The 144,179-nt window shown below is 38.5% G+C and overlaps 1 protein-coding gene across 1 annotated transcript; it reads right to left on the bottom strand.

Moving 5' to 3' along the window:
* Positions 1-13,158: 13,158 nt before the first annotated feature.
* Positions 13,159-105,819, bottom strand: LOC120523641 (norrin cystine knot growth factor NDP). The gene is made up of 4 exons (XM_039745144.1): positions 105,722-105,819; positions 63,820-63,904; positions 57,258-57,613; positions 13,159-14,822 (listed from the first exon to the last, which is right to left on the bottom strand). The coding sequence occupies exons 3-4, from the start codon at positions 57,450-57,452 to the stop codon at positions 14,598-14,600; spliced, it is 420 nt and encodes a 139-aa protein (XP_039601078.1). The 5' UTR covers positions 57,453-57,613; positions 63,820-63,904; positions 105,722-105,819; the 3' UTR covers positions 13,159-14,597.
* Positions 105,820-144,179: the final 38,360 nt, after the last annotated feature.

The raw sequence follows: 144,179 nt of genomic DNA on the forward strand, positions 1-144,179 counted from the left end.
TTGCACTATGGTTTAAATTCTAATAATTTTCTGAACTCTCTTCTCCATCACCAGGATGTGCTGAGCTGGATCCTAAAACAGACCACATTTTAACAATAGGCAGGAACCAATGTAGAATGGAACTACTGCTATTCTCTTTGTTACTTATTTTGCCCATTGTGATAATTGATAAAAATTAACCTCTATTAGCTGTTGAGAGGTGTTAGAATATTTATATATCCAGTTCCTGAACATGCTAAATCTAAGTAAGGAATATAGGGTAGCAGAACGTTAACAGCATGGGATGCAAAGCAAGAACCATCTCTGCACTGAACACCAGTTTATTGCAAGCATCATTTACTTACACCGGGCCAATTTAGATCCACCAATGATCAGTTTGAGAATGTCTCTAAGATGAAAAATTTAGAAGCCAGAGAAGATCTTATAAAGACATGGGGACAGCATACAAGCCCCCCACAGACAGGACTGGATTAGAATTTGAACTTTGTCTCCTGAAGCTGAAAAGCAACAGCACTGTACCAACATGTGACTCCAGCGGCTCTCATCACAATATACAACTTCCCTGCAGTTTTCAGTTATAGCCCTCATTTATGTAATCATAATGAGTCATTAATAACATGCCTATGACAACCAGTTGTCCAAAGGGACATTCCCAGTGACTCAGTCATAGCAATCAGCAACTAGCCATGGCAAAATCACATAGGCCATTTACAGTATGTGCAATACTTGATAACCAATGAGTACTGAGCTGGAAGTAAAATCCAGATGACCCTGTTGTCAATAACAAAAAAATGTAGTCTTTTTCAGGTTTTACAACGTTGTGTAATCAGTCATCCCCTGTGATTCCAGGTTGTTTAATCTAATATATTTAAGTCAACTGTTCTGCCTTGGATGAAAAGTAAGGACTAAAGGTAAAGCCTGAGACTAGGAAATAAAGCCAAACGATGATAATAGGTAAAGAAGTAAAGGTCAAAGCTGAAAAAGACATGGAATTAAAGTAAGAATTGCAAGTTTGTGACACAAATTGTTGTCAAAAACCTATTGCGTCCCCCACACAAATTACAAAAACGTGATGTGAGGCCTCCAAAATAGTCAGGAAAGCAGGACAGAGTCTCCACTGGTCTGCCCAGAGAGAGAACACTCAAAGGTAGCTTGAGATCAACCAAGACTAGCTGGCTTGGCCTAAACCAGGGTAAAAATGTGCTCTGAAATCAGATTTCAAAAAATATATTCTTGAATGTCCCAATATATCCAAGAAGGGATAATTACAAATTACAATCGCAAAAGAGCAAACAGATTGTCTTTATAAATAAAAGATTTATTTTACAAATTTTCTCTTAACAAAATATGGCTCCTCAGAACACAAGAGGCAAAACCCAAAAAACAAAGGCAAACAAAGTCCAAAACCAAAAACAAAAAAGTGTAATATCAAAAAGCCTTGAAATCCAAAAAATAAGCAAAAGCAAAAAAGGAGACACTTACCAACCACCAAGCGCATTTAAATGCACCGCAGAGAGACTGCAATTTCCATGATCTCTTATATGGCTGGGAGCAATCCCTCAACAGAAACTGACTGGTGGCTCTTCCTACAAAACACAAGCGACATTGCACACATAGAAACCAAACAATTAACAAAAGTGACAAAAAAAGGCATAGGTTTAAAATGAGCGAGCATAAATATCAATAATAACATAAATGGTAGTAATTAAAAAATTAAAAATGAATGAAAAGGCATAAAAAAAGAAAGTTAAACTTAAGCCTGACCCTGGCTTACAAATAACAAAATCGGACAAAACTTGTAAAATCCTAAAGTCTTTAAATTGATGTCAACTCTCTCTGTAAAAGGCTTGCGTTTCCAAAAACATAGACAATAGAAAGCACGTAAATAGCCCCAAGATCATAATGTCATGCCTTGGCACTTCTGGTCAGTGGTGGCAACTCTGCATCATTTCAAACAACAAAATGCCAGCAGTCACTGGAATTAATTAAAAAAGTTGGCAACCAAAACCCAAAACAAAACACAATATGGTAATGTGTAAACATCATAAAGAAAATTAAAAATTGATTTTATTAATAATAACATATGGTTTAAACCACAAATTATACATAGAAAAATGGCTCAAAAGACTTCAAAACACTAAACTTCATAATAGCAACACGACCCAGCAGTGTGACATGGCCTTAGACTTAGGGTTGTTTTGTGTGATGCCAGCCTTAGTGTCATGTCTACCCTATGAACTTACAGTATCTATCTCTCGATGCTGATTCATGGTCAGAATAGTCTGCCTGTCTTTAACCTGATCTGTAATGATGTGACTCTGTTAATGATTTTCCTGGCTTGAAACAATTTTCTCTTTCTTGTTTTTTGGAGGCTTTGGTACTACCAGAAATCTCCATTTTGTTTTTATTGGTGTTGCTGTACTGTGGCTCTCTTACTGGAATGCATGTAGCAGTTGGGATGTGCATCTAAGATTATAGATAATACTCTCAAACAAACTTTAGCAGTGTTCTAGTGTGGCATATGTTACTAGTTACAAAATACTACTTTGAAGTAGGATTATATATTGAGCTTTGATGTATGGTGTGTTATTTTATTGCACTTCTGTCATATTCATCTTTTGATTCTGTCACACACGTGTGAGTAGGAGTCAACTAAAGGGTCTGAATAATGGCAATTCCATGTCCGACCACGGGGCGGCGAATTACACTAACTGTCTTTCTTGAATCCTTGCAGACCATTCTCAGGAAATCCTGCAGGGTTCTGGCGCCTTCAATTACATCACTTCCAGTTCTGGCACATTCGATGACGTCATTTTTCCGGTCCAGCCTCTGATGGTGTCACTTCCGGTCCAGCCTCTGATGACATCTCTTCCGCTTCCCCGATAATGTCACTTCCTACACTGGCCTTTAAAGAGGCCATCTTGAATCAATACCAGCAGTTCTGTTTTGGACTCTGTCTTGTGAACAACTCACACTCTTTAACTACCTTTTTACAGCCAAGGAACATTATACAGGTGGCTGCCCCAAACCTTTATGATGTCTGTTTGTTGTTCTTGTGACAATTCTTAATCATCTTTTCCTGGTAGCTCCGAGTCGGACCTACCACCACCCCTCTAGCTGAGCAACTTTAACTACCAGACAATCATGAACTAATCAAGTTGGACATTATTAGGCCAGGCTAACCCATTCCAATGGTCTTAATCATTGTTTCTTGGTTACATTTTGTTTTTTTAATGAAGCTGCCCACCATTTTCCTTTCCATTGGGTTTCCTAATTAATCATTTATTTTGTCTTCCTTTGTCTTTTTTAAGATCTAGATCTATCAAAATAGAAGATCCATTTCTGTTTAAAATGTGGTAAACATTTTCTTCATATCTTACATATTTTGTATTTAGGAATTCCACTACTTGGCTATATATTTATTTATAAAGAAAGTTCTCCGCAGTCATGAAAGAAAGACGCCTGCTTACATGATTCGTTTTTGTGCTGTGTTATGTGCGTGGATACCACAGGAGATTTCTTGCTGAAAAGTGAGCTTCTCTCCCATTTTGTGAATTTATTGGCATCACATCTATGTTTAGAAAATATAGCTATTTGTCAGAGAATTTCTTTTCTTGATATATTCATTTACAGAGAGATGGGGCAATGCTTGTATTTAAACTCCATCTCTTCTATGCACATCAAAGTTATTTAATGTCAGAAGAGAGCTGGGATTAAAATTAACTGATTTCTTGTTCACGGTTAGTTTCCACCTAGAGGTCAGTGTTGTCAGGACAGTCTACCAACCTGAAATGGCTCATGTGAGCTTGGAAAAACAATTTTCTATTTCAGAATGGGTGTATGCTTCCAGCTGAAATATCTATCCATAGGTTAGGTTAATAACCAAGATGCAGATCTTTAATGACCTCTTGGGCACAGCCATCAGCAGTGCATCTGTTTGCGGAGAGAGTGTCGACCTTGTTGAGAGGTTTTCTTACCTTGGCAGTGACATTCATGTCTCTGGTGACTCTTCCTGTGAAATCAGTAGATGGATTGAGAGAGCATGGGGGGTCATGGGGTCACTGGAAAGGGGTGTGTGGCGCTCCCAATATCTTTGCAAAAGGATGAAGGTCCAAGTCTTCAAAGTCCTGCTGCTGCCTGCTTTGCCATATAGTTGCGAGACATGGACGCTATCCAGTGACCTGAGTTGAAAACTGGGCTACTTCAGTATGGTGTCTCTTTGAATAATCCTTGGGTATTGCTGGTTTGACTTTGTGTCAAATGAAACGGTTGCTCATAGAGTCCTGAATGAGGTATATTACCTGCATTGTGCGGGAGCGTCAGTTACGGCACGACAGCCATGTGGTGTGATTCCCTGAGCTGATCTGGCTCTCAGAATCCTCATTATTGGGGACCCAAGCGGCTGGACCAGGCCAAGGAAATGCCCATGTAACACCTAGCTGTGACAGATAGATGGTCATTTCCAGAGGGTGGGATGGGATTGTGTGTCTGCCAGGGGGGGTTGCCAACCAGGATCCCAAGCTATTTGGTGGTTGTGGCAACACACTGTACCAGTGCATGCTCCCCAACCTGACCTAACCTAACCTTATCCAAGGTAAGGTTGCAGAGAAGCTGGAGCCTATCCCAGTAATCAGTGGTCACATGGAAGGAACAACACCTGGACAGGGCACCACTCCTGAAGATGAAACGTTATACGTTTTAGTTTAGAGGATTTATTTTTTTACTTTTATTTTTTATTATAAATTAAAGGTAATTATTCAAATAATTGCATAGATATTTATATAAACTAAGGGGTCAGTTGCAGTGTGCCATTTGCTACAAATGATCCTGTGCTGATGTCGTCTTAGTACGTAATTATGGCAACAAGACTAAATTTCTGATTTAACGCTGTTATAGTGTGCCTTGGAACTGCAGACTAGCAGTGGATCAAGACTAGGACTAAGTGCAGTTGCAATGTGCTTTTTGGAGTCAGAAAGTACTGCTATCCTGCTGTTATCCTTGTACATGCCTTGGTAACATCTCACATTGATTACTGTAATTCTATATTGGTTGGCCTTCCTAAAAAGCTTTTCCATAGGCTTCAGGTGGTTCAAAATTCTGCTGCTCATTTTATTACAAGAACCATCTACACAAAACACATTACTGTGGTTCTTTGTAAACTTCACTGGCTTTCGTTGAAATATCATTATTGATTTTAAGAGTTTGCTATTAACATTCAATTTATAATGTGGCACCTCTATATCTCCCAAATCTGTTACACATTTATATGCCCACTTGTACTGTTAGATCTTCTTATTCAAATCGCCTTCTTATGCCTTCTGCTTGTTTATCTACCATGGGGTACAGATCCTTTAGCTTCATTGCTCTTCATCTTTTGAACTCCCTGTCTCGAGATATCTGCACCTTTATTAATTTCCCAATTCCAAATCTAGACTTAAAACTTATCTTGTCAAACTTACCAAATCCTCTGATTTTATTTTTTGACTGTAAGGTTTTTTGCATTTTATGACCATAGTTTAATTATGTTATTTTATTTTAATTGTATTTATTATACTTTTTTCTTGTACTTATTAGGAGTCCTTGAGTGCCATGAAAAGGGCCTTTAAATAAAATGAATTACTATTAATTATTAATAAAAGGGATAACAATGCAAATTTGAAATCCAAAATTGCATACTAATAGACCACGTTGCATTGTTTCTTAGTGCGGTGGGTAATGTCTCAATAATGAATTCTGCACTCTTTAGAAAGGCTGTTATGGACATCAAAAAGCACTTACATGCCATAAAAATATGGAAGCTTTACTTTGTTTATATTTGGACTAAAGTATAGAATGATACTGAATCAAACATATATATAACTCAATACCACAGAAAAAGACAAGCATTGAATGAATATATTTACATTGTGTAATGTAAGAAATTGAACAATATGGATCTACATACATTTAGCCCAGGAGTGCCAAATACGTGTAGATCGGAAAGGTAGTGCAGGTAGATCACGTTGCATTTAAAAAAAAAATTTTAAACGTTAGTCTATATATCCTCCCTATGGCATTTTTGCCACTTGATTGAAATACAGGTCGGACAGTATGAGATCTCTTATCTTCTAAAACAATGGTCATCCCGCACGCACGATCAAACGCACGAGCTACTGCAAAACTCCGGCTGTGATCTAGTTAGCCTTCCAATTTGTAGCGACTAAAGAAGGGATTTAAAAAAAATTTGTTTGGGGAGGGAATGGGCTGGATGTGGAATTGGAAGAGGATTTTTTTTCTCACAATGTCACAATCGAAGTGCGTTTGTCTGATCTGTCAATCTATCATTGCTATTCCAAAGACAGGAAAATGTGGAAAGGCACTTTCGAACAGTGCATATAAACTACAAAACTGACTTCATTCCGAAAAGCGATATGAGAAAGAGAAAGGAGAGGGAACTAAAATCGCAGTTACTAGGACAGCCGTCATTTTTCACTCGGCTGAATTCAAAAGCAAAGGCAAACGCACCGAAGCATCGTTCCGGGTGAGTCACTCAATCGTTAAGCTTAAGAAGTCCTTCCAAGATGGAGAGATGATAAAATAGGCCTTCGTTGAGACAGATGTCTAGGGAGAAATTCCTGCTGAGATTTCAAGAACCCTGGCCGGAGAAAAAGGAGTTTCTCCTTGTCATTAAACATGCAGAATACAAGCAACTTAATAACAGCCGCTAGACTTGGCATTTTTTTCCGATCTGACCAACATGTTGAATGTGCTTAATTTACAGCTGCAAGGAAAAGAGAACTCCATGGTCAATATTATTAGCTCAGTTAATGCTTTCAAATGTAAAATGCAACATCTGTCCTCAAAGCTGCAGCGTCTTGATCTGGTGAACATCCAAAACCTCGTATCAGAGCTGGAGACGCAATGGAAGGCATGTTCTCAACTTGACAGCATTCTCTACAGAGCAGATTGAAAATTGCCTGTCAGACTTTGACAGACGGTTTCAAGACTCAGTTTTACTTGAGCCAATTGCTACATTTAAGTGCTATCCATTTTGGGAAGATGTTGAGGGTGATTCACCCTCATCAAAAATTGCAACACTGTTTCACCTAAAACTCCTCTACAGTGGAGGATGAGATTTAGACACTACAGGATGACGTTCAGCTGAAGTCTGGGGCTCGCTCTTGGACAGTTTTGGAACTTACTCACAGAGGAAAAGTACCCAAACATGAGGAAATGTGCTACCTCCTTGACTGCATTATTTGGCTCTACTTATTATCAGAGTCAGCCTTTTCCCACATGAAGATTATTACATCCAAATACTGTAGTGACCATAAATGTACTGAATTGTTATTGTGCCATAAAGGTTATTCAGTTATGCAAGGTACGACAACATATATTTCATGTATAAAGTATACTCAGTATATATATATATATATATATAGTGACAAATAGGGGGCAGTAGCGCTTCCTTGAACCCCTGTCCAATACGCCAGACATCAGATAAAAGTCCAAATGTTGACTTTATTAATACAGCACAGTGCACAAAGCACCCTCTCCTCCACAATACTCATAAATACACAATAATCACACTAATAAACTCTCAACCACTCCCAGACACGTTGCCCTCCTACCACCTAGCTCAGTTCGCTGTCTGGGAGCTCCCACAATCCTTTTATATTCCCTGACCCGGAAGTGTTTCAATCCCCAGTCCACGTGATCTTCTATCACTTCCGGGTCAGATCAAAAGTCCTTTTCTTCACCCCGGAAACACGTCATTCCCTTTGTCCATGTGACTCGGACATACTTCCGTGGCTTAGGGTAAATAAACACTGTTCCTCCCTGCAATGTCTCCTAGAGGCCCCCATGGTATCCAGCAGGGCTGTGTATAAAAACTCCAATGTCAATGATGCCCTGCTGGTCTTCGGGGATACCTCCATACTGCAGGGAGGGCTTCACCTGGCAGCTTGGGGATATTGTCCAGGATGAACAGCCAGCCATACACCACTATATATATATATATATATATATATATATATATATATATATATATATATATGTATATATATATATATATATATACACACATTATATAGCATTTTTAATGTAGGTAGATCATTTCGACCTGATCATTTTAAAAGTAGCTCGCAAGCCGAAAAAGTGTGTGCACCCCTAATTTAGCCATGAATCTTCGGTAAAAAGATGCAGAGCTTATATCACTAATTAAGAACTTGTTCCACCACGTATCGGAAAGTGTGCATTCAAAGACGCTGCCAGTTTCCTCCATGCTTTGTTACTTTAGAGTGTCATGGAGATATTCTCCAGATCTGTCACAATATGTACAGTATTATATAGAGCTTGTGCTGTACTGTGAAGCTTGCATTGTGATGAGACATATTTTATCAATAATATCCTGCATCTGACTAGGTGTTTTATACACTTTGCTGACTGTTGGATAAACTCAATTATAAGGAAAAAGTGGGCGCATTATGAAAGACAAGTATTAACTCTTCTGTATTATCTGCATAATTAGGAAAGATTGACAGCAAGGCCAGATTTAAAGCCCCCACAGGCCCCAGTGTTTCACATGTGTATATTTACATTCCATGAACATTTCATATTAAAATAAAACCAGCAGGATGGGGGCAGACTCCCTTGTAAATCTCAGTGCGGTCATTCATACATTACATCAGGGGGTGTCAGCATTCCGTATAGTTCATCTGCATGGAAGCGTTTTAATGTATTGCTGAAACAGAAAAATGCCACCTTTACTTTTTATTGTGGCCTCAGGTCACCCATGAATTACAGAGAGGAAATTCTGTTTCAGGCTTGACTCTAATAATTTGTACCTGTCATCCTCATTACTTTACATATGTGGATTTCAGGGCCTTATCATATGAGCAAAGTGAAGAATATTTACAATAATGACAGCAATTTGTTAAATAATTGTAATTATTTTTTAATAAGTTTACATGAGATGTTCTTTTTCCCTGTGTTCTGTTCCTTTAAATTAATTGGAATGTGTAATGGCTTGTTGTTAATTAAGATAGGGCAAGCCATTAATTACCATTAATGGGCAATAAGACAACCAGTTAAGCAAACCGAGCAGAAACACAGGGCCAAGACTAACTGCAGATTAGTTAAACTTTGATCTTGTTCTGCTGTACATTGAGAGAACATTTAGACCAGAGGACAATCACTTCTTAAAACCGTACTATGTAGTCTGATCTTGATCCACTGTTAGTGTGGTGCTATCTCAGCTACACTGCAGCTTACCCAAGGATTTTGATCTGCTACAGGAGCAGGTTATAAACTACATAATACTAGTCTGAAGATGATGTCAGAAGAAAAAAGAGGTGATATTTATTAAGCCGTATTCTATGTGATAATACTGTAGAACTGTAAAGAAAATATTTTCATTCATTTAGTTCTAGGAGGTTTCCTAAGATAAACTTAATTATAAGTATTTATATATAAATGTGAAAATTTATGAGCATACTAAACATTGTTTTAGATATAACGAACTTTTGTGAATTAAACCCAATATGCAGACATACAACTAAACAGACAATTACACAAAAGCTGACACATATGCTGGATTAAAAGATCTTTCAACTGGTCACCCATAAGTGACTGAATATGTCAGTTTTTCTATAATTTTTCCAGAACAGTCTAAGCTGCCTATGTATTTATTTTACTTCAAATCATTTCTACACACTGCACAATATTGACTCTTTAATTTGTGTAAATGTGCATGCTTGGAAAAGTGTTTGAGGAAAGGCAGGTTAGTTCTTTCCTTTCTCCAATGGGGAATTGGCTTATACCCTTTTGGAATTGTACAGGAAACTGTAAAAGTTCTACAAAGCCCTCTTTGGGAATATAAATAAAAAGGGGAGGATTAGGTGGCACAACATTAAAATAAGTATCATGTTGTATATTAGCGATTACTCAGGGGAAACATGTGAGTATTGGACATTGAATCAGACCAAAAAATCAACAGAAGTAGAAAGTGACATTTGAGAAGTGCAAGGGACTAAATAAAATGTAAGAAATGCAAAAAAAAAAAAACTGATGGAATAGAAAGAAATGAAACTGAAGAGATGATAGCAAATTGTTTTTGTATTTGTGACCTCGAGTATTCACATTGCACACCATAATGTAAAATGGGGCATATCATTATATTTAAGTCACATGCCTTTAAATATGTTTTAAGTGGTTTGACTGAAATCTAAAAAAACTGCACCTTTTTATCAACCATTTGCATTTTTGACAAATATTCTATGTTGAAATGTTTCGAATAATTAGTGGATATCCTTTCAGTAGACAAGAGCACCAGATGTTACTGGCTGTAAGATTTTGAAGCTTGAAATGCAATAGCAGGATACTGCATGGTTCTTGGTATGCATACCCATGTGTACTTGTACTATGAAGGGCTTTGTAACCTTCAATTGATTTTATGTTTCTACCTTACCAGCCACCATTTCACTGAGTAAATTAATTAGTTGTCTCATCCTTACAGAGTAACGGAGATGAAGTCATTGATAGTTGAGCCTACTTCAAATTGCATCTTTTAACACCTACAACTCTTGTCAACTGACACTACACCTAAAGACTGATTGATACTTCTGTGTTGAGCCAAGGCTGTAGGCTTGCCATCGAAAGCAGTTTATACTTCTGTGCTACAAGGGCTCATGCCTGAGCACTAGTTGGAGGTGTTTCTAACACGCAAGAAAAGCATATGATCCATTAAAATGCAGGCAGTTTTTGTCCTCCGGGATTGCTACTACTTATGTAAGCAAATAAATTTGCCCCTCACATTTTTCCACTTTTTCATACATTTTCTGATTTCCAAACCAATGTTAGCCGATATTTCCCTGACTCAAATTGGCCAACATCTGATTGTCTTTGTAGTATTGTGGTATCATATAAATGTGTATATTTACTATCTTCTTCAACAAGTCTTTCTTCAATATTCTATAGGTTTAATTCAGAACAGCAGAAGACAAATGGAAGCGTATTTCAGGAAATGCATAGTTACCAAACTGGCCAATCAGAGTCATAGAGGTCTGTGTAGGGTCGTAGTCGGTAAGACTTGTAGTCACATTTTTCAGGAGGTGCTATACCTTAGTTACACTTTAGGCTCTGTGTGCTATGATGTAGGTTCAATGTGGAAACAGTAGCCTGGATTCAGAGGTTCCATTTTCCTATGAGATGCAATTAGAGTAGCTACTGTTATTTAGGGACTAGCTACATTACCTATCAAGTGATAGGTAATACAATAAATTAAAAAAATATTTGCTATCTCTTGCCCAACTTTCAGCTCCTTTTTCTCAGTATGTTTGTGGCTGAACCTCTCTTGACCGGTGCTTCATCTGTCAAGCTCATTCCTGCAAAGACTGCTTCTCAGACTATCATTTCAAGGGGCCTTTCTCACCTCATTTACATTTATTTGCTTGGCAGACGCTTTTATCCAAAGTGACTTACAAAAGAGATAAACATAACTGTGTAACATTAGGCTCCGGCCAGTTTGTTCAGCAAGTGTAATAGAACAGGTAACAAAGTTGATTGACACAAATGAGGAGAGGTAATAACTAATAATTTACAATCAAAGATTATAATCAATAAAGCCAATAAACTTAACAAATTAACCAATATACAGTAAAATATCTCTTTTCAATTAGACAGCTATTCACAGAACAGATGGGTCTTCAATTGTCCACTTTGTCTCTTGTCCATTTTTTTTCTTCCTATCTTTAAAGGCGACATTCATTGTGACTCCAACTCCTTAACTCCTCCTTGTGCGCCTCATATTCGCATTTCCTTTTACAAGGGCGTCACCAAAGTCAAACTGACCAATCAGACACACACACACACAAACCTTAGCATTTTATTAGATAGTAGATAAAGAAGAGACCTATGGACTGTCACATGTGTGTGAATAGGGAACATCCTCGTGGCACCATTAAGGTAAGGTCACAGAAGCCAGTGACTGGGGAAACATGGTTGCTAACTGCCTAACTTCTTTCTTCCATGGCCTGAGGAAAGAAACTCATTATCATCACTTCTGGCCCAGAAGAGCCCGTCTTTCCAGCCCCTCTAGCTACTTAAAGAACAACATTCTGGGAAATGGAGCTCCTTCATAGACTTACTGATATACTGTAGCCATAGCAGACAAAGGGGTATTAACAGACTTGCTACATCCACGATAATGTGCTGCGTTCTTAGTTACCCTTTTCATTTTTATCCAGCATTAAACAGGGTACCGGCTGGTCCCCCAACCCTTTACCCTCTATGTTGTGTTTTTTTTTAAAAGGACAAATGTACAAATTGTTTCATTAAGTCAAATTTTTATGTTCTTCTTTTTAAATTGGTGTACCTTCCCACTGGTTTTATTTAATTGCACTCTATAGGAGTAAAGTGATTTGAATTCACCTAACAGTCAATGACCAAAGCTTATTGTCCTTGGAGATGGGAGGGTGAGAGGAGCTCACTAAAAGAGAGAAACAAGTGAATTTGTGTTTTTGTGTGGGTGGCAAGAAAAGTTACATCCTTTATAATGTACATGTGATTATGTCTTTCGCAGGGAAGTGTAAATCATTGTTGAATCCCTCTTATTTGTAAGATTAATAAAAAGTAACAGGTAAAGTAAAATATCAGTGGTTTTGAATTGTACAGCATTAGAACTATAAAATTACCCATAACACATTGCACTACCAAAATCCTTGTGACCCTTCAAGAATATAATCTCTTTGGTTACTTTACTCCAAATATCTGAAAGTAAATAAATAGGTGGACTAGTTAGCCGTTCTCATGTGCACCTATTAAAGATGACAAATTTCAAACATAAAAGTTACCACAGGCCCACTGCATTGATTCTGAAACATATTAGTTAGTTCTCAACAGATCTTAAAGAAAGAAGAATGGAAAGTTAGTTCACTTTTGGAAGGTTTCCAGCCTTTGGTTTAGTGCATGCAAATTTAGAAATGTCTTCTACATTCTTTTTACCTTCTGGGAAAAAGGGGAATCCCGGAAATTATGTGCAAAGGCTTGCACCTGCTGTGTGACTTTTTGCATTCCCAGAATCCTGTCTATTGGCTGACTTTGAGATGACTTTACAACACTCAACAGACATTCAGAAAGAAAGACAGGAGATTTGGTTAACAAAAGAGATGTGACCACAAATGTTATCTAATTAACGAATTTATTTTCCCCCACCTTTTGCTGGATGATTTTCTCAACAGTATGCAGAAAGCTTTGTAAAAATAAATAGCTTCTCGGAGAGTCAGCAAGAGTAAGAGTAGTGTCCTAAAAAATGATCATTTTAATTAAACCAGCCTCAGAAAGTGGTCATACTGGATTTTATTAAAACTATGTCATTTCAGTTTAATTGGCAGTCCTTAAAAAGCCAAGAGATGTGCAAAACTGCTGTAGCCACTTCTTTTTTTCCAAGATAGTCTGAAATTAGTAGGAAAATCTAATGAGGTTTTGTTCACAAGAAACTACTGATGGGAGTTCAATCTACAGGCATTAAACAGCACAGCGTCACTGGAATATAGAAAAGCTCAGGAATGAAGAAAGGCCATTTGGACCATCATAATCAATGTCCCTTTTAAGAGATAATTTTGCATTACAATACTGGTAAGCCAAGCCATCTTACATTTTTGAAGGTATTTGCTTCATTACCCCTATAAAAGGGTGTGGAGCTTTTTCGCTTTACATTTTTACCAGAGGCCAACACTTGAAGCTGTCTACTCGCCATGCAAATGTTTGATTGCTCTTAATGTTCCTAGCGAGGCCAGGTCAAAAGGATGCTGTGGTTAATGTTGTGTTAGATTCAGTGGTGCAGCAGTACTGGTATAATCATACAAGTGACTTGATAATAAACATTGATCAGCCATAACTGTCTTTTATCATGGTGCAGGCCTGTCAAGTTCTGAAGGCTTCCACGACTTTTTCCATGCAGCTGAAGAAAGAAATATGAACTATGACTATATGTCTTATTTTGTAGATTCGCCAGCCTGTTGTGTAACAAAATGAAAACAGAAGCCTCATGCTGTAAGCAGTAAAGGAGAACAGTAACATAAAAATACATACACAGGCCTACTGTTGAAAACTTCCTTTTGACGCAAAACATACACAAATAAATACTGTAATTGTAGGATTTATTCTCTACTTGTTGATGGAAGAATGAATCTTTCAGGGTGGGCATCCCACACAGCTGTTCCATTGGGCTGAGCATTAATCTTTTTGTGATGACACCTCACATTTTGTACCTAACACACAACAGTCTGATCAATTATCTTAAATGAACAAAATGTGTCTGTGTGATGTGTTCCACTTTTTATACTTCTCTCCGTTCCTGAATTCTCTTCAAGAACATATGAAGAAGTGATATAAACAGGCAGATGAAAAATGAATATTCTGAAAAGTCTGTAGGGAAAATTAAAAAAAGCATGGTCATAAAAATATGAGAGTACCAAATCCATGGCATGTGAAGAACCAGGTGGTATGATGGGCCTTCTTATTTTGTTGTTTTTTTTTCCTAATTACAGAAACGCACAGTACTGCCCATAAACCATGACTGATATGAGGTCATCTTTAATTTCAAGTTCTTTGCCTGATTAGATGCATTCCTCACAAACACAAGCTAGGATGTAGCGGTATGTAGCAGTAACCCGGGTGCCTCCTGTGCAGCGTAGGCGCACCGCTTTTAGCTTGGAAGTGTGGGGGCGGCAGCAGTGGCATGTTGACTTGAATGGCTGTTTCAATATTGGGCTGAAAGAGATGAGAGGCTCTGCCCTGGAGGTCTGGCCACAGCGACCTTCACAGCGCGCAAGAAGGACCATCTGCAAAACAAAGGTGTGGAAAAGTGTTAGCAATATCATTAAACAAGTTAGTTTATTTATTTCCTGTCCTTGAAATGATACACACATGGCAGAGGTAACAGACATTCAACCTTTGTTTATATTGAAATAGTATATTGGTAGAATTGGAAGATACTACCAAGTAGGGATGGGAAGAGCAATGCTACAGTAATCGATACTTCGATAATTAAACTGTACTCATTTGGTATCGAGTACCATTCAAAAATGTTGATTACTACTTTTTTTTGTAAGAAAAGGCATAGAATGTATTAACACACTTTCTGCACTCACATATTGAAATAAGCAGATGTGCTGTGATGCAGGAGCGCCATAAACCCACGTCCCTTGCACAAGCGCAGACTGTATACGACAATGGCAGACTGAAAGCATACCGTCGTATGCTGCTACGTTTTACAGGTGGAAAAGAATACAGCTGTTCAATGCAATATTTATGAGAAGAATCAGCAGTACAGTGACAAAAGAAGTGGCTCATTTAAACACTTAAAAAGCACACATGCTATTCAACAGAAAGACATTTGTAAAACATCAAAATGATGAAGCACTGTGATTTAGCTGCGAACAGTGCCAGAGAAGGACTATGTAGGAGTGTTTTCAAAGGGGATCATTATCCAGATAACTGCTACTAGCGGGTTTATGTAGACAGGGGTTTACTGAAGACTTTTAGTTAAATTTAACATTTTACTGTTTTCACTCATTAATACTTATGAAACTTAAAGCCTGGTGTTAGCATAATGGAGGACATATAATAGTGTAAAGCATCTCTGTCAAAGCATTTTGTCACGGGTTCTATCTACTTTGGTTTTTCTGCTAATTAAAATGCATGGTACAATATAACCAATGTACCTAAATTAGAATATTAAATAGTCTTAACACCAAGCAAAATACTATTTTAATAGTAACATTAATTACTTTGCAGGTTTAGTGGATTTTAAAGTACTTTAATTGCATTAGTAACAGCATCTACTCTAATATTTTTTTTTTTTGTTTCCTAATTTTGTATTGTTAAAATTGTATTGTGCTCCTGTTTCCTCCCACTGTCCAAAGACAAGCAGGTTAGGTGGACTGACAATGTTAAATTGGCCCCTGATATGTGTGTGTCCAAAATAACCAGAAAAGAATGCAAAAGAGTGAGGAGAAGCTTTAATCCAGAGAAACTAAAACAATTGACGAAGTTGAGACCTCCCTTTCATAATGGAAAATGTTCAGTTTCTGTGGAGTAAACTGGATTAATTGCAAGCTTGCGAGTTTTGTGCATTACAGCTATTGATGAGTGAAACAGAAAATAGAATTTGTAACAAAACTCTAAGTTACCCTTTGCACAAAACATTATGCACATTAAGCACATATATTTTCATCTCATCTACAATTTTTTCTCCATGTTCAAAAGCAGAGTAAAATTTATTTTGGTGTACATCGTAGAAAGGGCTGGAGAGCACTTACCTACAGGCACTCTGGAGGTGCTGCTGAACTACAGTGGCGTGAATACGCAGGAGACCAACAGCATCTGGAAGGATTCTGACTTGGATTAGTTTACAGAGTTGGGGAAAGTGTTATATCTGACCCAGTAGCAGATTTAGGTATGGGTGACATGAGCAGCATCTTGCCAGAGGTGTCATGGGTTGCTTGCACTAAAAAACTTCAAATGGTAATTATAGACAGAGCCAATCAATCCATTAGGAGTACCATTTATGAAAGGGTTATGCACTCTGGACACTGAGGGGGACACTGACTATCTGTTATAGGCACTATGCCTTTCCCTTCCCAGTATAGAACTCCAAATGGGCTTTGATTGGCACTTCTCTGACCCCAAAAGAGCAGTGTGAGGTGGAACCAGAGATGTGAATGTGCACAGAGGTAGTGTATGAGGTAGATGAGATTGCATTTAGTCGCATAGAAGATTGGGAAGATTGAGGTGGTGTTGGAGGGCAGCTGCATAAGGGAGCAATACTCTTGCTTTCCTATCAAAGAAACTTTACAACCCCCTCAAAATGAACTTTTAGTGACTTGCACAATCATTTGCACAATGATTTTTCAGGGAAATTTCAGGAAACTTTGTGTGAAATGAAAGTTTGCTGTGTCAGTCATCGCTACTAAACTAAAAATGGTTCTGATGATGAAATGACTATTTACAGGTTTGTGTTCTTGTGGGCAGAAACTCTGCCATCACATTTTAAATATTTTTGGGCATTTTAAACATTTTTTGGGCATTTTAAACATTTTACAAGTACAGTTGAAAAGGAAAGTGTGTATATAACTATACAAGACAATCCATTTATAAAGAATCTGCATTCCAATCATGTAAATAGAAAAGCTGGAATACTAAAATCACAGTTTCAGAAATGTCTACCTATAAAAGTGTAGGTTAAGTCATGAGGAAAGCACCTCTGCAGAGTTGACTGTGAGAGCTATTTGGAACACTTCCTGCATATTGTGAACATTTTTATTCTATCTGACTACTTATAACTTGCCAGTCACAATTACAATGTGAGGGATAACATGGTCTGTTTTATTATTGGTGCTTTATAATAGTGTAAAAGAAATCCTTTGCATGGCACTGCATCTAATAACGATGATTGTATTTTTTTTCTTCCAAAGATACACTATTGCATCTAAGATTTGATAGTGTTGTAGGAGAGAGCAAATTTGGTAATCCTACGCCTTTAAAGTCAATCACATGGCAAAGATTTGATCTTGGAAACACATTTGCAGCTTTTTTTTTTCAGGATGCTTTTTGCATTACTCTTTTCCAGATAAACCAAAACCATCCAGATGGAGAGAGGCACTCTTGGAAATTTGAACCCATTGGCTACATTTATAATTTAGCAAAGCACAAAATGATTGACAGTGTGTTTACAATAAGTTTCTGCTTCGGTCAGACATTACCCAGTGATAATGTATGCTTTTCAGTTACCTTATCCAGCGTAAATAAGAAACATATGCATTCACAGTTGAGCTCTCACTTTGCAGGTGGCAGATGTATACTTGGAGAACCATTTTGACATTTCTGGGGAGGTACAGACTAATATTTCTCTCCAGAGGTGATCACCTCAGCACTGCCCCAAAGCAATTTTTAAGTCTCGGTAAACCAATTTGTGAGCTGTTACCTCAGCTTTTATACTTTACTTTGGCACAGGTAATACATTTACTTTACTTCAGCAGTGTAGGGGTTTGCACAGTAACATCTACTGACACAGACACAGCTTCTTAAAGTTAAATAACATAAATTAGTAATAAGCCAAATGGAGCCAAACAGTCACTTGAATTATAAGCTCACCATTATATTTTAACATGGAGGAAGAACAAAGAGACATATAGATTGACTAGGCTGCAAACTGATGTTGACCAGTATTTTGTTTTAGTCTTCCTAATAAACATATGCTTAGGGTTAGGGTGCTTATCTGAAATGTTAATAGAGCAGTACTTAATGGGGAAAAGGTGGGATTGAATAGTAATCAAAAGTGCTTACAGTATACAATTCCATCAGTAGGAAGATGAACAAAACAGAAAGTAGCCTTGGTTGGCTTCTCTTTCATTACAAGGTGCACTTAAACTGAATGCTAGTAATGAGGTAGTGATTCAAGCAACACTGAATTTCCAGGGCAACTTATAGTTTGGCTTCTCAAAAAATTTTGCTGAAGTATGGTGTTGCTCAAGCAGTGAAATCTTACAAGAATGAAACAGGAAGAAAGGTATTTAACTCCTGTCTAGGAACCTACCCAGGCTTCCTTGTGTGCAGGATAAGCCCCCAAAGTCCCACTTGGTAGTGAATCAGCTAGGGTGAGGTGGAAATGGCCAACTCCCAAGTTCTGATGTGATTTTTGCTGGAAGGAATTTTTTGTCCTCCAATTCTTCTACTTTATTATTATGTCATAACATCTTTTTAGTGAGTTTTAGCATTCTGCAATTCCAAAATCACATGCAAAATTAACTTTTGTGTCAACTTTGCAAAACTGTATGCACAAACAACAAAACAGCAGAAGTTCATAAACCACACTTAGATGTGGAAAGAGAATAACATCCAAAACCCGCACTGTGTGAACCACAGAGGAGAACTAAAATGTAATTTTGGTATCTGAATGCTGTGAGACAAATTTTCAACCTTCTGTACCACCATGCTACTATTAATCTATATATATAATTCACTAAGGCAAGACAACCATGGAAAGCACGCCGGAAGGGGCGTGGATTAACTGAGCCGCCGACAAGTAAGACACCTATGGTGTACGCAGGAAGGAGCTACGCCCACCAACTCCTGGCACCTCCGAGCCACGTTGACTGATCATACAGGCATGTTTCTAGCGGAGGTGAATCGCCATGTGCAGCGTGTAAAACGGTTTGCGAGGGGTATATCATGGGATCCTTTCTGTGGGAGTGAGAGGGAAAGCGAGTTATTTTGTAATTATTCCTCTTATGTTGCTAGTAGGAGTACCCAGCACAGGCCGGTAGCACCAACTAAATATCAGAATGAAACATAGCCTATGGCGTCCCTTGTACAAACTGGGAATTATGCAGATTCTGTAGGAGATATGTTCAATGGTGTGGACTAGCATATTGTACATACATTCACCTTTATTTACTAGATTAATGCATTATTCTGTTTGTTTGTAGATTATGAATGTTTTAATGGATTGGTGTTTTGAGTTTTTAATACAAAACCTTTTTGTTTTGTTTCTCATTTTCTTAACTAGCTTATTAGTTAACCTTATTTTTTTATTTCTGTCTCTCCTTGGATTAAACATTTAACTTGAACTGAGTAGCAGTTTTAATGTTGTTGGGCAAGAAGGGTTGTTCTTACAGTCATCTGCCTTAATAAATGGACAAGTGTCTGTGTGTCTGTCTAAGAGGCCTTCTGATTGCTATGTCTCTGTGATTCCAAAAGATGGCACATCGTGAACATTTTTAATAATAAAATGCATTGCTTTTATCATTACAGTAGATGGTGTATCACAAATATTAACATGGTTTTTACAAATACCAAATGGCATGGAACAGAGACATATGCACGACATGGTGCACTGCAAAGATTAATGCACAGATGATTAATAGCTAAAGCTGTTGGTTCCACAGTACAATTATTATGTAAAAGTTTAAAGTTGTTACAAGATTACATAACGTCTATGGTACTAAGCATTTTCTGTGGAATTGGGAGCAAACAGTATCTCAGTAGGCACCAGTGAGACATGATAACACCAGCATTTAGTAGGCCATACTACAGGAGTTCAGCTGTCATTTTCCGCATCATTTATTTATTTACATTGTGTTATCTTTCCTTTTTGCTTCCTCATTGGCATAATTCCTTTCTAAAAGCAAGAACAAAACCACTCTGAAATCACATAATTGAGAATACTTTACTGCGGTGGGTTGGTACCCTGCCCAGGGTTTGTTTCCTGCCTTGTGCCATGTGTTGGCTGGGATTGGCTCCAGCAGATCCCTGTGACGCTGTAGTTAGGATATAGTGAGTTGGATGATGGATGGATGAATGAGAATACTTTATATGTGTGACAGTTATTTAATACAAATTTGATACAAGATATTAACTACATTACTTTTATTATTTTTTTAATTCTCCTGTTAACTATAAAAGCATGATATCTGTGACACTGAAAATCCATTCATTCACAGTGGTGGTGGAATTTACATCCCGGTAAAATCATTTCTTTTCCAGTGTTGTAGGAATGTAGTAATCATCTGCCAAAAACACATTCTTCATCCATTTTAATGCAAAACATTTGGACAGTTTTATGAGCAGATAATATTATGGAATTGCCCCTTGTTCAAAAAAACCAGACACAAGTACTTACGTATGCTGCTAATAAAAAAATGCCTGAGTTAAATTCGTCAGATTGACTTTGCAAATTAGTTTTTTTGTATTACTATTACAAGATACATAACATTTTATAAAAATTAAAAAAAAAATATTCATTCAAATATTCTCTTGTTTTTGGTAAAGTATTTCTTGTTTTTGTTAAGAAATATATGAAATTCTGGTTAAATATCAGAGAGAAATAAAATGTACTATACAGTACATCAGTTCTATGTGATTTGGAATAGTTAACATTAGATAATATCATCATTGCAAAATGAAATGCAGAAAAAGTAGTTCAGAGTTGTCGCAGAATGTCTATTCTAAGATAATAAAGATAATAAAATTATAAGAGGGAAGTGAGGGTAATCTTTACATAAAACAATGCAGGAGAATGCAAGACAGTTCCAATATGACATGCAGTGACAGTGAAGTAATTTCATAGTTGACATTTCAGTTCTGCTCAGAGGATTTAGCTTTGAGAAATATATTTTCATAATTCAACTGTTTCGTTAATTGTAGCATTACTATTTACTATCAGATTGTGTGTGTGTCCGTCTGTCTGTCTGTATACATATGTGTGAGTGTGAGCAATTCAAAGGGAGTTTAGGCAACACTGAAAGTCTAAGGTTACCATCACTCTTTTCATTTGAAAATTGCATTTCTAAACGAAAATGATCTCTGTCCACACTAGTATTTTTAAATACAATACACTACTTTTCTTAGAATTCATAAAAGCTCTTCTGTGAATACTGTACTGAGCACATAAATACAGTATACTTTTATGCTTCTATTATTACTTTTATATTTTTTTAATATTGACTGTACTGAGTGAGTGATTGAGGAACTGATGACTGTGAGAATGTGTGTGATCATTCACTCCTCACACCCTTTGATTATTGTCAATGTGATGTCAGCATTGACCTATACACATGCTCTATTTCGTTCACTTAGGATTTTTGTGTTTTCACATTTCAAAGCACTGTGGTGGGAACTGAAAACATGCGTCATCTGGCTCATAGGTGAGCGTTTTTGTGGGAGGAGCTAAATGGAGAACTCCATCTGTCAGCCACTCTAAACCCGTCTCTGATTATGGTGATCAGTGTGCTTCCCTGGTGTCGTCAGCTGCTATCTGTCTTTGTCAGCCCCCACCTTCTCTGTGTAACACGCCAATACACTCCAACTAACCATAGTGCAAATCTCACCGTTATCACCAACTGAATTGTTGTGGACACCACAAAGCATCTCAGTTTAAAATTTACACTGTGGTGAACTGCCAGTTGTGAGGTGTGAACCTCTTACAGTAGTACAGACGTGGGTGTTTTGTGGCATAAGCTAAATGGAAATCTCCATCTGTCAGCCACGCAGCGTCCATCTCTAACCACTGTGAACAATTCAATTCCCTGGTGAAATCAGCTAATCTTTCTGTGTCAGCCTCCATCTTCTCTGTGTAGCATTGCCACTACAGTGGCCATCCATTTTATCTGAGTAGTCAGTTAGGTTGCAACAGTACACATTACCTCTAATAACTGGGGCCTATGCTGTGTGCAAATGCTTTTTCTTTTCCTCTGCAGAATGGAAGATTGGTGGCTGTTCAACCTCTGACATCATTTCCGTAGTCTGCCCTCCTGGACATGCTTCTTGGAACCCATTTGATCAGCAGTTTGCCAATCTTTGATCAGCTCACTATCGGAATCCTGTCTGAAAAGATGGCTACTTTATCTTTGTCATTATTCTGGGTCACAAATGTGCCCCAAATCTTTTTCTGTGTTGGCTTCTTGTTTTACTATATATACATATATATATATATATATATATATATGTATTACTTGGTTGTTGTACCGTGTTAGCCATTATGAATGTAGAAAAAGCCAAGCAATGACACCTTTTATTGGCTAACTAAAAAGATTACAATATGCAAGCTTTCGAGGCAACTCAGGCCCCTGATGTAACATCTTGCCTGAAGAAGGAGCCTGAGTTGCCTCGAAAGCTTGCATATTGTAATCTTTTTAGTTAGCCAATAAAAGGTGTCATTTTGCTTGGCTTTTCTCTCTATATATATATATATATGAAAGTTAAGGTCTGTGATCCAGTTTGCATATTTGCAGCTAGAGATCCAGAAAGGGAGAAAAAACTATTTAAAAAACTCTTTTAATATACATGACTCGTTTTCTCCCTTTGTGGATCTCTAGCTATATATAATTCAGTCTTCTAACAATAATGGAGTAAATCATCAAATAGCCCTGTGTGAGTATAGAGGTGTGGGGGTCTGGGGATGTGAAGCTGACCCTGTGTTGGACTTTTGCCCTCTCCTGGGTTTTGCCTTTTGCCCCATGCTGTATGGTTAGGCTTAACTAGGTTAAGTATGAGTATACTATGTTATGTTAAAAAAATGAGAACATATTTAAGAGCAAATTGCATACTTTTTTGTCTCGCCAATACAAAATAGATTGTCAAAATTTGCCATTAACTCCAGAGACATTTTGTGCATAGACAGATGGTCACAGTAATAAGACAAGCCCAGATTGTCAGGAAACATTCTAACAAGTAAAGTTTAATCACTGCAATATGCAACACTCAGTGTATTTATTTTTACTGTGTACTATGTGTTCCATATTTCAGTTACAGACAATCAGTTAGCTAGTATGTCAAGAGTTATTAGTGTATGATGGCTTTTGTGTGCTTGGCTAATACCTTGCCATAGTTTTCATGGTTATTCTTTCTGTCTGATTCAAAATTCTATGTGGAGGTGTCACCTTCCCTAAAGTGCAATGACATCCCCAAACCACATACCTTTGAGGACATGGCATCAAGTCTCATGCTATAACTTTACTTTTAATTTCCAGTATAGCAGTTTTACAGCATGGAAATCTATTCATGTGGCAAAGTGACAACAGCTGTGCAGCAGATGTATCCAAAGGCCTTTATATTTAGGGCATAGTGCTGCTTTGCAGGTTGTCGGCAATGAGACTAACAAAGAAACAGCAAAACCATGAGCACCTTTATATTGTTGTTACACATTATTAACACAAAAAGTATACTGCTCATTTACCCCACATTTAAAGGGGATATTAAATTACTTCTGTAATGAATCCATATGTGAATATATATTTAATTTATTATTATAGCAGGCGATTTCTTCATGTTTTGCTTTTTTTATTTGCCAAAGAATTTTTAGGAATTATTTCATGGCAAAAACTAAATGAGGATATTGTTTGGAATTTTGCAGTTTATACAATTATTTCTTACATCTGTTTTGTTTGATTGATTATGTTTTAACTTCAGCACTGGGAACCCCGAGTTCCAAAACCAGCACTCTAAAAAGGTAAAGTGTCCTAAAAACTGGATCAAGCTTGACAGATTCTGCAGCTGGCAATAGGTTGCCACCAGGATGGCATAGGGCAAGGTAAAGTCCAGCAGCAAACATATAAACCAGAGAGAAAGTCTCAAGTTGGCAATAAAAGAGCTTGTGTACATACTATTATGGGAATACTGGGCAGCTTGGAGGCGGACGACAGCTAAGTGAGAGAATGGTGCCATAAAAAAATAGAAGAGGCAGCCTCCAGGACTGAGAAGTCGGGATAGAGAGGCCTATGAAGGCTGTCAAGAGGCTAAAAGTCAGAGACGCTAGCAAGGGAAAGCTGGGACAAAGTTGTCCAGTTAAAGAGGATCTCTGGGAGAATTGGCAGAGGGCATTTTCAGTAGCCTTTGGCTACTAATGGGCAACATTTTATCATTGAATGGAAAGATTAGGATCATATGATTACTTTAAGGGAATGGGCAGTTTTCATGTTGAACTTGGGGGGTTTGAGGCTGCCTCAGGCCAGAACTGCTTTGTGTTTAGATTCAGGAGGCAAAAGTTCCCTGATGGAAGGGTTTTGAGAGAAAGAAAGATGAGAGGTGAGCAGGTGGTATTAGGGAGCGAATTACAGGCCATTGAAGCAGGAATGATAGACATATGAGAGCTACGCACAATAGTTTTTGAGATTTGTTTCCTTAGCTTTATTCTGGGTGTGAATGGAAACCAGGGAGATCTGCAAGATAATCTCCAGTCACAGGGCAAAATAGAATTTCATGCCATAGTGTTTTGCTATGGAAGTTTCAGACCTGTTTTTACAACACTGCATGACATATTAGAAATTACGTGAAATCCAGGAGCAGTGTCTCTTCAGTGGGCTCTGATCAAGGTAAAGGTGCTCTGTTTCATGGGTGACGGGCTTAAACAGAAAAATGAAAGTGCAACTCATGAACTCCAGTAATTTTGTACAGTATATACAGTTGACTCATCAGGAAAAATGTACTTGTTAAGTAATTTTTACAATGAAATATGTTTACTCATTGTTCTCATCAAAACCCTCATAAATTATAGTTTTTATTTTTTTTTTACTTCTGTTTCAGTCACTGCTTTGTTAAGTCAATTCAAGCTATGTCATATTTATTGCCATGTGTACATACTATGCAGTGTACATAGCACCATTACATTCTTAGTTTCATGTCTTACGAACAGCTGACAAAATACATTACTGGAAAAAAAGATGGTAAAGAGAATGGGTAGATTAAAAAGACTGGCTCTAAGTGCAATAAAAAAGCAACTACTACTAAAAGAACGTTAATCAAGAAATCTGGTTACATTTTATCTATTCTATTTGTGAGAAAGAAAATCACATGAAATATGATGATCCACTTTTGTTTAAGTCAAAACATGTTTCTTGATAAGCAAAAAAGATGAAAGTTGCCATTCAACCTCCAGATACAATCCAAACGAGAACCCAGGGTAAACTCCATATAGACAGTAAGCAGACCAGAGATCAAACTTGATTAATTTAGATCACTTTGCAGAGATCTGTTTTCACTTAGTCTTATTCGGTTTATCATTCACAAAAAAGCAAAAATGAACCCATTATAACTGAATGTTGCATCACAATAAAATGTGAAAACTTCCAAGGGGATGGAAATATTTTATAGGCACTGTATATATAAAATATTATATTTCAATAATTGTATTTTGGCTCCCTTAGATGGCAGTGCAGCTTGCTCTAGTTTGTCATTTGGACCTGCTGGATCCATTTAAGCCAGGAGGGATCACATTTTAAAAGTTAAGAATGGGGAATATTTTAGCAGCAGAATTATAGATTTTGGAGAAAAATATTTCTGTGACTTTGGGACAAATATTAGATAAATGGGTCAAGGCTGAGTAACAATGATTTTTTTTTTGCCAGAGTAGCCAAAATAAAAGATGAGTGAACTCTATTTGAAATATGAAATTAAAAAATGTTCTAAGTAAAGGAAAATTGCAACTGGGATTTGTTTTGAAAATTGAGACTGGGTGAAAACAGACCAAGGATTTGAACAAAATATTGGGCTGCCAACCATGCAACTCCTTTTAATAAGAAACAGAAAAAAGTGACCTCCGCCTTAATAGACCAGAGGTTCATCATTTCTGCGGGAACTCTGTCTGTGGTGGGGTCAAGGTCCAAAAAGAACAACTCCTTATGGGGATTGCCCGTTTTTATGGCATCCAGAGTGGAAGGGGAGGAGCCATCTCTGGGCATTGTGGGAGGGGCTAGATATCGTCCATTGATGTTTTCCTAGAACTGTAGTGGAGAGAGAAGAAACACTGAGTGCCAGCGCCCCCTCTCATCCCACAGTGGCATCATATACCTTTTCAGAACTGGAGGGTGATTCCCAGGCGTGCATGGATGACAAAATGCTATAATTTTTCTTAGGCATGAATGTTAGAGAAATGCAGCAATACTGACAGGTAAAGTACCTAAACAAAGTCTTTTCTCAGTTTTTTAAAACAAAAAGGTTGCATTCTTCCCTTTTGTTACTAATTACAATTTTATCACTTCACATTTCTTGCTAACTTGGTCCTATTCACAAACAAATATTCTGATTATTTACTCTTGTATTTCCACTCTTTTCTGTGCAATTAAACTAATAACACAGTTTAATCACACAGGAAAAGCACATAACAAAATTGAACACAAAATTAAAATTAATTCATTTTAAGATAGTTGTAGTAAGTGGAACTAAAATGTTAAGAGTATTATTGTAGATTGCAGTACAGTTGCAACATTATAATAGAAAGTTAAAGCAAACTTGAAAAAGGTTGTGTATTTTCATTGTTTCATAATCCCATGTTATACAAGCACTTGATGTAACATGTGTGAGGAAAGACACCATCATTCATGTTTCATTAGTTAGCAGCAAAGTTATCCCAATATGTTTCCGTCTACTTTTGAAAAGTTGTCAGGATTTCCACTTCATTGATATGAGTCAGTATTTTGTTTCAGATTTCCACTGCCCTTTGTATGAAGAAGTGTTGCTGGGTTTCTAAAATGTTCCCAGGTGTCCCATAGTACATGATTTACTTTTTAAACGGAAGAATCTGGATGGATCAGCTTCATCAATGTCTTTGAGTGTTTAGGTAAAATTGAACTAAGTTAAGACTAAAGAGGTTTAATTTCCTGAGCCTGTCAGAACAGATCCATGTCATGTCTTTCTCTTCCACCATTAAATATGTCTTGGTTATGTTCAAGAGTAAAAATCTCACTGGATTATTGTAAAAAGAATTAGAAAGAAAAAATATTTTATCGATAAAATCTATCTGTAAGAATGATTCTTGCCTTGTGACTTCCTAATGGGATTTCAAAGATGGCGAGACTTTAAACACGTGACTTTTAATATGTTGCAGTACAAAGAGAAATACAGCGTAAGGGACGGCCAGCAGCTCAACCCGGCCGTGATGCCCAAGGGAAGGAAGGGTGGGGGAAGGCAGCTTCTCTAGTGCAGTGCCTCCTCCAGAATGCTAGATAGCAGTTCTCCTGGGTTCACCCAGGGCATCATGGGAGTTGGAGTTCTTTACCTCAGCCCTGTTGGGTACCGTGGGGTACCATGAGGATCCATATGGCATGGGGTTTCCACCTTACCCTGAAGTGCTTAAAGACCACGTGGGCAGAAGAGCAGAAGCATTTTTGGCCAATTTAAGAGGACTTGCCAGCCTCACAGGGACGAGCCAAAGTCAGGTGGAAGGTGGACGAAGCTTGCTGCAAAGAGCGGAGGAGGCGGTGACAAAGAGAGAGAAAGAATGATAATTGTGTGCTGTTGTGCTTGTGCATACTTATGGCTGTGGTAGGAAACGCTTTGGGGAAGAGTTTCCCATAATAATAAATGTTTTGTATTTTTTAAACTCGTGACCTGTGCCTGTCTGTGTTGGGTTTGGGGAGCTGGAGCGCCATCTAGTGTCCACAACAATAAATGTCTTGCAGAGGAATGTCAGCCATATAGTGACCATATTTGTATCACACTGAATTTCTTTTGCAAATGATGTTTTGAGCTGCTTATTATGTTTTAAATAATATGCCAGCAAAGTACTCGATTATTGTGGTAAAGGACCTTTGATGCATGACAGTACTCAACTTGATGAAAGGATGACAAAGTGTTTGCTATTTACACTATATTGTACAATCCATCATTGAGTCTTATTTAATTAAAATTGGTGAACAGCAGGGTGTTTGGTTTTCATTTTGTTCTTCACTATCTGTTGAAAGACAGCATTTTACTGAGGATATGTTATTTTTATTTACCTTTACCCTTATCAATCTCCTATTTGAAACAAAGAGTGCATTACCTTTACAGGAGCCTAAAATCTTACAAGAACTTCTGACTTATCTCAAACGCATACACCATTATGGCCATTCATCTTTTTCGTCTCATTTAGAGCATCACAGGAAGATTAAAAGTCATTGTTTCCTATCCTCTGCACATTCCTATAAGGCTACTTAAAGTTAAAAGTCATAACATTAAGGTTTTTATTAAGTTACATTGCAGTGACTGTTTTTATCACAGTTATTAAGTCTTGCATTTCAGGAGACTGATGGCCCACATACTCATCTAATCAACAAACCTTGTCCACATTTAGATTCAACACTCCCAGTACAGTCACATGAAGTTCTGTTTTATCTTTTTTACAACATATAACTACACCAGCAGCAGTTCTGACAATTATAAACAGCCTGAAACTCTAACAAAACAGCATGGGTCACTTCAGAGACAAGAAAAAGGAAACCAAAAAGGACCATAGCATGTTCTCTATATCCCCTACATACGTTTGTATAATCAGATACAGCTGACGAGTAATAACTCCTTTTAGTGCTGACAAATTATGTTTCAAGGCTAACAGAAAGAAAGGATCTCTTAATAAGCCTACAGTCCAGATGTCCAAAATATGTATGGCATTTTTGTAAAGAAATGGTTGGGCATTGTATTCTTCCTGAAAGTTGATATGAAAAAACAAAAATACTTATTGGTATTTTATCTAAAGATTCACTGCAATCAAACTACTTTATCTGTCAAACTGGAATTGTATGAAAAGGAAAATCTGAATGTGATTGACAAGTAGAAACAGTGACATAAAGGAATATCATGTTATGATGCCATTTGATTTTTACTAACTGCTTATTTTTGTAAATAGTGTAGGAAAGTGAAGATAATGTAAAGGATGAAATAAACTTTTTACTTGATTTTAAAATGTAGTGTTTTTTTTTAAAATGCTGGCACAGACACTTCTGCTTTTTACTTTCTTGTATATGAAGTATAGGGAAAGTATTGTAGTCGACCAAAGATTCAATGTTGAGATTTTGATGAATCTCAAGTTTTTAAAGACCTCCCTGAGTCTGAAAATACCTTTTTTGGAATTATGTCTGTGTGTCTATCCTTGCGTGTGTGTGTTTGTGTGTATGTAAACAAGATAACTTGAGTACGCTTTCACTTAGGTCAACCAAGTTTTGCATTCAAATATTAGGTACAAAATGTAGATTTCTATCAACGTTTGGGCTATTTCTGTTAATCTGGAATTGGTGCTTTACCTTATATCCATGCAGCTGCAGAGTCCGATTTATTCAACTTTCAAGACAAGTCAAGTCAAGTTGGGGAGCATGCACTGGTACAGTGCATTGCTGCACCCACTACATGGCAAACCAATTCGGGATCCCAGTTTGCAACCCCACCAGGCAGACACGCGGTCTAGTCCCACCCTCCAGAAATGACCCTCTATCTGCTGCAGCCAGGTGTTACGTGGGCAACCCCTTGGCCTGGTCCAGCCATTCGCGTCCCCAACAATGAGGATTCAACTTTACTTTTATAATACTTGTTTAATATATTATTAGCTTGATTTGATTTGGTGTAGATGGTTCTTTAATGTACATAATATGAAAATACAATCATCTTGCGGTTTACTCCTCAAATATCCATCCCCATATTTGAGTGTATGGGAAAGTCTAGCGAAGACCACTCCCTTTTTTTTTTCCATTGTTGCTTAGAAGGCAGCACAACAATATTTTTCCTGTCTGGAGGTGTTGCCGTGTTTTCTGGAGCACTCCAAACCTTTAGTAGTTATTTTCTGGAGATCTATAGCTCCTTTCAAAATCATGGTGATCCAGAGTACTATCTAGTTAAATATTAATCTCTTAACAACATATTCTGAGAAAATATATCAACAAACCAATAGAAAAAAAGTATCAGTCTTTGGTGATGAAAATGAAAGTAACAATCCATTTTTGAAGCTCTTTAATGTAGTGTTAAGATTATTTATGGCTGGAGATTTTTCTGTTGGATTCAGTGCCCAGTCCCTTACATTGTACACAGGAGCACACACTTAGGATACATTCACATTACCAGGCTGAAGTGACTCCAGTCTCATTTTTTGCCTTAATGTAACACAAATCTGATGTTTTCAGGGCTGTGTGGATACAGAAAGCTGATCTCTTCAAATCAGGTTTCAGTCATTTTCATATGTGGTCCTAGATCAGATTCATGGCCATGTCACATGAATGAGAACAGTCAGATTGGACTTCATGTGGTTTTTTGCCTATATGCATGAGCTGAGCACCGTTGCCATCAATAAGCACCAGCAGTGTGACAAAACAACAATTTAGGAGAGGTACAGCTGTGACAACAGTCACAGGCCCACCATTTCTGGCTCCTGTCTCATACCCATGCATCTCTGGGTGCAACAGTGTAGGCAATAGCTGTGAAAACTGCAAAATGTTTCAACATAATCTTGGACACCTGACAAACTGTTTGCCCAAAGACAACAGAGCAAAATGCAATGCGTACACTAGCTGCTAGTGCGTTCATTTTGTCTGTTTTAATACCATGAGTTGTCCGAGAAATATGAAGTTTTTTGTTGTTGGTAACGCAGGTGACTCATGTACAAACATGTCAAAGTGCGCATTCATGCTGTTTTCAAAGAACAGATGCTTCACATTACATTTAGATACAGTCCACCTGAATTAGGAATACAAACAGTCCAGACAGGCTCATCTGAGTAAAACTCAGAACTGAGCAGTGAGGCTTGTAAAGTGAGCATAGCCTTAGTCTGACTCACTCTACTTTGAGTTTACTGTGATGTATCCACATTTCTGACATTCATTATTCATTTTTTTCATTTTTGGAATTTTGGTATGTTTTTTAAATCATTACTGTTCTGGTAATAGTGTTTTGTTTTTTTATGTTCTCCACTGTACTGACTTGAAAAAGATGATAAAAAAAAAAGAAAAATGATCAGGAGAATTGTACTTAGTGTCAAAACCAAAATGAGAACCAAAAATCAGAATCAATAAACATGAGTAGTGATTCAGTAACCAGACACAGCAAAAATTAATATTCTGTATCATAGCAAAATGAGGGGTTATCTGTCAGACTCAGATACCCAGGCACTGTCAAGGACTACCTGATAGGTGACACCACCACCTGATCAAGGCATCATTCAGTCCCTATATTGATGGATTAAAGGCCAGATGTCCACATGACCATCATCATCAAATTCTTTCACGTGAAGCCTGAAAACCATGAGGACTGATTTTGACCATTTATGTTGGGTTGAATGCCTAGAGAGGGCTGGGCGGTCTCATGGCCTTGGAACCCCTGCAGATTTTGTTTTTTTTCCAGCCCTCTGGTGTTTTTTTTATGTTTGTTTTTTCTGTCCTCCCAACCATCGGACCTTACTTTGTTTTTTATTTAGTATTGCCTTATCTTATTTTTATATTGTCCTTTTTTAGAAACTTTTCTTTTGTCATCTTGTAAAGCACTTTGAGCTCTATCATTTGTATGAAAATGTGCTGCAGTATATAAATAAATGTTGTTCATACTTTTAAATCATTGTCACAAATGAGCACATTGCATTGTTGCCAAGGAAAGGGCAAATACTAAAGGCTCTAAAATAGTGGTGCCCATTGACAAAACAAAATGGTGTTGCAGCAAAAATGTAAATACAATATATGCTTATAAAATAAGCTAGATACACCATTTCCGACTAAGTCCTTTTGTAAGAAAACCCCAATTCCATATAAAGATTGCCAGGAATGTAATAAGAAATGAAATAATAAATCTATGAATATTAAAAATCACAATAGCCTTCATTTTCTGACTTTCATTACATGGATGCACCTGTGTTGTTTACAGTTGCCATGTCTGTTGTCATTGGAGTTCATGTTATGTGCAAGCATACTACACCCGTATTAGATGGCTTATGTTTATTTTCCCCTTTACTGCTCTTTTTGTTGTTTTTAAATTATTTTTGTTTTTATGTAATTTTTATTAATATCATTTTGTTTATTTATTATTATTTAGTATTTAGTTATTGTGTATTTAAATTGTTTGACTATAGACCTTGTTTTCTGTAGTTGGAACCTGAAGAGGCAGGGCCACCACACTGTCACTTCTGAGGGACCACCCACCATCTTTATATTCAAGTGAAGTAGATGGATTTCAACAGAGTGTCATTGGATCTTGTGAAGTAAAGATTGTGTTGTATTCTGTTTTTGATTCTAAATACTGAATAGCAGATTTGATCTTGTTAGCTTTAGATTGCATTTTAGGCACAACATGTTTGTCTTTTTCTGATTGCCTTATTTTTGTGATTCATGTGTATTAACATCTTGCCTGAAGAAGGGGCCTGATTTGCCTCGAAAGCTTGCATATTGTAATCTTTTTAGTTAGCCAATAAAAGGTGTCATTTTGCTTGGCTTTTCTCTACATTCATATAAATAAATGTATGTATTGATTGAATGATTGATAGCCTTGTCTTTCAAGCCAGAGGTTCACCCTCTCCCTTGAAAGACTATTTTCTGTATTTTGAACATTTAAAGCATGTTTTCAACTTTAAAAGCCTGCACCTCATTTTGAACTTGCACCCTGGAGCCTGTCTATTGAGTATGAGGTGACTCTGCCTGTAGTGATCGCTATTTCCAGGCAGGCCATTGAACATCCTGACCTGCTTTGTGGGCTTTTCACCCTTTTTACCCATGTTTGTGTCACCTATTCATAATAGCAACATGCATGTATTTTTACCTGAGGTTTAGAGTGAATTAGGGAATAGAACTTCTGTTTCTTATATGATGTTTGGCTTTGTTTTTTGGTGGACGGTGTGACAAACCTTTTGGTTCAGACCTATGCATTTAATTTTTTTGGCTACAATTCTGTCTCACCCTGTGTAACATTCCATTTCCTGTTATATTTTCACTCCACAAACTATCATGAACATGAGAAATCTCCATGGTGTTCAAAACAGCTCACAATTAACCTAACGTATGTGTTTAGAATGTGAAAGGAATCCAGAATAAATGTGAAAGCCTCACACAATCAGAGGGAGAATGTTGAAAATCCATGAAGTCAATAAATGGGTTTTAGTGATATGTCCCTAAATATGCACGTCTTCTACCTCAAGACTATGGAGCTATGAGAAAAGTATTTAGAAATATGGAGTCTGTTAAAGAGACTTCCAATACTCTTCCAAACTACAACTAGGTTATGAATAGGTCTTTATGTGTGATTTGGATTGTTTTGGCTGTTAAAAAAGAATGTGTTTTAAAGCTCTTGAAGTAAACCCTTGATGGTTTAATTGCATTTTCCTCTTCAGTGGCCACCAAAGCAAGCTAAAGAGTTAACTTCCTTGGCGTTTAAACCTGATCGTAACTTGGGTTTGAAATTCTATGCAATTACGGTCAAGCCAGAGTCAGGCTAGGATGATTTGTGTTGAAATGAATTATAGCATTAAACCCAAATAATGCTCAGGACAGTATTCTGCTGCCATCTAGTTGATGAAATAACATCATGCAATAAAAACAAATCTTGAATATTTCTATGTATTCTGCCACTCCATGGTAACTCTATGGTATCTCATAATATTTATGAACTGGGTGGAGCCTCCAATGAAAAACACAATGGCAAATGAAACGCTGTAATGGCAGATTGAAAATGAACTGAAACTGAACTACAGTATTACTCAAATCGAGCAGTTGTGATGACGATCATGAGATATTGACAGGATAGTGAAAGTGAAACATTAGTGAAACTGATGACAGCGAAGTTGATGCACGATTTGGCACTTTACAACTGAACCACAATAATATACCCAATGGATTGGGTTGCATGAAGATTCACTGTAGTGCAACAGTAGCCCCGTGACAAAAAGACAAAAAATTGCAATCAAGTACAAGGACAAGCAAGATATTAGCCCCCTAAGCAAAATTCATAGCATGGCAACTGTCAAATGTTCATTTCAGATGAAATGTGGAAGTCACTAACCTTGTACTGTGGTAGCCTACAATAACACAAGGGTTGTGTTAATTTTGCATAACAGGCACTGACATTCTACCCCCTCATGTGCAAGCAACAGAAAAATATAAGTAAACGGCGCAAAGAAACGGGCTTCTATTGTGACATAAACCTCAAAACATGTCAAACAAAGCATACAGCCGTGGACACTAGTCGTACCCAGGGCTGTCAGCATTATAGGCCCCCAGGCAAACCAGTGCACCTACACAACCACTCAGCAAGTCACAGCATAAGTAGATTAGCCGGGCAACTGCCCAGCATGCCCATGAGTTAAGCCGGCCCTGGTCATACCTTTCCTAGAGTGTCTACGTTGATATTTTGCTATTTACATGTTTCTGTTACACATAATAATAGTTTTTCTTGATGAATGATTTTTGCATGTTTTTGTGGTGGTAAACATAATGCTAAGTAGGCTACTGTATATTGATTATAGGAGGCAGTGATATTTTAAAAACTGAAGGTAAAGGTCACAGGGGAAAACAATACAAAATCAAATCACACTGGACAGAGACTTGCAGTGATACGCCTTCCTGCAGGTCAGATGGACCTTAATTTTATCAAAGAATTTTAATTGTATATTTTTTTTTATTGTTAATCTATATTTTGCTAGCAAATGTGTTTGTACATTTGGTTAGTTAATTGATTGTTTATTCTTTCTCTTTCAACACTATCAGTAGTTATCAGTGTGAATTTGGCTCCTATAACTAATAAAGAATTTTAAATTCTGTAAAAATTGGAGTCTGGTATAAAAGTGATTCACAAGCATGTGACATGAAAAATACTGAGAAAAGCAGTAACATCCTACTCCCCATTTGTAGCCTTCAGCATGTAGCATTGATAAGCTTACTGGAGGAACATTGTGAACTTTTTGTGCATATCCTTGTCTGTGGACACCAGGTTTGCAGAGGGGGAGGCTGCTTGAACTACAGAGGTATATTTGAGAGATATGTTTAAAATATCTCACTCCCAGATATTACCTAGCAATGCTGGCACAGACCTGGTTCTGAAGAGGATATCATAGTTTGTGTTATGATTTGTGTTCTCCCTATCAGGCTGGGAAATGTTACAGAGGATATCAGAAAGAAGACAGTGGCAGTGACAGTGTAGCTGCCTCTCATTACTTCAGAATGGAACGTGGAAGCTGAGAAAAACACGTCACCAACTTTTGTAGGCTTTGAAGAACACTTCTTTAAGCTTTAAAGTAACTTGATGTTTATGTGTTGGCCAACGTGTATTGTATCATAAAGAAGGGTCAGGAATCCAGTGAAATAACTCCCAGTAATTCCTCAAATGCTACATGCTTTTCTGGGCCTTTATGATATTTTTGGTATAAACCTAGGATTGATCGTTTCACTTAGCGGGCTCAACCTGTTTTTCATTTTGTATCTACTTTTGGACACTGTTTTTTTTACCCCGCTTTTTAATAAATTTTAGGATGATTATTATACTGTATTCTTTGGTATGTTTACAGGCTCTTGTAATCTTTCGATTGTTACCATTTTTCAACTACTGTAATCTTTGTGGTAAATTCACATGGGAATTGAATAGAGGTTTTCATGTTATCAATTTATTGAAACCTCATAGAAATTATACTGTATGTTGTTAATTGTGGATTTGTTTAACTTTTACAGGTTTCTCATTGTAATTCTGTATTAGTTGCCAATTGGGTTTTGGTTTTTGTATGCATTTTTTTTCTCTTTTGTAAAATCGGTTTCTTTTTTTATAAAAGATAAAATATATATACCGTATGTTTATATGTATATTTACTTCATGACTAGTGGAACTATATATTTGTTGTTTTTTAGATTCTTCTGTACTAATTGATTGATTTATGCTTTACATTTTCTATTTGGGGTGGCACGGTGGCGCAGTGTTAGTGTTGCTGCCTCGCAGTTAGGAGACCCGGGTTTGCTTCCTGGGTCCTCCCTGCGTGGAGTTTGCATGTTCTCCCCTCCGGGCGCTCCGGTTTCCTCCCACAATCCAAAGACATGCAGGTTAGGTGGATTGGCGATTCTAAATTGGCCCTAGTGTGTGCTTGGTGTGTGGGTGTGTTTGTGTGTGTCCTGTGGTGGGTTGGCACCCTGCCCAGGATTGGTCCCTGCCTTGTGCCCTGTGTTGGCTGGGATTGGCTCCAGCAGACCCCCGTGACCCTGTGTTCGGATTCAGCGGGTTGGATAATGGATGGATGGATTTTCTATTTGCTCATAGTAACTTTCTTCTGTAATTAAAGCTTGCCACTTTATAGATGTTCACGTACTAAGAACTCTGTTTTGAATCTGAATAAATCATTGATGCTAACATGTTGAAATGGACTTTTCCACCCTCTGGTCCATAAATAGTATAGCTATTTGCTAATTGCCCTTTGTATATTACAAGTATAACATAAAGCTGTCATTTTTTGACTCCTTTTACATGGAAGCAAAACATGATAGCGGAGCATAACGTAATCAAATAAATGAAAATAACATAGCAAGTACAATACTGCAGTATGCTTCGAAGACAATCCATAACATCCAGCAATCTACCCCCACCTAACAAAGAGACTAGAGAGACCCATTTAAAATAGTTCTTTGTAAGAGATAAAACAGCAAGTATAATAAAAAGGCTAAAATGTTTGCTTTAGAATTACATTCATGAGGTCCAGCCAAGTTCTAAAAGAATCGGAACAGATCATTGTAACCAGAATGATTTTTTTTTCTGATTTGAAATAATATAAAACATTTCTTTCCCAATGAGTTATAGATAATAGTTTTCTTACATTGTAGTCATTCAGGTGTGTATTTTAGATGGGTTGTTGTTTATTATAAACGGGACAGAGCCTCTAGTAAAAAACACAATGTCACACAACATAATATTTCGTAATTAATTTATGTATTTATTGAGCTTCTGTAGAAATTCAAATCACCCAATCCGAGGACAAATAAAAAGGTATCTATCTATCTGTCTATCTATCTATGGTAGCTTGGGATTCTCCTCTTTAAATAAAATAAGTATTTGTAATATTATAGATTTTGTGGTAGAGGATACAACAACAAATTTTTCAAAGCACCTTTTAATCTCATCAGATGTTAAGGCTGTTAAGGCTTTGAAAGCGACTTTACATACAAGGCTATTTTAGTGATATACAAATATGGCTTAGCTGTAGGACATTCCCAAAATATGTGACCTAGTCATGCAGGCACGTGATGACATTGATCACAGCTTGGAGCATTCCCAGAGTATATTTCATATAATTTTAGATGAGATATGTGTGATCAGTGAAGTTGCATTATGGCAACTTAAGATTGTTGTTTTGAACTAGAATTTACTTTGTAAAAGGCTGAATTCTATTTCTTTATGAAACTCATTGAAAGATTACTTCCTCAGTGTTTCTTGAGATCATCAAAGTTTAAATTCCTTAAAATCTGAAGATGTTCCCTCTATCTTTATGCAGTCTGATCAGTCTCACCTCAGGAGTATAGATGAGAGACAAGGCAAGTTGTGCAGGTTGCATTTAACAAAGTTCCTAATTTGTAAAAACAGAAAAGAGTGTATCGCTGGAAGATTACATATGAAGTATAATAGTTCAAATGAGGCAAATACATTAAATAATATAGAGACCACAGCATGTCATGGTGCCTAGTAACTTCAGCAGAGTGAATACTGCATATGTTAAGGAAGGTTGAAATAAGTGACTATCGTGTACTGCATAGGGGCAGAAGATAGGAGTTTCCTTACAAATATGTCTTACATTGGTTCAATGCCAATACCATTGGATTGCTGGTAAATTGACGACCGTTAGTATTAATTGAAGCACAGAACAAAGCATACAGAAAAATTGGAAGAAGATTTCCATTACATGGCTAACCAAGCAGGTATGGTTTTATTGACTGTCACTATTTTCAAGCATACAGTACATAGAAGAGAAAATGGTGAAGCACCCAAGTTCACAATAAAATCTATAGACTCTAAAGGAAAGGATGTAGCTGGTCACATTTGAAAAATAAAACGATGCTATTAGTAGTCATAAAAAATGAATCCTAACAACAATATTGTAGCGCTGGCATGAGTGCCAGAATGGATCTTTTGCTCATTACTTGTCTCTTTTACGGGCATGACTAGATGGAATTCTGTTTGTAATATTGCAGACTTCCTGTGTTTATAGGTGCCCCTGCCGCTGGCTTTGAAGGTGCTCCTTTGTACAATGGAACTCATCTCTGGCTGATGCAGCAATATATCTAAAATTCCTTCAGCTGCACGTTGCCTAATTCTTCTTAACTTTCTTTGTTATGAAATAGTTTGAGCACAAATGTCAGATTCTGCAGACACAACAAGAAAACAGTGAAATGCTGGCTGCAACAACTGAAAAGTTTTTAAAACACCTGCCCTATAAGAATATTCGTAGCCACATCATGCAGTTCAGCTCAGCGCCAAGAGCAAATCACAGGACTCATTCTCTGCCCTGTAAGCCACATATGCACTTCCTAGGTTGACAGGTTGTAGCTTCTCACTAGCTGTTAATTCCATGGCCTGTAATGTATAAAATTCATACATATATTAATTTATAAGTATATACAGACCTGCTCAGCCTTGGCTTTATTTAAATGCGCACTTTTGCTTAGGATTTATAATAGTTATGATTATTTTGTGTCTATTTTTTCAGCTGTTCAACCTGAATATACTAGTAGAAGTCACATTGTTTGACATCATCTCTGTGGCAGTTTATAAGCCAGCATGGCATGTCTGAGATTTTGAATGAAGTACAAAACAATTTTTTACTAAAACACAGCACTGATTTCCTGGTTTTGTGTTTGCATGTTTCTGGCTGTGTAGCTTTCTAATTTCTCTTTGTGTGCCATTAATATAGCAAATATATATTTTTTTTGCTTTTTAGGCTTGGCAGAGGAATATGGAAAGCCTGATTAATAAGCAGTCAAATGTGAAACCATAATGAAGTACTGATCCAATCAACCATCAGCATTTTGCTAGATTTCTAGTTTTCATCAATTTGGTATAATTGCAATACTAAGCGTCTTTGCACTCTGCTTTAAATTTTGTTTTCTATTAGAAAGATCTTTATTCTTTCTAATTATTTATTGTAAATTGACCTTTATAAGTCACCTTGGGTAAAGGCATCTGCTAGATAACAAGGGAGTAACAATAAGCCTAATAGTACTTGGGCTCTACTTATTTTTTAGTAATTTCACCAAAAGTGTACAATTGGAAGGAGAGTTTCAAGGTAGCATAACTTGTGAAGGAATAAGGCACATTCTTTTAATTCCACGTGTAGAAATAACCTTAGCAAGATATAAGCAATTTCCCAACTGCCAAGGTCTCTCCAGTATTGCTAAAACAGATTCAAACAACAGAGCAGTGTGTGCTTTACAGCTGAAGTTATAAAAGAGGACTAGGAGGAAGTTGCTGCTCTCCAAAGATACTTCTTAACAGCGAGAATGAATGAGGTGAGGAAATAGCTCCAAAACAGCTTGATTTTTCGGGAATTCAAATATACACAAAAGCTTTTCAGCAATTTCCATCTGGTAGAAACATCTTGGTATTAGGAAACATTCTGTAACGGGTTCCAGACTTCTAATCTTAAAATCACAGTTAGATTGAGTGGGGCTTCTGTTTAGTTAGTTGGTTTTAATTCCATTAAATGGAGATTAAGCCATTCTAGATTTAAACAATATGTTTCTTTGCAGTAACAAAAATAGTATTTTCCACTCATCCATCCAATGCTTGTATCCACTAAATGTATTATTTGTTTGTATGAAATTGAATTTATCCCAGAAACAGTGGTTAAAATGTAGAAAGCAACTGTTTACAGAAAACCTGTGAGTATCAAGGCACATGTATACATAAATCGGCACTCACATCAAGCCAATTAAGAGATCAATTTCTGTACTTGCCAACATTTAATCTAATAGCGTGTTTACATGCACTTTAATAACCTGATTAAACACAGAACCCTGATTTCTAAATTGCCATGTAAACCCTTATTCTAATTAGAGAAATAGGGTTATGGGGCTTTGAGAAATCTGATTAACAGAACTAGATTTCTGTATGAATGGTCCAATGATGTGGCCATGTAAACCCTTTACCTGGTTACTGTTAAAGATTTGGCAGTCTGTCCATTGCAATAGGTAGACGCCTCCACAAAATAAATTTCCAGAAGCAAATGTTTAGACGATCTCAATATTTCTGGGCTGAAATATTCTGTGTCAATATTTCAGAAATCACTTAATATATGTTGATGAGCTGAACCACTGTTAAACTGAGCAGCACAATCTTGAGAGCAGTGGAGTAACATGTTTACAGTAAGGTGCATTATGCAGTCTGGTTACTTTTTAAAGTAATGAGTGACCTAACCCAATACTTACTGAAGTAAAAATATTTGCATTATTGTTAACACTGAAACACAAATGTTGAGTCTTTTGAAGGGTGCAATCACACAGCCAAGCAGAAAAGGGTGAGCTGTGTGGAATCCAGGAACAGAAACTTGTAAATAAAGCATCAGTTTGACTAAACAAAGAAACTATCACAGGCATCATGCTTATTCCCAAATGCATTGTGGTGGATGATGAGGTTTACTATTTGTTTGCACAGTTAAGACGTCAGAGCATTTCAACAAAGGAGAATTCCAGAAGATTAATCCTGCATGTAAATATATATTTTTAAGAAACCAGGTCTCTGTCTTAACCTAGTTATTCACCTTAAGCTGATTGTGTGTGAGCGTGTAAACACACTGAATGAGATGTTAAAATGCACTGATACATAAGAATCCTACTGTTCCTCCATCTATGCATATACTGATTGTGTATAATCCCATTCAAGGGGTGACAGGCATTAATATCAGCAATATCAGCATCAAGATGCAGAGCAGCTCTGGACAGGACATCTGTTGTACATGCATAGAAATATAATGCATCCCTTTAAAAAAATAAGAAATAAAGAAATGTAGCAGGAATACTTTAGTTGAAACTATCTGTGGTGAAGATTTCTTGAAGTTGCTCTAATTACTCCATTAGTATGGATCCATCTCAGTTGTTGCCTATGTGGAGTTTACGAGTTCTTCCTGTGTCTGCTCTGGTTTTCCTCCCCCATTCTAAAATACATACACTGCTTTAAAGGGGGCTCCAGCTAAAAACACCCCCATCTGAGTTTAAGAATATAATATTATGTTTTTTATACAGGCATATAGTCGTGGCCAAAAGTTTTGAGAATGACCCAAGTTTTGGTTTTCACAAAGTTTTTTAGATGTTTATGTCAGATGTTACTATGGTATGCTGAAGTATAATTACAAGCATTTCAAAAGTTTCAAAGGTTTTTATTGACAATTACATTATGTTTATGCAAAGAGTCAATATTTGCAGTGTTGGTCCTTCTTTTTCAAGACCTCTGCAATTCGCCCTGGCAGGCTGTCAACCAACTTCTGGGCCAAATCCAGTGTTTAGAGTTGATCAGAATTTGTAGGTTTTTGTTTGTCCACCTGCTTCTTGAGGATTGACTACAAGTTCTTCACAACACCAGTGGAAATGGGTTTTTTTGGGATTAAGTTCATTTTCATGACAAAGAGGGACTTTGCAATTAATTGCAATTCATCTGATCACTCTTCAGAACATTCTGGAGCATATGCAAATTACCATCATAAAAACTGAGGCAGTAAACTTTGTGAAAATTAATATTTGCATCATTCTCAAAACATTTGGCCATCACTGTACACACACACCCATATATATATATATATATATATATACTGTATATATATATATATATATATATACAGTATTCAGAGATGGCTGGGGGGCGAGAGGACCAGAGGAGGGCTTGTACCTTCCCCAGACCATGTGGGGGTGACTGCCCTGGTACCTTTGGGGGCCACGGGTACAGAGCTTTGAAGCTCCACCATGTAGGGGCCCGTGGTTTCAGCCGGGGGGCGCCCGAATGCCTTGGAGACCCTGGACCTCAGCACTTCTGCCAAACCCAGAAGTGCTGGGTTGAAGAAGAGCTGGGACATCCGGAGTGCTTCCGAGGATGCAGCCGGCACTTCCGCCACACTGGGGCTTGTCGGTGGGAGGTTGCTGGAACACACCTGGAGCACAGGAGTGGCCGTCTCCCTTCAGACAATGGCAAGAGTCAGGAGTGGAGTAGGACGGAGAGGAAGAGGCGGCCTGAAGAAGCAAGGCATTTGACTTGTGGCCAGGACTTTGGGGTTTGTGTGGCACTTATTGACTTTGTAAATAATGTATAATAAACGTGTTGTGGGTGACGTGAACGTGTCCACCTTTTCCTTGTGGAACAGATAATACCGTTATCATGATTGTACATAATGCAGCAGAGAACTTTATAGAATACTAATGATGTGCTTATGAACTGGAGTGATCATTTTAATCTTCCACCTAAATAATGCAGGGCATGTCAGACATTTGGGCTAATAAAGAACAATGAAAGATATCTCTATATATATAAAATCCAACATTTATTGGTCTGTCTGTCTGTATGTCTGTCCGCTTTTCACAATAGAACTACTTAACTGATTTAGATTGGGTTTCATTCTATAATTTGCTTGAACATTCCAGTTGATTTTGCGACTTCTCTCATTGCGCTATGTATCGTAGTTCACTTGCAGTACTAATTTATTTTTTCGAATCCGAAAGATACACAGTGGGCCGAGTGGAGGGGTGTGGGGCCCTCTTCACTCACATGTCAGCCTCAGGTCATATCTTATTTCTGCTTAGCTAGCGAACAAGAGAATTACTTAACGGATTTAGATCAGTCTTTTTTTTAGAATTTGTTGAAAATTCCAGTTTATTTTTGCGACTTCTCTCATTGCTGTAAAAATGATAGTTCGCTTGCAGGAGTGATGTATTTGCCCTAATCCGAGACAGAGGCTGCAGGCCAAGGCGAGAGGGAAGCGTGATGTCAGGAGTGGGGAGCCGGGCGGGGACTGTCCTGTTTCACTACTACGTGAGTGGAGCCTGTGACGGACAGCCGGGTCCCATGCCTGGCCGGGACGCCTCTGCTGCATACGTCCCGGGGGAGCCATCATGGACATTGCAGTACCTTCCCCGGGGCGCTTGGGGGCAGCCTCCCTGGCCGTGGATCCCTCCTCAATCTTCCCGTGCTCCATGGGACATGGAGTCCACCACAGCAGCCCGGTTGGGAGATGGGGTGGCCGCTAGGGGGTGCTGCAGACAACCAGCCACCACGCTGGACGGTTTATCAGCCCCACCCGGAGGTGCAATTGAGACCAGCTGGTCAGGCACCTGGGACACTTCCGGGTGGGGTATAAAAGGGCCTGCCTCCCAGCAATCAAGGCCAGAATCGGGAGGAAGAGGACGAGGTTGCCTGGGAGGAGTGGTGGTGCCAGGAAGCGTTTGGTTGTGTGGGTTATTTTGTGCTTTAGACTGTGTTGGGCCTGTGGGACACGGGGAAGGCGTGTGCCCACGGCTGAAGAAAATAAAAAGCCCTTTGAGTGTGAACATTTGCCTCTGTGTAGTCTGTGCCGGGTCGGGCGCTATATAGCGCCTTTATCACAAGCCGTGGGGGACGGCTAGTACTGTTTAAGCACAGATAAACATGGAGATGGTTCTGATTTCTTAAGGGACATTAGTAATGTAATCTTTTAATATTCCAGATACAGGAGAAAGAAAAAGAAATCAAAAGATGTTCTTAAGCTTTGATGAAAAAAAATAATATAGATGCATATCTTAGAAATATGTTTCAGACTTTTTATAACAATTTGGAACAACATAACAATTACTCATACCATATTGATATAAACACTTCTGTGTAATAGTTTTGAATATAAAGCATAGATAAGATCAAAAAAGTATACAGATAGAACTAAAAACCGTGATGCCCCTGTCTTGCAGTCAGGAATGCTATCATATGCACTATTTTGCATTTTATAATTAAATTAACTTTTCAGTGAAGCTGGATTCATTCATCCTCAGGGCATTGAGGTTGTCCAATAGTAAAAAAAACACTTTTCCTTAGGTTGTCTGCAAATACCCAAGAAATTAAACCATAAACGTTTATAGAAAGAAAGAAAGAAAGAAAATGAACTAAAGGAAGCACAAGGCCTTACTTGCTTTACTGAATCTGCTGCATAAAATTGGGAGCTCCCTGCAAAAGCAGCAAGCAACTTTCGTTGTGGTATTTTTCTTTTATCCATGGTCATCACAAACTGAGAGTAGTGATTCCCCAGAAGATTTTTTCATATACCCTTTGGTATTTTCTTTTGGCCTGTTAATTCTATGTAAACGATCTACAGGGTGGGCCATTTATATGGATACACCTTAATAAAATGGGAATGGTTGGTGATATTAACTTCCTGTTTGTGGCACATTAGTATATGTGAGGGGGGAAACTTTTCAAGATGGGTGGTGACCATGGTGGCCATTTGGAACTCGGCCATTTTGGATCCAACTTTTGTTTTTTCAATAGGAAGAGGGTCATGTGAAACATCGAACTTATTGGGAATTTCACAAGAAAAACAATGGTGTGCTTGGTTTTAACGTAACTTTATTCTTTCATGAGTTATTTACAAGTTTCTCTTTGTTTACAGCCATTGACATGTCGCAGAGGTTAACACGTGAGGAGCGGATAGAAATTGTGTTGATGTCTGGTGAACGCAGTAACCGGGTCATTGCAGCAGATTTCAATGCAAGACACCCTACGAGACCACCCATCTCCCATGCTACAGTTAGCAAACTGCTTGCTAAGTTTCGTGAAACTGGTTCAGTGTTGGATTTGCCAAAATGTGGACGCATGAAAACTGTCACTAATGAAGAAACATCAGTGGCTGTCCTAGCTTCATTCAGCAAGAGCCCACAGCGTAGCACTCGCCGCATGTCACTGGAGAGTGGCATTAGTTGAACATCCCTTCGGCAGATATTAGCTACTTACAAATGGCACCCTTACAAACTCCAGCTACTGCAGCATCTCAACGAGGATGACCCAGATCGGCACTGAATTTGCAGAATGGGCAAAACAAAAATTGGAACAGGACCCTCAGTTTACGCAGAAGATTTTGTTCAGTGATGAGGCAAACTTTTATGTGAATGGTGAAGTTAACAAACAAAACCACCGCTATTGGTCTGACACTAACCCACATTGGATAGATCCCTCCAAGACTGTTGGAACAAAAAATTGATGGTATGGTGTGGTATATGGGGTACAAAGATAGTGGGGCCATTCTTCATCAATGGAAACCTCAAGGCCACTGGATATGCGAAATTGCTACATGATGATGTGTTTCCCTCTTTATGCACTGAAGCTGGCACGTTCCCTGAGTTTTTCCAGCAAGATGGTGCACCACCACATTATGGGTGTCAGGTCCGAGCATTCCTAGATGAACAGTTTCCTGGAAAGTGGATTGGTCTCGTGGGCCAGTTGAATGGCCCCAAGGTCTCCGATCTGACCCCCTTAGACTTTTATCTTTGGGGTCATCTGAAGGCAATTGTCTATGCTGTGAAGATACGAGATGTGCAGCACCTGAAACTACGGATACTGGAAGCCTGTGCTAGCATTTCTCCCGTGTTGCTATCAGTGTGTGAAGAGTGGGAGAAGAGGGTTGCATTGACAATCCAACACAATGGGCAGCACATTGAACACATTTTATAAGTGGTCAGAAACTTGTAAATAACTCATGAAAGAATAAAGTTACGTTAAAACCAAGCACACCATTGTTTTTCTTGTGAAATTCCCAATAGGTTTGATGTGTCACATGACCCTCTTCCTATTGAAAAACAAAAGTTGGATCCAAAATGGCCGACTTCCAAATGGCCACCATGGTCACCACCCATCTTGAAAAGTTTCCCCCCTCACATATACTGATGTGCCACAAACAGGAAGTTAATATCACCAACCATTCCCATTTTATTAAGGTGTATCCATATAAATGGCCCTCCCTGTATAATTACCTGTTGCTTTTGTTCCTTTTTTTTTCTTTTAGGCAGAGTGGTGGCTCAGAAGGTTGCCAGTTCAAATCCTGTAAACGCCAGAAGTGACTCTGCTCCATTGGGCCCTTGAGCAAGGCCCTGATTCTGCAATTGCTTTGTCCTGAGTATAACATTAAGCTGTTTTCAGCCCTACAAGCAGGTCTTCCAACTTGCATGGAAAACCTGGGGATTGGTGGCAGGATTGGCCCTCCAGCCACCATAAAAACCTCACACTGTTTCAGTGTGGTGCTAAGGTGTCACCCACTGCACTCGGGTCCCAATCCGGGTGGTTCGTTTTGTGGTGTTTGTGATGCAACACACTATCAGCGCATGCTCCCAATCTCTCTTTTTTCTTTTAAATTATACTTTTTATCTCATTTTCTTCTTTGTCCATCAAGTATGTCTATTAGTTTTCTTTAGGTTTTTTGTTAATGTTTTTTTTCCCTTATTCTTGTGTAAAGATCTATTAAAATTCTTACTAATGTATCAAAGAAAATAAACTTGAGCATTATGAAGGATTTTGGTGTGTGATGAACTGGTGACCTGTTCAATATATTTCAGCTTCCAATATCAAGAAAGTCGTATTGTTGTTCAACTGCCTATGTACGTGACATAACTACTACAACTACGACCACTACTCTTACTGTTATATTCCCTGCTGACATGACAGATATCGGGCTGACCAGAAGACTTCATATTATGCACCAGAGATACTGCATAGGAATAATATGCAAAAGGCCTACATGTGGCAAAAGGCACAAATGTTTATACATAATATTATTCAGCAAATCTTGAGTTTGAAAAAAAAACCATGTGGACTTGCCTGTGAAGAATTTGTGAGTGTACTACCACAAGATAGAATTAGCAGGCAGAGGTCGGCAGAGTCTACCATTCCTCAAAAACAAAATAGGGAGTCATAACCAAAAAAAAACTAAATGATTGCGTGTCAAAGCCCACAACAAAAGACAGATATCAAGGTCAAAATGCATACCAAGACTTGCCAGTAACTGAGAATTCAACAACTGCACTACTGAAAGTTTTTTTTTTTTTATAAAGAACATCAACAAACTTGGACAATGAAAGATGCTTGATGCCAATATAAATTCCACCACGTGCTGTGACTCTTTCAGAATTATGCTTCTAGAACTGGCTGACAAACAATAGCAACTGACCCATAAAATGGCATTGAAATATTTTAAAACATAATCAAAAAATAAAATAGCAAGCCTTAAAATCAAGGTGGAAAGTTAAAGTAAAAGCTAATTCCTTATAATTCAAAAATACATTGCTCTCAGAGAAAAAAAATTTCTAAAGGCCAGGAACAGTTTATAAAGCAGTGAATGATAACATCGAGCGATTTACACAAAGAGTACAATAACTGATATTTGGGACTAGATCTTGAGGCTTGGCTCTCTTCTTGATAACAGACATGTAACTGTTTGTGCGGTGGAGTACAATTTTAAAATACATAGATTTGTTAATATGGCGTAAATATAAGATTTAAAATTATATTACCAATTGTACGTTTTGTGAACTGCTCCTTGTAATTACTATTCTAAACATCAAGACCACTCAACCTGCGGTCCATGAGCTAAAACTGACCATCTGGAACCTTTCTGTTGTCCCACAAGGCGCCTTCTGCCATCAATATACACCATAAATATTCATGATCTGCTTCTCCAAGGTGTGCAATTTGCAGTAGTCAACAATAAATGAAAACCAGCCCCTCTATCAAGTGAAACGTATACCGCTCAGTCAAAGAATATCCTTGCCAGCCCTTTCTAGTTAAAAAAGTACATTTTTAAGTTGTTTTTATTTAAACTATAGCATAGGTGGCAGTGACACTTGAAGGGTCTTTTCTGAATAGTTTTATTATGAGGTTGTAATATTTGTGAGCGTTGTCAAGCATACTATGAGGTGGTCTAATTTTTATTTTTGTCCTTGTTGACTTGATATGGATAGAGTGCAGCAGTTAAAAATAATTAGAAATATGTCTAGATGCGGTTACACATATTCATAATTACAACCAACCTAATAGATTCCCATCCAACCCTATATTGGATCTCTGGGAATCTTATTACTTCAACATTTCAATCAATCAATCAACATTTATTTATATAGCACATTTTCATACAAAAAAATGTAGCTCAAAGTGCAAAAAATGTATCTCAAAGTGCAAAACTACAAATTAAGCTATTAAATTTAACAATGAAAGGGCTTGTTACAAAAAACATTTTAACCTAACTGCAGTACACAACCAGCCTCAGTGCAATACTAAATGCATTTCCTACGTCACAATGCAACAATCTGTTTCCTGCGGGACTCCCTTAAGAGTACATATCTGTAAGTGTTAATCAACATAAGATGCTATTCTCAAACCCACTTACTTCAATTAATCCAAGCAAACCTAGGCAAAAGGCAGGAATCAGCCCAAGATACTATGCCATTCCAAGCCCACTAGGTCCAAATTAAAGTCTCTAAACAACCTAACCAGCACAAAAGAGAATGTGTCGAGGAAAACAGGGAGAATATGGATACTCTACATGGACAAACATCTTAAAATCAAAGATATGAGGTGGCAGCAATACTCACTGAAGTAATGCATACATTCTATAAAACCCTTTCTCAAGATTTCATAATATGTTTGAATATCTGACAAACAGTTCAGAATACAGAATCTGTTTATAATAATAATAAACTTACCCATCTCCTCTATCTTATAATGGAAATTCCTGTTCATTGTCAGTTACCGCACATATATCTATACTATATATGTGCAAATCTCTTATGTTAAATGCCATATCATATCACTTAAAACGTTCAGCAATGCTCAAACAGAGGTTCTTCTTTTGTGCAAGCGGTTAGATTGCTTCTGAGCATAGAACTTGACACATACAGTCAGTGTGTCAGTGTGTAAAGGCTCTTTTATACTGTACTACTGATCTCCAGTCGATCTCTGATCAGTCTAATTGCATCCACAAGTCCATGTGTGTCAGTGACACTTGATAGCTCACAGTTTCCCTCTCACTAATGAGAAGGTAAAATTCTTTATATATGCCTGATACTGCTTTTGTCATTTTCACGTGTTTGAATTAACCATTTTTAAAGCACTTTTTTATGTTTTCAAGCTACCCCAACACCGAATTTCACACTGTTCCAAATACAGCTTATGATATGACAGGAGATTCACTGCGTAAAATTTGATGGTGTACCTCAAAAACAATGAATCATATTTTAAAGACTTTGATTAGTATTTCAGTGGCTACAGCATTAAGTGCCCAGATTAAACTAACTGTTTTAAGCAAATCTTTCTATTGCACCTAGCTTAATTAAAGGAAAAGTGTCTGTCTGATTGCTTTGTCTCTGTCATTCCAACAGATGGTGCATCACAAACTTGTAGCAATAAAAGGCATTACTACAAATGTTTTCTGATGTGCCATCTGTTGGAATGACAAGTGCTATACATTTTATTACTACATGCATTACAAAATACATAACAATAGATGAGGTCTATATTGATTTCTGAGATTTTAAGATGATTTTGTAGAACACATTAACAGACAGGCAAAAGTATTCTATTAGGCAACATACCCAACAACCCACCACCAAACTTGCCCCTTGTCTCCCTTTGAAAATTAGACCAGAAACGTTGAGCGCCTTTGCTCTAAACCATGAATCTTGTCTTATAAAAACAGCTTTCCTTTGGTCAGGTACTAGATTGTGTGTTGATTATCTAGGAAAACTATATCTATAATTACAGTTACATTTCAAGCTGAATTAATCTTTATACATGTACATTGTTACAGATGGCCAGGGCCCTTGCCCGGCCGGGATGCCCCCGTGATGGAAGGACCGAGGGAGAGTACAGGTTCACAGCAATATCTCCCTTGGAACATAAAAGGGAAACCCCCTGAATTGCATTGGGGCTATGGGCTTGGAGTTTGGAAGCTCAACCCTGCTGGGGCCCGTGACCACTGCCAGGGGGCGCCTGGACAGTCCCGGAGCCCTGGACTGCAGTACTTCTGGAAGTGCTGCTAGAAGAGGATCCGAGTGCACCTGGAGCACTACCGGATGCACTATAGGCACAAGAGGATCGGCACTCTGGAGATGGTTCTGATTTCTTAAGGGACATTAGTAATGTAATCTTTTAATATTCCAGATACAGGAGAAAGAAAAAGAAATCAAAAGATGTTCTTAAGCTTTGATGAAAAAAAATAATATAGATGCATATCTTAGAAATATGTTTCAGACTTTTTATAACAATTTGGAACAACATAACAATTACTCATACCATATTGATATAAACACTTCTGTGTAATAGTTTTGAATATAAAGCATAGATAAGATCAAAAAGTATACAGATAGAACTAAAAACCGTGATGCCCCTGTCTTGCAGTCAGGAATGCTATCATATGCACTATTTTGCATTTTATAATTAAATTAACTTTTCAGTGAAGCTGGATTCATTCATCCTCCGGGCATTGAGGTTGTCCAATAGTAAAAAAAACACTTTTCCTTAGGTTGTCTGCAAATACCCAAGAAATTAAACCATAAAGGTTTATAGAAAGAAAGAAAGAAAGAAGGAAAGAAAGAAAGAAAGAAAATGAACTAAAGGAAGCACAAGGCCTTACTTGCTTTACTGAATCTGCTGCATAAAATTGGGAGCTCCCTGCAAAAGCAGCAAGCAACTTTCGTTGTGGTATTTTTCTTTTATCCATGGTCATCACAAACTGAGAGTAGTGATTCCCCAGAAGATTTTTTCATATACCCTTTGGTATTTTCTTTTGGCCTGTTAATTCTATGTAAACGATCTACAGGGTGGGCCATTTATATGGATACACCTTAATAAAATGGGAATGGTTGGTGATATTAACTTCCTGTTTGTGGCACATTAGTATATGTGAGGGGGGAAACTTTTCAAGATGGGTGGTGACCATGGTGGCCATTTGGAACTCGGCCATTTTGGATCCAACTTTTGTTTTTTCAATAGGAAGAGGGTCATGTGAAACATCGAACTTATTGGGAATTTCACAAGAAAAACAATGGTGTGCTTGGTTTTAACGTAACTTTATTCTTTCATGAGTTATTTACAAGTTTCTCTTTGTTTACAGCCATTGACATGTCGCAGAGGTTAACACGTGAGGAGCGGATAGAAATTGTGTTGATGTCTGGTGAACGCAGTAACCGGGTCATTGCAGCAGATTTCAATGCAAGACACCCTACGAGACCACCCATCTCCCATGCTACAGTTAGCAAACTGCTTGCTAAGTTTCGTGAAACTGGTTCAGTGTTGGATTTGCCAAAATGTGGACGCATGAAAACTGTCACTAATGAAGAAACATCAGTGGCTGTCCTAGCTTCATTCAGCAAGAGCCCACAGCGTAGCACTCGCCGCATGTCACTGGAGAGTGGCATTAGTCGAACATCCCTTCGCGGATATTAGCTACTCACAAATGGCACCCTTACAAACTCCAGCTACTGCAGCATCTCAACGAGGATGACCCAGATCGGCACTGAATTTGCAGAATGGGCAAAACAAAATTGGAACAGGACCCTCAGTTTACGCAGAAGATTTTGTTCAGTGATGAGGCAAACTTTTATGTGAATGGTGAAGTTAACAAACAAAACCACCGCTATTGGTCTGACACTAACCCACATTGGATAGATCCCTCCAAGACTGTTGGAACAAAAAATTGATGGTATGGTGTGGTATATGGGGTACAAAGATAGTGGGGCCATTCTTCATCAATGGAAACCTCAAGGCCACTGGATATGCGAAATTGCTACATGATGATGTGTTTCCCTCTTTATGCACTGAAGCTGGCACGTTCCCTGAGTTTTTCCAGCAAGATGGTGCACCACCACATTATGGGTGTCAGGTCCGAGCATTCCTAGATGAACAGTTTCCTGGAAAGTGGATTGGTCTTCGTGGGCCAGTTGAATGGCCCCCAAGGTCTCCCGATCTGACCCCCTTAGACTTTTATCTTTGGGGTCATCTGAAGGCAATTGTCTATGCTGTGAAGATACGAGATGTGCAGCACCTGAAACTACGGATACTGGAAGCCTGTGCTAGCATTTGTCCTGCGGTGTTGCTATCAGTGTGTGAAGAGTGGGAGAAGAGGGTTGCATTGACAATCCAACACAATGGGCAGCACATTGAACACATTTTATAAGTGGTCAGAAACTTGTAAATAACTCATGAAAGAATAAAGTTACGTTAAAACCAAGCACACCATTGTTTTTCTTGTGAAATTCCCAATAAGTTTGATGTGTCACATGACCCTCTTCCTATTGAAAAACAAAAGTTGGATCCAAAATGGCCGACTTCAAATGGCCACCATGGTCACCACCCATCTTGAAAAGTTTCCCCCCTCACATATACTGATGTGCCACAAACAGGAAGTTAATATCACCAACCATTCCCATTTTATTAAGGTGTATCCATATAAATGGCCCTCCCTGTAAAATTACCTGTTGCTTTTGTTCCTTTTTTTTTCTTTTAGGCAGAGTGGTGGCTCAGAAGGTTGCCAGTTCAAATCCTGTAAACGCCAGAAGTGACTCTGCTCCATTGGGCCCTTGAGCAAGGCCCTGATTCTGCAATTGCTTTGTCCTGAGTATAACATTAAGCTGTTTTCAGCCTACAAGCAGGTCTTCCAACTTGCATGGAAAACCTGGGGATTGGTGGCAGGATTGGCCCTCCAGCCACCATAAAAACCTCACACTGTTTCAGTGTGGTGCTAAGGTGTCACCCACTGCACTCGGGTCCCAATCCGGGTGGTTCGTTTTGTGGTGTTTGTGATGCAACACACTATCAGCGCATGCTCCCAATCTCTCTTTTTTCTTTTAAATTATACTTTTTATCTCATTTTCTTCTTTGTCCATCAAGTATGTCTATTAGTTTTCTTTAGGTTTTTTGTTAATGTTTTTTCCCTTATTCTTGTGTAAAGATCTATTAAAATTCTTACTAATGTATCAAAGAAAATAAACTTGAGCATTATGAAGGATTTTGGTGTGTGATGAACTGGTGACCTGTTCAATATATTTCAGCTTCCAATATCAAGAAAGTCGTACTGTTGTTCAACTGCCTATGTAATGCGTGACATTACTACTACAACTACGACCACTACTCTTACTGTTATATTCCCTGCTGACATGACAGATATCGGGCTGACCAGAAGACTTCATATTATGCACCAGAGATACTGCATAGGAATAATATGCAAAAGGCCTACATGCACAAATGTTTATACATAATATTATTCAGCAAATCTTGAGTTTGAAAAAACCATGTGGACTTGCAGTGAAGAATTTGTGAGTGTACTACCACAAGATAGAATTAGCAGGCAGAGGTCGGCAGAGTCTACCATTCCTCAAAAACAAAATAGGGAGTCATAACCAAAAAAAAACTAAATGATTGCGTGTCAAAGCCCACAACAAAAGACAGATATCAAGGTCAAAATGCATACCAAGACTTGCCAGTAACTGAGAATTCAACAACTGCACTACTGAAAGTTTTTTTTTTTTTATAAAGAACATCAACAAACTTGGACAATGAAAGATGCTTGATGCCAATATAAATTCCACCACGTGCTGTGACTCTTTCAGAATTATGCTTCTAGAACTGGCTGACAAACAATAGCAACTGACCCATAAAATGGCATTGAAATATTTTAAAACATAATCAAAAAATAAAATAGCAAGCCTTAAAATCAAGGTGGAAAGTTAAAGTAAAAGCTAATTCCTTATAATTCAAAAATACATTGCTCTCAGAGAAAAAAAATTTCTAAAGGCCAGGAACAGTTTATAAAGCAGTGAATGATAACATCGAGCGATTTACACAAAGAGTACAATAACTGATATTTGGGACTAGATCTTGAGGCTTGGCTCTCTTCTTGATAACAGACATGTAACTGTTTGTGCGGTGGAGTACAATTTTAAAATACATAGATTTGTTAATATGGCGTAAATATAAGATTTAAAATTATATTACCAATTGTACGTTTGTGAACTGCTCCTTGTAATTACTATTCTAAACATCAAGACCACTCAACCTGCGGTCCATGAGCTAAAACTGACCATCTGGAACCTTTCTGTTGTCCCACAAGGCGCCTTCTGCCATCAATATACACCATAAATATTCATGATCTGCTTCTCCAAGGTGTGCAATTTGCAGTAGTCAACAATAAATGAAAACCAGCCCCTCTATCAAGTGAAACGTATACCGCTCAGTCAAAGAATATCCTTGCCAGCCCTTTCTAGTTAAAAAAGTACATTTTTAAGTTGTTTTTATTTAAACTATAGCATAGGTGGCAGTGACACTTGAAGGGTCTTTTCTGAATAGTTTTATTATGAGGTTGTAATATTTGTGAGCGTTGTCAAGCATACTATGAGGTGGTCTAATTTTTATTTTTGTCCTTGTTGACTTGATATGGATAGAGTGCAGCAGTTAAAAATAATTAGAAATATGTCTAGATGCGGTTACACATATTCATAATTACAACCAACCTAATAGATTCCCATCCAACCCTATATTGGATCTCTGGGAATCTTATTACTTCAACATTTCAATCAATCAATCAACATTTATTTATATAGCACATTTTCATACAAAAAAATGTATCTCAAAGTGCAAAACTACAAATTAAGCTATTAAATTTAACAATGAAAGGGCTTGTTACAAAAAACATTTTAACCTAACTGCAGTACACAACCAGCCACAACCAGCCTCAGTGCAATACTAAATGCATTTCCTGCGTCACAATGCAACAATCTGTTTCCTGCGGGACTCCCTTAAGAGTACATATCTGTAAGTGTTAATCAACATAAGATGCTATTCTCAAACCCACTTACTTCAATTAATCCAAGCAAACCTAGGCAAAAGGCAGGAATCAGCCCAAGATACTATGCCATTCCAAGCCCACTAGGTCCAAATTAAAGTCTCTAAACAACCTAACCAGCACAAAAGAGAATGTGTCGAGGAAAACAGGGAGAATATGGATACTCTACATGGACAAACATCTTAAAATCAAAGATATGAGGTGGCAGCAATACTCACTGAAGTAATGCATACATTCTATAAAACCCTTTCTCAAGATTTCATAATATGTTTGAATATCTGACAAACAGTTCAGAATACAGAACCTGTTTATAATAATAATAAACTTACCTATCTCCTCTATCTTATAATGGAAATTCCTGTTCATTGTCAGTTACCGCACATATGTAGATACTATATATGTGCAAATCTCTTATGTTAAATGCCATATCATATCACTTAAAACGTTCAGCAATGCTCAAACAGAGGTTCTTCTTTTGTGCAAGCGGTTAGATTGCTTCTGAGCATAGAACTTGACACATACAGTCAGTGTGTCAGTGTGTAAAGGCTCTTTTATACTGTACTACTGATCTCCAGTCGATCTCTGATCAGTCTAATTGCATCCACAAGTCCATGTGTGTCAGTGACACACTTGATAGCTCACAGTTTCCCTCTCACTAATGAGAAGGTAAAATTCTTTATATATGCCTGATACTGCTTTTGTCATTTTCACGTGTTTGAATTAACCATTTTTAAAGCACTTTTTTATGTTTTCAAGCTACCCCAACACCGAATTTCACACTGTTCCAAATACAGCTTATGATATGACAGGAGATTCACTGCGTAAAATTTGATGGTGTACCTCAAAAACAATGAATCATATTTTAAAGACTTTGATTAGTATTTCAGTGGCTACAGCATTAAGTGCCCAGATTAAACTAACTGTTTTAAGCAAATCTTTCTATTGCACCTAGCTTAATTAAAGGAAAAGTGTCTGTCTGATTGCTTTGTCTCTGTCATTCCAACAGATGGTGCATCACAAACTTGTAGCAATAAAAGGCATTACTACAAATGTTTTCTGATGTGCCATCTGTTGGAATGACAAGTGCTATACATTTTATTACTACATGCATTACAAAATACATAACAATAGATGAGGTCTATATTGATTTCTGAGATTTTAAGATGATTTTGTAGAACACATTAACAGACAGGCAAAAGTATTCTATTAGGCAACATACCCAACAACCCACCACCAAACTTGCCCCTTGTCTCCCTTTGAAAATTAGACCAGAAACGTTGAGCGCCTTTGCTCTAAACCATGAATCTTGTCTTATAAAAACAGCTTTCCTTTGGTCAGGTACTAGATTGTGTGTTGATTATCTAGGAAAACTATATCTATAATTACAGTTACATTTCAAGCTGAATTAATCTTTATACATGTACATTGTTACAGATGGCCAGGGCCCTTGCCCGGCCGGGATGCCCCCGTGATGGAAGGACCGAGGGAGAGTACAGGTTCACAGCAATATCTCCCTTGGAACATAAAAGGGAAACCCCCTGAATTGCATTGGGGCTATGGGCTTGGAGTTTGGAAGCTCAACCCTGCTGGGGCCCGTGACCACTGCCAGGGGGCGCCTGGACAGTCCCGGAGCCCTGGACTGCAGTACTTCTGGAAGTGCTGCTAGAAGAGGATCCGAGTGCACCTGGAGCACTACCGGATGCACTATAAAGGAGGCCACCTCATTCCATTCAAGGAGCCAGAGTCGGGAGGTGGAGGACAACGCTTGCTGGGAGAGGAGTGGACGCAGCAGAGACAAGAAAAAGAGGCAGAGGAGAAAGAAAGAAGACAAAGAAAGAAGAGAGAAGGGATTGAGCAGTATTGCGTGCTGTTTATTGTGTACTGTGCTCGGAAGTGGGGAGCTGGGGAATAGAGCTGCCCCACGAGGAAATAAAGTGTATGCTTTTGGACTTGTGTCTCTGTGCCTGTCTGTGTCCAGGTTCGGGGAGCGGTACAGCCCCCATTATTTCCACAACATGCAAAAAAGTACACAAAAGCAAAATTGTACCAAAAGAGGTTCCACTAAAAGTACAATGCTACAGTACAGTATATGTGGCAGGGATATTATTAAGAGAAAGCAAGCAAAAATGATTGACCAAGGCATTATACTATTAATATATGGAGTAATGTTATGTACAACCAAAAAAATAAATAAATAACCAAAACAACTCACCTTAGAGTTGCATTTGTACAGAGGATGGCTGATTGTGTCCACAAAGTGATGCCTCATACATCTCTCAGGGTCTGTTTCTGGCACATTTCCATTTTCTGTTTTGCTAGCTGTGCAGTTCAATATCAACAGCATAGGGCACATCAGAAAAAAGAATGCAATCCTGGAATTTACTACGGAACTGATGATTTTCATCATAGACTTCAAAGAAGGAAGGCCACTAATAGCCCAGACGACAGCGATCCTGTACAGTATACTCAAACTCAGGAAGGCATCCTCTTCAAACAATCATGCATCAAGCTTTCCAGGGTTTCCGTGTATGATGTTTCCCCTTTCTGCACTAAGTTCCTTGTCCTGCCCTGTGAAATAAGCCATAAAACGTTGACTTTAACAGTGTATTTGAAAGTTACTAAACTGCCTCTTCACATGGTGAGACATTCTAAACCTTGAAAAGCATTACTTTGATGTTAATGTGGAAAACTGGGAGAAGGTCATGAGCGAAGATAAAAGAGGCATATTTAGAAGGAAAAACAGGTGGCTTTTTTCTCACTCGGAGAGTAATAACACATGGAATAGTTTACTGAGGCACAGCCAAGCAAGAAACTAAACTAGAGACCTTGTTATTTCATAGAAAAGGCATTGACCAAAACATCTCGTGAGAAGTTTAAGAACATGAAAAAGTTAAATTTGGACAAGCCAATTCACACCATACAGGCTCATGCCATATTGTTGTGATTATATCTTCTTAAGGGGATACAGCTACTCAAAGCATGAACGTGTAAATAAATAAACTCCACACCATAGAAGCTTGGAGTAAAAAAAAATGTAATGTTCATATCTACAACTAAATTCATACAAATAATAATTTTGCATTGCATAGCCGCACATTTTTTTCTTTTGATGAGTGAAACACATCATACTGAGTTTACTATTGTGTGAATTCTCATTTACTTTCCAAATATCATGATTGCTCTCTTTGTACAAACCTATAATTAAAAATTATAAATTATAAATATAATTTACAGGAGGCCAGTCGTGGGATAAATGAACCAGTCCCCCTGGTTCATGCATTTTGATGATGACATTGTGTTTTGTAGCATCAGAAAAGAGTAAGTGGAGAGGAAGTTGGAAGAATGGAGAAGAGCTTTGGAAGACAGGGGATTGAAGATAAACAGGAAGAAGACATAATATATGAGAGATAAAGATGATCAGAATTCAGAAGTTAGACGCCAGGAAGAAATCTTGACACATTTAAAAATCTAGGATCAGTGGTAGCCTGAGATTGATTTAATGCAGAGATATCCCATAGAATGTATGTGGATGAAACAATTGGAAGAAGGTATCAGGAGAATTGTGTGTCTGAAGAATTAAGATAAAGATTAAAGGTAAGCAATCACTTATGGAGCTGAGACATGTCCAGTAACGGGAGCACAGGAGAAGAAGGAAGATGTGGCTGAAATGAGAATGTTGAAATGGATGTGGGGAGTTACAAAAGAGGATGGAACAAGAAATGAGACAATAAGAGGTAGTACAAACATCTGACCAAGCAAGAGTACAATAAGTTAAGCATAAATACTAGTCTATTATTATTATTATTTCTATTACTATTATTATTATTATTATGTTTTCTCCTACAAAGAATTATGATGTTTTAACTGCATATATTTTATTATCATTTTCAATTAATACATATTGTACTGGCTGGTTGCCTGCTGAGGCGGATCCAGTGACAAGACTGGGAGCAGAGAGGCATGCAAGCTAAGGGAGCGTTCTTCGGGGAATCTTTGGATGATGAAGGTAGATGGGTGGAGTCAGAGTGAGTCAGGGGTTAAATAGGAGCCAGGACAAGGAAGGAGGGTCTTCTTCTGAAGGAGTAAGGTGAGAAGGAATGGGAGATCTATCGGTTTAGACATTAAGGAGTTTATGGCCAAAAAAACAACAGGAAGGACTGTTGACTCTATTCTCATATACTATGTAAAAAAAGGTTGCTATACTAACATATTTTCGGGCCTTTCACTAATGACATTGTAATAATAATAATTCTTTGTATTCATATAGTGGTTTTCTCACTACTCAAAGTGCTCAGCAATTGCAGGTTAAGGGCCTTGCTCAAGGGCCCAACAGAGCAGAGTCCCTTTTGGCATTTATGGAATTCGAACTGGCAACCTTCCAATTGAGAGTGCAGTAAGTGGGAAGAATAGAGAAGAGCTTTGGAAGACAGAGGGTTAAAGATAAACAGGAGGAAGAAAAAATATATGAGTGTGCAGTGGAGAGCTATTGAAAAGAGTGGACAAATTTAAATATCAAGGATCAGTGGTATCCCAAGATGGAAAAGAGCTGCAGAGATGATGCAGAGATAACGCATGGAGTGTAGTGTGAATGAAACAAATTAAAGGTAACATTTTTAAGACAGTGGTAAGACTGGCAATGACTTCTGAGCTGAGAAATGGGCAGTAAAGAGAGCACAAGAGAAGAAACTAATGTGACAGAAGTGGGAATGTTGAGATGAATGTGTGGAGTTACAAAAAAGGACAGAATAAGAAATGAGACAACAAGAGGTACAACAAAAGTGGGAAACATATCTAAGAAAGTACAGGAAAATAGATAGAAGTGATATTGACGTGATGAGGAGAGACAATGAATATGTGAGCAAAAGAGTGATAGAAATGGAAGTACAGGGTAAGAGAAAGTGAGGGAGGTCAAAGTGCAGTTGGATGGATAAAGTAAAAGAAGATCTGAAGGAAAAGAGCTTGACTGGCAAGGAGGTGCAGGACTGAACTGTATGGAGAAGGCTGATCAAGCACATCAACCCCACATAGAAGTGGGAAAAGATGAAGAGGAAGAAGAAGTGTAGTCAAAACAAGTATTCATTCAACCAGTGCATCCATTTTCTATCTTGCTTATTCATTTCAGGGTAAAAAGAAATAGAAAATAGCTGAAAACTCTTGTCTTCTGTCACTGACAAAAAAATGCGCACACTTGACAATTCACAAATCAGACTTAAAGAGATGGGTACTCTGATATTGTAATGTGTGTCCTAATAATGTGTTCTTTTATGAATAATGGATCTTCATTTCACAATGATGGTGATATCATTGATTGCGTTTCTCAAAATGGTGTTAAAGACACATAAACCATGACATCTTTTCACTCCAACACCAGTTCTTATTTTGCAAAAATGACTTTCAGGATGATGAAGTGGCACAAACAGTACCGTTTACTAAACAGAAACTCTCCATATTGTGTGTAGTAAGGCTCATGAAGATTCATAATGATTCTAGAGTTAAAACTCAGCAGCACGTGAAACCCTAATCACGTCCTTTAGTCGCAAAATGTTATATTTGTTACCTAACCAGAATGACAGATGTAATTATTTTTTATCGGAATACTGTGACTACAGCATTTCTTCCTCTTTTGACAGGTCAAACTTCTAGGTATGACTCATTTAAGCCACACTTATAGCACAACCAAAGTTATCCTGTCCTTTCAATCCAAGGCTACACTGTCCATTAGGGCTATAATTTTTTTCAGCAATATTGATGGTGAAATATTTTAGAAAGTGATGGAACTGGTTGTGTGCAACTCCATGTTTAAAAAGAAGTAAAATGACCGGGTGACATATGAGTCCAATAATGTAAGCAAGCACAATAAACATTTTGGGGATGATTAGAGTTGATTGGAGTATGCAGAAAAATCTGAAGGTTCTCTGGATAATGTTGTGCATCACATAATTTCTTGGTTGTAGGACATATTTTAGTTTGAGGCATGAAGAAAAGTAAGAGAAATGTAGGTATCAAGACTGAAGTTCTGGAAGTTGACGGAGGGGATTGTAAGAAGTAAATTTGCTGAAGCTTTGGTAGCAATTCTAGATGAGGTTTCAGAAGCATCTGGTGTATAATGACAAGTGGGAAGTGACAAAAAATGTCTGGTTGTAAACACCAAAGGGAATATTGGGACACAAGGACAAGATGGTGGATTCCTAATGTTGAGATTGGAATTGAGAAAACGAGAAGACGCTATAAGGAGTGTCAGAAAACAAAGGTAGAAGGTAAAAGTGAAATCTATAAGCAGCTTCAAAAGTGTAAAAAGACAAGAAATTGAAGTTTATAAATGAGCTGCAAAATGTGGAATGAAAGAAGAATGTGTCAAGTTCTCTAAAGAGATGTCAAAAGAAAGACAAGATGGAATAGGTGTAAACTTCTTGAAAAACACTCAAGGAAACATCACGAAAGATAGTGCCTGGCTTGTAGACTACGTTTTATCTCTTGATCTTTCATTCAAAAAAACTTCTGTCTTTACCTTTGGGTGGCAGAATAAACAGCAACATGTCCTGGTTGCCCTCATGTGATATCAGGTATTGATGCATTGCGATGTCAATTTCATGAAGTATAAAAGTAGAACCACAAGCTCCTCCTGGTTCCAAGATTTTGAATTCCCTAAACAAATCACTGTTTCTGGTGTTAGGAGTTAATTTTCTAAAGGTGTTTTCCAGGCTAAAGACTTTTTGAGATGTTGCCAAGTTCAAAAGTATAACAATAAAAAATAAGGCAAATTGATAACATCCACACAAAAAAACAACATTAGTGAGATAGATAGATAGATAGATAGATAGATAGATAGATAGATAGATAGATAGATAGATAGATAGATAGATAGATAGATAGATACTTTATTAATCCCAAGAGGAAATTCACATAATCCAGCAGCAGTATACTAATACAAAAAAAACAATATTAAATTAAATAGTAATAAAAAATGAAAAAATAAAAATAAAAAGCAGACAATAACTTTGAGTAATGTTAGCATTTACTCCCCCGGGTGGAATTGAAGAGTCGCATAGTGTGGGGGAGGAACGATCTCCTCAGTCTGTCAGTGGAGCAAGACAGTGACAAAAGTCTGTCACTGAAGCTACTCCTCTGCTGGAAATGACACTGTTCAGTGGATGCAGTGGATTCTTCATGATTGACAGGAGTTTGCTTAATGCCCGTTGATCTGCCACAGATGTTAAACTGCCCAACTTTAATCCTACAATGGAGCCTGCCTTCTTAACAAGTTTGTCCAGGCGTGAGGCGTCTTTCATCTTTATGCTGCCACCCCAGCACACCATCATGTAGAAGAGGGCACTCGCCACACCCGTCTGGTAGAACATCTGCAGCATCTTATTGCAGATGTTGAAGGATGCCAACCTTCTCAGAAAGTATAGTCAGCTCGGACCTTTCTTACATAGAGCATCAGTATTGGCAGTCCAGTCCAATTTGTCAACCAGCTGCACTCCCAGATATTTATAGGTCTGCACCCTCTGCACACAGTCACCTCTGATGATCACAGGGTCCATGAGGGGCCTGGGCCTCCTAAAATCCACCACCAGCTCCTTGGTCTTGCTGGTGTTAAGATGTAAGTGTTTTGAGTCACACCATTTAACAAAGTCTTTGATTAGCTTCCTGTACTCCTCCTCCTACCCATTCCTGATGCAGCCCACAATAGCAGTGTCATCAGCAAACTTTTGCACGTGACAGGACTCCGAGTCATATTGGAAGTGTGATGTATATAGATTGAACAGGACCGGAGAAAGTACAGTCCCCTGCGGCACCCTGTATTGCTGAACACAATGTCAGACCTGCAGTTCCCAAGACGCACATATTGAGGTCTGTCTGTAAGATAGTCCACGATCCATGCCACCAGGTGTGAGTCTACTCCCATCTCAGTCAGCTTGTCTCTAAGGAGCAGAGGTTGGATGGTGGTGAAGGCACTAGAGAAGTCCAAAAACATAATTCTTACAGCACCACTGCCTCTGTCCAAGTGGGAGAGGGATTGGTGTAGCATATAGATGATGGCATCTTCCGCTCCCACCTTCTCCTGGTATGCAAACTGCAGAGGGTCAAGGGCGTGGCAGGCCTGTGGCCTCAGGTGGTAAAGCAGTAGCCGCTCCATGGTCTTCATCAGATGTGACGTCAGAGCAACAGGCCGGAAGTCATTCAGCTCACTAGGACATGATACCTTTGGGACAGGGGTGATACAAGATGTTTTCCAAAGCCTTGGGACTCTCCCCTGTTCCAGGCTCAGGTTGAAGATGCACTGTAGAGGACTCCCCAGTTCCAACGCACAGGCCTTCAGCAGTCATGGCGATACACCATCTGGACCCGCTGCTTTGCTGGCATGAAGTCTTCTCAGCTCTCTGCTCACATGGGCTGCTGTAATTGTGGGTGGGGATGTCTCACCTATGCTGGTATCAGCAGAAGGATGGTTGGAGGATGCAGTACTCCGAGGTGAGAGTGGGTTAGGGTGAATTAGCAAAGTTAAAAACTCAGACTCACAACAGTCACTGTAGCTCTGATCCCTCCCTTTTGGTTGTCTCTACCCTTCCAAGTAATGGTTGCAATAAAAGCTTTTAATAATTGAACTGTATGAGTGCACAATTCACGGCTGCTTTGTGCCTTACACCAAATAATGTAAGAAGAGGCCCTGAGTACCTTTTAATGCAGGTTTAAAAATGAACAAATGGATTATTCAGATTTGCATTCTACTTTATCAGATTAAAAGTGTATTTCGAAACTCTTCTACTTACCTGCACAGCACAAAGGAACACCTCGACATCCTGATGACACTATTTCATTGCTATGTTCAAGCTCAGGCCCTCAAGGATCACCTTTCTGCATCAAAACAAAATTAGGATCAGTAAGCCTTTTTTAAATATTGCTTTTGTAATGTCTCTCACACTTTGAAAAACTCTTTAAAAAACTTTAAAGAACATATCACTTCTATTTTAAAACAAAATAGCACTGATAGATAGATAGATAGATAGATAGATAGATAGATAGATAGATAGATAGATAGATAGATAGATAGATAGATAGATAGATAGATAGATAGATAGATCATTATTTGTCTCCATGGGGAAAGTTGGCTTTTTATAGAAATTCTTTAAATATGAAATGGTTGTGAATAAATAAGTTTAACTTCAGAAATATAGCACTTATCCTTTAATTCTTTACTGAGTGTAGTTTTCTGGCAGATTTACATTATTTGTGGACATTATTTTTCATAATCAGGTTTTCTTGGGGGAGCTTACTTTGATTGGAAGTGAATGTTTAAAGTTTTACTTCTTAGCTCAAATTCTTATATAGAGAAATGACTTCAAGACTGTCCGTTCCAGGAGTAATTTCTGTTGAACATTAGGAGAGGCACCACTTATGGAGTTGTAGTATCAGTTACATAATGCATTCCAGCCAGATCACAGAACACACTCAATTCTTATGAGAATTTAGTATTCAAAGTCACAGTAAAGTGCAAACAGAAAGAAATATGAAGGGAGGACACAAACAGCAAAATAATACAAGTAAGAACAAATATACACATAGAACATGCTTTATATATCATGTAAAATGAGTTTTAAATTGTCTTTACACATGACCTTTGGAGATCAGAGCATGGGGTCAGCTATTGTACAGTGTCCCTGGAACCATCTTTACGTTAAGGGTCTTGCTTAAGGGCCCAACAGAGTAGGATTCCTTCTGGCAGATAGGGGATTTGAACAGGCAACCTTATAGATCCTTAGTGACAGAGCCACCACTCCACCTAGTGTTACACTCACGCTAGTTAACTGTTTTGAACTGTTTTGATTTACTGTACTTCATTAAAGAGACAGGTGCCAATTTATGTTTATTAAATAATTTTATTAGAATGAGTCATATAAAATACAGTAATAATCAAATGTAATTACATGTATTAATAGAGTTTATAAAATAAACATCTGTCAATAACATTTTACAATATCATAGAGTTAAAAACTGAGGGCAAACAGGCCTATGGTGACTGAAATAGCTTTAATTGACACCAGACTCCAACTCAAGTGATGTCAAAATTGCACCGGTTGATGTACGATTGCTAATTGTTGTTTGTGGATGGTTTATGGTTGATTGTAGTTCATATTTCTTAAGCTTACATTATCCATTGGAGAGTTAAAGTCTATGTTGAAACTGTTTTCTCTGAAAGACCATGGTGAACAGCAGTTCACTGTGGTGCTTTGCCAATGTATTATAGTAGCAATGAAATATTGAATTATCATAATGTGCAGGTACACTCTTAAAAATAAAATTTCCATAATGGCACTTTATGGTTCTCTATTGCGTTGTGTGGTTCCTCGTAGAACTATTGTTTGACCAAGCACCATTTCATTCAGGGAAAGATTCTTTGCATATGAAGCTGTTTTTTTTGTGCTTTGGATAACTCCCTAATATGTAAAAAATCTAAAAAAAATTAATGTAGGGTAGTCTACCTAGCAGGACACTACGAGATTAAGAAAATCTGGATGTAACCTGAGTTACTCTATGTATTGTCACACACGTGTGATTAGGAGACAACGTCAGGGCTCACTTGATAGTAATTGCCTTCCAAACCAGGGACTGGCGCTGTGATCTAATGCCTCTCTTCTACCTCCCACTACAGAAAGAATGATTGACAGATTTGACCCCAGTGATATCACTCGAGGAATCCGGTCTACCAAACCCAACTCTTCCTATGAATGTCCTATTTATACTGCCATCTCGGGACAGCACAACAGCAACTGTCTAAAGAAGACTTGTTTTGTTCTTTTTTCAATTTATGTTTCCATCCTAATATAAGGAGATCATTTTAGTGCCCTAAAACTTTTTGATCTTTCTGTTTATTCTTTCACAGTATTGACCAAGAGTACATTTAAAATCATGACCCATTCGTATTTCACAAATCCTTTACCAACTATACATTATTTACTGTACTGTTATGGATAACTAAATAAATAAATGTTTTTTCTGGAACTTTCATGTGGATGGGTCTTTTAGAAACCAAAAAGACTGTTCCCCTATGGCATCGCCTTGAAGAACACTCTGGCACTTTTATTTTTAAGAGTATAAGGCAGCCGCATGTTTTTCTTTTTTAGTGCAGTGTTTACTAAGTACGCGTTTGCTCGGTTTGCACTTATTTTTTACTTTTTGTTATTTTTTTTTATTTTATATTTCTATAAAATATCCAAGTATATACAGTATCTATACTAATAAAAGCCAAAGCCTTCACTGACTGACTGACTGACTCACCAATAATTCTCAAACTTCCCATGTACTGTAGGTAGAAGGCTGAAATTAGTCAGGCTAATTCCTTACAGCTTACTTACAAAAGTTAGGCAGGTTTCATTTCGAAATTCTACGTGTAACGGTCATAACTGGAACCTACTTACGTACATATATATGGCCATAGCCTGCAGCTTGGTCGCCGTGTGTGGCGGAGTTGCGTCCCTCATCGTCACGCCTCCCATGTAATTGAGTGCCTGCCCATATAAGGCCGTCTGTCAGCAGCAATCCAATAGACACGCTGCCGCTAAATATTTGCGGGTGAAGGTCTGTGCTTATGCAAGCAAAGAGGAGATGGTTAGGAATAGACTAGTGTTTGGCACAAACTCAGCGAAAGTGCGAGAGAAACTTTTAAGTCTTAGCGAACATTAAATAAAGCCGTGGACATCGCAAGATTGCACGAAATAGCACAAGCACAGCTGAAAACCTTAGATGCATGTACTCGAGCGGCTCACGTGAACTGACTGTGAACACAGTACGCAGAGAACAAGCAAGCGCTCCAAAGAGTGCTGAACAAAAAATGCATTACACAATTGAGAATCCAGCAAAAGAATAAGAAGTGAGTGACGCATACAAGCTTATTCATAAGTGCAGCTACTGCAGAAACAAAGCACGGTGTAAACCTAAAGTTCAAATTAAGTTCATAGACAGGCTGCTGCTGGTGTTTGTCATGCCTACAACGAATACGATATTCGTGAGATACAAGTTTAATGAGAAAACAGGGTATAAACGAGACTTTTGATCACTTTGTAACGGAGTTAAAATTGCTGTAACAGAGTTAAAATTGCTGGTGAAAGACTGTGCTTATGCAAACGAATAGGAAAGCAAGGTGTAAAGCTTAACTTTAAATTAAGTTCATAGACATGCTGCTGCTGGCATTTGTCATGCCTAAGACGAATACGATATTCGCGAGATACAAGTTTAATTAGAGGACAAAGGGTATAAACGAGACTTTTGATCACTTTGTAACAGAGTTAAAATTGCTGGTGAAGGACTGTGCTTATGCAAACGAAAATGAGATGATCAGGGATAGAATAGTGTTTGGCACAAACTCAGCAAAAGTGCGAGAGAAACATTTTTACGTTCATAGACACGCTGGCGCTAAATATTCGCAGGCAAATCCACAACTTAATACCAGGAATGCCTGTTGAACATCTTAGATTCACGAGTACCGATTTGGGTAGTGATCACTTCGATGAATGAAACATGTTATCTTTACAACGGTTGACAAAGAAGATGAGATGGTCAGGGATAGACTAGACAAACACGGAATGTAACTTGAACACAACACATCCTCCAAAGACGAACCTGATTGAAACAAATAATGATAATCAAATCATTGATGACAGCAACGCTCATAACAGTCATAAAACAATTACATTGACAATCATGTTACATTATTTTTAAAATGTTTCTTTTTCTTTTTCATAACTTCTTTAATACACTACTTCTCCGCTATGAAGCACAGGTATTTTGCTAGTCACAAGATAATTTTGAAACATTAAATGTCTCTGTAATTGAAGTTGTACAGAATGTTTCTCTGTTTTATGTTTGAATATGGTGCTTTCGAGAGAGTATTTTAAGGAGGTTCCACCTGCTCCCAGAGTGTAATAATGTGCTGCTGGAAGAAATCCTGGGACTGACATAAAAGAAGCCACTCAACCTCATCCTGGTGAGTCACTGTCAGGAGCTCTACCTGAGGGATGCTGCTGTCTGCCGTACTGGCCCCAAGAGACAGTCATTCCCTGTACTTCTATTATATCGTCCCGTACAGCAAAGGTATCCACAACTGCCCTTGTTGGGCGCCTGTCCATCCATATCCTTCTCTTATGGCCTCCCATCCAAGTAAGGAACCACCCTCCCTTCTGGTCAGGTTGCCAGCCTGTCCACCTTGCCACCTACAACATGTAATACTGTCCCTGTCAAAAATACTGTATATAACTACTTCAATGAAAAATGTGATATATTATGACACTTTCGATTTCCAGTCTCTCAACAGATTAACATAGTAATACTTCCATTTTACGCTGAGTAGTGAGTAATAAAGAAAAAAATTTAATTTGTACAGCATTGCAGTTCATCACTTATGCCTGATATTAACTTGAACAAAATGGATCAGTTTGCAATATAACAACAAAAAGTATTGCTTTTGGTGTAATAATAATAATAAAACTACATATGTTGCCTTGTTTTGATGGCAACAAATTGACTTTACTTTACTTTTCTCCATTTCATTTCAAACATTCTAATTTCATTTATATTTTATTAACAATGCTTGTCTTTTTGTCCTTTTAGCATTAATATGAAATTAAGCAGTGGCTGGTTATGCTTTTTAAATTACATTAAACAAGTTAGTTATTTTGTTGTACTGCTACTGTTTGTGTGTGTGTGAGTGGGAGCAACCTGATTGGTCAGTTTAACTTTGTGGCTCAGTGGTAGGGTTAATAGCACAATACTTTAGGAGTGTGAAATTCAATTTCTGATTGTGTTTCACCCACCCATCCATCCTCTTCCGCTTATCTGAGATTGGGTTGCGGGGGCAGCAGCTTGAGCGGAGATGCCCAGACTTCCCTCTCCCTGGCCACTTCTTCTAGCTCTTCCAGGGGAATCCCAAGGTGTTCCCAAGCCAGCTGGGAAACATAGTCCCTCCAGCGTGTCCTGGGTCTTCCCCGGGGCCTCCTCCCGGTTGGACGTGCCCGGAACACCTCACCAGGGAGGCGTCCAGGATGTGTCCTGATCAGATGCCCGAGCCACCTCATCTGCCTCCTCTCGATGCGGAGGAGCAGCGGCTCTACTCTGAACCCCTCCCGGATGACTGAGCTCCTCACCCTATCTTTAAGGGACACCCTGCGGAGGAAACTCATTTCAGCCGCTTGTATTCGTGATCTTGTTCTTTCGGTCACTACCCATAGCTCATGACCATAGGTGAGGGTAGGAACGTAGATCGACTAGTAAATTGAGAGCTTCACCTTATGGCTCAGCTCCTTTTTCACCACAACAGACCGACGCAGAGCCTGCATCACTGCGGACGCCACACCAATCCGCCTCTCGATCTCACACTCAATTCTTCCCTCATTCGTGAACACGACCACGAGATACTTGAACTCCTCCACTTGAGGCAGGATCTCACCCCCAACCCTGAGAAGGCACTCCACCCTTTTCCGGCTGAGGACCATGCTCTTGGATTTGGAGGTGCTGATTCTCATCCCAGCCGCTTCACACTCACCTACGATCCGATTCAGAGAGAGCTGAAGATCACGGCCTGATGAAGCAAACAGGACAACATCATCTGCAAAACTCAGTGACCCAATCCACCAAATCAGACCCCCCTCAACACCTTGGCTGTGCCTAGAAATTATGTCCATAAAAGTTATGAACAGAATCGGTGACAAAGGGCAGCCCTAGCGGAGTCCAACTCTCACTGGAAATGGGTTTGACTTACTGCTTACTGATTGTGTTTTGTTATTTATTTTTACAAATAAGGAGTTAAAATAGAACATTTCAATGACAATAAAGGGAATATCGTACCAAGTGATGTTGGGTCACTAAACACTAATGAGGTGCAACTCTGTGTCGCCTACAGAGACAGGCAGTATCTATAAAAATACAAATGGTGTTTTTACAGTAAGTAATCTATTCACATATAATTGGTGGCAGTCAAAAAGTGGACAGGAGACAAGCAAGGCACCTCAACTTGACAGAGACTGAGAAGGAAGCTTTAAGGGAATGTGACTGAGAGAGGAATCACTAGGCAAGAAAAGCTGAGACACACAAGGATTTCAAGGAAGGTGTAAGACAAATCCTCAGGGTACACATAGGACAACAGACATTAAATCTTAAATATTTTCAAACTTGACAGGTAAAGTATCTACACCCAAAGTATAAAGGTGGAACATTGAGATTCAATTGTTTCTGAAACTGTGTCATAGTTGCTGTAATAATCAGCTTTAAATGGATGCAAAATCTGTTATTTGAGGGGAAAAAATCTGTAGCTGAGTCTTTTCCAGGTTCCCAAAATCGATCAGCTACTGAGTTGGCAAGGTAGGATCCAGCATGAGTCAAATATGTAACAAAGAAATTTCTCATTCCAAAAGGTTTATTTCAAACGTTTAGTGAAGATTTAAAAAGGAAGAAATCTCGAAAATTCAGAAAGAAGTTATTACACACGCATAATAAAAGGCAAAACAGAAAAAAAAAGTTTCTTCTCTGTTTCAGTACAATCTGAACTGGACTGGTGGCTCTGAGGCTAAGGATCTGCGCCAGTATCTGAATGGCTGCTGGTTTAAATCCCCATTACTGCCAAAACAGATCCTACTCTGCTGGGCCCTTCAGCAAGGCTTTTAACCTGCAATTGCTCCAGGGCCACTGCATAATGGTTGACCCTATGCTTTGATCCTAAGGGGTATGCAAAAACTAAGAAATTCCTAATACAAGAAGTTGTATAAGGTGATATAAAGAACAAAAAAACTTTCTCATGTTAAACTTGCCCTCCATGCCTTATCAACTGCAAGACAGGTCATAAACTGAACTAGTCTGTAGGCAGAGGGACAAGAAATAATTAGAAAATTCCATTTCTAATTTAGCTTGTAGGGGTTATAATAGAACCTCCCACTGACTATGCACTAATAAAACAGAGACAGACATTTTAATATAACTAAGAGAATACTTCAATCAATATAACATAACCTAATTAATAGGATGCCGTGCTGTGAGATGGCGCCCTGCCTGGGGTTTGTTTCCTGCCTTGTGCCCGGTGTTGGCTGAGATTGGCTCCAGCAGACCCCCCTGACCCTGTGATTAGGATGTAGCGGGTTGGATAATGGATGGATGGATGGATAATTAATAGGAGAGGAATACATATATCATCATTAAAATTCCTGCTTATCAAAGGATGTGACATTGTGTGCCTTTATGCTACCAGTCCCTGCTTTCTGAGGTCAAAGGTTGCCTATAAATTTGATTAGTTGAAGGTTAGTGATCGCACTGGAATGAGAACTTTGATGTGGTTGATGGAGCCACAAATAAATTTTCCCAATGCTGAACTGAATTTAAAATATGGGAAAACATACCGCATATGTATGACGATAGCAGATTATTAACTGAATTAATATTAGTTGTTTATAGAATGAACTGAGTAAATATTAGTTGATTATAGCATAGCTTTTGAAGTGGTATACAGTGAATGACCACTTAAGGCCATGACTGTGAAACTAGAACATGCTAGATGTCCAGTATTTTAAAAGCATAGTGGCAATATTCTTAGGTTGTTGTATTCTTTATTTGAACATGTACAAAGAACAAAAGTTAAACATTAATTCTGAATAAATAATGTTTGATTAGGGGAATACAGTAGTGTAGGATTTGGCCCTGCTGTCTCCCAGCTTCACCATACTGAGTTCAAATTCTTGCCCAGTCACTTTTTATGTGACATTTCCACCTTCTTTCTTCATCCATTTGGATTATCACTGGGTTTTGGTACTTTAAGTCGATTGCCCTCGATTTCCAGTCCTTCCTTGTGCCCAATGCTGATGTTGCAAGGTCAATCTACGTACCAACTTGAATCGACATAACCAGATTTGGAAATTGAAAGAATGAGCATTTAATGAAGTGTTTTACATTTGGCAAGGAAGGTAAACACCTTTTTTTGTTGATTCATCTGTGGATTTTCATGAACCACTTGCTCAATTCAGGGCCAGGAGGTAAAGTATGACTCACCCAAATATATGAACTCATTCCTCAAATTCAAAGGATTGAAAAGTAATAAAGTATAACGTATGGAGAAAATACTACAGAAATACAAAAGGCACAATTAACGAGTTTCATGGAGAACATGCATGAGAAAATTTGCATTATGCTGTATATAATAGAACTGGATTTTCAAACTCTTTAAGTATTCCAACTTAAAAAATGAATACAGTCACAACTGGAAAGTGTAATAACTCTTTACCCTGCAAACTAATACCTGACTTTATTAGTCATTAGTGACTGATAAATGAGATTGTATCAAAATGGTACCTGCTATAAACTCTTTCATATTAGAAAGAAAAACAACCAGCAAGGCACATGCCAGGTTTCCAGCATTTATCATACTACATGATGGAAAAATAATATTTAATGGTATTTGCTGATTTTATTACAGTTTTTCTCCTTTTTTTACATTTCCTTTCACGTCAGACTTATCCCAGGACTTTGGTCCAGCAAGTAAAAAAATGTTTCCTGTTTTCAGGCAGATTTATTCACTTTGGATTTTACACAAATGTCAGGCATTAGTGTCTGACTTTTTACTTGACAGCAAAATCGGCTTCCAGCTAGCCAGTCACTAGCTCTACTCATAGCATTTCCAAGTCACTTGGAACCTTCATGGTTAACGAAATAATACATAAATGCAATATATTCCATGGCCATTTGAATACTGATCTATGAAATGACAGCCAGGTGTCACTTTTGAAACTGGAGGAAGGTAAGAGATTTGGTGACAACCGTTAAAAATCACCAGTTTGTCTAACTTTAGGAAAGGAAACATTCATTTTCCTAGTTTCATAAACTCCAAAGAATGCAGTGTAGCAATAGGAAAAAGAGATTCTTCAGTGGTCATTTAGAATGAGGAAAGTTAGATGATAAATGGGTGATGTGTCCAGTATGGAGCAGATACATCATTGTCCCAGTGTGAATTCGAAGTGCAGTATTTTATTGTGCAGCCGAGAAATGTAATACATTAATACACAAGCAGGAGGTGGCTTGATTCCCAGAAATGATTTTTTTGCAATAAACAAATGACTTCTCAAATATTTTCTGCAGGTTGTACAACAACAGCCAACTATTTGTTTTACTTTATTATCCATATGTAAATGTAAAATATTAAAATTATGCAAAATTCTCCCATATGTTTAGTAATAAGGACTGAGTTCATGAGCGGGGACTTTTTTTTGTGCGCCACAGCTTCTCTTTCCTTGTGCATTTATATTTTTTATACATAATTTGACTTTATGACAATGCCATTAGTAATATAAAAATGAAACATATTTTCAATGTTTCTTTGCATCCAAGTAGTGGTGAATGAATTAGATGAAATTTTACTTTAGTATTCAAATTAGAAACAAAATCTCCCTTCGCTGGTAAAATTGCGTTCTTATAATGATTTTGCCAGTAGAGCTAGAGTTATAAATGATGAGCATTTAAGAAGTCCTCAGAGAAAAAGAATGTACCATTAAGACCATTCATTCCACTATGGATGAGTAATGTAATATACTGTATATTTTTAGTACACTGACTTCTGAAAATAATATTGCATGTTGTCTAGACAATACAATATTCCACTTCTTCTCAGAATGGGTTGCAAATTTCACTTGTAAAAAAGAAAAACCAGAGAATGCAAACCAACTATAATTGCAGTCCTAGCTCTTTTATTTGTCTCCCGTGGTTAATGCAATTTCTTTTTTTCTCTCAATCTATAGTACAAGTGCAGATAAGTTAGCAGTGAATATCTTAACTACTAGAGTAAGTGTTGTGTATCTGGAGGAGACTGGCTGTCAGTTCATGTAAAGGAAAACTGCTGTCTTGGCATATTTACAGTTAGTGTGAAGTGGTGCCCAACTGACGAGCGGTTGCAAGGAGAAAGGGTACCATTATAATGGCTAACGGTATCCAGGTGAGAGAGTGTAACAAAGAGACATACTGAAGGAATGGCATGGACCAACAGGGAGTAGTTATGTATATGTACAAATATATAAATATGTAGTATGTGTATGTATATGTAAAGAATTGGAAGAAAGATAAAGGAGCCTGAAGGGAAGCATGTAACGCAACTTCCAGGATACTAGGGGACAGGCAACCCAGCTACTCATAGCAATGCTTGTTCCACTCCTTATGAAGAGACATCTAGGAGGAAATGCCACAAGTACAACACCTCCTTTCTGCTGGCTGATAGTGCTAGCAGCCCGGGAATTCCCAGGAATTACATCAGTCACCTTTAGGAGCAATGGAAGACTTACATGTGCACAGACACCAGAAGTTGATAGAAGGTGTTGTATCCAGGAGTCTCTGCAGCAAATGACCTCTCACTTGATTCTACGGCTTGGTGGAAAAGTGACTCTTAAGAGGTTGTTCAAAGCCAATTCCTTGCCTAGGGCAGTTGACAGCAGAGTTGAGAGTGGAGTGGGACAAAAGCTAAGCTTGTGGCAGGACAGAGTTTAGGAGAGATTAAGAGAGATGGAAGATGAGAAACTAGTGTTGTGTGATGTGGATGTACCATTCCAAGGTTTTAGTTACCTGCTGTGAATTTTTGTTGTTTTCCCTTTCTTTATTTGTATTGAGATTTACCCCCTCTCTGTGTTTATTTTATCATAATTATGTATATTTCTGTATCTTTGTCTTTACTTTTCCTATTGTCACACATGCACGTCTGTGGATCATCCTCCAGGTTCTTCTACAACCCCAGGTTGAGAGGGGACGCTCTCACTAACCTTCTCATCTTTTGTTCCCTCCGCAGTACAGAGATGACACCCAGTGAGGGCAACTGAGTCTGCTCTTCCAGTCCCCACCTATAAAATCCATAGCTGCTGGAAGGAGGCGTTCAGTTTGGAACAAACTGCACTGCAGGACGCAGCCCCTTCCACCCTGGCCAGAACCAGACCTTTGCTTAGCCTGACGGTTTTCTTGATTTTCTTTTTGAACATTGCTTTGTCACAAATAGTGGCCCTTTTTCATTATTTTGTTGACAGAATTAATTGTGGCACCCTAACATTTACCATTAGAGCTTGCATGTTCTTTCTTCGATCAAACTCTCAAATTTGTTATAAGCACTTCTCTTAAGACTCTAAACAGTAATAATGGATATTTAACCACCATACTGTAAACTTTTGGCTTTTGAACTCTGGTACTCTTTTAATTTTCTCAGGCAAAGCAACCAATGATGTATGACAATTTGTTATGATTAATGGAATACCTAAAAGAAGTCTGAAAAATCACATGAATACTTTGCATGTCGGGAGACTTCACTAGCTCCATATTAAAATAACATTTTAAAGGAACTAGAAGAAATGTGGCTACTTGCCATATTTCTCTTCATATTATATATTTACATTGTAGTTTTTCATTTTTGTGAATTTTCACCCACTCTTTTGTTTGTTTTTTGCTCATAAGTTTTGCATTCATTGTAATTCTGCCATTATTAATATAGTAATTGCAGCAGGGCATGATGGATGCAACCAAACACATTCCCACTATTAAATCTGACGTAAGAACATCTTTAAAATACAAATAACATCTGTGCTACAGCATAAAGTACATTATGACACTCATAGCCACTTTGATTTGAATTTTCCATTGTGGAACATTGCCATCTGTCTTAAAATTGTAGCGTAAGAATGATGCACAAAAGGTATATACAAAGGTAAAATTTTTAAATTCTAAAAAACAAATGTTTTGAGGTAAGGTAGTTATATTGATTAGCACATGCAAGTGAGAATTTCACTGTGCACTGTACACATGAGAACCACAACCCTGTAGGCCAGGGGTGGGCAGATTCAGTCCTGGAGGGCCGCAGTGGCTGCAGGTTTTTGTTCCAACCCAACTGTTTAATCAGAAGCACTTATTGCTTAAGTAACACTTCTGCTTCACTTTAGTGGTCTCGCTCATTAAGATTTTGAACGCTTATTGCTTATTTTATTCTTAAACAGCTGTAGTCTTGGTTTTTAATTGCTCCTTATTAGCAATAAGATGCAAATGACAAAAGAAACCAGCATTTCTCCATTTAGCTTGTTTCCATTTACACCTGTGTGTATTTATCACACACTATTAGGTTTAATTAAATACCTGGAAGGAAAGTGAAGAGAAAAAAGTGAAGCACTGAGAATAACTCATCTGTTTTAGACTTCAAATCATTTGAATGATATCCTTAGAAAGGAAAAAAATCTAGGATATGAGAATAACCTAACATGGCAGAGTTAAATCACTAACAAGCCATGAAATTAAATAATTGACAAGGATTGTTTTTTAATTAAGCAACTGGGTTGGATCAAAAACCTGCAACCACTGTGGCCCTCCAGGACTGAATCTGCCCACCCGTGATGTAGATCCATAATATGACCTTCACATGTAATCTAAGGAGGCCATTTAAATAAACAGTTTTTTTGCTGAAACTTCAGCTTGCCTCATCACAACTTTCATTTCTCTTTCTGGAATTTAGTAAGTCTTGTTGGTCTTTTTTTTTTGCTTTAATATTTACTTAGTCAGCACCGTAGCACAGTGGTAGCACTGTTGCCTCACAGTAACGAGATCAGTAAGTGTTTTTTATGTTCTCCTTGTGTCCACATGCGTTTCCTATGGCTTTTCAGGTTTCCTCTTGTAATTCCATATTTTAAATTTGTTTGACACGTTTCTTATACATTCTACAAAGCCAGGTGCACTCACACTTATTTCATTCCAGCAACTTCTCTTATAAAGTTCCCTAAACTGAATAGCTTGACTAACACAGATCATAATACAGTAACAAATATGGAATATGCAGATGTTCCTAAGAAAGAAAGCAGTGTAGCAGTGGTTCACTGGGCATATGAATGTTCCCTTGCCATATACTGTAAAAGGAGAGTTAAAAAGCTATATGCATGACTTACATAGTAAGAAGCTTCTTAATCTGAAAATAAACATCCTTTATAACTAGTGGGGAGCAAAACAGACAGGTTTAAATTTGCATATAGTTTCATGTAGCGGACACTAAAATTCTTTTCACTGGTGATTTTGCAACTGTGAAACACGAAACTCACTACACAGAGTTTTTTGGGAGCTTGAAAGTTTTTTTGAAGTGGAAAACAAGGGATGTTGCCCCCTAAGGCTTTGTTTTGTGTACTTTTCTGCAGCTAATGAATGTATGTAATCTGTCATACACCAGTAAAATCAATTCTGCTTATGCCTCTCATTCATATCATTGTGGAGGAGTACAGTGTATTTTTTAAGTGCAATATGCCACACATTTTCCATATGAAGACACACTAAAACACACCATTGTGCACATTATTGTATTTCCTTCACAGGAAAATCTTACAAAACAGGATTTCAACTAAATCACAACTTCCCCCCCTGCTGCCGTTACCTATCTAAACTCTTAAAAATAAGTGTTCTTTAATGGCATTTTATGGTTCTTTACTGAGTTGTGTGGTTTCTCATAGAACTATTGCTTGACCAAGCACCATTTCATTCTGTGATGGGTTCTTTATATACGAAGCTTGTTCTTTGGGGTTTGAAAAACTAATTAATGTGTGGAAAAACTTTAATGTATAGTAGGCTACCTAGCAGGACACTAACAGATTATAAAAAGCTGAACTTACCCTGTTACTGTATGCAGGAAGAGTTCTTTTAAAATAATGATCCACTGGTATTTCACAAATCTGTTACCAATGATTCATGGTTATTTACTTTGTGGAGGCTGTTAAAGATCTAAATAAATAAAAGTTCTTTCTGGAACATTCATGTGGATGGGTCTTTTGGGAACCAAAAATGGTTCCCCTCTGACATCGCTCTGAAGAACTACTGTGGCGCCTTTAATTTTAAATGTGTATGGCCCTTTCCTGTTACTTGATTCTTGCAGAAGGGGTTGAGGATATACATTCTCCAAACGGCACAGAGCTTCAAGTTTGTTTTCTCACTCTGATGAATGTTTAGGATTGTGATCGCCAAGATTGTCATCATATTTGGCAAAGTGAGGATCTGCACAACCAGAACATATCTGGGGGCTCAACAAAATGTCTACATGCAATAGGAAATTACACTGTTTTTTCATTACAGATCTTTATTTAAATACTAAATGGAAGAATTAAAGTTTGCAAGACTAGACATCTTCCTCTTGTGTAAATGGCATGGATTTTTGTTGTGAAGCGAAACACCATGTTTTGCTGTACATTCAGTTTTTCTCTGATCATTTCGCTCATCACTACTTATAGTGCATCTTAACTCTTAACTCTTCCAAACTAACATCCAGCATTTGTCCATTACAAAGACAAATCAAAATAATTGCTGTGCGTGCCTGAAATAAGGTAAATAGTGTAAAAATTAGAGTAGATAGACCTTTGCACGGGACTGTGTAGTTGAAACAACATACAGGAACAAAGAGACAACAACAGTACCCAAATAAACTAGAAAAAGCAATGCTTTTCAACAAAACATCTTACAGAACAACTGCAAATAGTAAGTCACAGAGGGAAAATCTTTTAATTGCTGCAGTCAAGGGTCCATTAAATGATGTGAACAAATTTGTTAATGATCTGTTTAGCTTATAAGAATCTATGCAAAATAAATCAAGAGTCTACTCCTGAACAAATTTTCCTGAATAAAGCTTTAAGAAGATCTTAATATGTTTAACCTTCTTATATGTCTAGCAATTGATTTATTTACATATTGATGATTTTCACTTAATGGCACAATGCAGGGATGTTGCTAACAGTGTTTTAGCTGCCATTTTCTGTTAATATTTCTTTTTCTATATTTGATGCCACAAGGCCACTGCAAGCAGTAAGAGATTAGGAGGCAGTGTTGTGAGTAGTTTTTGTTAGTAATGGCAATTTCAATTCAGTTTACTAAATTGATTTTTATGAATTACCCGCCTCAGTGAATTGATTCTTTTGATTCATTTGATTAATTTTTAAGAATTGCTTATGCTGTAGTTCTATTGTTCCACTCTGATCGCATCACAAAACATAATTGAATAATTTATACAGTAGTTTCATATACAGTATATATGTACATAATGTATATTAATATAAAAAATGATATATGAAAATGATTGCTTGATAATTTATAATTAATTATTAAATATACAAATAAATAGCCGTGTTTGACCAAGGATGTATGAGGCAGAGCTGAGCAAAATAGATGTATCAAGAATGAAAAGATGGGCAGGACAAGTATGGACGACTCAAGGACAGCAGGAAGAGTGGAAAAATTATTTCTTGTAGGAAGAAGGAGAGCAAGAAGGCCAAGAAATAGGTGGTTGGTATGGTGATAGAGGAAGCAAGAGACAGAGGAGTAAGGGGTACAAACCTGTGGGAAGTGACACGGGATAGACAGAAGTGGAGGAAGCTTTGTAATAGTTACGGACACAGCAGCGAAGATGACGAAAGCATGGCTATGTAACTAACTATATTTAACATGATAATTCATATGCCATTGCATTGTTTTTGTACACAAAGCATGATAATACACTTAAGATGCATATTTAAAATAAAATGTTGCATTACAAAATCACAAGTAAATGGGAATTGTGCAACTCGTAATGACACAGTAGACTAATTCTCAGTAGTGACTCATTCACAAATCAAATGAGTTGAGACTTTCACATTCACCAGCAGGCAGCGAAACGAATGACAATAACGATGTTGTACAGGACTAACATTAGTCCTTTTGAGCTCCACTGAACCAATTCATTCAGGTTTATGAATCGATGATTCACTGAAAAGAGTTATTCAGAATGAACGAAATGACTATCACTAGTTGCTGTGAGCAAGCTTTTCAACCTTAATAAAAGGTTAAGTGTCTTTGTGTCGGTCTGCATGTTCATACAGTTTGTAGGTCTCAATCATTCCAAAACAATGGTGTATCACAAACATTTTTAGTAATAAAATGCATTGCCTTTCTCATTCAGACAGATAGCACACCTTAAACATTAACACTAATTTTACAAATCCAATATCAAATGACACATAATGGAAATGTAAACATTGTATGGTGCACTGCAAATGTTAATGCTGAGGTTAATATTGATTACTTAAGAATTTAACCCGGGTAACACAGCTAGTCAATATCAGAACAGGATAGGATGGACTGGATTTGAAGAATGTGGTGGAGGATGAAGACGGAATTTGATTCATGTACATTTTATGAAAGGCAAAGTGTGACTTTGTAAATGGCTGCACTGATAGAAAATACTAATTTGACTAAGCTCAGCTTTAGCACTATTTGAGATGGAGTTTACATTTATTTTAATTACACATTTAATTTCTCCAAGACATGTCATGACTCATGGAGAGTTCCAGAGATCACCGACTTTCAACACTTGTAGGCTTACATTTATTGTAGCTGCCTCAACTACTAAGGCTTAGAACAGAGCCCTATTAGACTCCATGTCAGCAAAGATGTGGAAGAGTTCCTCTGAAGGTGAGAGTTGAATTCATTTAGATGAGATGCATCCACTGTACTGTGAAGTGTTTTGAACATAGGAAAGGTGCTATGTAAATAAAATGTATTATTATTAATATTATTATTGCTGGTCACTTCCAAAACACCAGAAATAGCTATTAGTGTTTCATAAGTGTAACTAGCTATTTCTTCAACTGTTTTATTGAGCTTATTGCCAAGTGGCAATAAGTGTGCAGATCACAGGCTCTTAGATCAGAAGTCACGTCTAGACAGATGACCACTGATCTTTTAGCACAGGATGTTCTTGTACTAGGTACATTTACAAGCAAAGTTGCATTTGTTACAAACAATTCTGAACTAGCAATAACAAAAACCAACAACAATTCATCATTCAGGTGTTCCAGTAGGAATGTCATCTTAATCTTTATTAGCATGAGCAAAGAAGCCTCCCAAGTACTTGTACAGAGTTTTCAGGTATACTCTTTCAAACAATCAGCCTACACACTGTCGGAGATGGCTGAGGTGGCGACCCGGCTGGGATGCCCAGGAGGACCGGAGGAGGGCTTACACCCTCCCCAGACCATGTGGGGGCGACTGCCCTGGTTCCTGTAGGGGCACGTGGTCACCGCCAGGGGGGCCCCTGTGCCTTTGGAGCGCTGGACCTCAGCACTTCCTCCACATCCGGAAGTGCTGGGGGGGAAGAGGACTGGGGACACCCGGAGTGCCTCCGGGTACACAGCCAGCACTTCCACCACACTGGGGAGTGCCAGTGGAAGGTTGCCGGAGCACACCTGGAGCACATCCGGGTGCTGGTAAAAGGGGCCGCCTCCCTTCAGACAATGGCTGGAGTCGGGAGTGCAGAGGACGAGGTCTCTGGAGGAGGCAAGGAGGGGGCCTGAAGAAGTAAGGCATTGTGCTTGTGGCCAGGACTTTGGGGAATTTTGGGGACTGTGGAGCACTTTTGTAAATATGACTTTGTACAATAAACGTGTGTGGGGTGATTACGTGTCTGCCTGTCTGTGTCATGTTCCACAACACAGAGTCATTTTTTAAAACCGGGATAAGATTAGTAAACCAGTTTAGACAGAGATCTTCATTTAAATGTGCAAGTTCACTTATCAAGTTCACCATTGAAGAAAAGCTCAGACATCATTAAACTGTGCAAAAAAAAATGTAAGCATCATCATTGTTCTCCATGAACCTAAAAACAAGCATGAAGTGTGTGTCTCTCGGGCAGTGCTGGGTTACATTACTCATTACTTACATAAAAGTACCTAAACATGATATTTAATTACTTATTATAAAATGTGATGCATTAAAAACAGTGTGTTACTTTTGCATTACTTTTTCTCATTTTGTATATAAAACTGCACATTTGTCTGTTATTAAATCCTAAGCCCATATATGAACATTCATAAAACTGTCAAGAATCACAGCTAAATTTGATCATTTTCCTGTGTTTCATAGATACGTTTAGTCCTTCATTTGCTGTGAAGTGCCTCCAGATCACACTGTTTCAGCATATCTATAGCAAATAGCTGGATGAAAACGAAATCAACACTTTATGTATTTCTGCTACTGGATTGCATGCAGTAAAACCCTGTAAAGGAGCAGTGCAATGGTAGGTTTGCTTCTGACCTTATCAGTGCTGCTGGGTAACGCAGGCATTTTTACTTCAGTAAAATAAGTATTACTAGCCAACCCGCAGCGTACCATACGCCACATAATCAGGCCGGTTTTTTAATGATTTTTAAGCACAGGGAGAAAATTAACATTTCAAAAATCGGCAATGTAATAAATCAGCAAGAAAAGCAACATTGTAACAATGCACGGAACGAACCAACACACAATCATTCGTGACTGAAAACTGGCACCCTGCCTGCTCATGTGCCCACCTCCAACTCGTCACTTGAGTCGTCGTCTTTGCACAGTCCACATGCACCTGTGACTCACGTAGACTTTTCATTGCTCTGTGCGGTTTTGGTTGCTTTTCTATATATAATCCACCAAGACACCCGACCACGGTAGTAGCGCGAATTGCTGTATGTAGCGTGTAAAACAGTTTGCTATGGTGCACGCAGTCGTGCGTCGTAACAGAAAACTCGGTTTTTAAAGACTGCTTACTTCATTGTGTTTTAACCTCAGTTGTAAAGGATTGTTTTAAGGATTCCATGGGATACGCCTCGCAAACCGTTTTACACTCTGCATATGGCGATTCACCTCCGCGAGAAACATGCCTCTATGAACAGTCAACGTGGCTCGGAGGTGCACGTGGCCTCTACGACAGACGAATATAAATGACGCCGTTTTTTCTGTGTCATCGCGTCCGAGTTGGTGGGCGTGGCTCTGCAAGTTGTCGTCGTATCTAATGGTCTTGGAGTTGGTGGGCGTGGCTCCTTCCTGCATGCGCCATAAGTGTCTTACTTGTCGGCAGCTTAGTGAATCCACGCCCCTTCCAGCGTGCTTTCCATGGGTGTCTTGCCTTAGTGAATTATATATATAGATGTTAGATTGCTCTTCACTTTAAAAAGTGATCACACTATATATGCATGCTACTTTTAATGTGTGACCCTCAACACTGTTCTTGAATTTATGCTTCAGAGCTCAGCACTGTACATTCAGCTCATCAACATAAATTTAGCAATTTCTGAAATATTGAGACATATTACAGTGATCCCTCTTTATATCGCGCTTCAACTTTCGCAGCTTCATTCCATCGCGGATTTTTAATGTAAGCATATCTAAATATATATCACGGATTTTTCGCTGGTTCGCCGCTTTCTGCGGACAACGGGTCTTTTAATTTATGGTACATGCTTCCTCAGTTTGTTTGCCCAGTTGATTTCATACAAGGGACGCTATTGATGGATGGCTTAGAAGCTACCCAATCAGAGCATGTATTACGTATTAACTAAACCATCCATCCATCCACTTCCTAACCCGCTGAATCCGAATACAGGGTCACGGGGGTCTGCTGGAGCCAATCCCAGCCAACACAGGGCACAAGGCAGGAACCAATCCTGGGCAGGGTGCCAACCCACCGCAGGACACACACAAACACACCCACACACCAAGCACACACTAGGGCCAATTCAGAATCACCAATCCACCTAACCTGCATGTCTTTGGATAGTGGGAGGAAACCGGAGCGCCCGGAGGAAACCCACGCAGACACGGGGAGAACATGCAAACTCCACGCAGGGAGGACCCGGGAAGCGAACCCAGGTCTCCTAACTGCGAGGCAGCAGCGCTACCACTGCGCCACCGTGCCGCCCCTTAACTAAACCTCCTCAATGATATATGATATGCTTCCCGCGCGGTGCTTGATTGTTTGCTTTTCTATGTCTCTCTCACTCTCTCTGCCTGACGGAGGGAGTGTGAGCAGAGGGGCTGTTTGCCTAGAGCAGTGATGGCGAACCATTTAGAAACCAAGTGCCCAAACTGCAATCCAAAACCCACTTATTTATCGCAAAGTGCCAACATGGCAATTTAACCTGAATACCACCTAAAACTGAACACCAGCATAACCAAGGAGCTGGTGGTGGATTTTAGGAGGCCCAGGACCCTCATGGACCCCGTGATCATCAGAGGTGAGTGTGTGCAGAGGGTACAGACCTATAAATACCTGGGAGTGCAGCTGGATGATAAATAGGACTGAACTGCCAATACTGATGCTCTGTCTGTCTATCTACTGAGCTTTTAGTTTAGAAAAGCATCTCATACATTAACATCTTTTGTCTTAAAAGAAAAACATAATAACAGAGCTTTCAATGATACAAACAACTTTTTCTTGAAAGGTAAAAGTTTGCATTCGGTATGCTTTTGAACAATTAATGTGCTTTTTGCTGTTGTATGCATGCTGATAATTTGTCTAACCTTGGCTCATACTTTGTAAGCTTGAGAGCAACACATGCAGCACTCAGGTCATCTGTTAGTCTGTTTCTGGTGTCAGATTTGATTTAATTCAAAGCTGAAAACAGCTGCACACAAGCATAACATGTTCCAAACAAAGTAAGGAAAGCAATCTCAAGAGCCTTCATTGACTTAAGATTATTTGGCAGAGAATTCCACACTTTAAGGATTTCATTTTCATAACTAACTGTGCTGTCCTTTGTCATCCCTTCGATCCTCTCAAGTGTTTCACGCAGGTCTTCCCTATTAAGCTCCGCCCCCAAAGCTTCCATTATATATTACGGGGTCGTGGATCAGGTGTGGCGATTAGTAACTCCCGGCAATAATTACAGATGCGGACGACTCCTCACCTGTGCGCTTAAGCGAGGACTGCCCGCATCACAAAGCTCCCGAAACCGCTCCGCCACTCTACCATACCCCCTTTAAGCCACGAGTGCGGCAATTATCTGTTAAAACTGGCCTTTTCAATTTTGAGCTGTGGACCCGCTATACCACATCTCCTCCAACCCCACCACGGGAATCACAGACTCAAAAGGCTGCAGTCCGTGCCGCACCCTCAAGCAGCATGTGTGCCGCCCAACTTACCCCAGACAGGAGAGGAAGGACGCGCTTCCATTGGGCTGCTGGGCAGAGGGGCGGGTGAAGAGGGGGAGCGGTGAGGGGAGCAGCCCGGCCCTGCATTCCTCTGGCTTTATAGTAACGAACTCTGTGCTCGGGCGACGGCGCGTGTGCCCACTGAGTGGGCTCTGAGTGCCCCCTTTGGCACGCGTGCCATAGGTTCGCCACCACTGGCCTAGAGGATGCGGATGCTCCTCTAAAAAATGCCGCTTTATCGCGGTGCTTCGGCATACTTAAAAGCACAAAAGCATTGATTTTTTGATTGTTTGCTTTTCTTAGCGAGCGCTCTCTCTCTCTCTCTCTCTGAAATTCTCTTCTCCTGACGCGCGCACTCCTTTGAAGAGAAGATATATTTGCATTCTTTTAATTGTGAGAAAGAACTGTCATCTCTGTCTTGTCATGGAGCACAGTTTAAACTTTTGACTAAAGGGTGTTATTTCATGTCTAGAGGGCTCTAATAATGTTAACAGTGTGGGAGAGTTTATAAGGGCTTAAAATATATAAAAATAACCATACAAACATATGGTTTCTACTTCGTGGATTTCGCGGGGGGTTCTGGAACGCAACCCCTGTGATCGAGGAGGGATTACTGTATTTCATCCAGAAGAAATAATGCGATTGCCAGAGCATTTGCCTATTGAAGTTTATCTTTGTAGATGCTTCAGCTGTTTTGTACCCATGGCTGCTGGATTGTGTGTACAAACTGTAAAGTAAATACTGGTGACTATGGACATGCACAGGGTAACAGAGTGCAATGGACATGTACAGACTATGAATTCTTTAAATGTAACCTGGTTAAGAGTTTACATGGCCAAATACTTGCAGAGACCAATATCGCGTGTTTCTTACTGAGCTCATCACCAAGTGGTGCCCAGTGTGCAGATCACAGAGCTTCAAATTTCTTTTCTGTCTCTGAGGCATCTTTAGGATTGTGATCATCAAGATTGTTATCATAATTGGCAAAGTTGAGGACTGAACTACCAAATCATGCCTGTGGATAAATCTGTGCATATTAACCCAGTATATATGTGACCAATATCCCAATTTCTCTTACAGGAATAAGGATAGGCATGGCATTTTTGAAACCGGTTTTCTGTGAATAATCAGGTTATTAAAACATATGTAAACACACTCAATAAAGAGAAATGACAACTCAACGAGTTTGGCACTTAGCCCAGCATTTAAAGTATTCCCAAAAACTACCAGAGTTCTCACTTGTAGGATTGTTTTTAAATAAGAGAGAGGCTGTATCTTGCGGAGAATGTTGTTTTCTGATGCAGGCAACCATTCTAACCAGTCTTTATGTGACTAGGTATAAAGTTTTTAATATAAATAATTTAAATCTATTAGCGGTTGGCCACATTACAATTTAGAATTAGGTGAAATTATAATCACGTGGTCCTGTTTTTTTATCCTGCCCTTAAAAATTATTTTTGAATCTTTGTGTTGCTTTTGAAATGTGAGTAATATTGAATGTGAGTAACTCGATTTGGCTGGAGGATTTTAGTTTTCTCAAATATCATTCACCGTAACATCAGTTTTCCTTATGGACTCAACAGCCTTGGAATGCAATCATCAGGAAAGCAATCTGTTTGCATACCATAAAGGAAAGATTTAGATGAACTTTTGGTACACTTTTTTACACTAGCCAGACACAACAGAACAAGATATATGCTGTCAATCTCTGATTGATTAACTGATAAATAATATGAGGGAGTACAATATATATAATAACTATATGCTTAGTAATTTATCATCAGTTTTTCTGGTAAGGGTTGTGGCTGCAATATGGTGCACTGCAGATTATGGGAATTACTGCAGAAGACCTACAGATTGTTTCAGGACAGGACTTACCTGCTCCTGATGTGTTAACGGTGTGAGCTGAGGATGAACACAGAGCATTTTTAATTTCATCTGGCTAAAACAATTGAAGATCGCTTATGAAACAGTGTTGAGGTCAATCCACTTCTCAGCAGTCACACTCATATTTTAAAGTTGCTAACCAAATCTCCCTCTTCGAACCTTCCTCCACCCTTGGTATCCCCCTTTATTCAGTTTAAAACTCTACAGCTTTTAGGCAGTTTAAAAAAAGAGTTGACATTAATAAAAGAACATGTATGAGTTTTTAAGTTTCCAACCACTGTGGAAGTAGAATCATTCTCAAGTAATCGTGTATGCTGTTGCTTGGTTCACTTTAATCTCCCAGTCTACACCCTGCCTAGTACTCCATTTCTCTTCAACATCCACACTCATATTTAAAGCTTATCCTTTTAATTTATTTTTTGCCATTCTTTTTTTACATCTTCATGCCATTTTCCCTTATTTTGAAGTGTTCAGATTTTCACTACCCCAATAAGCTAGGTGAAATTTATCTTCTACAAATCTGACTCAGGTAACTCCAGATGAAAGGAGAAAATTGAGCTGTGAAAGTAACAGATAACTTGATAAAGTCCAAATACACATCATCACTTGAGACATTATTTGACATACAAAGGTTCTTAGTGCTGTTTGAATGAATAATTTCAGAAGTCGCTACTTTGACTTTCAAAAACTGTGGAATGGAAAAAGCACCAGTCAAGCATGAAATACAAGACTGACACCAGTGCTCAAAATACCCACATGGTATTGCTCCAGTGTTGTTGGCAGAACACTGAAATCTTACTCTAGTGCCATTGAACATACAACAATTTAGTTTTGGAGGTTTTGTTGTTAGTTAGGGCAGGCATATCTTAAGTAGACTAATCACATCATGCACAGATAATCTGTAAACAAAAGCCAGGCCACCCTGTACTTCTGAGCATAGAACCTTTACTTTTCATCTGACATGTGTAATGCTGAAAGGGATATTTCATGTTGCTGACCGCGATAATTCGCCATCCTGCCATAGACAAGGGCTGCAGCTCTAGTTAGTTAAGAGTGGTACAGGGTGATGCATGTCATTTTGAGGGTGAAGTAGTTCTTACAGACAGATACACACATTTAAAATGTGTATGGCAATAAATGAGTGCAGCTAGTGGGCTGTCTTTCCATTTTGGGTAGTTGCCCAGGAGAAAACTTCAGGGATTTAATTTAGTGGAACCTTAAAAAAAAATCAAATCCCTTGCATGTTTAAATGTTATTAGCTTTACATTTTTTGCCCTGTGGTGACATACCCACAGCTTTTGAAGTGCTTGCAAACACTATTAAAGTTAAGGCATGTAATATCAAAAAACTGGAAACTGAAATGGAAAATATGTTTTTTTATGTCACTGTATTCATGTCTAAAATGTAATATTGTTGTGTATTGCCTTGTTTGTGAGCCTAAAAAGAATTTTCTGTGGTTGTATTAACATTTTAAACATAATAACTTTGTGTATGGACTTTATATACAGTACCTCTCTAAGGATACTGCCCAGAGTGATGTGCAGTTTGTCCTGTTTGGTCAGTCAATGCTGACCTCTGCTATTCTGCATTGGATTAGGGGTGATTGACAATATATGCTTAAAAGTGCCACTTTGAAGCAGGAGAAGAGTTTAGAAAAAAATACTTGTTATTGGATGCATTTGTGTATCAGGGTTTTAACAAGCATTTCAATAGATAAAGAGGCACACTTGCTTGCACAATTAATTATTAATACCCAGTATGTTTTATTTATTAATATGTTTCACTCTGAAAAATATATACAAATATGTTAGTACCAACCAAAACCATGCAAATTTCAAATTATAACTTGAAATGGATTTTTGGCAATACTGCCCATTCATACTATACATCGAAATAAAGATTTGTCCAGTTTAATTGTCACCTGCAACAGTTAATACCAACATATAGATGAATGCCGCTTAAAGAATTGCATGGAATGTGGTGCAATAAATTACACAGTGCAGTTGCACTTTCATTTACACAGCTTTATGATCCCTCTTCACCTGTGTTATGTCTATAGTGCATAGTGTATAATGTAGTGCAGGGGTCACCAGCTCCGGTCCTGGAGGGCCCCAGTGACTGCAGGTTTTCATTCTAACCCTTTTCTTAATTAATGACCTGTTTATGCTGCTAATTAAGACTCAGACTCCTTAATTGTTTCTTTTTTCTTAATTAGCTGCCAAACAATAATGAGATACAAAATGGACCAAAACATGACCAGCAAACTTGGCCCATTATACAATATCTGAAAATAAAGAAAGGTGAAGGTATCAGGAATGTTGGTCTGCTCAGGTCCCCAAAACATTTTAACACTGCTGTTAGATAAGAGAAAAGCAACCATTTCGGAAATGTATGCCTTTGCACAATGAGAGCAGGAACAAGTCATAGAATTATAGAACAGCTTTAATTAACAACACAATTCGGCACCTAATTAGCAACAGGTTGGAGTGAAATTGGTTGGAGTTTCAGGCCCTGACTGAGTTGGTCTTCTGTTGGCTCCCTCACTTCACATTTCATTTCTGTTTTTGTGCCATGTAAGAAAAGCAATGAAGCAATTCATTGAAAGATTGAAGAAGTTACTTAGCAGCAAAAATTGGTCAGTAATTAAGAAAAGAGTTAGAATGAAAACATGTAGCCACTGGAGCCCTCCTGGACCAGAGTTGGGGACCCCTGATGTAGTATTGGTACATGCATTTATTTATTTAATTTAATAAAAATGATAACTTTCCAATGAATTAAACTAACAATAAAAGAGGGTTAGCAGCTGCATGTATTTGTCACCTCCTACACTTGTTGGCTTGCTTTTGTCGTGTCACTGTAAACTGTTAGTGTGAGCAATTTCTGTAACTTTCTGTGTCCAGGGTCACACTCTTAGGCATCTCTGAGATCATATTCAAACATTAATGTCTGTGCAGAGCTCCAATGTATTCATTTCAGAATTTTTTTTCGAATCCTCTCAAGGCTTGTCACAGGATGCACTTCACTTCCCTGCCAGATGAGGTTCTACCACTCAAGCATCCCACCCTACCTGTGAGGAGCTGTCTGCCAACTGCTACAATATTTTCTTACAAGCTCAGCAAAGGACACCAAATCATTTATTTCATGTTTTTAAATTATTTTAGGTATATTTTTGATTGTTAGCATTTATTTATTAATTCATTTGTTTGTTTGTTTACTTATATATTTATTTATTTTCATCAATTAGTAATTAGTAACCTGTCAATGACAGGTAGGACTGGTCTCAGAACACACAGGAACTGCATATGAAAGGACAGAGCAGGCTCTTTTTCCTTAAGAGACTGTATTCCTTTAATGTGGGAAGTGACTTCCTTCACATCTTCTATAACTCTGCGATGGCCAGTGTGATTTTCTATGCTGTGGTGTACTGGGCTAGTAATATCACTTCAAGAGAGGCCCACCAAATCAACAAGGTAAGTAAAAGGCCAAGTTCAGTTATAGGACACACTCAGGGCCCCCTGAAGGTAGTAGCAAAGGAGAGAATTAAAACAAACCTGAGTGTCATTATGAACAATGCTGCACGTCCTCTCTCTGTGACACACTAACACTGAAGACTTTTAGCTAATGAATTATTCAGCAGAAGTGTGCCAAAAACATGATGGGGGCTCGTTTATACCAACAATATGCTTGCTTAATGCCTCTCTGTGACTATGATAGCCAAGTCAGAGGTTTTCTTTCATTTCTTTTTAATTTTTTCTTCCTATTTAGTCATTCTGGTGTGTGATCAGACCATAGTGTGTGTGTGGGTATATTTATTTATTTATCTGTCTATCATTTATTTATTTATCTGTCTATCTATTTTTGTATTCCTTTATTTAAAGAGCTTCTGCAAAAATCCAAATTTCCCACTTTGGACAATTAACATTCTACCGATCTATATATCTTTCCAGGGGTCCAAAATGTTAATTATTGGGTTTCCAGACTGCATGGGAGTTTCCATAATTTGCACCCCTGACTGACACTAAAAATGTGCCATCATGAAATGCAAAATGGTAAGACCATGGGACACAATGAAGCTGATATGGAAAACTCACGCACCACACATGAGAATGTGCTAACACACACACATACAAAGCCCAACACACACAACAGTTAGTTAAAAATTTCAGATTTAAATTCTTCAGAATCAAAAAGGTGACTTTTAGACCTGCAAAGTCTATTTTAGACACTTATTGAATAATACATGTTACTCAACAACATAATTTGCTGTTCCTCAGCCTTTTATGTTTCATATTTTAGGGAAACAACAACTGGTGATAAGAATTATAATTCTGACCCATGAATAACATTCAGGCATGAACTAAGAAAGACAATAAATAACAAAAGATTTATTAAATTGGGTATTTCGGTATAATGTTTTAATTTTTTTTATTGCCTATGTGAACAGGACCATGGTTAAACAATGGCTCTGTTCTGTTTTGTTTTTCATTTGCCCATTATAATGGTGAGCAAGTCATGTTTAAGACCATTTAAATGTCAATCCTCACCCTATTGGGTCTTTAAAAGTATATTTCCTATTAATCATACACATATCTGATCATAATATGCGTGATCTATATGTCTGAATGCTCCCTGAGCTGTAGTTAGTGAGGAGCTCAGAAGGCAGCAGCCTGTTATTTTAAGAGTAAGCAAGTATTCCCTGTTAATATGAACACTCAGTATCATAGCATCAATAATCTCCATCACCTTCTGATATCCACCTTCACACTCTTCAATATCATTAAGATCAGGGTAAGCACTAATGCCTGAGGGGACTCCTACTTATCTATTTCCTATGGTCACCTCCCCCACATTCTCAGATTGTCACAAAGATTACGCAAGGATGAACTCCAAGTTGTGCTGCTGTCATTCAAGCATCTACTGTAAGTTCATCTTGCACTGACCTTGACTTGCCCAACTTTTCCTTAATTACTTTCCAAATGTTTGTCTGACAAAACATTCTAATTCATTTGTCTGACAAAATGAAGTCCTTAGCTTTCTTGCACATTTCTGTGAAAGTTGCTTCCACAGGCCATCCAATGTGAGAGTCATCTTCATTGGACTCTCTACCCCACTTAAACTGCTTGCTTGCTTTGACAATAAACATACATCCTGAATATGTATATATTGTTACTGCTATGTATCCATGTATCTATTTGAATTGTGTGTGCACAAGCACTGATTCCAATTTCTCCATGAAGGAGATGGTAGCTCGATTTCACACACAGGTTTCTGGGTTGTCAACCCTTGTGCAGCTTACCTGGTTGCTGCCACTGGTCTACACGTTTTTTGTATTATACATTGAATGAATTGTTCCATGTGGATAGAAAACTGATTTGCATTTACATTTGTGTTAAAAGTTATCGCTGTCTTTTTACGGCCAACTCCAAATGTGGTCTGTGTTATCCATCACCCAACTTTTTATCATGCTCATTTGCTGTCTGATCGTGATGCCTGAAATACAGGTGTAAACCGATTCACTTTGTTTTAGCTAAAAATTCTCACCTGTGTCAGGACCTATGGGTTGATGTAATTTTATCTTAACCTCCTTAGCGTTAGACCCAAGCAACACTCGGGCTGTAAAAACAGTGCTGAAAGGGATCACGCTACTATTGTCTTGAATGTGCTTCAAGATATACCACACAAACAACACATTTTGACAGTATATACGGTGTTAGTATTATTTTATTATCATTATTATTCATTATTATCATTATTTGCATCATTATTATACTTTATACACTTCTGACTTTGTATTTGTGGGTTTTGCACATTTTACATAAGTAAGATCAGATTTAATAAATAATGTTTTAGCAAAACACAAAGGAGGTTAACTCAATGCTGATTTTGGTCCTGTGGCTGCTGGTAGTTCTCCTAACCCACTGCAATGTCCAAGAAACAAAAGCTGATAAAGTTTAAAGACAGTTTCAAAGAGAGACCTAAGGCAGAATACATGGCTTCGATGAGCAGAGAGGTACCTGTGTGTCTTGTTTGTAAACAAAATGTGGTGGTAGTTGTTGTAGTGATAGTGTTGATACAGTATATGCCTGTCCATGCTGAGTATATAGAATGGTATATTTGGCCCTCTATATAGTTGAATATGATACCCCGATGTACATAGAGCTATTACTTATTTTAATAATGGCAGATGGCATCAGATGCAATTCTGTAAAAATACAAATTCATTATGATGTTGTTGGAGTTAACTTTATGGTACGTTTTATAGAAAGAAATTCTTTCACTAGTAGTGAAATTCAGGTTAAGGTACTTATTGATATTAGTAAGAGGAGATATGATTGAAGTGTCTGAAATTATGAAAGGAATTAGTACAGTGGATCGAGACTGTTATTTTAAAATGAGTTCATCAAGAACACAGGGACACAGTTAGAAACTTGTTAAACGGTAAATTTTACAGAAACATTAGGATGTTTTTCTTTACACAGAGAACCATAGACACTTGGAATAAGCTACAAAGTAGTGTGGTAGACAGTAAGGTATTAAGGACTTTCAAAACTCGACTTGATGTTAGTTTACAACATGTAAGTGGATAAGACCAGTGAGCTTTGTTGGACTGAATTGCTTGTTCTAATGTTCTAATACACATTTCTGAATTCTTATAAATACATTGAATATGTTTTATTATATGTAAAACATTACATTACAGTTAAAGTTGTGTCTTGCCTGATATTCACATCTCTTTCTCAGAAAATGTAATTTTTGCTTCCAACCAATAAATCAACTAAACAACCTGCTTATAATGACCCCCTTCATTGCAGCCTTTCAACTTCACCTTTTGTTCACACAGCTTCTTTAAATCTGCACAATCCTTTTCTCTGAGCAGCTGTTTCCTTTACCCTTGGGACACAAGCTAAGTCCTTTTCCTCATCTGCCCTGCCCTCTGTAGTTCTCTATAAATGTCTGATTGAAGCTCCCACAGAAATGCTCAACATGCACTGTATAAATATTTATTGCATTAGTCAGCACTTTTTTTTTTTTTTGCAGGCGTTTGTTTCTTCCACAAAGTATTTGCAACTGAAGCCCTCACCTCTGGCTTTACAGCAAAGAGATCACATACCTTCAGGAGCTGTCATACATTAGTAGTTCACTTCCTGGATGAGACATTACATCAGATTTTAGATCCTAGCAGCTGTCCCCCTAAAAATCCCAAGTGACACTAAGGTCTCTCCTTTTACCAGTCAAAACATTGTTCTGATACCTTTGTCACTTCAGTTTTAGCTGGGCCCCTTCTAAGACTTCCCTTTTACCCCTCTGCAGGATGTTTTGTTATTTAAAATTTGGTATATGACCAAATGGAAAAAAGCTAACCTCCCTCTCACCATCCATCTACTGCTGTGAATACTATACCCGCTCATCAGTATTCATTGTTTGTGATGCTAACTCACAGATCCTGGATTCGACTATGGCAACACCTTATGAAGTTTACTCCTTTTTCTCATGTCTGAATGGATTTTTCTCCTACATTGTCAAAGAAACATTGTCTACATTGACTCAGTGTGGGCCTGCCTAGGTCTGTTTCCTGTCCTGCACTGTGTGCTGTTGGGATAGGTAGCATCCTCCTTTGTGAACTTGAATGGGATTAGGCCATCTTGAAAATGATATGTTATGTTGAGAAGCTAGAAGCTTTGTAGGCTACCCATGTTGTAGTGCTGCCAATTTGTCATATGGCAGTTCATGCAAGGTAGAATACGTGCTTTTGATGGTTCTGTATACCTTTTTCTTTTTTGTGATCATTAGTTATAAATAAATTAAAAGAAAAGCTATATCCCAAATGAGAAGCAAAACATATATGAAATATACCCAAATAGAACCACCTCTACCACCTCCCACCCCAACTCATGTCTGGCGCCATGTCACCAGAAATAGTAGTATTGTCAACCAACCAAACCACTACTCAATTGGTTCATCATACAGACAGCTCCAGAACAATCAAATTATAAAAGGGAGACAGTCAATTCTCCAGTGTAATCATGTCTGTGGTCTTTTTTCTAGAAGGAAGGAGCAGTTTAGCCGGTACTGTTTCATAATATAAGAATTTATGTTGGTACACAGAGAGTGAAGCCTGAAACATCTAGAGGTATAAGAGTATATGGCAGAGAGAAATAAGAACTGATAGTGCTGACGAAAGTGAGGTGGAGATAAGACACCAAAAAACGGAACAGAAAGATAAAACCAATGTATGTACATAAATGTTAATTGTTGGAGGGAATGACGCTGATCACAGCAATATTTTGTCGTCATTTAACTTAGTTGGAATCCCAATTAATTTTACTGAATCAGCCCGCAATCTAGGAGTTATCTTTGATTCTAGCATGTCATTTAAAGCACATATTACAAAGTCGTCCAAAACATGTTTTTTCCATCTTAAAAATGTTAGGAAATTAAGGCGCTTTCTAAATAAACAAGATTGTGAGAAATTAATTTATGCATTTATCTCTAGTAGGATTGACTACTGCAATGCAGTGTTCACTGGCTGTTCAAACTGTTCTCTATACAGCCTCCAGTTAATCCAAAATGCGGCTGCAAGACTTATTACAAGAACAAGAAAATATGAACACATAACTCCAGTTCTTAAATCTTTACACTGGCTCCCAGTTAAGTTTAGGGCAGATTTCAAAATCCTCCTTTTAACATATAAAGCATTAAATGGCCTTAAAGGTCCGGCTTACTTGTCTGAACTTATCATGACTTACAAACCTGAGCGCACATTAAGATCTCAAGATGCCGGTCTGCTTAGGATTCCAAGGATTAATAAAATAACAGTGGGAGGTCGAGCTTTTAGTTACAGGGCCCCTAAATTGTGGAATGGTCTTCCTGCTTCCATAAGAGATGCCCCCTCGGTCTCAGCCTTTAAATCCCGGCTGAAGACTCACTACTTCAGTTTAGCATATCCTGACTAGAGCTGCTGATTAACTGTACATACTGCATCTCTGTTGTTAGTCATTAGCACTATAACATAAGTAACATGATAATTATATTTGAATACTAACTCTCACCTATTCTGTTTCTTTTCTCGGTACCCAAATGTGGCAATTGGTGCCACCGCCCACCTGCCAAGTTGTTTGCCTGCCTATGGTAAAGTCATCCCTGATGCAGGATCACAGGAATCATGGGAAAGAGGGGTCCTTTCATTGGAGCAACGTTTTAGCCGTGGCATGGCCAAATGGGGAGGCAGCTGATGGATGAGGTCTCCAGGACTCTAAAAATATCCAAACCTAATTATGTGATATCATCTACTGTTAAACCGTACTTCTAAAATTTTTATTATTATGCTGTATTAAGGAATTGTTCTGTTCTGTGTATTGTATTGTATTGACCCCCTACTTTTGACACCCACTGCACGCCCAACCTACCTGGAAAGGGGTCTCTCTTTGAACTGCCTTTCCCGAGGTTTATTCAATTTTTCCCTACAAGGTTTTTATTGGGAGTTTTTCCTTGTCTTCTCAGAGAGTCAAGGCTGGGGGGCTGTCAAAAGGCAGAGCCTGTTAAAGCCCATTGCGGCACTTCCTGTGTGATTTTGGGCTATACAAAAATAAACTGTATTGTATTGTATTGTAAATGTCCCTGGAAAGTGAATGAGGGGATCTGGGCTGATGACCATTAAATGTAGTCTGCAAAGAGTAAGATATAAGCTATGCACAAATAAACTGGGGTTTCTTGATGAAAATTTCTTATTTCTGAAAATCGTATCCCAGCAAAGAGGAGAGGATATGTGAGATGCCAAGACCATCTAAAGATGAAGGTTCGAGGGTCATGGAAAGTTTTGCATAACAATGAAATGAGAACTGAGACAGGCTGAGAGGAGAAAAAAAAAGTTAACAAGAGAGAGTAGAGGAGAATAAGGTGATGGAGATGTAAGTGAGACACCATAGGCCCTAAACACTAAATGGAGCTATAGACAGTAGGAAAAGGTGGAAGAAGGACTGCTACAACAAGACTGAAAATATTGTAATGATTCAAGGCCAGAATCCCCAAAAAGATCACATAACACACTGGTACCACAATGCATCAAGGTAGACATTAAACTGGGAGGACCACCTTGTAGCAAATCATTATTATTAAAGGTGGGTGAGTGTATATTCCACTAGGGCACATTGCCTACCTTCCTTTCAATGTTTATTCCAAATTTGAATTGCATATGTCATAATGGGCATCACATGAATTTTGATGGTCTTAAGACTGAAATTGGCACATACTGTACAGCTGAATTCAACTTATATGGAGTGTAATTGGTATCTCAATGGGAAGCCAAGCTGGCAGGACTGAAGGGTTTAATTAGCTCCAGACTGAATATAACGCATAGGCCTAATGGTATAATTCTAAATCTGTAACTGAGACACATGCATCACACCTTTCCTGGATTCCCAGTCTGCTTTAGTCTTGGTGTTCTGCCATTTCAAATAAAACTGGAAGGCAGAGAGTGAACCTCTGACCAGTACGAAGTAGGAGCATGAAGGGGAATCATTGAGCTTTCAAAAAAAAGTCTAGGAACCACCTTCATTTTCACAGTGGCCAGATGGACCTGAAAATACATTGGGATACTTGACCATGAACTGGAATTCATGTCTACAAAGACATATCAAAAGTCTGAGTTAGTATTGGTCAACAACACCATTTATTTATATAGCACATTTTCATACAAACAGTAGCTCAAAGTGCTTTACATATTAAAGAATAGAAAAATGAAAGACACAATTATAAAACAAAATAAATCAACATTAATTAACATCGAATAAGAGTAAGGTTCAATGGCCAGGGGGGACAGAAAAAACAAAAAAACTCCAGACGGCTGGAGAAAAAATAAAATCTATAGGGAGTCAGTGCTCAAATACTGGTCAGCAATAAGGATAGGCACAGGGAAAGCTATAGAACAGGTGGAAGAGTTAAGTGGCAGGAGGGAGAATTTCAACCAATTAATTTTATTCTCTGACATAATTTCAAAGGATTTTAAAAGGTCTAAAACATATGGAAAATAATTTGGAGTATTCAATAGATAAAGGAGTATGTCATCAGCATAAAGAAAAATGCTATGTAGTGAAATTTGAAAAAGTAGGTAAGATATATGAATAGACTAAAATTAAAAAGAAGAAGGAAGAGAAGACAGCTCTGTGTGGAACTGTTCTAAATAAGAAAAGGAGAAGATATGTCTGATTTGTGAGCAGCACAGCTGAAGGAGTAAATCTTAATGTCTTAATCATTCAGCAGTAAATAACATCTTGTCCAGTACCTGCCAAAGAAATATCCAATTTAACAAAGGTAATTTTAGTATCAAGGGTGCTGCATTACCTATATGAAGCAGTCTTCTGACATTAACTGAGGCAAAACAGGAGCAGATAAAAACCATTTCGATGAGGGAGGACCAATTTTTAAATAACAGTCTGTGTGCCAAGAGTTTAGCAAAGAGTTTCACAACTGAATTCAATAGGGACAAAGGCCTGAAATTCATAGTGTCAACATTTGGATGAGAAGTAAAGAATAATATCCCCTAAAGTCTGAAATCAACTCAGGAAGAATGCCATCAGTGCCTGTGGTTTTTCCTTTATTTATAGAGTTCAGTCTGTCCCTCAGCTCAACCGGAATTATTGTATCCAAGCACAATTACACCATAAAAAAAAACAAAAAAAAAACCACCAAATCTTAATACCAACCATTTGAAAACTTCACTTCCCAAAACACACTGTGTTAAGTGCAATATTGCTCCTCTGAAAGTCAAGTAATTCTGTTAAATGTAAAAAATGTGCAAACTGAAGACATGGGCACATCAGAAAACAGACTAGAGTCGCTGAGAAACTATTATTTATTTGTTTAGGGTCATTAATGGTAGCAAAAGACTCATTATGATGGAGACAAAGAGCTAAGAGTTTACTGGATTTATCCACTGATATATAACAACAATATGATGTATCTGAAATTCTTCCAGTTTACCATAAGCAGTTTACCACAAGTCGAAATTGCAAATTCATGGGTTTTATCTAGTAAGCGAGGGAGAGACCACTCTAAGGCAATCATCTATTTATTTTTTCTGCAGTATAGATATGATGAAACAGAGACATAATAGTCTCAGATGCAAGCTTTGGTGACTTCTCTGAAAATTCCTGGATCCTCCTTAAAAATGTCTTTAGTTTAGCAACTAATTGATCGATATATCAGTATATACAGTATGTTATTATTTAATAATAACATGTTGAATCTGCTGGCAAGAGGTTGCAAGTTAAGGATGATTGCATTTAAAAAGGATTTAGTTTTGGTCTGAGATTAGGAAGGACAGGTAACAGGAACCTAAGATAATTGAGAGAAAAATATACCTTAAAAAATACATTTGCTTCGCTTTACGGTATGGAGAGAAGAATGAGTTTTTACTTGCAGATAGACTTAAAATATGAAAATTACCTACCAGACTGAGGTGTTCACAGACTTTGCAAATACAGCTGGTTAATTGAGGAAGATGGATTTGGACTGGAGAAGGGGATTTGACAGTAAATAGATCTATAACTGTGTTTTGTGTTGACCCAAGTCAAGTCATGAAAACTATGCAGCTGAATGTCTAAATTAGGGACGAAAGAGTCTTGATAAAGCATAGATGTGTAAATGTTTGCAAATATAATTTTCTGTCCTTCCATCTCTGAGGATAGATAGCAAAAGCACCCCTCCCCAGAAATATAGTAAGCTTTGACTATAAACACTCCTTAATAAGTAGAAGCACACCATATACATAAAATATATTATTATTATCACTATTATTATTATTATTATTATTATTATTATTATTATAGGAAATACCCCATATTTACTGGTAAGGTAAGGAAGGAGGCAGTATCATGATAATATCTATTTTGGCAAGGATCAACATCTTTGGCCCTTAAGTAAGTTTCTTGTAATAGCAAAATGAAATGTGGTAATAATGTAAAAAATAGAAACGGCAAGAATGGTAATTCTGGGAATTCCTATAACAAACATTGCATGAGGTGACAGAAAGGTAATTCATAGTTAATTCATAGAAAATAGTAAAGAAAAGAAAACTCAGACTAACAAACTGGATTTGGTAAAGCAGTAACATAGTGATCAACAAGCACCACAGAACCTCAACAGAAAGTACACCAAAGGACTTCCTCTCACCTAGTCCACAAATCCTCAAGAGAACCAAAGTTATATAAAAACTAACTTGCAAAGAGAACACATAAAAAATACCACTCACTTCCTCCTCCTCTCCCCACAATGGCCACCCAATGAAGAGCTAAACCAAAAATCATTATTGCAAGTAGAAAGCATGAAAAAAGGAGTCTATAGAGGAGGAACTTATCAGTGACGCCTGGTACCATGAATGCAATCGCAGACATAGCACTCCAAGTAAATCCTGTTTCAGCACCAAAAACCCATACCCACAACCTCCTAAAAACATTACTCCCAGAAACACACCATGTTAAGTAAACAATGCAAAAGCCAAACCAAGTGAACATGTAGGGAACTGAAGGAATAAACCTTATCATGAATCAAACTGATCTACAGCTAATTAAAATATATATTATCACCAACAGTGAAAACTACTGTATATTAACGAAGAATTTAGAACATCAATCACATTATTAAAACAATAGTGTGGTCTACTTAGATGCACTCAGTGCTGAAGTAGTCTAACTGCTGCTTGGGATGCACAGATTGAACTGAGCTTAACCTATTATTACATGGGAGAGCAACCTGTAACCTTGAACTCCTTGATGGCCATAGCTCAACTTCTGGAGGTTTGAATAAACGGAAAGAGGACTTGCCGAAAATGAGTTTCGGAGACAAATGGATAAATAAGGAATGTTCATACTGTTATATATCTGCACCGTGATATTAATTGCAGGGTTCGATTATGCAGCCATGTGCGGTAGGTCTGTTGTTTGGTGAGATGAGCTTGATTGCTTTGGTCTGGGTGAGGAAAAGGAGAGGGAACATTATAAAGGTTTTGAAGTTGTTGCACTTACCAGCTGTCAGCGTCTCTCTTTCCTAGACATAAAACATAAACCATCTTGTATTGCCTTTCTAGTATCAGGATTCATTACATATCATTTCTGAAAAGTCATCACTGAGTAATCAGGAAAGAAAACAGTCAACATTCATATTCTATCAGCATATTTTAAAAAACTTAACAATGACAGCGCAAGGCTTGGAAGTATGTGATTAACTTGAGTGGATGCTGTGGGCTCTTTCGGTCTTCGAAGAGGTTTAGTGAGAAAAGTAAGTGTATCATCTTTCTCTGAGTCTTCAGGTAGGCCTACAATTTTTCTGTGGCCATGGTACTCTTGGTTTGCTAGCTTTACAGTAATCTACTATTTCTCAGTTTTCTGTTGCTGGGATTTTCTGGGATTGCTCAGACTTGATACCAGAAATCTCAGTCCTCATATAAGTAAAGTGTGTTTGTTCCATTAATAGTTTGCTTTTATGTTTTTCCAGTATTAAACATTGGATTTCCCAGCACCTGCTGTATACACCACCAAGCACCAAGTTCTGTACACACAATGAGACATCTTGTACACCTGTCAGGTAGGTGAAACCACTTGCCCCATAAACAGGCAATTTAATATTTCAGATATAATACTGGAAACATCAAAGAGTATATGGTGCAGTCAGAGCACGACCACTAAGCTGCCATTACTTAGAAGATTTCACATGATACCCTTTTCTTAATAGAAAACATCAGAGCCTTTCAATATAACTTCTCTGCTGCTTTTAAAATTCTAAAATTTTAATTACTATTTTAGCAATTCCATTTCCTCATTTTAGGTTACTGTACTAGCATTTATATCTGCTGTTCCTCAGTCAATGCATTTTCCATTTAGCATTTCTTTGATACAACTTCTTCTAAACACATATGGGTGGAAAAGTCATTTTTTTACTGAACCCATCTAATTCAACATTGTCTTCATTGAGTGCTCATAACCGAACAGTTCGCCAGTCTATAACAGTTTAGAGATCCCAGTCATCTAAAACTTTACAACTTTAGGAAGTGTGAAGAAAATTAACTGTCTGGAGAAAAAGTATAGAGGAAGAACATACAAGCTCAAAAGAGACAGTGACTGGAACAAGATTCAAAATGAGGCATCTGGAGATGTGAGAGAAGTGCAAAATATATTAAAAAAATATGAAATAGCAAGTGCTTTTTTAAATTTAAAAAAGTAGTTGAAATGGTATGGTAGCCACATATTGGCTGATTAGCTAAAATTAAAACAAATTGCTTTTCTAAACCTCTTTATATAGTACCATTGTCTGTTTTTGTACTTTTGGAAATATGTTGATATTTAATTGGTTGATTTATTAATTGCTAAATTGATTGATTGCCTACAGCCCAAACCACATAGTACAAATCAATGACTTCGACCTTTCATTAAAATTCAAAACAAATAAAAAGTCAGAGCCTCCGTCTTTACTTAGCTGAACCACAAATTCAGTTACTGTAACTGGAGACCAAGCTCACATCAAACAAAATAAACACTTCCAATATCACAATTAATACCAGAAGAAGAAACAAATATAGAGTTTTCTATTTTCTGCTCCGCATGCCTTTTTTTTTTAAATATTATCTACAGCTACAGAAAATACACCAAAGTTTTAGCTCCCACCTCCAGGACATTGCAGTTACCTGCTCTGTCCTTCTTATCTCATCTTCTCCATGTGCCCATTAGCTCTCCTTCCTGTTTAGGATTAGTGCACACCTATCTTTCAATTAGCAACAGTCACTTTTCTCCTGAGAAAATGAATATAAACTAAGTAAATAAACAACAGACATTGAGAATCTGGGCAACCCTCAGCAAGAAGCTAATGATTAAGCAGTTGTTCATCTGCTATAACTAGCCAGAAAGCTTTTTGTTTTGCCATAAGCAGTGCCCACGTTACGTTATTTTCAAAAAGAGACACAGTTCTGTAAAGGCAATCCATTCAGTCGGTCCTTGCATTAGACAGATGTTTTCACTGGAGCCGGAAGATTACACTCCTGCTCCTGCTCTCTTATTTGCTATTGTTTCAGTGGCTTTTAATAACCAAAGGGCAGATTCCTCTTGGTGTCCTGCTTCGCCTCAGGGACCTGTGAACGGCATGTGAATCCCATGTTGGGTGCAACTGCTGGAGACAGACGGTGTACTACTTTTACTTTTGTGGTGGCCAGCTAAGCTGAGAGCTAAATATATCCTTAGTGATAACGCCAAGACAAACAGCGTTTTTTTAGCAGTGATTTCAGCCAATTGCTGCTGTGAGCTCAGTGTAACTCAGGGCTAACTAGGTGCTAGTAGTATTGCTTTCTTAGAAATAAAACTATGGCAAACATTCAACATAAATGAACTGTGAATGAGAAAAATGATCTTCGGTATTAACCAAAGCTTATAGGTTGCAAGCTTTGACTGATATTTTATTTCTTTTTTCTTAAATATACACATTGTAAATGAGTATTTGGTTATTTAGTCTCCTTACCTGAAAATATAATCTCACATATAAGAGATTATCTGTAAAGTAGACTATGAAATCTGCAGTTTAGCTCTTTAGATGTGTGAGTATACAGAAAGATAAAGGTATTGTGGCTGTGTAGCTGTCATTGTGCCTTCCTATCTTTTTAGCAAAGAAATAACCTTTTGACTTTTTTCTTTGCAGGTGTATGCTGACACAGACCTTTACCAACACCTAAATATACAGTATATATACACATATACAGTACATAAATATATATATGTTACATAGTTTACTGTCAAATAATGCAAAGAGTACGCAACACGTGTTTCGTCCTCATTTGTGCTCATCAGGCATACACACTCCACTGCTGTCCTTGCAGGGATCAAACCTCAGATGTCAGCGTCAGACACAAAGTCCCTTTACACTGTGCCACGGTGTGTAGTCCGTCTATTTGACAGCCTGTAGATCGGAGTAATTACATTCATAGCATCCGTGTTCTGAGTCCTGATGTGTTACCTGGTGGGTAACCACCCATTCAATCAGAACACGAATGCTATATATATATATATATACACATACATACATACATATCTGATGGCCATAAAGCTGAAGTGTTGTGTCTTTAACCTTCTTTCATTTTCAGCAGTAAAATAATATTTAAACCATTGTCCCTTTGCAGATGCATGCTAACACAGCCCTACACTAATAGATATGTTTATACAGTATATACTGTATATGTAGAGTGACAGTGTAAATAAATGAGCAGGGGAGCTGGGAGCTGAGTATAGTAGCCGCAATAATTCTTTGTGAAACTGAAGCCCTCCTACACTGTGTATTGGGAAATAACTGCGAGTTAAAACTCTCCATCAGAATATAATTGAAGTAACATTTTCAACAGAATCTCATCTGCCACAACGTATCATTATTCAGGATGAGTATTCATCCCCCAATTTTCTTAATACCATTACATTTCAAATGTCTATACCTCCTTGTCTGTATCTTTTATTTTGACTATTGCAGGAAGAGATTCTGAGAACACCAACCACAGCTGCTTCTCTGGTGGCCACCTTTATCTTGCAAGTTAAAAAAAATGAGCAGCAACAAGAATTGTTTACTTGTGCGCCATCATAACTAAAAATACCATTTACACATTTACAAATGCTAAATGATTTATCTATGTATTATTTACTTTGAATGTTTAAATGATCTATTGGAGCTTAGGAGCAATGAGTTACGCACACATCATTTTTCCAAGAACATCTCTTTGGTAGTCCAGTATACAAATTTCAAAATGACTGGCACAATAATTGATCCAATTTCTAAACCAATTTCTAACAAAGGGTTGCAGGTAAGCTGGAACATATCCCAGCAAGCATTAGGTACAAGGTAGGAACAAGCCCTGGAAAGTGCAAATGGCACAATAATATACTTTTAAAACTGTTTCTAGTTCAGCATTTAATTTAGCATTTACAAAAGCCTTTAAACTAATCAAAGACAAAAAAAAATATATATATACTGTATATATATTTATATATATATATATATATATATATATATATATATATATATATATATATATATATATATATATATATATATAGAGTACTATACTATGCTACTACTATACTATATATATGTGTTTATATCTTCTTCATTGTCCTAGCACATGTCTAGCACTTGCATAGGGTCTCCTTTTCAGTACATTAATCTCAATTTGGGCATCTTCACATAAATCTGTTATATCATATGACTATAACTATAAACTTTGCTTCATCACAATAATTCTAAACACTTCATAATCCCAACAACAACTAAGTCACACAGGATTCACACAGAAAAGTGCACAAATGAAATGAATACCTCTTCTTCTCTTTTACATTTGATAATGTTTTTTACTAAGACTATTTCAAAAAGCTAGCTGCAAAAATGTAACATGTGGTCTAAACACGCATGGCTACTTAATAGTGACGGCCCTCCTTGATTTGCCACCTGCATCTTAACGCTTGTTTGCTTTCAAAGAAGTGAGTTTTCTTAAAGACCTAATAGAGCAGTTTTGTAGTAAATTTGTCGAAACAACATGTGGATTATTGTATGAAATAATTCCCCCTTAGGGGGTTAGCAGAATGTGTCTGCCTCCACCTCTCACAGTTCTTATCTTTTAAATTACTTGTTTATTTTAAATATCCCTTACTATGTAGAAAAGTGACATTTTTGTGCTTTCTGAATTATAGCCACAACATAAAAAGAAGTGTGTTAAAAAGCTAGATAAAGCATTAGTCCTGCTAATACCTAACAAGAGAAAGCCATTGTGCGTGAACAGAAAGCCCCCAGCATGTGTGAGCTGACCCAGCCTTAAAATGGACCTACCTGCACTGCAGTGAGTAATCCAGCTCACGTATCCGAGTCCTGGCAGGATTGGAGATTGTGGAACATCAATTGGTTTTATGCCTCTCTCTCTTTCTCTCTCTCTCTCTTTCTCTCTCTCTCTCTCTATTTTTGCAGTTTCCTCCTCCCTTTCACCCGCCCCTTTTCTCTGTCAGTCACATGGCTTTCTTCTTTTATAATCTATACAAAAAAAAGTTGATGCTCTTGTTTGAGAATGAGCGTCAAATGGGATACGTGCCATTGTAGTCATATATCATCCAGGATTGCAGTGCATACTCAGGCACACTTATGCAAACTAAGACACACACACAGACGCACACACACACACACACTCTCACAAAAGATATATGCTGCTACACTTTCCCCAGACAAATGGCATCTCTAATGACACCAAACAACAGAGTTGCTGTTATCTAAGAAAGTCACAACACCCAGCACCCAATCTCCATGAACTGAGGGTTATAAACTGGAAATAAATTTAGCTTATTTCACACAAGTGACATCTGAGCCTGCTTGATGTATGACATACTGTAGGCCAGCAGTTCACGATGGTAAAACAGAGTGCTGTAAAACTCTAGCCTAGGAGACACAAACAAATAAAAGGTGATTCCCAACAGCTAATGTGCCACATCATTCCATTTTTAATAGTGATGCTTTATACTTAGGGTGCCAGATTTTTATATTCTATAGAAGTACTTCTCTGCCTGTCTTACCCTCTACTTTAATGAATGCTCACATGATTTTTAATATGGCTCATAATTTGGCAAAGACAATGGAAATTGAACAGTCAATTCAGTTGTTTTTTAATCAGCTTTATTGAGTATTATCATTTATCAGGCTTTCCACTGATTTTTAGAGAATGGGTCAAGAGGTACATCCTATGTATTCAAATGCTGAAGTGACTCCACACTGTCCATGTAAAGCACTTTGAATAATTACATATACGTGTAATCAATTATTATTATTATTAAATATAAAAGAAACAATACTCATCCATTCCTTTTCTGTTCCATTTGCCTCACAGGGGATCCTAATGTATGTATAATATTTGTGTAATTCCTTTTTTATGAGTAATGTCAATGTTCTTTTTTTGAAGTTGTAATATGACACTAATATTGATGGAGTGTTAAATTCTATGTCCCTCCCTTTTAATAACCCACTTAACCCAGTTTAGGGGCATGGAGCATATTGCAGAAACAACAGTTGAACAGGACACCAGCCTACCCCAATACTCTCTGACATACTTACTCATATTGGACCAATTTAGAGTTGTCAATCAGACTCGGTGGGACAAAAACTTCAGTGTCTTGTGAAACATGCAAGGCGACATGGGGAAAACCCTTAAACTCTTCACGGACATCCTTGGGCTGGGATTCAAATCTAGCACTGTGGAGCTGTGAAGGAGCAGTGCCAACTACTGCTGCACCGTACACTTTACTGAGTGCTAGAAAACAACAATACCTTGGCTCCAAAGAATCACCAAGGCTGTGGGTACTTTGAGAAGTTTATATACAGTAGAGTAGAGCTGTCAAGACAATGGGTGAGAGATTCTGTGGAAATGGCTAACGAAGTCGAGTTGATGTAGTGCAAGAGTTGTGAGTTAAAGCTTTAAATGAATTGTAAAAAATGGAAATGTGCTGTGAGTAAAAACTGCTAGTTTGTGATTAGTAAAAAATGTGACAAAATATTAAAGCACACTACGTACAAGTGTAAAAGTTCTGAATCATTTTATTAGGTCATAATAATAAAGTTATGAGGAGTACTGTAGCATAGTGACTCAGTCCTCACTAAAGGGACGTGCATTAATGACTAAACCTAGGAAGCACTTCTTAATGCAAACAATTGTTGGACTCCGGAGCAAACTACTTAGACATATAGTTGAAGCAAAAACCTTGACAACCTTTAAAAATAATTTGGATAAGACATTGGAACAGCTTAGCTATTAGCTAAACAAATGTGCTTGATGGACTGAATGGTCTCCTCTTGTTTGTTGGATATCTTAAGTTCTTATATGACTTCTAGTTTGAGGGTCACACTTGCCCACTGAAGTTGCTGAACTCGTTGATGAACCATGTCAATTTACATGGCTGAAAATTACTGAGCATGTAAAATTTAGTAGCTGTGGAATGATTTTCCACACAGTTGTGTTTGTCCCTTTTTCTGACAGCCAACCATGAGCTGCCTGGGGGAGCCAGTGCTGTAAGAAGGATTAACAGCTATGGAGAGTTCAGCCACAGTATCTATCCTTTTTTTCTCTTTTCTCCATTCTGCTATTGTACATAAAACATGAGACATCAGACAGACAGGCTCCTCTTCTGTTTGTGAAGTCCAAAACACTTGAATTCCTTATTCCTTCTGGTTGCATTGTATATATTATACTTCCGGGTGAGTATTCATTAGTTGTCAGCCCTCAAGCATGCAGAGTCCACCCCATGACTGAAAACAAGATCAAACCTGTTTGATTTTGTTGGGGAGAGTCACTGACTAGCTGGAGTGAATCGCTGGGTATGTCAGACTAGACAATTGGCATTCACAGTAGCGCACCGCCAACTGCCTCCAACTTGATAAAATTACTTAAATGAAGGCTTCAACTGAAAATCTCTAGAAAATTCGTCTAATGTGACATGACCTGCCTGCCAAGTCTGAATATGTGTTTGTCTGGTATGCAAATCCACACTGTTGAACCTACTGTATTTCCGCCAGATTTTGCACTGATTCCCTGTTTGTACAGGTTAACAATATAGACTATGTTTTATTCTGAAATGTAGTTAATGCCCACAACGTGGATAGTCCCAAGTACCCTGCTAATATATAATAATATCGCTCAATTTTGGTGAAAGCATTTCATTTTCTAAAATCCTTATTTAAAGTCCTCATGGGTGTAATGCTCAATAAACAGAGTGGTGGATGGCCATGTTACATACTATGGGAATCACAGTAAGCAATCTAACAGAAATCGACAGATATGAGGCCAGCCTAAGAGCAAATATGTGTGGCAAGCCATTTTAGCATTTAATGCTTTGCTAGTCATAATGACATTTTGATAAATTAGAATTAAATTTGAGATATGTATCCATCCATTCACTCATTTTCCATTCCACTTCATGAAAGGACACACTCACTAACAATTCCACAATGAGCCAGTTTAGAGTTACCAGTGAACCTAACTTGCACATTTTCTGAGTTATAAAAGGAGGACAGGGAGAACTCAGAAATATACGCACATACTGTAGACATATGCAAAACATGCAAACTCCACAAAGCTCTTGGCTAGAATTCAGACCCAGCCTTCTAGAGCTGTGCTACACAAACTGGAGTTACTGTAGCTACAAAAAATTTCAACTCTTGTGGTCTCAAGTGATGCCTTAGAAAAAAACAACTGAGCGGGCAGCTGCTAAACCCATCCATTATCCAACCCGCTATATCCTAACTACAGGGTCACAGGGGTCTGCTGGAGCCAATCCCAGCCAACACAGGGTGCAAGGCAGGAAACAAACCCTGGGCAGGGCGCCAGCCCACTACAGGGCACACACACACACCCACACACAACAAGCACACACTAGGGACAATTTAGGATCGCCAATGCACCTAACCTGCATGTCTTTGGACTGTGGGAGAAAACCGCAGCACCAGGAAGAAGCCCATGCAGACACAGGGGAACGCAGGGGAAACCCGGGAAACGATACCAGGTTTTCTTTCTGTGAAGCAGCAGCGCTACCACTGCGCCACCCTAGCTGCTAAACTGCAACCAGCCCTCGTGAACAGCCTATTATGGGAGCATAAACCAGTAATCCCAGTTTCTCTTGATCATATTCAATTTATCCTCAAAATCTGATGACTCCGCTCTCTTCTTCTACCACATTTCACATACAAGTCCAGGTAAGGAGTAACTCCTGCCCATCATAATCTTAGGGTTTCCCACACTAGGAGAAAACTGGTCTGCTAGATTTTATAATATTTTAAACTGTCCAGCTGCTTTTTTATCATTCATTCTTTGATTCTTGTAAAGTGAGTAATTTGTTTGAATTGCAGGAGCAGCAGACTTTCCCAGCAGCATCAGGCATGAAGCTGGAAATGACTCCAGAAAAAACATGATTTCAGGGCTGGCATATTTACTTGCACACCACACTCCCTCTTACCAGGCCATGTGTTTAACGTGTGGAAGAAAAACTATAGTGCCAGCAAAAACAAAAACAATGCAAACACAGTATGAGCAAGCATCACCTCATTGGTTGTGACCAGGCTGGGATTAGAATACAGAGTCTTTATCATGGTGTTGCAGCGGTTAATCCAACTTTGTTCTTACTACCAAAAAATATTCTGAACTTTTTATTTTTAAGTCATCTATCAAATATATATTAATCCTTGCCTCCAGGGTTCAATTTGAAACTGTGTTGCCTTATGTGGAGTTTTTGTGTTACCTCCAAATTCAAGGCTTCACTCTCACTTTATAAATTCCAGTTGTCAGGTCAGATGGCCAATCTGAATGAACCCACCGTGAATATGAAGTGCTGTTTTGAACCATGCAATTAACAGGCATTCCAACCAGGTCGTATTCCTGCTCCCCAACCAATGCTTCCAGAAAACATTCTGTCCCCAACACAATATCACGCTGTGTTAAAAAAAAAAATAAACACTAAACCAATTTATTAGTTCAGACATTTCAATGGTGATGAGTGAATTTTCATTTTGGCAGTCAGCTATATTAGAAACTAAATACGGTTTAAAATCAGGTATAATTTACAGTATTGAAACTGCTTGAATTGATTATATGTAAAGTTGCAGCTGCAACAATGAAATTGAATAGAAAATTATTGTTAACTATTTAAGTTGATTGGTTGTGCTCAGACCAAAAGTATACATGATTTTAAGTAATATTTATTATTAATTGTCCTAAAAGAGTAAGTGCAATTATTTCAACAAGCAATTGGTTTATATAATAAAAACATGTGCCCCCAAGGTGCTGTGAATGTCAGTTTACCTGCCTTTATAGGACTCCCAGTGGATAATAAAGCTCCATTAATGATCAAAGACCCTTACATTTGCCATCCCAATAAAATGTGAATAAAATTTTAATAAATGTTTATAGAGGAAAAATGTAGTTAAACTTTTTAATATTAAAGTGATGTGTGGGATTATTTCCCTTAATGAGAAAAGTGAGAGCATGGTGTAACTAGAGTTTTGTGGAACAGATCCACACATATTGGCAAAGAATTTGTCTCATGAGACGTGGGTACATGAGTGTTGTGATGTTAAGTTTGGGAAAAGAGATGAGAGGAACTTCTCAATAAAACATTAAATTGTGCAACTTGGAAATATGTACCTAATAAACATTCTGATTATATAGTCTTCTTAGGAAGAATGGGTACAGCACTTTAAACTGGAGCACCTTTGGATTCTTTAGTCCTACTGGGATACTTCACTTCTTAGGGGGTAATAGACTAAGACATTATACTGTAAATGGCCAGCTTCTTCTTAATGTGAATAGTAAATTGTTACTTGATTTATGTTGTGTCTGTTCCTCCTGATAGCATAGATAAACAGAGAAGCGTTAAAATGTCAAATGGACATAATTTTTAATTTAAATTCCTTAGGTCAGGGGTGTCCAACTCTGAATCAGCGCGCGGTTTTCACTGCTAATTAACTCCTTTTCCCTTCATTTTAATAGCCCTGTTTTTAAGGATTCATTCCTCTGAATTGATTTGTTTCTTCATTAAATGGCAGCCAAAGAGAAATGAGATGTGAAATGAGCCAACAGATGAAGGGCTAAATTGGAACATCAGACTCCAGCCAATTTCACTCTAATCAGTTTCTTAATGGGAAGCCAATTCTTGCTGTTAATTAAAGCCGTTATTGAATATCAGGACTTGTTGCTGCTCTCATCCTGCCGCAGCAGACTACTGACTTTCTGTTTTTTCTAAGACCACCGTCAAGATGTTTTGGTGACCTGAGCAGACCAACATGAATGAGACCTTCACCTTTCTTTATTTTCAGGTTAGCTGGTCATGTGGCGGCTTGTTTTTAGTCTCATTATTGTTTGGCTGCTCATTAAGGAAAAAGAAACAACTAAGAAGTCTGAGTCATGTCAATTAAAACAAACATCTTCATTAGCAGCAAAAACAGCTCACTAATTAAGAAGATGGTTAGAATGAAAACCTGCAGCCACTGTGGCCCACCAGGACCAGAGTTGGACACCCCTGCCTTAGGTGAACAGGGATATGCTATGAAAACTAAAATGAGTAGTGGAATTTCTTGGTAATTCTACATTAAAGCTTCTACTTGGAATTAAATCAACTTTGGCCTCTAGGAAACTTTCACCTGTACCACCTGTACCTTGGGTGAGGAGGAGTGCAGATTATAAATTGTGAATAGATTTACCGTATATTCAAGATTTCTAAACTCAACTTGTAGGTCCTGTACCCCATGACTAGCTGTGATCAACCATGCAACTGATGTGTAACTAAGTCTCAAATGATATCCTTACATTGTTGTTTGTTGAGGGTTACTTCTCACCCAACTATTGGTTTGAGTCTACACTCTGCCAAATTATTTTTGACCTACTGTAACTAGGTTTTCTTTGGTGCTGCACTTTGTGTTTTCCACTCTACTAGGCACAACCTCTACAACATATGGTATGGAACATGCTGTAGGTCACTGCTGTAGTGGCTGTTTGCCTGCTGAGGCGGATCCAGGGACAAGATTGAGAGCAGTGAGACATACAAGCTAAGGGAGTATTCTTCATGACCAAAACTATTTTGGTCTAACATTTTCAGATCTCCTCATCTATGGAAAGTTGAATGCAGCATAACTTCCTAACCGTTTCATTCTGCACTCTGTCTTGAATAGAAAACTTTAGAATCCTTTACAAGCAAGGTATTTGGAATATCTCAGGCTACTTCCGGTCAGTTTGCATTACTGTCCATGAGTACTAGAAGGACCAGTGATTACCAGTTGCAGATTTTGGTAGGTATGCTAATATCACTTTTACATCAGAGGCACCAGCTCAACACTTCAAATGTCACAATCTGTCCAATTCAACTGGTAGTATTTTCTGTGGTAACTACCTTCTGTCCTTCACGAGTTAAGCCCAGATACATGACCTCTTGTACTTGTTCCAGCTGCATGCTAGGAATGCGTGGAACTACTGGGAGCAATCAAATGTAAACACCTTGGTCTTATTAAGGTTGATGATCAAGCCTTATTCTAAGCAGATAAATGTAATGTTACTGCATATATACAAGTCTTGATCTTCCATAGGATTTCTAAAGCTTTCTCATTGTTAAAACTTTGCTGTCATCAGTAAACATCAAGACCCTGATCTACTGGCCTTATCCAGCAGTGGTGATATTTCACAGCCCTGTGTAACGTCTGTGCAGACTGGGAAATCGTCTGACATCTCACCTTTCAAATGAAAATATAGTAGCTCATTGATCCTTCATAAAAAAAAAAAAATTGCACTAATCAGATGATCTTCACAGACACATTTTCTGTAATAAGCATCTTTAATAAAGTGGGATGGTGGATGTTATCAGCTGCAGTTAAGAAGTACATAAACACAGTATCACATTGCTTCCCATGCCTAATGTACTTTTACAGGAAGCCAACTTTCTCCTCCCTGGCTAGTTCTTCCCCTTCACACTTGCAGCAACATTGCTTCAGTACACATTTCATTCTATTTTTAAAAAGGCAAACTTCTTTGCTAATTTGCTTATCAATGAGTTTCCTTAAAAAACTTAAGATACTGCTAAATACATGACGATCAATAATAATAGCGAAACCAACAGTACACTGTTTACTTGCCAATAGAGTAATACAAGTATGTCCAGCTGGCACTATTTGGGTTTAAACTTGCTTAGACTTGCATATTTATTGTGCCAGTGAGCCACAGTTCACATATGGAGGTGATTAAGATTTCATATTGAAGAAACCTATAATGGTTTTGTGCTGCTCAATATGGACTCCATTGCCAACACTCCAGATCACCAGCTTCAGGAGATTCTTTGGTCTCATGATTTTTCCATATTGTTGATGTTCTTGTTCTTGTAGGCCAGTTGAATACTTCTCATCTATGTCTTGACCCTATGTATCTGCCAACTCCAATATATAGGATAAACCCCTGGATGTGGTAGCATGTTTTTTGATGTTGTTTAGCCATGGTAAATTGATGCATCGGATTTACAATCCTTTATCTCAGAGTCAATCCTCCACTTTTGTCAGGACTTAGGAGAAAGGCTGAGCTTACCACCAGATGGAATATGTTATATTTCAGCCCCTGGCAGGGGTTCAAATTTCTAATTTATGTCTGCTTTATTCATATGTCTATGCATCTTTTTCCATGTGCCATGTGTTGTCTGGGTGTTACCTCAAGAGACAGGATCACCTGCCAAACACTGTCAAGGGATTGACTGAGCCCTAAAATGGCTGAGGAAAACCAACAGTCCCTTGCGGTTCATTGAATGTGCTAGGTGGTTGGTGGGTTCTTTTGTGTTTCTTTTTATTTTTGAATAATTCTTAATGATTTTCTGGAATTTTTTACCTTTTGCTCTGTTTTTGGACTGTTTTTTGGATTTGTATATTGCAACTTGTTTGCCTCTGGATTGCTTTTGCTTTTACTGGCAATTCCTTTTCCTTTTGTGCTCCTTGGAGCTTTTTGTGCCACAGAGCATTTTTTGTAAAAAATCACCTTTTTATTTATAAAGTTTTTGTGTTTGCTTTTTTTGTGACAATCCAGGTTTTGATGGTTTCACCCCGCATTTTTGGCCATTGTTTGGGACTAATTATGCTTAATAAACCCATAGCTCACAACAGAAATGTTCATTGATAGAAGCAGGTACAAGAAGCTCTGGTCAAAATGATAATGGTACCTCTAATTAGCCAAGCCAAGAATCAATTTATGGACACCAACACCATGGGAAGGTGTCAAGTTCAACAAGGTGAATTTCTCTATACAATTAGCAGAAGGCTTTCAATAAAAAGACAGCAGTTATAGTAAAGACTGAAGTGGAAGGTTGCTTGTATGGATAGCATAGTTAGGCCAATGGAAAATGTCTTTCATGCAAACTTCACGAGATTCTGGTAAGCCACTTGTTGACTCAACAAGAGTAAAATGAACATTACTGTTGTCGGCAAAGGAATAGAAGTGTGGATCTTGACTGGGAAGGAAACACTTTGAGGCAATGCTGTGAGCATCTAGCTGAAATGTGCCAGTGTGGTGGTTAAAGGTTCATAGTAACAAGACTGTGGGAGTGAATAAGAGCCATCCTGAAATATCTGTCATGCCTACAACCCACTTCTTCCTGTTTCCACAGCATAAATTTAACTTCCTTTAGTGAGAGGGCATTGGTAGTGTCCAGACAAGCAGAAGGAAACAAGCCTAGAAGCTATGAAATACGCAACTGTCCCATAAAATATGGAATTTCCTGCAAATGGAAAGTAAAAGGTGTATTCTGTACTGATACCGAACTTGATTTGTTCCATATTTTTGTACATTCCACTTTAAAAACCCCAAGGGGGATGTGTTATCTTTCAATAAAGCCATATGTATTATAATATCACACCTTTGGGAAGTGTGTGGGGGTTGTCCCTTATTATTTTATTAAATAAAAAAACAAATTAAAAGTGGAAACCCTAGCAATAAGTATTAAACAATAACACCTTACAACCTACCATTTCACAAAAAAAAACTGTATGTTTTTAAAGAAACCCCCAACACTTTCAGATTGCTTCTCGTCTACTTTTTTACACTGTCTTGAATGCATTAGCTCTTAGAAAGCACAAAAAGTAAACATCATGATGAGGACAACCAGGATTAAAATAAAAACATAATAAGAAGTAAAAAAGCAGGAGAACATGTAAGCAAACATCAATGTACTAAACACACCAACAAAGAATACCAAATAATGAAATAACACAGAGGAAAAAAAACTATAATGATGGTGTCAGCACTTGAACACCATGTGCACCCATGTGCCATATTTCTCACAAGCATGATGATCTTTGTATTGAAAACATGGTGACTGTTATGGGGTGTCAAAAAACATCAAACTGTAAAAAAAAGAAAAGAAAAAGAAAAAAGGTAAAAAAGATATTGTTAAAAACTGTTTAACCTGACCATTGTAAATACGCTAGGGATAGAGAATGTTTCTGTGAATGAGGAATCTGTGCTTTTTCTTATTCTATTAAACTTATGGCCATCACCAAAAAAAATGTCAGATGTTGTTCTTAGAGAAACAGTGAAAGGGCAGAATAAAGTTTCACATTTTTTAAAACACCAGTAAGTGAATCAACTCTGTGAGATTTTCAGAATGGTATACAGTATATAATAAGTTAGACAAATTAATACACCTGCTCTGCAATGGACCAGCGTCCTGCCCAGGGTTGGTTCCAGCTTTGTATCCAATGTTGCCAGGATAGGCTCTGGCTCCCTGTGATCCTGAAATAAACTAAGGGGGTTGAGAATGTTATGTGATGTAAATTTGTTTCTTTTAGCAGAATGAAAACACAGTATCTTTTTCAATTTATCCACAGTGGTGTCTCATTTTTTAAAATCAGTTACTGCTGTGAGCCAGCTTGCTTTAAAGACTCCCAGCCTGCCTCATTAAAGTAATAGGCAGCTAACTGCAGAAAAAATAACACTTCAAAGCATACATTTTAAACACATTAAAATGGTTTTGCCTCCTAAAAAACCTAATTACAAAATATATTTACCTTGACAAATTTTGTAATAAACCTAGAACAAGGCATATATGCATAAATTATAATATGCAAAAATAGCCTAAGGGAACACATTTTTTTAAACTGTCAGTTTTAAATGTATATGCTAAGTATTTACAAACTATCAAATATGATGATTTATTATTTTTAATGTAGTAACAGACTTAAATTGATGTCCTTGATTTGTTCCTCAAGCAACTTTTATAAAATATACTCACTAAGTGGGCAATTAAAAGAATACCACATTCATAACATCTGACCCATATTTTAATATCATTTTCAATTAGTGCATATTGTAGTGGCTGTTTGCCTGCTGAGGCGGATCCAGGGACAAGATTGAGAGCAGTGAGACATACAAGCTATAGGAGTATTCTTCAGGGAAACTTTGGATGACAAAGGTAGATGGGCGGAGTCAGACTGAGTCAGGGTTTAAATAGGAGTCAGCACAAGGAAGGAGGGTCTTCATCTAAAGGAGTAAGGTGAGAAGGAGGGTGAGAGCTATCGGTTTAGACATTAAGGAGTTTATCAGACATTACTTGTGGCCAAAAAAACAACAGGAAGGAAATATTTTTAATTAAAAAAATGTAATTAACTTAAAGGATTTGGAATGGAAATTCAAATATTGTGGCTCTAAGTTCATATACTATGTAAAAAAAGGTTGATATACTAACATGTTATTCTGCTTTTTGCCGATGACATTGTGTTATACAGTATAGTACTAGAAGAGGGGAAGTGGAGAGGAAATTGGAAGAATGGAGAAGGGCTTTGGAAGACAGAAGGTTGAAGATAAACAGGAGGAAGAAAAAATATATAAGCGTGCAGTGGAGAACTACTGAAAAGAGTGGACAAATTTAAATATCTAGGATCAGTGATAGCCCAAGATGGAAAATTAGATGCAGAGATAACGCATTGAGTGTAGTGTGAATGAAACAATTGGAAGAAGGTGTCAAGAGTATTGTGTGTTCAAAGAACTAAGGCAAACATTAAAGGTAACATTTTTAAGACAGTGGTAAGACTGGCAATGACATATGAGCTGAGAAATGGGCATTAAAGAGAGTGCAGGAGAAGAAATTAATGTGACAGAAATTGGAATGTTGAGATGGACGTGTGGAGTTACAAAAAAGGACAGAATAAGAATTGAGACTATCAGAAGTACAAGGAAAGTGAGAAACATATCTAAGGAAGTATAGGAAAGTAAATTGAAGTGGTATGGACATGAGACAAGGAGAGACAATAAATATGTGGGCAAAAGATGGGAATGGAAATACAGGGGAAGAGAAAGTAAGGGAGGCCAAAGTGGAGGTGGGTGGATAAAGTAAAAGAAGATCTAAAGGAAAAAAGCTTGACTGGCGACGAGGTAAAGGACCGGGCTGTTTGGAGAAGGCTGATCAAGCACATCAATCCCACGTAGAAGGGAGAAAAAATGAAGAGGAGGGAGAAGAACAAGATACAAATGTATTAAGTGCTTTGGGATGGATTTCTCACATAAAGTTCCATAGTAGACATCCTTTGCATTTTCAAAAGTATTTGTTCTGCAATGTTAAACACATAACAACAGATAATTGGAAAGAAATATTTAGTATCTCCTATGTGTTGTGGAGGTATCTGACAAACACCACTCAAACAAACCAAAAAAGAAAGCATTAAACAAAGAAGCAGTACTAGGTTGCGCTAACTTAAGTAATAACAGATTGCCTGTAAAGCTCTTTGTGATTATGTTTAATATAAGAAATACTGTACATGATTAATTGCTTGTTATTTATTGATTAATTGAATATTTGATTGATTTGTATGAATTTTTGATTGATTAATGATAGCTTCCTCTCTTTTTTAATATGAGTAGCATATTATTATCCACCTTCTCTCTTTTGACAATTAGCGTTTTCCCTAGTTACTAATCTCAGTTAATTAAAGACTGCTCATTTCTGTTAATTTTTTTAAAAACAGAAACAGTTGTCATAAACAGGCAACAGCAATTAACACTTAAAGAAATGTAGTAAGCTTTAAAGGTGTTGACAGTAAACTGATGAGTGAACAGTTTTAAGGATGCTGCTATTATTATGTCTCATGTCCTTCCTTGGTTTCACTTCTGCTAAATGAAACTTTAAGTCAGAATAATACCAAACCACACAGTCTTTTAACTTGGATAATCCTGAGCAGAGCCACAGGTAGATGGAGGCTATCCCAGCAACAAAGCATGAAAGGCAGGAACAATCCCTTAACAGGGTGCCACTCCATCGCAGAGTAAGTACACACACAGGCTATTTTAGTGTCACCAGTTCTTCTGACCTGCACAGCTTTGGACTGTGGAAGGAATTTGCAGCAGCAGAGAAAGTCCATGCAGACATGGTGAGAAGATGCAAACTCCATGTAGGGAGGACACAAGACTAAAACCCTGGTCTCCTTACTAGGAGGCAGCAGTGCCATCATGATGCCCTCTAAGTTGGAATATATTTAAAGTGATACATCAACCTAATTTCTGAAGATAATACAAATTGTTTTTCTGCATAGCTCACACTTCAATAATATTGTGTACAGATATATTTTGAAATATTTTTAGGAACCCTTGAATGTATTTTATGAACACACTGAACGCATGAGCTGTTTTTTTTTTCAACATGATCCCCATCACATGTTGAGCTTGTCATGGAACTGTGGTGACAAGCTTGCCACACATTTTCCTTCATAGTGCCTTATTTGAAGAGACTGGATAGATTTGTAGCATTAGAATTATTTCTGCCTAGTTAACATGTTGTCAAAAGGCATCTTTGAAATGCCGATCCTTTAGCTTGTACACAAATTACATGTTTATACATGTCACAACGAATGATCAGAAGATAGCCAGTAAGTAGTTAATTATTCCAATTAAGATTAAACATGATTCTCATTTAAGTACAAAAAAATGTTTTAAATCTTTTTCACTTGAATGACAGAGATGGATACTTTATACTGTAAGACCTTTAAACTTCTAACTGCCAAACAGTAATTCACTCATTTGCCTTTGAATTTAAACTAGGGAGTGGGATGAGTGGGAACATCTTTTAAACATGGGTGTTAGCTGCCCATCTTCACTTTAGCCACAACATTTGTAGCGTAAGACCCTCCACACAGCTACCCATTCAGCACATTGAAGCCATTCCCATATTCAGTCAACCACAATAAGAAACAGCAGGGAACAGCTTGGAGTGGTCCCACATGGTGGGTTTATAAACATTTTGTCACTAGTCATTGATTTATTTATTTTCTTCATATTTCAGAAAATGTTAGTAAATTACTAAAATTATGCACGACAATGGGAGCAATACTGTACCTCTTTAAAAGCAAAGCATTTTCCTGATCGGGCAATAAATGAATAGGTATTAGCATTGGTGTTTCACAGCTTTTCCCTTTATTTTCTGTCATTGTTTTGAATTTCACTGTAACTTTAAGAATTAAACCTGTGGAATTTCTTGTGGATACTTCACACTCATTGCTTGAACCTTTCAATATCTAGCTGTGGAATTTTGGAAACAGCAAAAAGTGCAGGGATGCACTTATATGTTTAATTAATTGGATATTCAATTTCCCATGACTTTTTAGTGGACTGGCCATTTGTAGTGAAGGCTCTTTCTAACAAGTTCATACAAAATATGAAATTTCACATCAGTTGTGTGCACGTAAGTCATATGAGTGATATATGTGATGTGTTCCATCTATCTATCTATCTATCTATCTATCTATCTATCTATCTATCTATCTATCTATCTATCTATCTATCTATCTATCTGTCTGTCTGTCTGTCTAATGGTACCTTGAATTTACATGATGTCAGAAGCATCCCCTCCTTACAACATCCTGCCACACCTTTGCCTAAACCTACAGTTTCCCCTTTTCGCAGTTCATGCCTGGACAAGCCAAGGAGACAAATAGGGGATTCACAAAGCAGAAGAATCATTTCATTGAAATCTGCCTTTGAGATATCTCATGATTAAAAGTCATTCTTGTCTGCACACCCTGAGCTTTCTCCTTGATTGTATTGCAACTCTGCTAAATAATGATAAAAAATATTATTATGGTCAATGATTCACGATAGAATAAAGTAATCAAGTGTGGCATATATTCAGATGGTATGACAGACATGTGCTCAGTGCTCACTAACATTAATAAGACTTTTTATGTGTCTTCACTATAAAGAACAGTTAGTCACTGGCTTTATTCAGGACACTGGAATACACCTAAATAAGGCTATTACAATTAGAGAATTTTCACTTTGAATGACTCTAATTTCCGGTGTATACATTGCAGTTGTAGTCATTTTAATTGTTTTAGCATTTAGCAGTTAACCCTCCATTAGCTGCAGGAAAACAAAGTTAATAAATGTCAAGTGCATTACCTTTAATGATTAAGTTGTGATTTGGACAATGATTCTGTAGTTGTTTTTGCTTTATGTTGTACATGTTTGCTATTACTGGAAGCCTTGTAAAGAGAATTTGAAAACACTCAGCTGCAAAATATTCTTCTGGTAGTTCCACCTGCAGAGAATGAAAATGTGTTCAGTTTACTTCTCATAAAAGTTTCACATCATCTTTAAAACAGCTGGTGACTTTTCAAATGCTTCATGTGTATACTGTAACAGTGCTACAGTTATGGTCACCAGAACTGTAATTCCAGTAAGATTATACTGTATGTGACAACCTTAGCTCATAAGCTCTTTCTGTAAAATATGACTGTGGAAAACTTTACTTTGTACATAACATCCACCTTAATGAAAGGATAAGTGCCTATGCATTCTTCCAGTTGCTATGTCTCTGTCATTCCAAAAGATGATGCATCACAAACACTTTTAGCAATAAAATGCATTACATTTTTCATTCCAGTAGGTGGTGCATCATAAACATTAACACTTCTTTTACGAATCCCATACCAAATGGCATATGACAGAGACATCTGGATTGCATGGTACACAGGTCTATGTTGATTACTTAGATTTCAACCCATCTTAAATAGGTAGTACAGTTAATAATATATAATGTAAAATATTGTCAGAGATGGCTGGGGTGGTGACCCAGCCGGGATGCCCAGGAGGACTTTTGGGGGCCACTGGTACAGAGCTTTGAAGCTCCACCCTGTAGGGGCCCATTGTCACCGCCTGGGGGCGCCCCTATGCCTTTGGAGCCCTGGACCTCAGCACAACCGGAAGTGCTGGGAGTAAGAAGACTGGGGACACCCGGAGTGCTTCTGGGTATGCAGCCGACACTTACGCCACACTGGGGCGTGTCAGTGGAAGATTGCCGGGAAGCACCTGGTGCACATCCGGGTGGCTATAAAAGGGGCCGCCTCCCTTCGTATGATGGCTGGAGTCGGGAGGAGAAAGACGAGGTCTTAGGAGGAGGCAAGGAGGCGGCCTGAAGAAAGAGAAGGCACTGTGTCGTGGCCAGGACTTTTGGGGACTTTGGGGTTGTTGTGTGCACCTTGTAAATATGGATAGTGTCAATAAACGTGTGTTGGGTGACATTAGCGTGACCACCTGTCTGAGTTCGTGCCAGTCTCCACAATGGCATCCCAGATGGGACGATCCGCCTGTTACAAGGCAGGGAATCCCTGACACAAATAATTTTGTGGACGGCCCGGCACAGCAGGTGCGCCCACACACATGCCGCGGGTGCGGCGTGCCCACAGCCCCAAGAGCAAGAGTCACCACTGGACCACGGTCAGATTCCTACCTGGTGTGGAAAAGCAGTGTTACAGGAGTGCAGTGGGCTCCTGTGAGTATGTTGCCGCTGAAGGTGTCCGGGACAGCATGGCGTCTAGGAAGGCCATGCCGAGGAAGGCGCCTCAGATAGACGGGATGCGGGAGGTGAGTTTCCTGCTCGCCGGCAGCCAGCCAGATGCCGGGCTGGACTTGTTTTGTGTGTTGCAGGCAGGGGCTGCCCAGGTCCGCGCCAATGGCAGATGCGCACTGATCCGCGGCGCTTTGTGAACGCAGAAGCAGCAGAGAGAGCCACCATGGAGGAGACGCTGCAGCTCAGAAAGCTGGCTCGTCACTGCACCAGGAGGAAGAAAACCAAGATGGCCGCAGACCGGAAGTCCCTCCCCGAGACAGGCATGGGATTGGATGGTGTGTCTTGTGTGCCCGCCAATGACTATATAGAGGTGGGACCAAGGAATATCTGTCTTGTGACGGGGAGAGACCCAATTGGGCCGCAGGAAGAGGCCCACAGGAAGTCGCCAGCGTGTGTTGCTGACAGACAGGTAAGCTCACCAGCGGCTAACTTCCTGTCTTTGCCGGCTGCTCTGTGTAAGCTGGAGGCCTGCCTTCAGCCCACAGAGCCGCAGCTGTTGCAGGTGCTGAGTGCCCTCTGTGGCAAGTTGCAGAAGCTGAGAGGGAAGGCGGTCGCGTCAGTGCAGACGCTGCAGACATCGGCAGAACCACACAATGCTGGAGCCTTTGGCCGGAGAGATACGGCGGCGACGGTGAGTAAAACTGACCCCGTAGAGCATAAAGGAGACCCCACCAATAAGATCCGTGATGTTAATGATCGGAATTGAGTGGGGGATCTCCAACAGTGGCCGCGGTGGTGAGTGCTGTGCGGGAGGTGAGGTGAGAGAGATCAAGAGGGCTAGCAGGACGGGTGCTGATGAGTACCCTGGGTCCTAGCGCCCTACACCCCAAGCCTGCGGCAGTCTCCCGTTGCTCTGTGGGGACGCAGACGGGGTTGGATCTGTGCTATTGCCATGCGCAGACCCAGACCATCATGGCATTCAAGAGGAAAAGGAGGAATTGAGGGAACAATGTCGGTTCCTCCGATAAGGGAGGACGTGCGGCAGGCGGCTCACATCCGGTTGCTGGCCGCCCTCTGCGGGGGCAGAGGGAACCCGTAAAGTCAGTGGAGAGGAAAGGAGTGCAGGCGGTCCCGTCTGTTACATCAACAGAAGGGACATAGAACCCGCGGAGAGGGTGCCGAACAGGCAAGTTCCGAGGTGCCGGTCAGAGTGGGGAGCGCTGCCAGTGCGTGGCACGGTGGGATGCCAGGAGAGGATGTCCAGGCAGCAGCTCTACCCCCTTTTTTCTGTCTGTTACAGGACCAGACCCTGGACGAGCAGTAGGACCCGTTTCGTTGGGGACCTGTCCTCATCAGATGGGCCATCTGGCCAGAGGACTCTTCGCTGGCGAGGGGGTGCTGCCACAGCTGGCGGAGGCTACAAAGGCACGAATGGCTCCAACCAAAGGGGCACGACAACCTCGGAGGGGGTGCTGAAGGAGTAGGCCCCGGGGTGCCGAATTGGACCCTGGCGCCTCAGGAGTAGGACCCACTTCGGGGGTAAGCTGCCCTCACGGGACGTGCCACTCCACCCGGTGGGTGCCGGTGGGGCACAGTCAGAGATGGCTGGGGTGGCGACCCAGCCAGGATGCCCAAAAGGACTGGAGGAGGGCTTGCGCCTTCCCCCAGCCCATTTGGGGGTGACCGCCCTGGTACCTTTGGGGGCCACGGGTACAGAGCTTTGAAGCTCCACCCTGTAGGGGCCCATGGTCACCGCCAGGGGGCGTCCCTATGCCTTTGGAGCCCTGGACCTCAGCACTTCCGCCACATCCGGAAGTTCTGGGGGGAAGAAGACTGGGGACACCCAGAGTGCTTCCGGGTACGCAGCCGGGAAGCACCTGGAGCACATCCGGGTGGCTATAAAAGGGGCTGCCTCCCTTCGTACGATAGCTGGAGTCAGGAGGAGAAAGACGAGGTTTTAGGAGGAGGCAAGGAGGCGGCCTGAAGAAAGAGAAGGCACTGTGTCGTGGCCTGGACTTTTGGGGACTTTGGGGTTGTTGTGTGCACCTTATAAATATGGATAGTGTCAATAAACATGTGTTGGGTGACATTAGCGTGACTGCCTGTCTGCGTCCGGGCCAGTCTCCACAATATATAATTAGTTTTAAATTCACTGAGTGGCCACTTTATAATATAATAATAATACATTTTAATATACATCAAATCCTCATTATCTACAGATTCCATTACCGTGGATTTACTGTCACAAAAGTGTAACCCACTCATGACACCCATGGTTTACTCATATCTAGTCACAGTTATGTGCAGCTGAAAAAAAAATTCCATGAAGCCAATTGCGTAGCAGCAAATTGTGGGATAGAGCAATAACAGGTCTGTGTTGCCCTTAGATGTGCGGGGCAATCAACCTGTGTCTACCTGGCCCATAGAGGTGTGCATAAGCCACTGAACCTCAATCATGATGGGGAACTGATTATGATTTATGTAATTTATGTATATGTATGTGTTTTCCTGCTCATAAGTGGTACTTTCAAGTTTCAGGCCTACCTGTATGCATTCATAACTAAAATTTTTATTTTCTACATGTATTTCGTACATTTATTTGCATTGACATTTTATCTGCCACAGATTTGCTAAAATCTGTATGCCGTTCAAGTCCCTCTGTAATGATTTAACAGATTTTAGATGATTTGCCAGTCCAATTAGCTTGGTATCATCTGCAAACTTAACCAAGTTGTTGTTTATATTGCTATACAGATATTTTATGTATTTTGAAAATAGCAGCAGCCCTAGCACTTGACCCCCTGAGGGACACCAATCTTAATATTCCCCAGTTCTGATAAGGCTCCTCGCACCATCACCGTCTACATCCACTATCCCCTGAACTCCAACTTCTTTTAGTTTGATGCCCAACCTCTTATGCAGAACCTTATCAAATGTTTCCAGGAAATCAAGATGAATAATATTATATGTACCACTCTGATCATATCCTTTTGTTGTCTCCTTGTAGAATTTAAGGACATTAATACAACACGACTTCTCCCATCCCATACTGACTGTTCCCTAAAACTCCAGCTCTTGCCACATGTTGTTCACTTGTTTTCTTAATAATTCCTTCCATTAATTTACCTGTAATGCATGTTGACCTTACTTGTCTATAGTTACTGGGATCTTTCTGATCACCCTTTTAATGTAACAGGATAATATCTGCCATTTTTCAGTCCTTAGACTGATTTGCAAGGACTTTCTAAAAAATGCATCTATGGTTTTTATATGTACTCACTAATCTCCTTAAGGACTCAAGGATAAATATTATCTGGTCCTGGTGATCTGTTTGATTTCAGCCTATTTAATCTAACCAGTACTTCTCCCTCTACAATTTTCAAATCCCTCAGTACCTCCTTAGAAATCCATGTTACTGCTTGAGGGATTATCCACTTCCTCACATTTGAAACTTTCAGAAAATGTAAATTAAAACATTCACTATTTCACTGTCTGTATATTGTATTTCTCCCTTGCTATTCCTGATACATATCACCTTCTCCTTGACTGCTTACTCCCTGTCATTCATTGGTCAAGAGTTCTGTCTTCAGTTCAGAAAGTCAGTCCCATTAAACTTTGGGTTTCCTATTTACAGGTATGTGTACACTGATAATTCTGGAAGTAACTATTTAACAATATTGTGCCAAAAAATTATTTTGTAGATGTTTAGTGTATTATGCAACATGAGATTTTTTTCTTTATTCCATGGATGTTTTTAACATTGTTTGCCATTGTACAGCACTGGCCACAATTAAGTTCAGTTGTGCCATGAATTATGTTCTTTCCATTCTGCCTGAAAACATGAGATTACATTTTTTTCAGATCACCACTACAAAGATTAACTAACTAACATGAAATATATATATATATATATATATATATATATATATATATATATATATATATATATATATATATATATATATATATATATATATATATAGGTGGACTATTCTTTTAAGTGTTTTAGAAGTCATTAAATTAAAGTGAAAGTGTCCTAAAGAAAGACTCCAGGAACCAAAACCAAAAAAAAAGAAAAATAGTCTCTTTTTAAGAAAAGACTGAAATTTCTCACACCAGACCTAATCATTGTTAAAAAAAGAGTTTGCAGTGATGGCTTCCCAAAATACTCAAATGCAAATCTTCATCTCTTTTTACTATTGGTCTTTTACAGTATATAGTGCCCTTCATGTAGGGTATTTGCAGTACCCGTATTTAAACCATCCTACCAGCAAGTGTCTGGCAAATCTTTCAGTACATGAAAATGAGACAATTTTAACCTTAAGTCTTACAAAACTGTTTTTCCGCAAACAACTATATAGTTTCCCTTCAGTGTTGGAAACTTTTAACTCTTTTATCCATGTAATTGTCAATATTATACAAAAACCTCAAAATTAGAACTCTTATGTTTACAATGCATTGAATACCTGAATAATTATACCTTTGTCATTGTAATGAAAATAGCATTTGTCACAGGACTGTCTTAATAGCATCAGAGGCCCCCGGACAAAGTAGTGCACTGGGGCCTCAATTTTGATAGCAAATCAGAAACATACATAAGATCAGAAACTTTGTGGACCCCTATGCTCCTGTGGGCCCTAGACAGTGTCCATTGTGCCTATACGTTAAGATGGCCCCGTTTAATACTTAAGTTACAAAAATAATATTACATCTTATATATAAACGTCTACACATGGAAGTGTGTGTGTCTGTCCGGCCGGGAAGTGAGAGGTGGACTCAGGGTAAGGGCTCCGCCACTGAGGAAACAGAAACTTGCCTAGCCACTAATAACACGAGCAAGGCCAAGACGTCAGCAAAATGAAACCTCAGAAGAAAGACAAAGTCGCTTAGCTGCTGACATCGGCAAACTGGTATCCCTTTTACTTTTCCTCCCACCACTAATGCACAAGCGATGCGAGCACATCAATGCAAAATGAATCCTTATAGGAGAGAAATGCCCCGAGTAGTTCCATTCAATTACCTGACACCTCTACATTTCAATTTTTTTTCTGACGATTTCAATAGTTTCTAGAACCCCAGGCTTTCTACAGCAGAGGCTTACACAACTAGTATGTAATAACAAATAATGCTCCTTTGATCCAACAAATCCCTAATCTGTGCTGACCTTACGGTAAACCCTTACATTTTCTGTTTATACTGTGTACACTTTGTATAAAGGTGTACAGTTCAGACCATCCAACATGAATCTTCTATCTATTCAGAAGAGTAAACGTACATCCAGTTTGGTGAAGTGTATCATCAGAAGTCTTTCCTTGTATCATTCACAATCTTTGAGTGATGTCTCAAATCCAGTCAAGTGAAACAGATGTTAAAGCCACTTTAACAAAAGTGGCACTATATCCTGCTACTTCTCCTGCCTTATTTATTACCTTTTTGTGACAGGTGTCTAAAAACACCCCTACACTACAAGTACCAAATGTCAGGAACGTCTGGTTTTTAGTGACATTCTTGCCTCCACAAAAAAAAAAAAAAAGCAGAACCAGCCTCACTCCTCACAGAACTTTTTTTAAAGCTTTGGCGAGCATGGTATGCACAGAGCCAAAATTTAATGAGACAGTTTTATGAAATCTGGTGCAGTGCAGTAAAATAGGAAAACTGTTCCTGAAAGCATGATAAAAACAGAACAGCATGGAACAATATAATGAGAACAAGTTAAAAATGTGACATTGATCCATTCATACTAAAACCTCTACTCCCACCTCAACCTAGGTGTGCAGAATTGCTGGGAAGCGAAAAGTCCATAGTGCCCACACAGTCTGCAAACTCAAAGCACACTGTGCTCACTTTGGGATATTTGCCAACTTATTTGTCCTTAGAATGCTTAACTTGTTTGAAAATAGTGCCGTCTAATCAATTTAGGAAATGAAAGCGGATGCGTATCCTTTGACATTTACCAGAAATAGCCATAGCAAAATGATAGAGGAGTTTTTAAGCTTTTGTGTGAAGCATTGAAGGGAAGAGCACACGAAAGCATCCTGAAAGAGCATTTCAATAGGCATTGTGTGCACATGTGAAGAAATGACAGCTCTATTGGAAATACACACTGAATCATTATCTTGAAGCAGCTTGTTAACATGTAAATATAAAGGCAATCTGGGAGTTTTCTCAACAACTTGAGCACCCTGCTATCAAATTCATTCTGAACTGGGACCAAGTCTACAATGAGCCAGCTCCAAAGAAAAAAAATAGCTATGGTCGTCAGACTATTCAAATCTCAAAGGTAATTCAGGCAATTCTGTCACTTGAACATAAAAAGAAGCAGACAATAAAGGTCCTTTTTTAGAACAGTGCAATGTGAATCCAAACACTTTGCACACAGAAAATTATACAAAGAGCTCTTTGCATGAATTAAAAAAGAACAAACATATGAATCTAGTGATATCTCTCAAGCTCTTTTAGGAGTTCGTTTGAAGTAAAAAAAAAAAAACGAACAGCACTACAGAAATTTCATTTAGATAGATAGATAGATAGATAGATAGATAGATAGATAGATAGATAGATAGCATTTTATTTGTCCCAAGTGGGAAATTTACTGTGTTTACTCTAATAATAAATCTCTGAATTGTAATTTTTTTTTAACTTTCAAAACAAAAAGTGGCACTAATTCTATACTTCTAACATTTTAATGATACCAACTGAAGTACACTATTGGCCCATTCTGGGGTGGCCCTACCTTTCATCTCATTCCAAGTTTTTGCAATTCTAAATCTAATTAAATATGTATTAAAGCAGTTTGCTAATAATGTGTTTCCTCATAACCAGAATAAAGCCAGGGAGCATAAATATGTAAAAATTAATGTGTTCTTTAACAATAGAGGACACATAAGGGAAATCACAAAGAACAAAAGAATAGGATGAGGGATATTTTGGGTGGCATTGTGGTACAGTAGTGTTTGTCGCCTCATTACTTCTTAGTAATGATGTTGTAAGAATAGACATCATCCGCCTTGAAAATTATTTCTGATAATGATATAATGAAAAGATGACGTTTTGTGTTTTGTGGTATATAGTTATATTTAGCGTGTGATACTTAAGATGTTTTAATTATTATCTCGATGCTATTATTGCTTGAAAATCGCTAACCTCTGGCTCATCCAAGCTAAGCCATGAACCCCTTCCTGAGTTAGTGGTGGTCCTTTTGGACCATAAGTACACATCCTCAATTCAGTTATCATGAAACTGCAACTTAAGTAAAATATGCTTTTTGATTATAAACAATTTCTGTACGTATAAAAGTGCTCAGTCTCTGTGCTTTTCTTCCTTTGTGAGCACTTCTCAAAGACTAGTTAGCTTATCTGATTTATTCTAAATAACTGGACTGGTAAGGGGTTAACATAACAATGTGCATAAGTCTGTCCAAGATTCCATACTTGATGGCCTTATAATTGTGGTAAGTGGACCATTGTGCTGTGTGAACTGTAAACAAATAACCGTGCCCCAAAAAGTGTAGGCTCCAAATGCATTTCACTGCGCAGTTAATTAAGGTGCTGGCTCACTGCGCCAAACACACACACACAGAGGTGGATTGGTCAGTCAGGTGTCTCAATGGTGCCACGGAGGAGGCAGCTATTCGCACCTGTGCCAATTAGAGAGGCAATATAAGAGGAGTCTGCCCAGCATAGAGGGGAGATGGAAGGAAAAGAAAAGATCAGAGAGAACAGAGACAGAACTGTGAGAACAGCATTGGGTGGAGAGGCAGGATGAGCCAGCCAGCCGGTATGTGAGAGGCTCTAGGGGCAGATCGTCCCAACTGGATATTTGTTGAGGAGTGGGTGCAATTATGGCGGAGTCCTCCCCAGGGATCCAGGACACGGCAGTGGACCAAGAAGGATGACAGAAGGACAACCGACCCTGATCGGTCTGCAGTGAGGACTGCGGCTGTTGGAGTCATGGGTGAGCTGGGAAGACGATGTGGGAGTTGTGCTGGGCTGGTCAGATGGAAAAATGACCTGATTACTGTGTTGTTGGCTTTTACTCTCATTTTAATTCTGTATTTTAAACTCACAGATTGTCAGTGTTCTAACGGATTATTTATTGATTGAAGTTTGGACTTCAATATTTATTTGGACACCATTGTGTTTTTGTATTTTAAATAAAAGCACTTCACCTTTTTGCACCTACCCCTTTCTATGTGTATGTGTTCTCATTTGCCTAACTCCTCTCAGTAATGTTATTGACGGTGGTGGGTTCAAGAAACTCCTGGGTGCAACAGGAATGTGGAGCTAGCCTGCACCATCCCAATACTGAAAGAAGCAGGTTCAGAAAATGAACGGATTGGTGAATGTGAGAAAAATACAGATAATGTTGACACTTTCTACGCAGGATTACAGTAACGATGATTAATCAATTCACATTCACACACACTTTTTTAAATGTTTCAGAATCTATTTTCCCTTCATATTACACATCTGCAATATTGCCAGGCAGCTGTTACCTCTGTCTCCTATTCTCCCTTTTCCCCGTATATTTAACTATTTTGCCCTGCTTACCACAGACTACATTTTTCTTAGCCCTGATTTCTTCTTCTAGGCTAGCTTTTGGAGTTCCAGTCATGTCTGCATGTTAGAGTACTCTATACCATGCCATATGTCTTTACCAAGTAAACTCTCACTTAAGGGCTTCTTATTCATTACCACAAAGTGATCCTGTTGTTACCTTTCAAATTCTACAATTGGCCACTCCATGTAATCTTATGTGAGGGATGTGGTTATCTCAAGTCAAAATTCTCATTGTACATGTAAAGTTGATAGATAGATAGATAGATAGATAGATAGATAGATAGATAGATAGATAGATAGATAGATAGATAGATAGATAGATAGATAGATAGATAGATAGATAGATAGATAGATAGATAGATCAGTGGTGCAGTGGTAGCGCTGCTGCCATGCACTTAGGAGACCTGGGTTTGCTTCCTGGGTCCTCCCTGCGTGGAGTTTGCATGTTCTTCCTGTGTCTGCGTGGGTTTCATTCTGGTACTCCAGTTTCTTCCCACAGTCTAAAGACATGCAGTTTAGGTGCATTGCCAATTCTAAGTTGTCCCTAGTATGTGTGTGTGTGTGCCCTGCGGTGGGCTGGCGCTCTGCCCGGGGTTTGTTTCCTACCTTGTGCCTTGTGTTGGCTGGGATTGGCTCCAGCAGACCCCCGTAACCCTGTGTTAGGATATAGCGGGTTGGATAATGGATGGATGGAAAATGATAAAGATCACCATTTAATATGGACTTTTGAGATTACAGACTTTATGTCTCAGATTCAGTAATGAGGGCTGCTCTGCTGGAGATCCATCCTTCAGGTCAGATCTGGTCAATGTGACACTGTTTTACCAGTAAGGGCATTTTTAAGGAGTCTGTTTGGATCATAATTGACGTGAACTCTCGGTGGGGAGGACTTTCTATGTCGTAGAAATGGTAAAGGAAATTAGAGATTTATAAATGGTAACTCCCCCTCTCCAGTCCCCCTGGACACCATTAAGCCAGTCCCCATAAGACACTCACAAAATTCTTGTGTTTTGCAAGACATTAGATATACACTTCCTAGAATATCACTTGCCTTGGCAAAGCATTTTAATAATGGCAACTGCAAAATACACTGTTTAATAAAAATACATTGATTCTATTGATTCTTGCATTGTTAGCTAGCATCTGAAGACTGAAGGAATACTTTTCTTCCCTTTTTGATCGTGTACCATGTATCGAAGGTTGGTGGAGCAGGTTGACAAAAATGATAAGAGGGATGGGCGAAACTAAACACTGAAGAGTGAAAAGTAAAAAAAAAGAAAGGAAACAAAACCTGACAAAAGAATGAAGAAACAGAAAAGGCTGTTAATGGAAAATAAGAAGAAGTTGAAGAATTGAAAGAAATGGAATTAGAGAAATATGTTGTATTACCCTTCTAACAGAGTCTCTCCCCCAGGTCTGTGTGGCCCCACTAGAATTTTCATGTTAAACATGCCACTGAAAATGATCCATTTGTTTTTCAATTTAATATTGTTGGTTAACAGTTCAAATCGGTTGGTTACGTTGACTCACATGATTTGTCATGATTTCAGCCCTTATATCAGAGGTGTCCAAGTTTTTCCTTTCGGTGATATTCTTCATCAGTGTTCAGTTTCTGCTTTTACTTGCCTTTTTTGCCTTCATTTTAATTGCTTTGTTTTATAAGACTCTGTCATCTGAATTGCTTCTTTATTCCTTAAATGGAAGTCAAAGATAGATGAGATGTGAAGTGAGCCAACGGAAGACCAGGGGCCTCATGTATAAACGATGCATACGCACAGAAATGTTGGGTTCCACGTTCAAATCGCGATGTATAAATCCTAAACTTGGTGTAAAGCCACGCACAATTCCACGGTACCTCATACCCTGTCGTACGCAAGTTCTCCGCTCAGTTTTGCAGACTGGCGGCACCCAGCGTCAAAGCAGTGCTACTGTTCCTGTGTGGTTACCCTTTCTTTCTTAGATGCACATTCCTGACGCGGCTTTATAAATGAACTGAAACTAACTGCATATTGTTTATTAGTGTAATGCATCTGATTGTAATTAACCTGTAACAATATGATGGTTCAGGGAATAGCCATAGCATTCCAAATACCATAACTGCTTTAGCGTTGTTACTTTCACTGTACCTTCTTTTTCTGCTTTTAGCTGCTCCCGTTAGGGGTTGCCACAGCGGATCATCTTTTTCCATATTACTCTCACTGCACCACTCGGAGTATTTATATCACTGTATCTGAGTGTGAATCACAGCAGCAGCTGATTAGAAAGAGAATTATTGGGATACAGCATCAAGCACAGGCTGCCTCAGCCACGGCAAAATGCTTCAGAGTCTTTCCTGTATGGACCTCGCGGTTCAGAGACAGTTTTATCCCAAGAACTTTAAACACAGTCAATCAGTCCATCAAGTGCTCCTTGTAGAACTGTTTGTACTTTTAAGTACAATTACCTCACTGTAAACTTGCATTTCAGTTATAATTTTGCACAACCTGCGCCACTTTATAAAGCGCATATTTACATATGATGACGATATTATTTTTAAGATGAAATGCAGCAAAATATGTTGATTATATTATACAGATACAACATTAACTTCATTTAAATAATCTGTATTGTTAATAATTAAACATGTGAGGACACGGTGCCGCAGTGCTGGCTAGTTCACAGATTGATCCTGATTGATTGCTGTATGCTGGAAGGATAGATGGATAGAATAATTAAACATGTACTACGAAGATATTTCAATGTTCCTTAACAGTTTTGAAGAATCGTCGTTGTAAGCTTACAGATGGCTTAACGTCTATTACAGAGCTGATTGTGTTGCGATTGGGTATTTGGAGAAAGTAAAGTAAGGGCAGGAATTGGGGGTTAGTTTATTTGAAAGAGACAGTACCACCACCGTGTTCCCATGTTTAATAACATGCTTTCATTCCTATCATCATGAAAAAGATATCACGTATACATCTCAGTATTTTAGCTATTCAGAGAACTGTAATATCACGAATGTAATGGATTCTGTGTCCTGTCAGAGGAAGAGAAAGCCGGTTTAAGAACCACGTAGTGATTCACACACAGAGCACAAAGAAGATCAAATACAAAACAAAGCATTTAACGTGTTACTTTAGTTACTATGGGATTTGAGAAATTAAAAAATTAATCGATTTTAAGATGAAGTTTATGATGTTCCACTTTAATGACAAAATAAACTATGTGATTAAAGTGGAAATTTCGAGATTAAAGTTGACATTTCCTGCTTTTTCCCCTACTGTGTGCCTATTTTTTTTTCTGTACCCTAATAAGCTTTCATATGACACTCAGATGTTGGGCTACGACTCGCCTTTTCATGGCGACTTGGATATGTGACAACTTCTTTTTTATTTCGGGGATTGTACGACTTTGTGGAATTGAGCTTTCGAGTTTCTCCGACACTCTGTCACTCTATCAACTTCCTTTTGTTGATTATAAAACTGTTTAAACCAACAAATAGTGAGTTTTTCCTTGCCTCCACTTGTTATTCGCTGAAATTCTTATATTTTCCCCGGTGCTTTTCCCACTGAGCTTAAGGGCGATTTATATTGATTGGTATATTCATAGAGGCGTAATTCTGGGAGGAGTTGGGGTAGGACAGAAGGTGCGTGTACAAACGTTACTTTTCACGCTGACCGGGATTTATATAGCGGAAGAACGTGGAAGTTTGGAGTATACACAGATTCCTGCATCTAGATTTTTCTGTGCGTAAGCACATTTCGGCTTTTGTGCTTACACCATGTTATAGTGAGAATTCTATGCACAGTGTTATGCATGACATCCCAGATGATTTGGAGCCTTAAATTCCATCCATTTCCACTACAACTAGTTTCCTAATAAGAAACCTTAATAATAATAAGAAACCACTGCAAGTCCCAGCTTTGGGGCAAACTGCAATGGCACCAATCCCAAAAGTTTGTCTTGTTATCATAAATACGTACTAAAACAAGATCTTCACAGGATCATCCCGAGCTTATAGTACACTGTGGCTCACCCGTGTTGTGTATCTCATTTTGGAGTGGCTGCTAATCAAGGAAAAAAGAAATAATTAAAGGGTCTGAGTCTTAAATAGCAAGTCATTTAAAATATGGCAAAAGAAGTTAATTAGCAGCAAAAAACTGAAAAGGGTCAGAATGAAAACCTGCTGTCACTGTAGTTATAACCCTGCTGTATATCAATAAAATGTTAATTTAAATAAGGGTGTGCAGACTTGTGATGTCAACTGTACTTTTTGAATTTTTGACATTATCTCAAATGTGGAGGAATGCTACAAAGACATCCTCCCCTGTTACACAGGATAAAATTTTTGTAGCTTCTCATATCATTTTGCCCACCCCAGCCAGCACAATTATACTGTATGCTACCAATCCCCAGGGCGACAGCAAAAGGAAAAATAAATGGAATTCCTTAAATTTAAAAAGAAACCAGTCCCTCTTGTCAGTTTTTTCAGGCCTACAAGACCATCTGCTAGCTTCACAAAAGAAGGAAAGACAAAGGATCTGCTGTCTTTTCCGAGTCCTTCTTTTTGCCTTTCTCCTCTCATGAATATGATTTACCTATAAGAGTCATACAGGTTGGGTAATTTGTCTAGTTTCTTGCCCAGCTTTTCCTCTGCTCCTCTTCACCACCTCGTTTATTCACCACCAGTGCTGATTCGTGAAATTCTCAAAAGAGGTTTTTTTTTCAGCTAATATTTTGTGTTCGCCAATTTGCCTTGTTCAACAAATGTTTTCTTTGAAATTCACTGTGCGACCAACTTAGAAAAACATTTTTTCCCAGTGCCCCATGATGCTTTGCGAGGTCAGTGTGATGTGATTGAGCTGCAGCAGCTATGAGCAGAACTTTCATGCACACTTACTGTAGGATCATTGCACAATTTGCTTTTTGTATGCCCAATATTACAACGCAGTCCAGCTGGATTTGCACCCCCCATGCATTTAAAAAAAAAAAAAACTTGCAGAATTTTCCACTAAGGGATACATTAACTAACCACAATGAGAACTGCCACCAGATATATAGAATTAGTATTTGTGTACTGTCTCAGTCTCTCACACAACACCATTTGCATACATAATTAGCCACATGTCACATGACAAGTTAAAACAAGCCTTAAAGTAGCCCTCCCACTAGCTCTCCATGAGTCAGAATGAAAGCAATTTATTACTATTTTACAAGCTGTTTCTATATTCTTGATAAAAGAAAAAAGTACAAAGTTTCTGAAACTGAGAACAGAAACAAAAAAGGCGTTCCAGCTGCACATGGAGCCGCTACTTCAAACAATGGAATAAGCCAGTCTCATGCCATTGCTTCATGGCATGGCTGATGTGTGCCCCAAGATTGGCACACTGTGAATACAATGATATATACTGTATATGTTTTTTTTTTTTTCACTTATTGCTAGTTAGTTGCCATTTGTTGTATTTTGTTTGTGGTTATCATTCTATGTCTTTTTTGGGGCACAGTGGCACAGTTCAGATCTCATTTTTGGCCACAATAATAGATCCAGCATAGCAGGCAGACACTTCTCTAACCCTCTGGGACACTTAATACACCATTGCACCATTATAATACACTCAAAAATAGTTCAGTTCCTCCATCTGTACAGACTTTAATGCATTTTCTGGAATTTTTATGGTCCTGAACATTTCCATGATTTTGCCAAATTCACAGCAAAGCAAACTATGTGGGGTTTGCTCATCATTATTCACCATACCTCTTAAAATCTTTCCTTACTGCATAGGCCCTTCTTCCTTTATTGATTGTTATTTCTCATTAGCCCTCTAAGTCATGTAATCCCTTCTATGTAGTCCATTAGCTTCTATTTGTCTAGAGTAGGGGCGGGCAGTGTTGGTCCTGGAGAGCCACAGTGGCTACAGGTTTTCATTTCAACCCAATTGCTTAATTAGAAACCAATCCTTGCCAGTCTCACACCTTATTTAATTTTATGGCTTGTTAGTCTGCAATGTAAGGTTCTTATATTGTACATTTTTTCCTTTCCAAGGATATCATCCAAACGATTTGAAGCCTAAAACGGATTATTTTAATTTTTTAGTAAATCAAACGGTGCATAATGAACACACACAGATGTGAATAGAAACATGTTAGACAGAGAACTGCTGGCTGCTTTGTCATTTACATCTTTTTGCTAATAAGCAGCCATTAAAACACTGAATGTAGCTTTTAGAGATTGAAATAAACAATTAAGCGTGGGGAACCTTAACAAGCAAGACCACTAAAATGAAGGATTAAAATGTCACTTAAGCAATAAGTGCTTCATCAGCAAGAATACACTTCTCATTAAGAAACTGGGTTAGAACAAAAATGTGCATATACTGCGGCTCTCCAGGACTGCCATTGCCCATCCCTGGTCTAGAGAGACACTTTTTAGCATTTACTGGAAACATTGAAAGATACAAACAGACAATGATCAAAAACTCCATATAACATTTGGTACAAAGTCAGAAGACAGGTTGAAAAAACAGAAACTAGTAAGGTAGAAACCATTCTAGAACCTATAAGTAGAGAAGACATAGAAATGTTACCAGGTTTTGGGGCTCAAAGGGTAAATTCAAAAATGAAAATAGGAAATAATACTCACACAGGATTTGAGTTGCAACTGAAAAGAGCATGCAGTGAAATCATATAGCGAATTTAATTTAGAAGTGTGAAATGAGGGCTATGTGCAGGAGACACTCACCTCTAACCTTTTAGGATGACCCACAAAAAAACTCCAAAAATGGCAAACCAGCCAAAGTATAAAGAGTTTTTTTTTTTGTTTTGATTGATTTTGGCATATACATGAAATAGCCTGTTTAAAAAAACACAAGGAGCGCCAGTTTTAAAGAAAGAGAAACACAGATGCTTGCAAAGCAAAGCCAGAAAGTTAAGTCATGTTTTCATTGCCTTTCTTTATATTAATATTTGCTTTGCTGGTTTGTCTGGCATGTGGGTACAAGATTCATTTTCAGTCACTTTTCTGATGGCAATTTTTTAACAGCTACAAAAAAAGCTTAATAAAGCATAGTGTCCTTTTTAATCAGTACATGAAAGCAAATGAGTAATTAAAGCTGTTAAGAAAGATAGTTGATAAAAATGATCGCATTATGTGCTTTCCAGATGATGTCTTTCACAAAAGTCTCTTTATTTGTGGACTAACAACATATTTCCATTTGGAACCCAGTTCTTCCAAATGTTCTAGTATGTGTAAGCATGATTTAAATGACTTTATGAAACTTCAGAATTATACAGTTGTGTATATATCAGGGCAGTCACAATAGCCAAAATTAAGATTAAAATATTGAATATATATATTCAAATATATTTGGAAGTAGTTTCAAAACTTCAGGTGGATCACGCAAGTGTACAGTGCCTTTTTTTAGGCAATTATTTTTTGTTGTGTACACTGGGACATGATGCTTAGAATTTATGAGGTAGTCAAGTAAGTGAACCTTCTTATATTTATGATTCAGCCAGCAAAGGTCTTGCTGTGACCAATATTTCCATGGCTGCTCATCCATAAGATCTCTCTTTTAACATTTGGAGATGGTCTAGTGAGTGGACATTTTTCTAATTTGCTTTGACTGTTTTTGATCTAATCAACAAAAGTCTTTTGCACTGTTGTAACCTTTGATGATGCAAACAGCAACAGATTCAGTGTTATTCCTCGGTGGAATCACTCCTTCAACATATTGAATGTGGGATGATCGTGTGAGTGGTGCCACATTTTAGGTTTTGAAGTGTGCACCCTCTTTCCCTGATAGGCCCACAAAACCTGCAGAGGGTTCAGCAGTGAATTCCAGTATCCTGTGCTCATCTCCCAGATGCCATACACTCTCTCACTGATTCACTTGAAGGCCCAGGCGGAATCCTTTCTCTTCATCCAGAGCCAGTGATAATCCTGCTCAACAGCTCTGGAGAGGTCTTTGAGAGCTTGCTGGTGGGACCTCCCTCACACCCCCATTTCTCAGCGTAGCCGTGTTGTTGATGAGGCTATGAAGCCTCTGCAGCCTACATCAACCAAGCAAACCTGGTTTGCTTTCCAGCCACGCTGTTGCTCATCAGCTACAAGTTCAGTGTACCTCAGCTTCCATAGAATTTTAATCAAATATTTTTAATCAATACATGCTAATTTTTACAATTTAATATAAGCATACACTTAAATGAAGTTGTAACAATGGATTATTAAAAGCATAAGGCTTTTGCCTCATCTAAAGTAGCCATCAAGATAGTTGCTAAGATTAAAATGAAGTAGATGAGTAATGAAAACCCCCTTAAAATGAGAGATCAAACTACCAAGAAGGCCCAAAAACCTCTGTTATGAAGCTGTGATAACATCAATGGGAAAACCCATAGGACAGCTCTGTTAACAAAGCAATATTTAGAATAATGGAAGAATCAACATGTATATGAAGTTACTGGTGGCAACAGATAATTGAATAAAAGGATAGAATTCTGCATATTAAGACTCAGATGGTGTGATATATTAGATAAGGTAATGGTAACAGAAAATTATAAAAGGGAATGAAATGTATTAATGCTGACTCCATGGACTGAGACATTTGTGCATATCTCTGTACAAATAAAGAACCGTTCTGCGTTTTCATCTGGTCTTGTGAATGACATCTTTTGATAACAGAGGAAAGTTTTTTCCATTCCACTTATTGCGCTTGTAACCCTCCTTCTCTGCATTCTCCCAGGGTGAAGTGAGGTACTGTAATTATTATTGTAATTCATACATAGTTACATTAAAAAGAAGGTGAAAACTGCAGCCTTCAAATGAAATTGACCTTTGAAAGCACAGCCCTTCACAAACAAACACTAGATTCTCTGTGCACCACTGTAATATAATCAAAAAGAAAATGGAATGTGACATTTGTAACTCTGCCTCTTTATATCTCTAATGCATATAAGAAACTTGGACAAAATAGTTCAAAATTTTGTTAAATGAAGGAGTCTTATTCTGCTTTTTTTATATAGTCTTTTAAAAACGCATCTGGTGGGTGATGGATTTGTTATGTGTGACTTATCTTGATACTTTTCAGCATGAGGTGCTAGTTAAATGCTGCCAGCAGAAGCATTAAACTCAGTTTTATTTTCCCCTCTTTACAGAAATAAACTGATACAGGTGACATTAATAATTCGGTTTCAGAATTTACCAACTGGATAATCCCATTCAGTGGGATCATCTTTCCTCTGGCCTCAATAAATGAATTTTGAAATTTGTGATCTGGAAAGTCAGAACTGTCACTGAGCCCATGGCAAGATTGTTATAGTGGAATGTCTGAATGAGAGTTCATGTTTTAGACAAGTGTGGCAGGTCAGCAGCCAACTGACATGCACATAGAGTGTTCATTGAGGTATCTACAAGAATTACTGACATTGAAAAAGTTCTTTAAAATGGAGACTTTAAAGCCATTATAGTAACAAAAGTAAAATCATAAATAGAGGAAACTAGGTTGTGTTTGCTTTAAGGGATGCTTAACATTCCTAGCATAAAACAGGAGGGATCGGGTATCTCATATTCAACAATAAACCAGAACGAAAAAATATGTTCTTAGTACAACTATGTATTACAGTTTAGAGGAGTAGAGTAGAAATGTTTGTCCCAAAATATATTGTGAAGGGGTGTATTTAAAAAGCAGAAGATAACTGTTTGTTATGCTAATTTACAAACACAGCACCCTGAGGCGCTTGTGCTAATCGCTGGAGACTTTAACCATGTAACGCTGGACAAAACATTACCTGCCTTCTCCCAGTATGTGGATTGTAACACTCAGGGAAATAGGATTATCGACCTACTGTATGCAAACATTAAAGACGCATACAGCGCCACCCCGCTGCCTGCACTTGGGAAAGCAGATCATAACCTGGTTCTGCTTCAGCCTCACTACAAACCAAGAGTGAAGGCGCTACCTACAACCACACGCTCATTCAGGAAGTGGTCCCCTGAGACAGAGCAGGCTCTGAGAGACTGCTTTGGAACTACAGACTGGGATATCCTGCAGGGGTCACATAGTGAGAACATTGAGGAGGTTGTTGACTGCACTACTGACTACATCAACTTCTGTATGGACATTGTAGTTCCAGTAAGAACAGTACGCTGCTATGCTAACAACAAGCCATGGATTACAAGTGACATCAAGAGCCTTTTGAACCAGAAGAAAAGGGCTTTTAAAGACGGTGATCAGCATGAGCTCAAGCGCGTGCAGAAGGAACTCCGAGTCCAGCTCAGGGCGGCAAAGGAACAGTACAGGAGAAAGCTAGAGCAGAAGTTGCAGAATATCAGCATGAAGGAAGTGTGGGACGGGATGAAGATCATCACTGGCTGCAGCTCGAAGCAGGGTGCCACCATTGAGAGAGACGTGGAGAGAGCAAACCAGATGAACAACTTCTTCAAAAGGTTTGACCTTCTTAACCCACTCTCACCTCAGAGTACTGCACCCTCCACCCATCCTTCTGCTGATACCAGCATAGGAGAGAGTTTCCCCCAACCCACAATGACAGCAGCCCAGGTAAGCAGAGAGCTGAGGAGACTTTGTGCCAGCAAAGCAGCGGGTCCAGATGGTGTATCGCCATGACTTCTGAAGGCCTGTGCGTTGGAGCTGGGGAGTTCTCTACAGCGCATCTTCAACCTGAGCCTGGAACAGGAGAAAATCCCGAGGCTTTGGAAAACATCTTGTATCACCCCAGTCCCAAAGGTATCACGTCCTAGTGAGCTGAAAGACTTCTGGCCTGTCGCTCTGACGTCACATGTTATTAAGACTATGAAACGGCTGCTGCTTCACCACCTGAGGCCACAGGTCCGCCACGCCCTCAACCCTCTGCAGTTCACACACCAGGAGAACGTGGGAGCGGAGGATGCCATCATCTATATGCTACACCGATCCCTCTCCCACTTGGACAGAGGCAGTGGTGTGTAAGAATTATGTTTCTGGACTTCGCCTTCAACACCATCCAACCTCTGCTCCTTAGGGACAAGCTGACAGAGATGCGAGTAGATTCATATCTGGTAGCATGGATCGCGGACTATCTTAAAGACAGACCTCAGTATGTGCGTCTTGGGAACTGCAGGTCTGACATTGTGGTCAGCAACACAGGAGCTCCGCAAGAGACTACTTTCTCTGGTCCTGTTCAATCTATATACATCAGACTTCGAATACAACTCAGAGTCCTGCCATGTGCAAAAGTTTGCTGATGACACTGTTGTTGTGGGCTGCATCAGGAGTGGGCAGGAGGAGGAGTATAGGAAACTAATCAAGGACTTTGTTAAATGATGCAACTTAAACCACCTACAACTGAACACCAGCAAAACCAAGGAGCTGGTGGTGGATTTTAGGAGGCCCAGGACCCCGTGATTATCAGAGGTGACTGTGTGCGGAGACTGCAGACCTATGAATGCCTGGAAGTGCAGCTGGATGATAAATTGGACTGGACTGCCAATACTGATGCTCTGTGCAAGAGAGGACAGAGATGACTATACTTCCTTAGAAGACTGGCATCCTTCAACATCTGCAATAAGATGCTGCAGATGTTCTATCAGACGGCTGTGGTGAGCGTCCTCTTCTACGTGGTGGTGTGCTGGGGAGGTAGCATAAAGAAGAGGGATGCCTCACGCCTGGACAAACTGGTGAGGAAGGCAGGCTCTATTTTAGGCACCGAGCTGGACAGTTTGACATCCGTGGCAGAGCGACGGGCACTGAGCAGGCTTCTGTCAATCATGGAGAATCCACTGCATCCACTGAACAGGATCATCTCCAGACAGATAAGCAGCTTCAGCGACAGACTGGTGTTACTGTCCTGCTCCACTGACAGACTGAGGAGATCGTTCCTCCCCCACACTATGCAACTCTTCAGTTCCACCTGGGTGGGTGAACGTTAACATTATACAAAATTATTGTCTGTTTTGTTATCACTCTTTAATTTAATATTGTTCTTTATCAGTATGCTGCTGCTGGAGTATGTGAATTTCCCCTTGGGGTTAATAATATCTATCTATCTATCTATCTATCTATCTATCTATCTATCTATCTATCTATCTATCTATCTATCTATCTATCGCCTGTACACACATTCACCATTCAAAAGTAAGAACAGACATGAATTCATAGGTTCTGGAAATGCTCTGTGTGGAGTAACACATTTTGAAATTAGTATAATGTAAACCAAATAACTTTCTTTTACACTTGAAATTCAGTAGTTGCTGGTGAAGAATGATTTTTTATTGAAGTTATTTGAAATATATAGTCAATTAATGACATTCGATCCAGCATCCCAATCACTTATACTAACCAAGACATCAAACCAAAAATAAAACATTTACTGGGTTTCTGCATACATTTATTCAGGTTAAATGTGTCTCAACTGTTCATATTCTAAGAATTTTCTACAAAGTGGTACCCCTTAGGAGTAAAAATGATGAGCAATGTCCAAATATATTAAATTCAATCTACAAGTTTGTGTTTTTCTTTAAATAATTAGTGCTTTCTTACTATTTTAATAGAGTAGGGTTCTCCTGTGTTTTGCTGCATCCACTTTATTCTAGTATAATTAAAAGATAATGTTCTGATACTTTAGATGTCCAAAGTCAAATTGCCCTTCCTTTCAACCAGACCACTTTTATCTGCATCTCACATCATCTGAAAAGATTAGAATGCTTGATTTCTGACTGAAATTCCAACCTTCTTACCCTCATATGCAGGGTTGGAACATCCAGTTAATGTTTAGTGTGGTGCCTGGCATGATGCAACATGCTGTAATGTAATGTAACATTTGAAGAATTTTTAATGCAATTCAGCATCACAGAGGGAAAAGCCTATCCAAGCAGCAGTGGGCACAATAAAGGAAACGGCCCTGGGTAGGGCACCAGTCCACCGTGTGGCTCATTCACACGCACAGGGCCAAATTTGAATTGGCACAGTTAGCTTAGTCTGCATATTTGAGAATATTTGTGAGGAAAACCCATACAGACATGAGGAAGAATGTACACATTTCTCATGAACACGAATGCTTGATTCAGACCCATGATGCTGGATCTGTGAGGTGGTGGTACTATCCACTGCACCTCCATGCTGCCTTCTGAGGTGATTTTTTTTTCAGTTCTCCTTAAATAGAATCAGTATAAACTCTGGAGCATCCTGAGCTTCCAGTTTCAATTTACTTAGTTCCAGCTAGAAGTCTGCACACCCACAGAAATCACATGGTACTTGCAGGACCCATTTATATGGAGCGAGACTAAATTTATGAACTTTAAGCAGATGCAGACAGTTTAAAGTCCAAATATCTGAGGTAAAAATGAAGACAGCTTCATGCATCATAACATTTGCATACAAGTTCCTTCCCTTAGTGGCAATTTTGTACTTTGCTGAGACAACATAAGCTTTAAGTCTC

This window comes from Polypterus senegalus, chromosome 2, assembly GCF_016835505.1.
Source record: "Polypterus senegalus isolate Bchr_013 chromosome 2, ASM1683550v1, whole genome shotgun sequence".
NCBI classification, from domain to species: Eukaryota; Metazoa; Chordata; class Cladistia; order Polypteriformes; family Polypteridae; genus Polypterus; species Polypterus senegalus.

What these genes read in the sequence shown, in the direction of transcription:
- LOC120523641 (XM_039745144.1), bottom strand. Translation starts at nt 57,452, where the DNA reads ATGATGAAAATCATCAGTTCCGTAGTAAATTCCAGGATTGCATTCTTT. An exon ending in TGTACAAATGCAACTCTAAG is followed by an intron (nt 14,823 to 57,257) that starts GTGAGTTGTTTT and finishes TTTGTTTTGCAG; the next exon opens with ATGGTCCTTCTTGCGCGCTG.